General features: G+C 39.4%; 3 protein-coding genes across 10 annotated transcripts in view; 1 reads left to right on the plus strand and 2 right to left on the minus strand.

The window, feature by feature from the left end:
• The first annotated feature begins 4,260 nt into the window (after window positions 1–4,260).
• Window positions 4,261–23,366, plus strand: Echdc2 (enoyl-CoA hydratase domain containing 2). 8 transcript variants are annotated; one of them, XM_047544338.1, is made up of 10 exons: window positions 4,265–4,603; window positions 11,520–11,587; window positions 11,658–11,745; window positions 13,848–13,934; window positions 14,639–14,728; window positions 16,169–16,225; window positions 16,440–16,627; window positions 20,699–20,749; window positions 22,124–22,171; window positions 22,940–23,366. In XM_047544338.1, the coding sequence occupies exons 1-10, from the start codon at window positions 4,486–4,488 to the stop codon at window positions 23,015–23,017; spliced, it is 873 nt and encodes a 290-aa protein (XP_047400294.1). In that variant the 5' UTR covers window positions 4,265–4,485; the 3' UTR covers window positions 23,018–23,366. The 8 variants fall into 8 exon arrangements, with proteins under 8 accessions (XP_047400321.1, XP_047400349.1, XP_047400303.1 ...); XM_047544328.1 differs by having other exon boundaries at window positions 4,269–4,603; window positions 14,636–14,728; XM_047544373.1 differs by lacking the exon at window positions 4,265–4,603 and adding an exon at window positions 5,049–5,139 and having other exon boundaries at window positions 14,636–14,728.
• Window positions 10,958–67,552, minus strand: Zyg11a (zyg-11 family member A, cell cycle regulator). Its single transcript, XM_047544402.1, has 16 exons — window positions 67,389–67,552; window positions 63,831–63,996; window positions 59,570–60,321; window positions 55,211–55,351; window positions 52,590–52,766; window positions 50,561–50,625; window positions 49,293–49,392; window positions 49,157–49,210; window positions 43,550–43,711; window positions 43,430–43,474; window positions 40,378–40,572; window positions 37,121–37,182; window positions 36,547–36,644; window positions 25,749–25,940; window positions 11,637–11,783; window positions 10,958–11,321 (listed from the first exon to the last, which is right to left on the minus strand). The coding sequence occupies exons 1-14, from the start codon at window positions 67,476–67,478 to the stop codon at window positions 25,777–25,779; spliced, it is 2,271 nt and encodes a 756-aa protein (XP_047400358.1). The 5' UTR covers window positions 67,479–67,552; the 3' UTR covers window positions 10,958–11,321; window positions 11,637–11,783; window positions 25,749–25,776.
• A 28,178-nt stretch (window positions 67,553–95,730) lies between these two features.
• Window positions 95,731–144,179, minus strand: part of Zyg11b (zyg-11 family member B, cell cycle regulator) — a 61,372-nt gene continuing 12,923 nt past the window's right edge. The window contains exons 2-14 of the mRNA XM_047549983.1: window positions 139,762–139,927; window positions 131,256–132,010; window positions 127,334–127,474; window positions 124,521–124,697; window positions 119,453–119,517; window positions 113,065–113,164; window positions 112,762–112,812; window positions 111,246–111,407; window positions 111,088–111,135; window positions 107,674–107,871; window positions 107,502–107,554; window positions 105,443–105,540; window positions 95,731–96,592 (exon numbers count right to left, since the gene is read on the minus strand). Of these exons, the coding sequence (XP_047405939.1) occupies window positions 96,402–96,592; window positions 105,443–105,540; window positions 107,502–107,554; window positions 107,674–107,871; window positions 111,088–111,135; window positions 111,246–111,407; window positions 112,762–112,812; window positions 113,065–113,164; window positions 119,453–119,517; window positions 124,521–124,697; window positions 127,334–127,474; window positions 131,256–132,010; window positions 139,762–139,927 (2,205 nt within the window). The 3' untranslated portion in view covers window positions 95,731–96,401. The remainder of the gene's footprint in view (window positions 96,593–105,442; window positions 105,541–107,501; window positions 107,555–107,673; window positions 107,872–111,087; window positions 111,136–111,245; window positions 111,408–112,761; window positions 112,813–113,064; window positions 113,165–119,452; window positions 119,518–124,520; window positions 124,698–127,333; window positions 127,475–131,255; window positions 132,011–139,761; window positions 139,928–144,179) is intronic.

Raw genomic sequence — 144,179 nt, forward strand, 5'->3', positions numbered from 1 at the left:
TCTACCTATTCTAAATACCAATGCCTTATCAGAGATGTGAACTACAAATATTTTCTCCCATTCTTTGGGTTGCCTTTTTACTCTGTTGATAGAGAGTTACTTTTTGTTTTGGTTTGGTTTTTGTTTTTCTGTAAAGGTTTTACTACGTACATGGGGGCTAGTCCTTCATTGGTAGTTGCTTTCCTCCTGGTAACCAGGATGTTGCTCAGCCCTTCTCCCTTCCTCTTGACACAGATGTGTGTCCTCATGCTTTTCTTGATGAACTTGAAGGTCTGTTTGTCCTTGGAGACCCTGAGAAGCTCCATGGCACTTTGCTCATTCAGGACAAAGCCACACACCTTGGCATCATGTCCCTCAGGAACTTGGTGCGTGAAGAGGCACAGGCAGTGGTGCCTTTACCTTGGCTTGCTCACATTCTTGGTCGCTTTATGGCTCTTTTGAGGCCTGTAGGCAAAGGGAAGCACAGAGCCATGACTGCTACTCTTCAAAGTCTACTTCAACAGAAGGATAGTGTCTTTTAATAAAAGTTTTTAATTTTCATGTGGTCTCTATTTTTTCTTTAATTTCCTGTGCCTCTGGTGTCATATCCAAAAAATCACTGCCAATGTTTCGAAGACTTTCTTTATGCTTTCTTCTATGAGTTTTCTAGTTGTAGGTCTTACCTTTAGGTTTTTGGTTCATTTTGAGTTAATTTTTATATATGTTATTACACAAGAGTCCAAATTCATTCTTTTCCATGTGGTTATTCAGTGTTGCAGCAGCAAATGTTGAAAAGACTATTGTTTCCCCATTGAATCATCTTGGCACCCTTGTCAAAAATGATTTGACTACCCAGGGATGGTGGCATATGCCTGTAAACCCAGTGGTTCAGGAGGTTGAGGCAAGAGGATCACAATTTCAAAGCCAGCCTCAGCAACTTAACAAGACCCTAAACAACTTAGCGAGACCCTGTCTCAAAATAAAAAATAAAAAGGGCTGGGGATGTGGCTCAGTGGTTAAGCACACCTGGGTTCAAATCCTAGTACCAAAAACAAAACAAAACAAAAGCAGAAGCAGTAGTCAGTGATGCAAACCCAGATCCCCAGTATTTGGAGGACATGGTCCTTTCTGCCCACCCTGGCACCTGCAAGCTACATGCACCCTACTCCAAGAGCACATGCATGACTGCATGTGTAGGAGTGACCCTGTGTAGCGGCTACTATGCCAAGAGCTGAAATTGACTGAAACTGACTACATTTATGGTCTATACCTTCCCCTGGGAGCTTCAAACTTTCAACAGACTCCAGAGTTCTAAAATAGGTACTTTGGACCAATTCTACCAAGTTTGGGTAAGGAGACAAATTCCTAGTGCTTCCTACTCTGCCATCTTCCCAGAATGCTTTTTTTAATCAAATGTTTTTGCATCATCAATCAATATGATCAGATGTTTTCTCTTTAGCTTGTTGATACAGCAGACTACACTGATTTCCAAAAGTTGAACCACTGAAGCAGAGGGCCTGAGGAATGTAGCTCAGTGGGAGAGCATTTGCCTCGCACACACAAGGCCCTGGGTTCAATCCCCAGCACTGGGGAAAAAAAAAAAAAAGTTGAACTAACTTTGGATAGTTGGAATAAATTGCATTTGGACATGGTTTATTACTCTTTGGATATTAATCATCCAACAATTGTTGGATTTTATTTGCTAATGTTTTGTCAAGAATTTTTTGGTCAATGTTCATAAGAGATGTTAGTCTGCAGTGCTCCTCTCATATAATGTATTGATCTGATTTTGGTATAAAGGTAATGCTGGCCCCAGAGAATGGATTATGAAGTATTGCATTCTATTATCTGGAAATATCTGTGGAGAACTGGTATTATTTCTTCCTTAAGTGTGTCCCCTCTATTTTTTCTCTTTATTTCTCCATTCCCTACCTCTGTTTCTCTGACTTCTTTTTGCCCCCAGGCTTCTTCCTATCTTCTTCTTCCTTCCCATTCTTTAAACCAACAGCCAGTGCAGGCTTCTCCAGACTAGCCTGGCTGGGTGATCCCAGTCCTGAGAGTCAAAGGTCTCTGCACCCTGACTCAACTTCCTGTCCTCTTCTCCAATGAGAATGCTATAGCCAAAAGAATACATCAAATGTGGAAACAGAAAGAAGATCTAATCATATTCTATCTTAACCTTCATATGCGATCAAGTAAACTGAGGCAACAGAAAGAGACCACCCACCCTCACCATTCCAGACATATGCCTAAACACAGCCACCCAGAGTCAGGCTCTCTCTACACTCCCAGCCCCTCTTCCAACTCTATCAGGTGTCCAGGCCCATCTGGTTGAGCTCCTCAAAATAGGGCAATCCTCTGGGAAAACAGACAATAGCCCACCCCTTGCCCTCAACCCAGAAGCTGGCACTCATTCATTCAGTAAGCATTTATTGAGTGGCTGCTATGTGCTTGGCAGTGAACAAAACAAAGTCCTTATTCTAAAGAAAATTTGATTTTGGTGAGGACAAAAAATTATTTTCCAACAATGATTAATGCCTTGAAGTAAGTGTTTTCTGGTGTTCAGCCTGCAGACATTGCTCCAGCTCAAAGCTCAGGCCCTGTACTCCCAGCATCACTCAAATGCATCATGTTCCAAAGGGAACTTACTTCATCCCCCACCAGGCTCCACATCAATGTGGACCAGCTGACCTCGTCCCTTTCCAGGGGGATGCTCTCTCTGCAGCCCTGGTGACCATATTTAACCATGTGCAGCTTCCATCTTCTAACTGAACCCAAGATGGGTGTCTGGGCAATGCAGGCCCACCCAAAACTCTTGGAATATGGATTTAGACCAACCTGTGTTGCTTGATGATGGTAAGTGCTTAATTTTTACAACCGTGGAGAGAAGCCTGGTGTTGTGGTGCACACCTGTATTCCTAGTGGCTCAGGAAGCTGAGGCAGGAAGATCATAGTTTTGAGGCCAATCTCAGAAACTTAGTGAAGCCCTTAAGCAACTTAGTGAGACCCTGTCTCTAAATAAAATATTAAAAACGGCTCAGGATGTGGCTCAGTGGTTAAGTGCCCCTGGGTTCAATCCCTGGTACAAAAAAAAAAAAAAAACAAAAAAAAAAAAAAAAACCATGGAGAGTTGTGGAAGCTTCAGCATGAAAGGAGCCCAAGAGAAGCAACAGGGTTAGACCATGCACCTCCAGAGCAGTCCTCACCCCTGGCATTTGGTTCCTTTCGTGAACTGCATGTCTATCCCCAACACCCTGACAACTCATGTATTGAAGCTTAATTCCCAGTGTGGTGATATTAGAAGGTGGGGACTCGGGAGGTATTAGTTTGTGGGGAAGGAACCCTCATGAATAGGATTAGTGCCCTTATAAAAGGCAGAGGAGCTTGTGCTCAACCCTCTCTGCTGTCTGTCATGTGAGAAGCACTGTCATCACAGTGAGAAAATGGCCCACAAACAAGAAGCAAGCCCTCTCCTCACTGGGACTCCTGGCTCTTAGATTTTCCAGGCTCCCGAACTGAGAAAGAAGTATTTGTTGTTTAAGCCACCCATCCCATGGTGTGCTTGGCACAGCAGCCCAAACCAGGACAGTTCCACTGCCCGCACTGCTCATTGTGCCCTGTAATAAGCCTCTCTTACTTAAGTCAGTTTAGGTAGCTCTCCCTTGTAACTAGTACTTTTAACCAAAATCTCCCAGGTTGGTTGTTCTCCCAAAACAAGTGTAATCCAATTTTTGTTAAAGAGGCTATATTAATTGTAACAGAGACCCCCAAATAGCAGGGACTTGAAAGAGAATTTTTTAGATCACCTAACAGTCCAGCATAGGTTAGGTCAGAACTGTTGGTGGCTTTGGGGTCTTCAACAAAGGAAGGGTAGGCAGTGAGGGGTCAGGGAGCATGTTCACTGAACACTCTTGAGTGAACTACTCCAAGTGAACCAAACAATGTCCCTGTTAACCTCTGTAAAGGGAGTTTGGGTGGACAATCAGGGACAGAAGCTAGCAATTCACAAATATTTTGTGAGCCAATTTAATGAGCATTAAATTGGAAGGAGCATAATTACATTTAGTGAGGCACTGACCAGTCACCTTCCATTATGTTTGAGGCACAAATGGGAGGTGACACAGTGAGGTAAGTGAATGTAGACAATGCCCGGCTAAATATTTTTTAAATGACATACTTTAAATGAAAGGACATCTTTTGCACGTATGTGTTAGCAAAGGTCACACACCCCATTCAATCTTCACGCCACCATGAGGTAGTCACTGTCACTATCCCTGTTTTCCGGATCAAAACACAAACGAAGAGAGAAGTTGACAGGCTTGCCCCAAATCACAAGAAGCCGGGATTTTCCGCCACCACCTCGGGGTCTCCAAGGGACGCAGACCGCGGCTCTGCGTCGGCCCATAGGTGGAGCAGTTTGCGAGGCCTCGCCCGCCGCCGGAACTGCGCGTCTAACCCCGAGCCGGGGCAGCTGCGGGCGGCAGTAGCACCTCCCCAGCCTGCGCGATGCTACGCGCCCTGCCGCTCCTGCGACCCTGGAGGCCCCTTGGGGCCCGCTGCACCTCCGACGGGGCCGCAGGGGGCCACGAAATCCAAGTACGCGCCCTGGCGGGTCCCGACCAAGGTAAAAGCGCCGTCCCAGGGCGCGCCCAGGAGGCCGGGCTGGTCGGGCTGAGGTGGACGAGCCCCGAGCCCAGCGCGGCTGCAAAGGCCAAAGCGACGTCGCTCGCGTCCGCTCCACGCTGGAAGACTGAGGCCAGTGGGGCAGGCGCGTGGCTCAGTGCGTTTGAGGATTGGATCCCAAATCGCCTGCCTCCCAGTCTAGGCTCCCCTAGTGGCTCAGGCCGGAGAGGAGGCTGCCCGGCTTTGGCTGGGATGGAAGTTTGTCGTTCTCCTCAACTCCCAGTTGGTGACCTCAGTCTGTGTGAGAGGGGAGAAGAGTCGCTCAGGGATGGTACTGGGTCAGGAGGGTTAAAATACCGGATAATCTTCCCCGCCAAGCGTCCTGGCAAGGTTCCAGGGGGTGGAGGCGGCGGAGCCAATCGCGCTCCGCCGATTCGGGGACGCGGGGACGAGAGGAATGGAGCCGAGGGAGGAGCAGGGGCAGGCCGCCTTTCCTCCCTGCGTGCTGGTCCTTCAAACTTTTGCTTCCCGCTAAAGGTCACGGGTCGTTAGCAGATAACACCTTGACTGCATGTTGTGTTGGGGGGTTGTGTGTTTGTTTCTGGTGACTTCCGTGGAACTGATCGTTGTCCTTAGTCCGCTGCGCTGAGCCATCCGGACAAGGTCGTTGTGGTGGCTTTGCTTCTCCCTAATCTCATCTCCTTCCACCGGCATTTGATGCACTATTCGTGTTTAAATTTTAATCTACACCATTGGCAGTGCACTATACCTCTCATATTTTCTTCTTTATGCCGCAACACTGTTTTAAAAAAGTATTTTCCGACATAAATCTAGTTCCTTGCTGTTGCATACTATTCCCTATGTGCATCCACTACTCTTGATAGACACATAAGGGCCACCAGCGTCCCAATGAATCACTTGGTGGGACGAGATAGGATTACTGGATCTTAGAAATAAGCCATATTCTCAGGCTTGGTTCACTGCCAAACTGGCAACAGCGCTTGCCTTAAGATACTTTTGATTCTTTTCCCCACCATCCGATTAAGATATTGTGGGGGCTGGAGTTGTGGCTCAGTGATAGAGTGCTTGCTTAGCATGCATGAGGCACTGGGTTTGATTCTCAACACCGAATATAAATAAATAAAATAAAGGTTCATTAACAAAAGTATTTTTTTTTAAAGGTATTATGGGGCTGGGGATGTGACTCAGTGTTAGAACTTTTGCCTGGCATGCATGAGGCCCTGGTGTCATCCCCATTCTCACACACAGAGGCACAGAGGCTTAAGCAATTAGAATCAGGTCTGATTACAAAACCTGTGTTCTGAACCATGGAGGTCATCACTGATTCTTCCAGTTATTCATTGATTCATCAAACAGATTTTTACATCAGTAACATGGACTTTGGGGCTCATGTGTAAATATTAGAATCCTTTCATCCAGAAATGAATGACAAGAATCGGCAGATTAAGCCTTTGCCCCTGCCAGAGGGCTTATAGGAGGGTGAAAGTCAGGGATGGAGGAGAAAAGGAAACCAAGGAAAAACAGTGGAGAAGATGTGAGGAAGAGATCACACATAGAGAACCAGCCAGAAAATGACTCGGGTCATTGGATATTCACGTTAGAAGCCACAGCTTCTGCTTCCACTGGGGCAGATGGCACCAAAGCATTGCCACATTGTACTTCTTGTCCTGGAAAATGAGAGTGGCTGGTTCACCATTCTTCACCCTTCCTTAGCAGCTTTATTCTTCATAGAGTAATTCTACTCCAGATCCTTACTTAGACATTCAAGGTCCTCCACCACAACCTGGTTTTTCCATCTTCTCTTCTCTCCATGGTTCCTTTTTCTTTTTTCCATGTGTGGTGCCTTTGTGTGGGAGGGAGAGTTCTGGAGATTGAACCAAGGGGCCTACTACTGAGCCACGTCCCCAACCCTTTTTCCCCCCCTTTTTTTTTTTTTTTTGAGACAGGGTCTTGCTAGGTTGACATAACTGACCTTGAACTTGAGATCCTCCTGCCTCAGCCTTCTGAGTTTCTGAGATTACAGGAGTGAGCCACTGCACCTGGTTCCCATGGGTTCATTTAAACTTTCCCATCTCTGTGTTTTGCTTCAGCTGTGTCCTGAGGGTCCTGTCCCTTCCTCTCTGCCTCCATGAATCTTTCCAGAATTCCCCTGCCATGCTTCATGCCCCATCTCCAGTTAAATTTTGTGTGTCTGGATTTGTCTTCTTTATAGGTTGTTAGCTCCTTTTGCAATTCTGGGAATTGAATCTATGGCCTCACACATATTGGGCAAGCACTTTACGACTACGCATGACACCACATCAATTAGCTCTTTGCAAGTGAGGTGTGCTAGCTGTATCCTGCAATTACTTGAGCAGACACTCTTGTTTTCCAGACCTCAGTTTCCCCTTCTGTATAGAAAGAGGTTGTTAAACCAGTTGTTTTCCATGCTATCTTCCGGTGATTTCTGTTGACCTGCCCACATACCACCCAGCCTATGATCTAGGCCATCCAGACAGAAATGACCTTGGTCAACTGCTCAGGAAAGGTTCATGGTTGGTTTGGTAAGAGAAGAAGGGTGCAGAGAGAAAAGAAGGACAGAACAGGAAAGCAAAGCAGAAAGGAAAATGTTTCTGTCAATCTTGGCACATGGTGACTACATAGTTTTCTGTTGCTCCGTAACAAATGAACACAAACTTTGTTGTTTAAAATAATACACATGTATTTTCTTATAGTTTCTATAAGTCAGACTGCCCACCTTAGCTGAGTTCCCTGCTTCTGGTCTTACCAGGCTGCTGTCCAGGAGTTGGCCAGGGCTGTGGTCTTACAGGAGGTTTGTCTGGGAAAGATCTGCTTCCAGTCTCTTCAGATGGTTGACAGAATTTGCCTTCCTCCCTGTTGGACAAAAGTCACTCTCTGCTCCTGGACACTGCCCACTGTTGCTTGCATGTGACTCTCTCCATAAGCCCACTAGTCTATCTCACAAGACAAACCCTTATATGTATCATAACCTAATCACGGAAGTCACATCTTATCACTTTTGCCATATAACTTAACCTAATCTCATCTCCAAAGTGACATTTTATGATCTATGCTGTATTCCATTGGTTAGAAGCAATTTTCACACACTCATTGGGAAGGGATTATTCAAGGTGTGAATAAGAGGCCAATCTAGGGTCTGCCACACTGACCTTAGATCTAGACTGTTCTGAAATTTGAGAGACTTGAACCTCTCCACTTGTCATGTGCATAGTTCAGTTGTGCCAGGACGCCAGGACAGTGGGGTGGGCTGCAGAAAAGAAAAAAAAAAAAAAAGCATCCAGAGATAGCATGGGAGACATATGATTTGTTAGGGAAAAAGCACAGGAAATCAATGCCAAGAAGAGTTGAGTGGTGACACTGAACAGATAGCACCTCTGACTACTTTGCTTTGCCACACAGTGCCTCCTCTTCCTTGTGGCACTTTGTCCAGTGGTGGCTGGCTGGATAAGTGACATTTATGCTTTCCACAGTACTCTCATTTCTGCACCTGTCTCCCCTTACAGAGGGACTTTACGTGGTAGGCTGCAGAAGCAGTGACATCAGCATTAGTTCGCATGTATGAGCAGCATCCTAAGGAACTGTCCCAGCGTACATGCAAGAAAGCAGCTTTCTGCAGATGACACTAACTTGCCCTCGTTCCCGTGTGCCTAAGAGAAAGCCAGGGTCCTTCAGCACAATATGTATCTGAACTTTCTGGCCCAGGCCTCCCCTCATTATTCCCTTAACTTGGCCAGATTTTTTTTTTTTGTTTTGTATTGCTTTGTTTTTGTTTTTGTTTTCTTAAAACAGAAAGGGGTCTTTCAGGGACATTGTTTTTTACTGCCCCCCTTTTCTTTAGGGACATTGTATGACTCCTCTGATTTGGCTTCTCTGTATTCACCACAGTTTCCCTTCCTCAAAGTTGCACCTCTTTCTCCTCTGGAGCACCAGGGCTGGGAAGGACCTTAGGGCCATCTGGGCACCCTGTGGGCCTGGGGCTGCTGGGCTGAAGAAGCCCTGTGCAGGTTTCTAGGTTAGGGAAGCCCCACTGGCACTGGCCCTCCTGTGTGTCTCAGGTCACCTCCATTGAGAATGCCAACCTGTTTACACTGTGTTCTATGGACAAAGCTGAGGAGCACAGGAGACAATAAGTAGGGAACAGAAGGATTGGAAGACACACCTCTGTCCACCCCGACATGTCATGGGAGGGAAACAGCCTGGAGGGTGAAATAGGAGTGTTGAGCCACCGCCCAGACTTCTTTCCCATGCTTCGCCCACATGATATGGGGTGAGGGTGAATCGAGACCACAGAGGGGTGCAAGGACCAGACTGTGGGAGGCTTCGTGGGTGGTATTAATAGAATTAATTTCATGAAAAAGCGGGGAGGGACAAGGTTGGATTTGGGTGAGAAAGATTATGGACCCAGATGAGGGAATGAATGTGTATGTGGCAAGAGGGAGCAAGACAGAGGACAAGAAGCACTGCGGGTGATCCCAGAAAAACAGGAAAGTGCCTGCACCTTAACAGCTGTGAGAGGTACAGACACCAAGAGACCAAGGTCTGTGTAAGAGCTGGATTGCTAGGCTTCACGACTAAGCACATTTTGTGGGTGAGGAAGAGGGAGGCAACACACTGACTTTGGGTTGATGGTGAGGTCATTCACTCACTAAGGGAGCAAGAGAAAGACTGATTCTTTTGGACATGTCAGTGGAGATGTGAAGTGGGCAGGTGGTGTTCAGACCTGGGGTGCAGAGAGTTCTGGGCTGGCTGGGTACATGTGGCCATCCTGGGTATACAGGAGGCAAGTGCCCAGGAGGCATGGGGGTGTTCTCTGAGAAGAAAGGCAGATTGGCAAGTGCAGGCTGCACCTCACAGGCTCTCCCTCTGCACTGAATTCCTCCAGTTCTAGAAGGTACCCTGTTCTCCAGCACTACGCCCTCAGCTATGCTGCTCCCTCTGCCTGCAGTGGGCTTCTCTCCTGGACTGTCTCCACACACCCCAACAACCTGCACTGACACACGTGTGCATGCACTTAGGTGTACATGCATACAAACGCACTGATACACACATGTGAACTCAAACTTTTTGCCTGATTCCTACTGTCATTTCTCAGCTTAAAAATCACTTCGTCCTCTGGAGAGTAAGCTGACCTACACTGGGATTGCCTCTGCCCCTTACAGATCCCTTACCTGCTTGTCTTTTTTCTTTTTTCTCTGAGTTCATATCACAAGTAGTAATTATTTAATGTCTATTTTCCCTGCCATAATCTAGGTTCCATGATTCTGTCCCAGTCTCTGGAATCATTGTCTCATACAGAAGCCAGCACATGTTAAATACATACATGTATGGCTGGGTGAGGTTGTGCACACCTGTAATCTCAGCTACTTTGGGAGGCTGAGGCAGAAGGATCATGAATTTGAGGCTAGTTTCCGCAACTTAGTGAAATTCTGTCTCAAAATAAAGAAGAAAAAAGGCTGGGAATGTAACTTGAGGGTAAAGATCCTCCAGGTTCAATCCCTAGTACAGCAAAAAATTTTTGAAAAAAAATTTTTTTAAGTTTTTATAAAACTTTGACAATCTGGTTAGACAAGACACCCAAGAAGGATGCAAAGAGGCATCACCCAAGAAGTAATGGGAAGGCAAGGAGAATGCGTGGCTACCAAAGCCAAGGCAGAGGCAGGTGATTGCATTCTTGAAATCCAGAGGATGTGTAACACCAAGAGCGAATCTTTGTGTGAACTAGGAACTCTGGTGATGATGTGTCAAGATAGGATCATCGATTGTAACAGATGTAACAGTCAGGTAGGGGAAGCTGCTAGTCAGGGAAGCTGTGCCTGTGTGGGGACAAGGGAACATGGGCACTCTCTGTACTGTACTTTCTACTCATTTTTGTTGTAAACTGAAAACTATTTTTTAAAAAGTATCTATTTTAAGCTGGGTGCAGTGTGCATGCCTGTAATCCCAGTGACATGGGAGGCTGAGGCAGGAGGATCACAAGTTCCAGGGCAAGCTGGGCAACTGAGACTCCTCTGTCTCCAGATAAAAAATAAAAAGGACTGGGGATGTAACTCAGTGGTAGAGAGCCCCTGGGTTCAATTTCCAGTATCAAACAACAACAAAAATACCCCTATGGGTTTAGTTGCTAATTTTTTGTAACAGAGGGTCAGGTTGATTTGCCCTGATAAGCATGCAATTGGCAAAATTCAGACTTTGAGAAGCCCTACCATTTCCTCAGCAGATAACCTTTGAGGAAAAGACCAGGCTAGAGAGAGACAGATTCTGGGGATTCTAATAAGTTTTTAATGAACACGTTAAAAATTTTAAATTAGCAAGTTTAATCTGTGATGTCCAAGGATGCATACTTGAGCAAGGAAACTATAAAGAAATATGTGGAAGTAATTATACAAAAGTTAGAAGAGTTACTTTTGGGGGGTCAAGGAGGGAGCTACAGCTGAGTCAAGGCCCACCAGGAGTTTCTGAAGTGGTTGGCACAGTTCCAGTTCTTGATCATGGGTGATTATAAAGGTTTTGTCTTATTTTAATTCTTAAGAGAAAGAGGTTTGCTTGTGAAGAGAAGAAAAATATGTAGGGAGCTGTGAACTTGAAAGTGTATGTGTTCATGCAGGCAGCAGCTCCTGTGGTTGTCTCCTGTTCTGCTTTCCATTTTGCTTTGTGGTTCACGGGGACTTCTGCTTCCTCTGTGAGGCAGAATGAACAAAGATTACTGTCCCCATTATACAAGTGGAAAAACTGAGGCTGAAGTTTGTGACTTGCCCCAAGTCCCACTGATCATCAAGGGCAGAGGCCATCCAGTTCCCAGGCCTCCTGCCTCCAGTCCCCACCCTGTGGGTGAACAGAGCCAGCTGGCTCACCCAAGGCTGCCCTGTTCCTTGCAGGAATCACAGAGATTCTGATGAACAGACCCCATGCCCGCAATGCCCTGGGAAACATCTTTGTCAGTGAGGTAAGAAAGAAGGGCACCAGGGTGGGGCTGGGGATGGGCTAGGAAGTACCTGACATGATGCCCTCTGCAGCTGTTGGAGGCTCTGGCCCAGCTACGGGAGGACCAGCAAGTGCGTGTCCTGCTCTTCAGAAGTGGAGTAAAGGGTGTGTTCTGTGCAGGTGGGTCCCTCTCTGTCCCCTGCAGGGCTTCCACCAGCCTGCAGGGACAGGGGGGCTTGGGTCAGCTCCAGCGTAGGATACATTATTTCATTTTACAGATGCAGTCTCAGAGACGCAGAAGTAAAATCTCTTGCCGTGGGTCACACTGTAGTATGGGATAGAATTCAGTTTGACCTCTCTGACACCACATCCTAGTTCTTTCTGCTATCCCATGCTTTGTTCTGATCCCTCACTGAGGAAATGAAGAAACTGAATCCAAGCATGTTCACAGGTCAGTGGCTAGGGTCGGACTCTCTTTATCCACGCATAAAATCAATCCCAGTCTCTGTTACCAAAGCTGTCCACTGCATCTGTGTCACTTGGTCCTCAAAACAGCACCATCAACTTCAGTTTCAAAGGCAGGAAAAAGTACCACAGGCCCACAATGAGAAGACAAGGAGAGTTGACCTGAGAACTAACCCTGGAATGGTGGGTTGGGGATGGGAAAACAGGGAGCAGAGGTCAGGAAGCAGAGAAGGTTGTGGAGGGGCGGGAGGGGTGAAGCCTGATGCTCAGGGGTCAAGAAAATGTGGCTCAGCTCTTTGGTCTGAGCTGTCAGGGTCATGTGCACATGTGGTTTCCCACAACTCCAGCCCCTGATAACCTATCTCTAGTCTATTTTCTTCCTATGAATTTGCCTGTTCTAGATACCTTATATAACTAGAATCATGAAATATTTTCCTTTTCATGTTATGGTTTATTTCACTTATAGCATAATGTCCTCAAGGTTCATCCATGTTGTGTTGTAACAAGTGTCAGGACTCCATTCCTCTTTATTGCTGAATAGTAGTTCACTGTGTACCACATTCTGTTTACCAATTCATGTGCTAACAGACAGTGGGTTGTTTTCACTTTTGGGTCATTATGAATAATATCCTGTGAACACTGCTATGCAAGTATCTGTGTGAGTTCCTATTTTCAACTCTTTGGGGTGTGTATGTAGGACTGGAATCATAATTTTATTGATAGATTGATTGATTGTAATACTAGGGATTGAGCCCAGGGGTGTTCTAGTACTGAACCACATCTCCATCCCTTTTCATTTGGATCTTGCTAAATTGCCCACACTGGCCCTGAACTCAGGATCCTTCTGCCTCAGCCTCCCAGGAAGCTGGGATTACAGGCGTGTTCTACCACACTCAACTTTTTGAGGCCACCAGATTGTTTTCCAGAAGTTACTTCTTTCACCTTACCCCCAGCAGTCCTCTAGGGTTGGTTTTTCCACATCCATGCCAACACTTTTTTTTTTTTTTTGCTTCTTTAAGTAACAACCATTCTAATGTACAGGGAAAAGTATGTCACTGTGGTTTTGACTTGCATCTCGCTAAAGACTGATGGTGAGCATCTTTTTGCATGCCATTAAACATCTGCGAATCTTCATTGGAGAAATGTGTATTGAAAGTCCTTCACTTATTTTGAATCAGTCCTTTGTTTTTGTTAAGTTGTAGGGGTTCTCTATATATCTTAGATACTAATTGTGCATATGCGTGAGAGAGGGAGTGGGGCAGCGGACAGGCCAGGGACAAAACCCAGGGCTTCGCACATGCTAAGCAAGCGCTCAGTCTGAGTCACACCCCAAGTCCTGTTGTTAATTTTTTATCAGATATATGATTTTTTTTAAGTATTTTCTCCCTTCTGTGGGTCATCCTTTCACTCTTGTCCTTTGATGCACCTAAGTTATTTTCTTTGATGAAGTCCAATTTGTCTATTTTTAATCACTGAGCTACATCCCAGACCTTTCAAGTTTTTGAGACAGGGTCTCCCTAAGTTGCTTGAAGCTGTCCTCGAACTTGCAATCCCCTAGCCTCAGCGCCCAGAATCACTGGGATTACAGGTGTGCACCACTGCACCAGCCTCAATTTGTCTTTTTGCTGTGGTTGTTGTACCTCTCATTTTTTGGCACTCCCCTTTCTTCTGCTCTTCTGGCTTCCTTGACTGTTTCATGGTTTCTCCTTCCTCTCTGGCTGCTTCTACTCAAGACTGTTGATGGATGCTTTAGCCACCTAGGATTCCATAACAAGCCATTTTCCCAAGGACGGGCACCAACCCCTCGCCATCTGCAGGTGCTGACCTGAAGGAACGGGAGCAGATGAGTGCGGCAGAGGTGGGGGTCTTTTCCCAGCGACTCCGAGGCCTGATGAATGACATTGGTGAGGTCTGGGGGTGGGGTCAGGTTTGGAAACTCCTGAAGTCAGCCTGTCCTCACCCACCCTTTAAAGAGAATACTGTATTGAGTTTTGTGCGGATGGATGACTCTTGGGGTTTGGGGTGGGCCACAAGGAATTCCACAAGAGGGTACAGAGGTTGTTTCTACCAGAGAGGGATCCTGGGTCTTCTGCCTTTGCACCCCACTCCACTGACCAACCTCACCCTTAGGGTTCAAGTCCAGCCATTCCAGAGGAATGCATGCTTTGAAAGTTGCAGTTCCCTTTGCCAGGAATACCCTTTCTTGGGTTCCTGAACCTTCACTCATCCTTCAAGGCTTCTATGCCTCCTCCTTCAGGAGGCCTTCCTGATCAATCCTCCAAGATTCCCTTTATTGGAGCACCAAGTTACCATTGCCTTATCATCGGTTTGCCTTCCCCCATTAGACTGAGCCCCATGGAGACAGGAGCCACACCTGCTTCAGGTCTGTTTCCAGCATCTAGCACAGGGCTGGGAACACAGACAGACAGGCTCACCCAGCCTGTCTCCCACTCCCATTCCCCAGGTGACTCCTCAGATAACCTGGCTGAGGTACACCAGGTGAGGTCTCCAAACCTAGGGCTAGTGAGGCCCTTTATTCCAACCAGCTTGCCCCTCACCAGCTGTGGGTCTCTGTCCTGGTCCTGACCCTTCTTCATCTCCACAGCAGCCTTCCCTGCACCCACCATTGCAGCTATGGATGGGTTTGCCTTGGGCGGAGGCCTGGAGCTTGCCCTGGCCTGTGACCTCCGAGTGGCAGGTACTGGGAAGGGGGTGAAGAGGGGAGGGTTAGTGAAACAGGCTGTTGGGGATCTGCAGTCAGCCACGGCAATGGGCCTTCCAAGAGAAAAGCTAAGGCAGGGTAAGGGGACACAGAGGGAGCACAGGCCTTTACCTGTGAGAACTGCTTCCCTTGAAATGACAGCACCAAACCTCAGAGCAACCGCTGACAGGACAGTGAAAAGGGCATGAAGAGGGGACACCAAGGAGGGCGGAGATCACGTTCAACCTTCCAGTCTGTCCAAGTCAGATTACTTGCCATGGATTGAGCCACAAGGCAGTTGGTCACTGGCCCAGGTAGTTGCAAGATGACTGGCAGAACATTGACTGCCTTTGGTTCACTGGGTACCAATTAAAGTTGGTGTTACTTATTCTGCAGTAACAAGTTGAGCCTCAAGGGAGGGGTAAAAGATAATTTTTTTTTTTTTTTGGGGTGCTAGTGGGGATTGAACCCAGGACCTTGCACACGCTAGGCAAGTGCTCTGCTAGAGCTACGTCCTCATGTTCCCAGCCCTCAGCCGAGGCTTTACAAAGTCACTGCCTAGGTAGCGTAGTGCTGTTCTTGGAGGCAGTGAGTGCATGGTGGTACCTCTCCCCCAGGCTTTTCCTGCCACCCCAGGCACAGCATTCACAAAACTGTGTAGCTCCAGGCATGAAGGTGGCTTCTGTCTACACAAAGTATGTTAAAGAGGGAAAACTGACCAGGTGGTGTGGCACCAAGTAGCCGACCATAGCCCCAATTTTGCTTCTCACGAGCCCATGTCTTAAGCAATTAATTCATGGGGTCTCTGTGAGGACAGAGATTAAGAGTGGGAAAGCCCCCCAAAACGGTGACATGGCCTGTGCTGGGGGAATTCAGGAGAGGCCTGTGTGCGCGTCAGTCAAGGAAAGCTTCTCAGAGAAAGTAGAACTTAGGAGGAGGATGTAGATTGGAACCATCAGGGAGATTCCAGGTTGTGACCAAAAAAAAAAAAAAAAAAAAAAAAGCTGGGAGGTATAACCATGGTAGGAACAGAATCCATCAACAATGTAGGCCAGGCAAAGCTGAGGGTCCACGAGACAGAGACACAGAATCCATTAACACAGAGCTAGGTATCAGGCACCTTCCAGGACCCCTGTCCTTGTTTCAAACCCGTTACACTCTGAAGCAGGCAAAAGAGGAACAACTGCCTTTTTTCCCCACCACTGAGGCTCAGGAAGGAGAGACTTGCTGGTGATTCCTTCACTCAAGAAGGTGGTGGGTGGGTCTCTGGACTTCCAGGTTAAGGCTCTTCCAGAGACAGAGTCTGGGTGTGGGTGTGGCAAGACCATGAAAGTGGCTGCAGGGGTGAGGAGACCAGGGCAGGAGTCTCTTCTCCCCAGGAATTAGCAATGGAGGATGGGATGAGGAGGGAGGCTTTGCTCTGTTCTTTTTAAACAGCTTCCTCTGCAATCATGGGACTGATTGAGACCACCCGAGGGCTCCTCCCGGGGGCAGGTAACCAATCTTACCTACAGCCTTAACCTTCTCTCTGCCCAGTAACACTGTCAAAGCCCTTCCCTCCCCTGCTTTCCTTGTTTGCCTTGGGCCCTGTCCTCCCATCCTAACTCAATCTGCAACTCTGAGAAGTCCTGGAAATTACCAGGATAGGCCTTCCCTGGGTTCCCCCTTCTCAACCTGACTCCCCACCATCACCCCTCCATCCTGGCAGGAGGGACTCAGCGGCTGCCCCGCTGCCTGGGAGTGGCCCTGGCGAAGGAGCTCATCTTCACAGGTCGACGTCTGAGTGGGGTGCAGGCCCACGCACTAGGGCTAGTGAACCACACTGTGGACCAGAACGAGGAAGGCGATGCCGCCTACCATCGGGCACTAGCCCTGGCTCAGGAGATCCTGCCCCAGGTGTGTGGACAGCCAAGCACAGGAGGGAGGGACTGTGGGAGGCCCAGAGGGTTAGGGTGTTCCTTGCAGCTGCACAGCATCCATTTACTCAAAGACATAAAATGAATCTTCTTTGGAGTTTTTCCATCTTTTCAGTAAACAAATCAAAGCAAATTTTAATTTTGAATTAAAACAAAAATTGAATTTTTTAGGGCTGAAATCCAGTGAACTAAAAGCCATCAGAATTAGCACTGTCCGGTACCTGATGATGGCAATGCTGTCCATCTCTATTATCCAGGATGGCAGCAGAGCCAAACTAAGTTATTTAAATCAGATGACTTAGCTGCTCACACTAGCTACATTCCCAAGGTGAGTGGCCCATGGCTACTGTATTGTACAGGACAGCCTTTAAGTATCCCCAAAGACTGAAAAAGCAAGGTTCTAAAGTGGACGCAAAACTACCAGCCCATGTTTCCTGCCACACTGCATAATGAATTTCTTGAAATATGCAGGACATTTGTTAAGATTCATTAATTTCCTAAAATCTTCAAGGGGCTTGGGGTGTAGCTCAGTGGTGGAATGCTTGTCTACTAGTATAACACAAGATCCTGGGTTTGACCCCCCCACAGTAAAATAAATAAAAATAAAATTTTACAATAGCCTCTGGGGATAGTTTCCCAAAGGGTTTAGAACTGCTCCCTAAGGAGCAGATTTAGGCCTGGCAGAGAAGCAACCCCACCAGCTGCATAAGCCCAGAGTCCCAGTGAGGATACCCAGGATCTGGCTGGCTAGGGTTTCCAAGGCCCTGAGAAACTCTGCTGGCTTTTCACTAAGTGGGACAGATAGGAGGTGTGAGGGGGCCCAGGGGTGAGATGGATAAGGTCTCAAGTTTCCATAGACATAAAAACTGCTGAAATGCAGTTAGGTTTAAATAATTTAAAATAAATCTTGATGTAGCCTGGACCATGTACTTCTAATCTGTCAGACATAACGTTAGGTACTTTAAGACAGTGTCTCAATTAACTAGAACAATGCAGTAGAGTTAATTCTTATCTTTGAGAAAACAGACCCAGAAAAGTTAAGTGACTTGCTCATTAAGGTCACAAAAAGTTATTACAATATCAGAAAAAAAAAAAATCCTAGTATTTAGGCATTTATTTTGCTTAACAATATAAAACTGTGCAAATTTGTTCAAAATTTTAAAAACTTTAAGCCAAATATATAATACATTTAAAATACAAAAACTACAAAGCAGTTAAAATATAAACCTATAAAAATGTTAGACATATCACTAATAAAGATCAATTCGAAGTAACCATAAAAATAGTTTGAAAAATAATATTTATTTTGAAAAAGAGAGAGAGAGAAATAGAAAATAATTTCTTGTAAACTGAAATAACCCTCTTTTATAACTGAGATGTTTTTTAATTGGGGGTTAGGGATTATTTACTTTTATAACTGACGACTTGTATTTAAAATAGAATTTCAACGGGCACAATGATGTACACCTGTAATCCCAGTGGCTAGAGAGGCTGAGGCAGGAGAATCACAAGTTCAAAGCCAGCCTAAGCAACTTACCAAGACCTTGTCTCAAAATAAATAAAAAGAGCTGGGGATGTGGCTCCGTGGTTGAGTACCCCTGGCTTAAATCCCCAGTAGCCCCCCCCCACCCCTGCAAAAAATTTGAATTTCATCTTCATTTTTTAGTGTGTGTGTGGGTGTTTCACTGTATTAAATGGAGACGCTGGTGACCTTGCCTGGGCCACTTTAATGTCATCAGGTTTTTATTACATTTGGTCAAAAAGTCTCTGAATTCAGGCTGGGGTTGTGGCTCAATGGTAGAGCACTTAACCTAGCATGTGTGAGGTACTGGGTTTGATCCTCAGCACCACATATAAATAAATAAATAAAGGTTCATCAACAACTAATGAAAATATTTTTCAAAAAGCCTCTGAATTGGGGCTGGGGAGATAGCTCAGTTAGTAGAGAACTTGCCTTGTAAGCACAAGGCCCTGGGTTCAATCCCGAGCACCGCCAAAAAAAAAAAAGTCTCTAGATTCATACAGAGCTCAGAATGACTCAAGGGATTGGCTGGCTACAGCTTACACTGAAAGCACCAAACTAGCTTAACTCAGACTCTGGATAGTGCCTTTTTGTAAAACTGGGTAACAGTAGCTCAAGATGATTTATGTTTCCAGGTATACTGAAATAATGGCAACATACTAATATAAATTATTGGTTATTTCAACTTAAAAGTAGTTCTGGGACTGGGGTTGTGGCTCAGTGGTAGAGCACTTGCCTGTCATGTGTGAGGCACTGGATTCAATCCTCAGCACCACATTAAAAAAATAAATAAATAAAGGCATTCTGTCCATCTATAACTAAAAAATATTAAAAAAAAAAAAGTAGTTCTGTAAACCAACACCAGCCTACCAAAATGTAGTTAACTATATTCACTAATTCTACAGCTGGAAACTTCTTGTGTACCCTGGGGGGAAGGGAACAACCTTCAACTTCCAGCTATGTTATTGGAAGTTCAGAATAAAGTTTTCCCAGAGCTGGATGTGGTGGTGCACACCTGTAATCTCAGCGACTGAGGAGGCTGAGGCAGGAGGACTGCAAGATCAAGGGCAGCTTGGGCAACTTAGCAAGATTCCGTCTCAAAAGTTAAAAAGCTTAAAAAGACCTAGGAATGTACCTCAGTGGTAGAGCACTTGCCTAACGTATGAGGCCCCTAGGTTCAATTTCCAATAAGGACGAATGGTGGAAATGATAAAAGTTTCCCAAATGGGGGCGAGTGCCAGTGTCAGTGTAGATCGTCGCCATCTAGTGGACAAACAACATAGTCAAACGGTTCTGTTTACTCAGACTGTTAATATTGTAAATTCAAGGTCCCCATCTCCACACTTGGTCTTCCCCCTTAAATAGCAAATATGCATTATACTTTGAATAAGGGATTTTGATGTGTTTTCTATGTGAACATCAAAATGTTAATATATTAACATAACTTGCCTTTTTATTTTGGTTTGGTATTAGGGATCAAACCTAGGGCCTTACTCTTGTCAGGCAAGCACACCACCACTGAACCACTGAGCTATATATCACCAGCCACCTGCCCCCCACGGGGCCCTTTTAACTGAGACAGTTTGGTTTTTTTTTTTTTTTTTTTTTTTTTTTTAACTGAACCCAGGGGCACCTAACCACTGAGACACATCCCCAGCTCTTTTTATTTTTTGGGATACTCTCACTAAGTTGCTCAAGTCCTTGCTAAATTGCTGAGGCTGGCTTTGAACTTGCAATCCTCCTGCCTCAGCCTCCCATGCCACTGGGATTACATCCATGTGCCATGCCACCACATCCAGTGAAGGGTTCTTGCTAAGATGCCCAGGCTGGCTTCAAACTTGGAATCCTCCTGCCTCAGCCTCCTGAGTAGCTAGGATTACAAGTCTGTAATGCTGTGCCTGGCTTTTACTTTCTTTAGTGAAAGACCAGTTTCTTTATTGGGTAGTTACCTAAAATAACAACATATATTCTTGACAAACAAATCAAATAGAACAGAAGAATAAGAAGGGCATAAAATAAAAATCAGAAAATGGAAATACTGGGGGTTGCAATTGCTAAGACAAGGTGGGTACAGGAAGAGAGCAGGAGTCTGATGACTCACTGGATAAATATAACCATATGCTTCACTTCCCTGGGTCTCAATTTCATATCTATAAAATGGGGGACTATTGAGGACACCAGACTGGAAGATGGTAGCACCATTCAATGAGCCTGTGGGTAAGAAAGCATTTTATGAACTGTGGGATGTTGTACACACTGGAAGGATGGGTTGAATGACAGAGAACCCAGCCAGCTGGGACAGGGAAGGTCAGGATCAGAGTCTACTTCTTTCATTATAGAAAAGGAAGTTCAACCTAAGAGGTAGGTCTAATGCTATCAAGTACAAATGTCAATAGAATGGCCCGAGCTAGGACTAGATCCAGACCTCTGCCTTCCTGTCCAAAACCCACACCTTACAACAAAGCTGTTATTCTCTTCAGTTCGAACCTCTCAGCCCTGATCCTCAACCAGCTGTTTTCTGTTCCCTAGGCCCCCATTGCTGTGCGGCTAGGCAAGGTAGCCATTGACCGAGGAATGGAGGTGAGATTCTATCAGGTCAGGACTTGGGTTGCTAGTTAATTGTGACTGGGATGCAGCACTTTCCCCATCCTTACAGCCAGACAACACGGCTGGGAAGAACTCAGGAAGTGAACTCATCTAACAAACTCCCAGCCTGACTCCTCTCTGGGTGTACCTCAGTTTACTCATCTACAAAATGGGAAGTTTGGCCAAACAATATTCTTGGTTACATTTTATCCTCAACTCTCCTCTTTGAGGAAAGGAGAAAATTGAGGCTCAAAGGGATTAGCTTGCCCAAGGTCACAGAAGAAGTGATATGTGGCCCCCTAGTCCAAATTCTTGGGTTTGTGCTGGCAGTCAGTCATCTGGCTTCAAGCGCAGGGCTCAGGATGATGCCTTGGGTGCAGCTAATTCATCCCTAGACACCAATTCACTTATCACACACTGAATCCAGATCTGAGCTGGGAAGTGGGATCCAGAGATGAAGTATGGTCACTACCCACTAGGTGGGGAAGGAAAAGATATAGACACAAATCACTAATGGAAGGTTAATGGCACTGAGAAGGCACCCAGTAAAGGTTAGGGTTATGCTGTCCATAGTATAGTCACATGCTGTTAAACTTGATGAAAAGCAAATAAGAATATCCAATTCCCCAACATACACTAATTAAGAGTCCGAGTGCTAACAGCCACACTGGGCAATGCTGGGTTTAAGAATATTTTCTAGAGTTGGGCCTTGGAAAAGATCAGAATTTCAGAGGAAGGCTAAAGTGTGAACAAAGGCAGCTTGACTGTGGCGGAGTGAAGGAAGAACAACTTGGCCTGGAAGCATGGAGGGGCGCAGGCTTAGTGCAGGACCACCAGCGTTCGAAGTCCTGCTCTTCCACATACTGTTATCATTGGGACCTTTCTACTATTGCCTTACATTTCTCAGCTGAGTAACAGACATAATGGTCCTTGTTGTGAAAAGTAAATGAGTTTAGCACACACAGTACTTTTAGAACAGTACAGGTCAGTGGACGATAGAGGACAGAGCATGTGCCAGGTCAAGGCCTTGGGCTTCTCCCTAATGGAAGAAGCCAGCAGTTAACTCCTGAGGGTGAAAGGAGGCAATAAGGCAGCCAGAAGGGAAGAAAGGACTCTGGCTTGACCATGTAGCTCCTGCTTCCCCTTCTTTGGAGAATAGTCAACCCTCCCCATGGTACTCAGCCCCCATTCTCCCAGCACTATTGTGCCACTGTTATAAATGGTATCCTTCTCCAGATAGGGAGTTCCTTCTTACTGTCCTCTCTGCTCACATAGGCTATTGTAGGGAGTAGGGTGGGCTAGCTCCCAATGCATGTAGATGGAACTGGACAAAGTCAGGCAGATCCAGCAAGCACTCCTTTCTTTCAGGTGGACATTGCATCAGGGATGGCCATTGAAGGGATGTGTTATGCCCAGGTATGTGTCTGTTGCTAATCCACAAACACTGTTAGCAGAAGGTAGGTCAGACTGGGGGAGTCTTGAGCAATACATGACCAGGTGAGGTTCCCTCAAGCCCAAACGGTCTGACTCTATGGTACCTCCAGGGCTTCTCCCTGAGACTATTTGCTCAAATACCTAATGGTGGCACATCCTGCCCCAGTTAATGCCCAGAGAATCATGAGATCACACAGGCACTTGACAAAGAGAAAGAATGGCTTCTGCTGTCCCTATACCAGTCACCACTACAGGGGCAAGGCTGGAGTTGGGGTGTCAGGCTTCATTAAAACCTAGAGACTGTACGAATGAGGGGCTATCAACCCAAGCCTGACCTATTTAGCTTGACTCGGGTGAGTAAAAAATGCTGATTTCCAGGAAAACAAATTATCAAAAATCCTCTGAAACAGTGGGTCTTGGAACTTGTATAACCTAGTAAGAACTATCCCACTAGACTTCTGGCTGCACAGTGTGATCTTTGTTCTCTATGAGCAGCCTCCTAGACTGCTACAGGAGGTGGTGACCTCTCTGCAGGCATGTGCACAGTGTGCAACACATGCCCAAGGTGGACAGGCACAGGTGCCGGAGGCTGCCCTGCTTTCCCCAGGAGACAAAGGAGTCACTGTGCCTTTGAATGGCCCAAGATGCAAGTACAGAGACAATGGATTTGTCATGGGTGGATAGGCTTAAGCAACTGTTTTGACCTCTGACTCTGCTCCCCCAAAACTAATACTCTGTACGTTGTTGCAGAATATCCCAACTCAGGACCGGCTGGAGGGCATGGCAGCCTTCAGGGAGAAAAGGCCTCCAAAGTTTGTTGGCAAATGACATTTAACCTTAAGGGATATGCATGCCTTGAGCAAGATCCAGATGGAAAGTTTGCAGCAGGACTGCCTCATCATTTCACCTCCACAGCCTTCTGTTTCTTCAAGGATGATGATGGACATAAAATAGCTAGGGTGGTGCCTGGTAGCAAGGTGCTAATCACACTGTCTACCGCCACCTTCCTTATTCCTCACCCTGGCTATATAATCATTAGGGAAGGATTTACTGTGGAGAACCTCTAGCTGTCAGTGATCAGGCACTTACTAGAGACAGCAAGGGGTTGTTAAGAAGCCCCATGTTTCTTCCTCTGGAGAAGAGAGAATAAATAAATCCTTGTATTGATTGAACATTGTATCAGGAGTTAGACCGCCAACTCCAGCGCGGACACTTTCTCGCTTCATAACCTCAGACAAACTGTTTAGCCTCTCTAGGCCTCAGCTTCCTTTTCTATAAAATCAATCTGTTGTGAAGATTTAAAAACCCTCATGTTCAAAAAATGTGTTATAATACTTGGGAAGAATGAATGAAATCACTGCTCTGAAAGCCTTTTTGTAAACTATAGAATGATAGGAAGATCTTTAAGGGCCTTCAGTAGCACAGAGAAGAGAGCAGTTAATTCTGATGGAGAAAAGGGAGAGTTGGGAAATAGGCAGGCAACCATGGGAGTACAGCCTGGAGGACTGACAGGCATTTGAAGCAAATAAGAGGAAGGTTGAGGGCTGGGGAAATACAGTGCAGAGCACTTGCCCAGTTAGTGCAAGGCCGTGGCCATGAATCCCCAGTACAGGGTCGGGGGGGAAAAATGCCAGGAAGGTTGATGGGAACAGAATGGGCAAAGGAGAGCAAGAGTATGACACACTTGGAAAATAAAGGGGTCGGGGAGACCTAGTATTCACATATCCACACTAGTCTCAATACCCTTCTCCTCCTCTTCTACCCAGATAGCCTCATGGTCATCCTGTACTCTGGCTGAGCATCCTCAGAATACAATACCCCTGGCCTAGAGTCACAAGACTACTGACAGGGATACATAACACTAACAGTGCTGATTTGCTGCTAAATACAAACGTGCCAAGGTTATGTGTGTCCTGCATGGAGAAGAGCACAAAGGAATTGAATCCTTAGAATTAGCACCATCCTCAACAGTTGGCTGACTACTCAGGAAAGTAACAACCTTACTGACCTTCCTTTTCTCACGTGTTAAGTGAGGAGAATAACTTATACATCCCAAAAAATGGTTGTGAATGAGACAAAACTTGAAGGGGTGCCTGGTATCCATGACACAGTCTCACATTAGCAAAAGCACCTGATAACACAAAGGTACTGGAAACCAGATCAAGAAACTCAGAGACCCTTTCTAGAATCATGCAGAAGAGTGTGAGAAAGGACTTGCTCACAAATTACACTTATCCAGGAGGACCCTGATGAGTAATAGTATGTAACATGGTTCAGAGTAACTAAAAATGAACTTCACTAAGAATGAGCTTCCTTAATGATTCCCAAAGATGGCACACAATACCTCAATTATTAAGAGTCTGGACCAATCCAGCTAAAAGCACAAAACTCTAGTCTTAAAATATGCTAATAATCAAACAGGAATATAGTTTAGTTCTTTGAAAATTTAAACAGAAGGGTTGGGAACATAGCTCAGTAGTACAGTGCTTGCATAGCATGGGTGAGACCCTGGGTTTAATCCTCAGTGTGGGGAAAAAAACAAAAACTTAAGTAGATGAATGACAAATCAAGTTCATCATTTGTCAGAAACAAGACAAGGAAGGTGTTCATACTTTACTCCTCAGAGCAGCTTTGGAGACAACACAAACAGAAGCTTCTGATAGAATTTATGCTGTAATGAGGCTGGATCTCTAAGTCACCACTTTGATTCCATGCTGAATAAGAGTACTCACTGAAATGTTTGGGAAAAGGCAAAAAAAAAAAAAAAAAAAAAAATACCCCAAACTATAAAATATACATTTCTTTACCTTCTGTCTCTCAAATGAAAAATACTCTGGTATCTATGGGGAAAAAAAACAAAGAAAATCTTTTCTCCCCCTTCCAACAGAGGTTCTGTTTTCCAGACATTTCCGCTATCCCCTGAGTACCAGGGATTGAACCCAGAGGTGCTTTAGCACTGAGCTATATCCCCAGTACATTTTCAAAAAGGTCTCATTAAGTTGGCCAGGCTGACCTTGAACTTGTGACCCTCTGCGTCAGCCTCCCAGGTAGCTAGGATTCAGGCACACACCACGGTGCCTGGTCAAATAACATTTTAAAACATATTATTTCCCATCTTTTCTTCATGTATTTCTTTTCTGGAAGCTTCACATACCACGAATAACAAATGAGGGAATTTAACATAAGTATCAAATCTTCCCGGAGGTCTGTCCTTCCTCTTCCCAGTAAAGAGGTCCCATTTCCCTGACAAGCTCTCAAAGTGGAAAAACTGGTCAAGGTCAGACAAAATTAATATAGCTATTCCAACACAAGCTCCCATAACCCACAGAGTACACTATAACTGGTTTTTTCAACACTGCTGCTATAGGGGTTTCCCCAAAATGATTCCAACCTGATAAGGGATTATGGCTATCATATAAATCCAACCTTTTTATAACTTACAGAAAATCAATAAGAAAGGTCAAAGAGACAGCTAACACACAAATGCCAACAAGCATTTTCAACATTCAGGGAATATACTGACAGGGAAGGAGGCCGGGTTTCGAGGAGCAGAGCGCACCTTGGAAGCCCTCAGGTTAAGAAGGTGTTCAACACAGAGGGTGACTCCGATAATTCATGAAATGCATCCTGAAGTCTTCTAGAATGGAAGTTGCCATCTGCTGTGCTTGAGGGTTTGCCTGACTGTGCTCCTGGATATCATACAAGAGCTGCAATCCTCCTTCTTCAACTAACATTTTGCAGTATTTGCTGGCTAAAAAAAAAAAAAAATCAAACAAAGACACTCTATGAACAACCAGCATCTTAAATAATCCCAAATCACCACATTCACCTTTCTAAAGAAAGAGTGTAGGCAGATACAATGCCACACATCTGTAATACCAGGGACTCAGGAGGCTGAGGCAGGAGGATCACAAGTTTGCGGACTGCCTTGGCAACTTAGCAAGACACCAGCTCCAAATTTAAAAAATTTTAAGTAGGGCTGGGAGGCTGGGATGTAGCTCAGTAGAAAAGCACCTCTGGATTCAATCCCTAGTGCCCACCCCACCCCCACAAAAAAAAAAGAAAAAAAGAAAAAAGAAAAAATCCTACACAAAGTACAAAGGTTGAAGCCCTTTGGACCAGGAATCAATAGCTAAAATGAGTCAATTTCACGGTAATCTGTCAAAATTTAAATAATGCTTGGTTTATATGAGAAAACAGATAATCACCTTATTTTGTTTATATACAGATAACTATTCTTCAAACATTTTTAATCCTAGCTTTTATTTAAAAAGCAAATTTAGCCAGGTGCCATGGTGCATGCCTTTAATTCCTGTTACTCAAGAAGTTAAGGCAACAGAATCACAACAAGGTCCACCTGGGCAGCTTGGCAAGCCATTTAAAAAGGGCTGGGGATGTAGCACAGTAGTAAAGCATGCCTGTGTTCAATGCCCAGTATGGCGGGGAGAAAAAAAAGGTGTAAACTTTTTTTATTACAAAAATAATCTGCACTTTAAGTTAAAGCAATATATTGAGCAAAATAACATATATTAGTTTAAAACTTTTTTTTTGCATTTTAAATGCATGGTTGAATGTACAAAGAAAAGGAATTTTTCAGAGCCACAGTAAAGAGTAGTATTAAGCTCACATGAGTCACCTTACTATTAACCTAAAGCAGAAAGAGACTGTAGGTCTTAACAATCTAGGAACTTAGATTTTAACTTATAAAATTGGTAACTAAAGTTGAACCCTCAAAGGGCAAGACATGAAAAGAATCCTGATTTTGATTTAGGGGTACAGGAAAGGAAGAAGAGAAGTCATTCCTGAAAATCCATAATCCCAACTAGTCTGAAATTTACTACCTGAATGTCACTGAAAAATTAATGTAAAAATCTGCCCAAGCCTAGGGAAACCTCTGAAGTATTTCACATGTAAATACAAAACTATGCTGAAGGAATATGTTAATTTGGTCTACAAAAGTGAGCTCACAATTTAAAAACTACAAACATAAAAATCAAACCTCAGCAGAAGTTAACAGATTAGAACTGCCTCACTCAACATGCACACACATGATCGGATACAGACCACAAAACTTTTTAAGAATAAAGGATAAGAAGACTTGAAAAAGAAGCAAAGACGATCCATGTCTGATAGAAGTTCCATCAGAAGATAACAGTGGGCATGGTGGCACACAGCTGTAATCCCAGTCACCGGGAAGGCTGAGGCAAGAGGATCACAAGTTCAACGCCAGCCTCAGCAACTTAGTGAGACCCTGTCTTTCAATAAAATATAAAAAAGGGGTCTAAGGATGTGGCTCAGTGGCTAAACACTCCTGGGTTCAACCCCAGTACAGGGGGAAAAAAAAAGAAAGACTAATAGAAGCACACAATAGCAACAACACAAGACAATGAAAATATTCTTCCAAATGCTGAATGACAATAACTGTCATTCTAGAATTCTATACCCAGTTTATACCATTACTTAATAGTAAGAATAGGGGGGAAGGACCCATATATTTCAGTTAAAGAGATTGTATCACTAATATACCATCAAAAACTGAACCCAATTGAGGAAGGCACAGAGATACAAACCAAAGGAATGAACAACCTATTCAATGAAATAATATCAGAAAATTTCCCAAACCTGAAGAATGAAATGGAAAATCAAATACAAGAGGCTTACACAACATCAAATGCACAAAATCACAATAGATCCACACCAAGGCACATTATAATGAAAATGCTTAACATTCAAAATGAAGATAGCACTTTGAAGGCCACGAGAGAAAAGCATCAGATTCCATATAGGGGGAGACCAATACAGATAGCAGCTGACTTCTCAACCCAGACTCTAAAAGCTGGAAGGACCTGGAATAACATATTTCAAGCTCTGAAAGAACATGGTTGCCAACCAAGAATCCTATACCCAGCAAAACTAACCTTCAGATTTGAAGATGAAAATAAAATCCTTCCATGATAAACAAAAGTTAAAAGAATTTACAAATAGAAAACCTGCTACAGAATGTTCTCAACAAAATATTCCATGAGGAGGAAATGAAAAACAACAACGGAGGTCAGCAAGGGGGGAACTACCTTAGAGAAAAATCACTCAAAGGAGAAACCAATCCAACTTAAAAACCAAAAATAAGTCAAATGACTGGGAATACAAATCGTGTCTCAATAATAACCCCTAACGTTAATGGCCTAAACTCATCAATCAAAAGACATAGACTGGCAGAATGAATTAAAAAGAAAGAGCCAACAATATGCTGCCTGCAAGAGACTTATCTCGTAGAAAAAGACATCCACAGACTAAAGGTGAAAGGATGGGAAAAAACCTACCACGCACACGGACTCAGTAAAAAAGCGGGAGTTTCCATCCTTATAGTAGATAAGTGCACTTCAAGTCAAAGTTAGTCAGAAAGGATAAAGAAGGACATTTCATACTGCTTAAGGGAACCATAAATCAGGAAGACATAATGATAGTAAGTATTTATGCCCCAAACAATGGTGCATCCCTGTACATCAAACAAATCCTTCTCAATTTCAGGAATCACACAGACCACAACACAATAATTCTGCATGACCTTAACACACCACTGTCACCACTAGATAGATCTTCCAAACAAAAACCAACCAAAGAAACCATAGAACTCAAAAACACAATCAATAACCTAGACTAAATAGACATATAGAATATTCCATCCATCAACGAGCGGATTCACTTTCTTTTCAGCAGCACATGGAACCTTCTCAAAAATAGACCATATGTTATACCACAAAGCACCCCTTAGGAAATGCAAAAAAAATAGAGATACTGCCTTGTGTTCTATCAGATCATAATGGACTGAGAATAGAAACCAATGACAAAATAGAAAACAGAAATTACTCCAACACCTGGAGGCTAAATAATATGCTACTGAATGAAACATGTACAACAGAAAACATCAGGGAGGAGATAAAAAAATTCTTACAGGTCAATGAGAACGATGATATAACATCAAAATCTCTGGGACACCATGAAAGCGGTACTAAGAGGAAAATTCATTGCATGGAGCACATTCCAGAAAACAATGAAAAGTCAACAACTAAATGACCTAACATTACAGCTCAAAGCCCTAGAAAAAGAAGAACAGAATAACAGCAAAATTAGTATAAGACAGGAAATAATTAAAATCAGAGCTGAAATCAATGAAACAAAAAGAATTCAAAAAAATGACAAAACAAAAAGTTGGTTCTTTGAGAAAGTAAACAAAATAGACAAACCCTTAGCCACACTAACAAAGAGAAGGAGAGAGAAGACTCAAATTACTAAAATATATGATGCAAAAGGAAATATCACGACAGACACCACTGAGATACAGAACATAATGAGAAGCTACTTTGAAAATCTGTATTCCAACAAAATAGAAATTACCGAAGACATTGACAAATTTCTAGAGACATATGCCCTTCCCAAACTCAACCAGGAGGACATACACAATTTAAACAGATCAATATCAAGCAATGAAATAGAGGAAGCCATTAAAAACCTAACATCCAAGAAAAGCCCAGGACCAGACGGATTCTCAGTCAAGTTCTACAAGACCTTCAAAGAAGAACTCATTCCAATACTTCTCAAAGTATTCCAGGAAATAGGAGGGTACCCTACCAAACTCATTCTATGAAGCTAATATCACCCTCATACCCAAACCAGGCAGACACATCAAGGAAAGAAAATTTTAGACCAATATCCTTGATGAATATAGATGCAAAGATCCTTAACAAAATATTGGCAAACCGTATCCAAAAACATATTAAGAAAATCGTGGGCTGGGGAGATAGCTCAGTTGGTAGAGTGCTTACCTTGCAAGCACAAGGCCCTGAGTTCGATCCCCAGTACCGCAAAAAAAAAAAAAAAAAAAAAAAAAAAGAAAATCGTGCACCACAATCAAGTGGGGTTCATCCCTGGAATGCAAGGATGGTTTAACATCCGTAAATCAATAAATATAATCCATCATGTCAATAGACTTAAGGATAAGAATCATATTGTTATATCAATTGACACAGAAAGACACAGAAAAAGCGTTCAACAAAATACAACACCCCTTCATGCTAAAAACACTAGAAAAAAATAGGGATAGTAGGAACATACCTGAACATTGTAAAGGCTATTTATGCTAAGCCCACAGTCAACATCATTCTTAATGGAGAAAAACTGAAACCATTCCCTTTAAAAACAGGAACAAGACAGGGATGCCCTCTTTCACCACTTCTATTCAACACTGTCCTCAAAACTCCAGCCAGAGCAATTAGGCAGACTAAAGAAATTAAAGGGATACGAATAGGAAAAGAGGAACTTAAGCTGTCACTATTTGATGATGACATGATTCTCTATTTAGAGGATCCAAAAAACTCCTCCAGGAAACTTCTAGACCTCATCAATGAATTCAGCAAAATAGCAGGCTATAAAATCAACACGCATAAATCTAAAGCATTTTTTACATGCAAGCAACGAAACAGTTGAAATGGAAATGAGGAAAACAACTGCATTTGCAATAGCCTCAAAAAAAAAAATAAAATACTTGGGAATCAATCTAACCAAAGAGGTAAAAGATCTCTACAATGAAAACTGCAAAACACTGAAGAAAGAAATTGAGGAAGACCTTAGAAGATAGAAAGATCTCCCATGTTCTTGGACAGGTAGAATTAATATTGTCAAAATGGCCATACTACCAAAAGTGCTATACAGATTCAATGCAATTCCAATTAAAATCCCAATGATGTACCTTACAGAAATAGAGCAAGCAATCATGAAATTCATCTGGAAGGGTATGAAACCCAGAATAGCTAAAGCAATCCTTAGCAGGAAGAGTGAAGCAGGGGTTATCACAATACCAGACCTTCAACTATACTACAAAGCAATAGTAACAAAAACGGCATGGTACTGGCACCAAAATAGGTAGATCAATGGTACAGAATAAAGGACACGGACACAAACCCAAAGAAATATAATTTTCTCATACTAGACAAAGGTTCCAAAAATATGCAATGGAGAAAAGATAGCCTCTTCAACAAATGGTGCTGGGAAAACTGGAAATCCATATGCAACAGAATGAAACTAAACCCCTCTCTCTCACCCTGCACAAAAATCAACTCACAATGGATCAAGGACCTTGAAATCAGACCAGAGACCCTGCATCTTATAGAAGAAAAAGTAGGTCCAAATCTTCAACTTGTTGGCTTAGGATCAGACTTCCTTAACAGGACTTCCATAGCACAAGAAATAAAAGCAAAACTCAATAACTGGGATACATTCAAACTAAATAGCTTTCTCTCAGCAAAGGAAACTATCAGCAATGCGAAGAGAGAGCCTACAGAGTGGTAGAAAACCTTTGCCACTCATACTTCAGTTAGAGCCCTAATTTCCAGAATATATAAAGAACTCAAAAAACTCTACACCAAGAATACAAATAATCCAATCAACAAATGGGCTAAGGATATGAACAGATACTTCACAGAAGAAGATCTGCAAGCAATCAACAAACATATGAAAAAATGTTCACCACCTTTAGTAATAAGAGAAATGCAAATCAAAACTACACTAAGATTCCATCTCACCCCAATTAGAATGGCGATTATCAAGAATACAAGCAACAGTAGGTGTTGGAGAGGATGTGGGGAAAAAGGTACACTCATACATTGCTGGTGGGGCTGCAAATTAGTGCAGCCACTCTGAAAAGCAGTGTGGAGATTCCTTAGAAAACTTGGAATGGACCCACTATTTGATCCAGCTATCCCACTCCTTGGCCTATACCCAAAGGACTTAAAATCAGCATACTACAGAGATACAGCCACATCAATGTTCATAGCTGCTTAATTCACAATAGCCAGGTTGTGGAACCAGCGTAGATGTCCTTCAATTGATGAATGGATAAAGAAACTGTGATATATATATATATATATATATATATATATATATATACACACAATGGAATATTACTCAGCTATAAAGAATAATAAAATTATGGCATTTGCAGGCAAAAGAATGAAATTGGAGAATATCACACTAAGTGAGATAAACCAATCTCAAAAAAGCAAAGGACGAATGATCTCACTGATAAGCGGATGATGACACATAATGGGGGATGGAGGAGGGCGAGAATGGAGGAAGGAGGGACTGTATAGACGGAAAAGAGGGGTGGGGGGTGGGGGGAAGGAAAAAATAACAGAATGAATCAAACATCATTATCCTATGTAAATGTATGATTATGCAAATGGTATGTACAAACAGAAACAACATGTATCCCATTTGTTTACAATAAAAAAAAAAAAAACTGAACCCAGAAAAACAGTTGGGTAAAAGAAGCAATGATGAACTTAGAAAACAGCAAACACTTGAGTAAAGTGAAATAAGCACTAGCTGCATAAAATAATAATGACTAAACCATCCTTAAGAATATGAAATACAGTCGGGCATGGAGGTGCACGCCTGTAATCCCAGCGTCTCAGGATGCTGAGACAAAGCCAGTCTCAGGAACAGTGAGGTGCTAAGCAACTCAGTGAGACCCTGTCTCTAAATAAAAATACAAAAAAGGGCTGGGGATGTGGCTCAGTGGCTGAGTGGCCTTGAGTTCAATCCCCAGTACAAAAAAGAACAGAATATGAAAACAAAGCAGAGTGCAGGGGCACAGACCTATAAACCCAGGGACTCAGGAGGCTGAGACAAAAGGATCCCAAGTTCCAGGCCAGTCAGACCTGTCTCAAAATAAAGGACTAGAGATGTAGCACACCTGGGTTAAATCTGCAGTACTACAAAAGAAAAAGAAAAAAAAAAAAATCTAGAAAGCAGCATGCTTATCAGTATGGAAAACAGAATATTTAACAAGATTTAAGTCATATCCATAGACCATATACCAAGAAAAGTGTCAAATGGAGCAGACATCAATGTTAATGAAACCATACCAGAAAAAAAAGACTTCTCTTATAATCTAAGTATGACCAAAACCTGAAAACCAAAGGCAATATATCACAAAAGTTTGATTTGTAAACATGATAAAAAAAAAAAATCAGACGATAAACTCAGAAAAAATACTAACATATATCACAAAGACCTAATCAATTAAGAAAAATAAAATAAGACAAAAAGCAAACAAGGATATTAACCAACAAGGAAATGATTCTCATCAAGAAAAATAACTAACCTCACTTAAAAGAAATGTCAACTAAGACTATCACTTTCTCCTTAGATTGGTAAAGGTCAAAAAGTTCAATTAACATTGTAATTGTTCAAAAACGTAGGAAAGTGGGGTGGGAATATAATTCAGTGGTAGAGTGCTGACCTAACATGTATGCAGTCCTGGGTTCAGTTCCTAGCACCACAAACAAACCTGTAGGGAAACTGGAAAGTTCTTACACATTACTGAAAGGAAGGAATACTGGTAATCTACTCTATAAAGAACAGCTGGCAACACCTATCAAATTTTAAAATGTTTATAACCCTCTGACTCAGCAATTCTAAGAATTCTGCAGACTAACTCGCATACTTGCAAAAGGATGTATTTTATTTAACAAATACTATTTTCTGTGCTAGTATTAATACTATTCTACATATAATGTTAGCACTTTTTTACTATCAACCAATGTTCTAAATGCTTTACAAATATAATTGACTTAATTCTCATAACAACCCTATAAAGCAGATATCATTATCTCCATTTTATATCTGAGGAAACTGAGGCACAGAGAGGCTAAGTAATTTGTTCCAGTTAGTAAATAGCAGAACCTGGGAATAAAGCACCGGTGGTCTGGTTCTGGGGTCTGTGTTTTAAATTACCACACTACTGCACATGTACATCTTTCTTTTTCTGCCTATGTCATTATTTATTGAAGCAGTATTTGATAGGCAGACTAGAAACAATGTCCCCTCCAAAGAAATGTTACCTAAGTTACAACATCCTACGGCATAGATCACTAGTCTCTGGCACTTGCTAGTCATTTTAACCTTGGGCAAGTTGTTTCCATGGGCCCTCAGTTTTCTCATCTGATGTATGGATGATGATATTAATGCTACCTGCCTTCTAGTTGCTGGAAAGACTAAATGAGTTGAGTGCTTACAATACTGCCTGGCACACAGTCAATACTCAAAAGTTCTTGTTATTGTTATAGTTACTACTGTCACAATTGAAAATACGGGGGCTGGGACGTAGCTCGAGGTACTGTACTTGCCTCACAAGTGTGAGGTGTTCAACCCTCTGTACCACACCCAAAAAGAAAAGAGAAAACTCGAGTGTTCCAGAACCACTCTGATGCACTGCTCTGCCTGACTGTTCTGTATGTCTGACACATTCACATTAGCTTTTTATCATGTTAATAGAAGTGCTACAGCAAGCTCCTAAAAAACATTTTTGTTAGTTCTTTCCTATTTATACTGCTGAGTGAACTTTTAGAATAATTTTCAGATCCTCTATAGCTCTCATTCATTCACTTGAATTGCATTATAGTCATAAATTGGAAAGGACTAACATCTATATCTTAAGTCTTTTCATCTTTGAGCATGGTATGTCTCAATTATTTCAGAATTTTAAATTATCTCTCAGTTTTTTTTTTTAAACAATTTTTTTGGTTTTTAACTTTTTTAGTTGTCAATGGACTTTTTATTTTATTTATTTATATGTGGTGTTGAGTATCGAACCCAGGGCCTCACACATGCCAGGCAAGCACTCTACACTGAGCCACAACTCCAACCCCTCTTGCATAGTTTTCTATATAGGTCCAAGTACTTATTGAAGACACTTTTAGGTACTTTATGCTTTTGCTGATCATGTGAATTATATCTTTCCTCTTAATTTTTCAGATTTTTGCTGGTATTAAAAAATGACTGGGTTTTTATACATTTACTTATATATAACAGTCAATATGCTTAAATTTTTTTGGGGGGGTGCTGGGGGTTGAACCCAGGGCCTTGTGCTTACAAGGCAAGCACTCTACCGACTGAGCTATCTCCCCAGCCCCTGGGTTAAATTTTTAATCCTAAACATTGTCTCTTAGGGTTTCTAGTATAAAGTCATAGCCTATATTTCTTTTGTAATGAAAGTAAATTTTTTACAATAATCCTGAGTAAATGTATTGACCAAAACATCTCAAAAGGGATTTTTATTTTGGAACCAGGGGTTGAACCCAGGGTACTTTACAAGTGAGTTATATCCCCAGTCCTTTTTGTTTTTATTTTGAGAAAGGGTCTCAAAATAAGTTACTGAGGGTCTCCCTAAATTGCTGAGATTGGTCTGGAACTTGCAATTCTCCTGCCTCAGCCTCCTGAGTTACTAGAATTAGTCGTGTGCCACAATACCCTGCTCAAGGGGGATTTTAAACAGCAAAACATGCAAAAACATTTACTCTACCTAGAAAATAACCTGACTCCTGGTCTCCCAACCTCCCATTGACCACTCATTACAAGGAGAAAGATCTATGTATTATTGTTAAGAGTGTTAATGATAAATGGTACATAAAGACAGCAAGCTATAGCATGACATGCACAGAATTAGTCTGTTTTCATTTAAAATGTTTATAAATAGCATACTCTTTTATAGGATTTTTGTTATTTTTGTTTTGTTTTGGTACTAGAGATCTGAACTGATGGATACTTTGCCCCTAACCTATGTCCCCAGCCCTTTTTAAAAAAATTTTAGACTAGGTATTGCTAGGTTGCTGAGGCTGAGCTTAAACTTGCTACATACACTCCTTTCTCAGCCTCCTGGGTAACTGGGATTATGGCAAGATGTACCATGCTTGCCATAAATAGTGTATTCTAAGGAGAGTATATATTAAAAAGTAGATGAAAGACTAGTTACAAATTGTTAATAGTGCTTGCCCATGAGCAATTGGGGATGGGAAAAAAAAAAACTTTCACTTTTTAAACTGTTGGATATCCACTCCCAAATCCATTATTAATCTTGCAGCCTCTGTGTGTGTGTGTGTGTGTGTGTGTGTGTGTGTATGTGTATGTGTGTAAGTTCCCCAGGCTGGACTGGAACTTATTGTCCTCCTGCCTCCGACTTTAGAATAGCTGATGTATTATTTTAAAGTAATAAAAAAAGTTTTCTTGTTCTTTTTTCCCCCCAATAATGGGGATCAAATCCAGAGGTGCTCTGTACCACTAAGCTACATTCCCAGCCCTTTTTGACTTTTGAGACCCAGAATCTTACTAAATTCCTGATACTAGTCTTGAACTTGCAATCCTCTTGCCTCAGCCTCCTCGGTCGCCTGACTTCACTTTCTTTTTAAAAAGCTAAATTAAAAGATACAGATGAAAAAATTTTCAAACTCCATATGGAAGTTATTTATTATTCAGAAAGACAGCTGGAAGACTATTGTTTTAAATACATGTTGAATACATACGATTTTTACTGCAGACATGATACATGGCCCATAGTGCCCAGATCTGAACTGCTGGTTGAGAGAAATTGCCAAGGAGAGGGAAAAATGACTTGAATGATCTAAAAAGTACAAGGATATGAATTCAGAAGTCAGGAATATGAAAATAATTTAACATTTTCCACCACAGTCAATTCCTCACCAAGCCAGATATACTATGCAATATATTTTGGGAGCTATCACTTAAACTGAATTTTGTGTCAGACAGCTACACTTTCAATATCTCATTTCACCCTCAATCTGGCACACTGTCAGCCTCACTTCATAGATGAGGAAAGTGGAGTCATTTCTTTTTTTTTTTTTTTTTTTTTTTGGGTGCTGGGGATCGAACCCAGGGCTTTGTGCTTACAAGGCAAGCACTCTACCGACTGAGCTATCTCCCCAGCCCCGAGTCATTTCTTTTCTGGAAATGATTTCACAGTATCACAGAGAAGAAACAGGATTTGAACACAAGATTAATTGTTACTGAGACTTTATTACTATATCATCAAGCACACTAAGGATAAGCTTTAAGAAAAGCACATCATAATGAAATTACCTGTAGGTTACCAATGCTGACATCTTACAGCTTGCACTTGGCCAATTCTCCATGGTTGCATGCTTTTTCCCCAAAAGACAGAGAAAACAAGATTCTAGTATTATATTCCATCATTTGTAAAAGGTCAAAATAGACTACTTCATGTCATTTATAATTAAATACATTTGAAACAAAATTTTTCAAAACATGGGAATGACAAAATTTAAATACACCTACTTACCAAATTATTAAATAACCATTATATATGTAGCTGCATGAAGAAAAGAATGCAATAAGAAGGATTTTTAAGGTAGTGAGCGGAAACTATACTACATCCTTAAATCACACTCACAGAACAGTAAGAATGGTTTAAAACAGAAGAAATCACTCCAACAGAGAACATGTGGAACATAGCCTTTGAATCACCTCTTTAAAAGACCCCTGTTCCTGCTGATGAGCAGAATCACAGCCTCTGGGACAGGAGTCCCCTGTTTCTCCTTTGCTAGCAAAGCAATAAACCTTCTTTTTCCTTTTTCTCAAAAAAATAAAAATAAAATAGAAGAAATCAAACACATGTAGAACAAAGTAGATGGAGATGTAGTAACTGACTCTGGGTGAAAGAAACTACTAGGGACAGTGGTGCACACCTATAATCCAAGCAACTTGGGAAGCTAAGGCAGGATCACCAAGTTCAAGGCTAGTCTCAGCAATTTAGCAAAAGCCTCAGCAACTTAGTGAGATCCTATCTCCAAAAAAAAAAAAAAAAAAGCTGGGCATGCTGGTACATACCTGTAATCCCAGAGGTTCAAGAGGTTAAGGCAGGAGGATCACAAGTTCAAAGTCAGCTGCAGCAATTTAGCAAGGCCCTCAGCAAATAAAAATTAAAATCTGGGGATGTGGCTCAGTGGTTAAATGCCCATGGGTTCAATTCTTAGTACCAAAATAAAAACAAATAAAATTAAAAAGCTGGGGATATGGCTCAGTGCTAACGTACCTCTATGTTCAATCTCCAGTACCACAACAACTCAATTTGAACACAACCCCTAAGAGACTTAAAAATTTTCACACAAGGTACTTTCCTTAGTAAAACTAGAGGTGGGGTTCAAAACAGGAGGATAGCTGAAATGATTAAAGAAGCAAAACCCCTGGATTTTCTCTCCTTTCCTTAACAAAACTTTTGGACTGGGCAGCCCCATGAACAATTAAAGGTAGGAACACCATGCTTAAAAAAAAAAAAAAATGCTGGCAGTCCAGGTATGGTGGTATATGTCTATAATCTCAGTTATTTGGAAGGCTAAAGTAGGAGGATCACAAAGTTGAGACCAGACTTGGCAACTTAGTGAGACCCTGTCTCAAAAATTAAAAAAAAAAAGGGGGGGGGGCTGGAAATGTAGCTTAGTACTTATGTAACATGTGTAAGGCCCTGTGTTCAATCCCCAGTGCTGAGGGGGGGAGTGGGGGGAAACAAAAAGCAAAAACGAAGTCTGAGGAATGCCAACACCCCAGAAATAAAGAACTTTTTTTTAAATGAAAAAGAGGGCTGGGCATATGGCTTGGTACAGTACTTTCCTGGCATGTATGAGGTTCTGGGTTCAATCCCCAACATCATTCATAAATAACTAAATAAGGAAAAAGAGCTGGGCCCAGTGGTGTGTGACTGTAATCCTAGCAGCTTGAGGCTGAGGCAGGAGGATGTCAAGTTCAAAGCCAATGTCAGCAACTTAGGGAGACCCTGTCTAAAAATAAAAAGTGAGGGGTGGAGGTGGCTCAGTGCTAGAGACCATTTGGGTTCAATTCCCAGTACTACAAAAAAAAGAAAGAATTTTATCTTCAAAGTTTGGAAATCATAGGGATATGCCTTGAGGGTTTATTTTTATATACTGCATTGCTTGTGTCCTTCATTTGGGGAAATTTTTTTTTCCCCAATAGAGGGGAGTGAACCCAGGGGCACTTTAACCTTGAGCTATATCTCTAGCTCTTTTTATTTTGAGACAGGTTCTTTCTAAATTTCTGAGGCTGGCCTTGAACTTGCAATCCTCCTGTTTCATACTCCCAAGTCAGGGGGGTTAGCGTATGTACCATCATCCCTGGCAAAGACTTAAAAATTCTGAAGGAGGGCTGGGGAGATAGCTCAGTTGGTAGAGTGCTTGCCTCACGTGCACAAAGCCCTGGGTTCGGTCCACAGCACCACAAAAAAAAAAAAAAAAAAAAAAAAAAAAAATTCTGAAGGAAAAATATTTCAAAGTTAAAAATTCTATACCTAGCCATTTGACAAACTAAATGTGAGGTTAAGATAAAGATCTTTAGAAACAGTTGAGCTCTCACTTTCATGCATCTCTTTTTAGGAAGCAATTGAAGATACATTTGGGGACTGAGTAAACCAAGAAACAGGAAGGCATGCAATCCAGGATATAGGGAACCCAACCCAAGAGAGGCAATGGGAATAATATGCAGGATGATAGTAAAGAAATATCCTAGGTTGACAATGACAAAGGTATACCAGATAATATGAAACAAGCAAACCAGATGCAAGAAACAGAAGGCTCTGAGAAGGTGAAGAGGACAGAATAGGTCTGAAATGTACTGAAAGATTTATAGCTAGAGTACAGGAAAGAGTAGACACAAAAAATTAATTGAAAGAAGATGCCTAAAAGTGAAAAATAGCAACAAGGCTGGTCACAGTGGCCCACACCTGTGGTCCCAGCTACTTGGGAGGCTGAAGCATGAGGACTCCAAGTTCAAGGCCAGCCTCAACAACTTTGGGTGACCCTGTCTGAATGTAAAAAATAGGGTGAGGATGTAGCTCAGTGATAAAGTGTCCCTGGGTTAAATCCCCAGTAGCCAAAACAAAAACAAACAAACAAACAAAAAAACCCAAAACAAACAAAACCCCCCCATATCCTATTTAGAGATATGGAGGTAAATACCCACAGAAATAGTTTTTAAAAGTTGAGGTATGATGTCCATCTACAGCTTAAAAAAAAAAAAAAAAAAATTTTAAGTTGAAAGAGAAAGGGGGTTAAAATAAAGTCATACACAACGGTTTGCATGTGTAACTTTTATAAAAGAAAATAGAAAGAATGCAACAAAAAGTTGCATTAAAGAGATTAGGTGAAAGAGCATGGTACGTTACAATTTTCTTCTTTATACTTTCCTGTATGTATTTTTCCCATTTTTGAGAATGATCACATATTTCTAAACCTCTTATGATCTGTAAAAGTAAGTTACATACAAGAAAAGATTACTCTAGATTTTGTAAAGAAGAATGGTTCCTGTACCAAATCCTGGAGAAGAGCTTTCCTCTGCAGGTCACGGAATAGCCAAGGCTGTCTGTCAGATGTCAGGTGAGCTATGATACCTGCAGCAAAATAGCTCACTTCTATTTCTTTGCTATGAAGTAAACTGCTGATATGCTTCATCACATCTTCAGTCACCAGCTTGGAGGAAAACTCTCTGACTTCAGCTATGTTGTTCTACAAGTCACATGAAGCAGTTAACATTAGGGACAGGAAGGGAAAAGAATAGGGAATTAGCTTTTCTCCCTTTTCTACTGCTCATCTCAGATCCCTCTCAACAGCCTAATCCTACAATCCTACCCCTTTAGGATGAGCTTGATCATTACAAATAACTCACCAGGTGAGCACCTGCTCAGTGCCAGGTACATTGCTCAGTGGCAGGTTCTAACTGCCTTATCTCTCATTTAATATTTAAAGTAGGGAAACAACACTCAGTAAGATTCAGGTTCACATTACTGAAAATGGCATGAATTAAAATACAAAACTAGGCCGGAAAAACACTTAACATTACCAGGGGCCTGCCAGATATTACATTATCTTGACAAGTTTAACAATAGGCAGGTAATATTTTATTATGATGTATATTTAGTTTTTAATGCTGTGTAACAAATTACCACAAACTTAGTGGCTTAAAATAATATGAATTTACCTCCTCACTGTTTATGTGGGACAGGAATATGAGGAGAGGTCCTCTCCCTACTCTGAGATCTCCTAAGGCTGAATTCTCAACTGCAAGCTCCACTAGTGCTGGCAGAATTGTTTCCTGTGGCTGCTGGACTGAGAGATTCAGTCTCTTGCTGAAAGCCACCTTGAGCTCCAAAGAGGTTGCCCCAAGTTTCTGGAAATGTGGGTTTCTCCATTTTCCAACCACTATAATACATTTTGCTCCTTTCAGGTTATAAGCAAGAGTCCTTAAAATGTGTCTACTAGCAAGATGGATTCATAAATACATTGTAACATAATCAGGACATGAAAACCTATCATCTTTGCCCTATTTTAGCTGTTAGAAGCAAGTTAACAGGTTCTGCTCACACTCCAGAAGAGGGGATTACAAAGTGACACAAATACAGGAGGTAGGAATCATTGGTCAGTCACTTGGGGGTCTCACCACACAACTGAAAAAACAAAGGTTTGAAGAGGTAGAACCAACAGTCAAAGTAAATAGAGCAGTTACTTTAAATCAATGCTAACTTCTGCTATGGCTTCAGCAATTTTCTAGAAGGTACACCCTGGACACTTAGTATGCTGAAAAGAACACAGAAAAGTAAAGCTGAAATTGCACTGTTTTTGAGAGTCCCCCCTCAGCCTCAGCTCCTGTTATTCCAGAGATGAGCTATGCCCTTTGTTGACAGCATGGTTTAAGGATTAGGTCTACTAGACATTAAACCCAAACAAGGAGAGACAAGATGGTAGCATCCTTGCCTAAGTCAGGGGACACCACAAGTAAGTCCCAAATATAAATCTTTTGAAAGTCTGAGAGGCTCCCCAAAAAAGATACAAGTGGACAATCTTAATTTTTTCTTTCCTTCTTTCTTTCTTTTTTTTTTAATGTTAGTGATGGGGATCAAACCCAGAGCCTTGAGCATGTTAGGCAAGTGTTCTGCAATTGAGCTAGCTATTAATTAGCTAGTAGGATACTGAGCACTGGGTAAAATACATGAGGCTTCAGTCTAACTTTCTGGTACTATTTCCCATTGCTAGTCTCTTTCCCAGTTTCTGGAATCTCAATTCTTGAATTTTCTGTTTCATAGTGTCCCTTACATGATTATATTGTCTCTAGTCAATAATGACCTTTGTCCCTACCTTCTGCTTTTCTGTAACTTCTTGATTTCCAACAATAATCATTAATCCATTTTTGTGTTGCCTTTCACATCTACTGTGTTGTGAGTCTATAAGTCACAATCCTCATTTCAAGAAGTCTGATCTAGAAGCAAAGACTCCCACTGGACTTGTGCTCCTCTTTCAGCAATACCAGATGCACTCTTAAAGGAGAGAGCTACCTGTACACAGGTCTAATACCACCTCCCAAAGTCATAAGGACCCGCAGCTTGAAATATTCGTGTGTCTGTATCTCCTACTGCATGCAGCATGAAAAATGAAGGTGTTTTCGTAAATCTTTAGGAAATAAATTTCTCAATTATGGAATATTTTGAATGAGAGAGCATAGAAATATGAACAAAAAAATTTCTGAAAATTGATGGCCTTGGGGCTGGACAGGCACTGGAAAAAAATATATATATATTGCCTTGACAAAGATGAATTATATTAAGGTTATTAATACCAGAGGGTCAGGAAGAATACTGCCTGAGTTTGAATTTCAATTCTACACTAAGTTACTTAGGATAAATGCTACTTTCATGTGTGTCAAGAGTTCATGTCTAAGAATGTGGATGATAACTGCGATAAAGTATGGTCATAGCACAATTTTTCCTATCCCTGTGCATACACCCTATATCAATGTGACTTTGCTGTTACCTCCCATGAAAGGATGACCAGTCTTAAATCTGAGCTTAACCACAATACTTGCTTTTGGCCAGTGAGACATTAATAAGTATGATGTAAGCTGAGGTTGAAAAGTACTTGTACAGCAGGATTTGGCACTCTATTGCTGGCCTGAAATTACCACAAAAAGAAGCCCATGAAGACACAAGGACCAGTCAACCACCAGTACCAACTTAGGACATGAAAGTCAGACTACCTTAGACCATCTGGTCCCACTTGATCCACTAGATGACTGTGGCTACATGAGTTTTCCCCAGAAGACAAGTAGAAAAACTGTAGAGCTGACCTGAACTCAAAATATTGATCCACGAATGGTTAAGTAAATAAAATGGCTATTGTTTTAAGTCACTAAGCTGCAGTTTGTTCACAGCAATAGACTGACATGAAATGCTATTTACTTTATAGGGATGTGAAAATTAAATGAGTTTATACATGTAAACTGATTTCAACATTATGCTAGTACATGGTAGGTACTATATCCATGTTAATTTTCTTTAAGAAATTAACATTAACTCAAAAAAATTCACCTTACCAAGAGACCAAGTACTTTGCTTTGTACTGAAGATTCTGAAAAAGTCTGTCAAAAGAATAAACAGGTTACTTTATCATGAAGAAAAGAATTTTACATATAAACTCAACCCCATCTTCCCACCTCTAAAACTTGAATGTAGATTGCCAATCCTTGGTTGACAATAAAGTGTTTGCAGGCAGCTGGAGATTCATCTGTAAGATTCCAAAGCGCTTTCAAAGTAAACAAGAGGGTGACATCATCTAAATTCTCAGTAGTCTTTTGTTTTACAATTGCCAGAAGTTCCTAAAAAACAAAGAGACAGGAGATTAGATGCCCTCATGAATGACTCACTTCCAGTACAAAGAAAGCAAAATTAAGAAGAGCTTTAGAATCAAACCCCTGTTCTAAACCCAAGTTCTATCACTTAATAGCTTTGTGATCCATTTTCTTTCAATAAAATATATTATAACTACCTCCTATGGTTTTTATGATTAACCAAAGAAAACAAAAATATGGATGGGTATGTAGTTCAGTGGTAGAGCACTTACCTAGCATGCATAAGGCCTCCTGGTTCAATTCCCAGTAAAACAAAAACAAAAACAAGAAAAAAAAAAGAAGGCAGGGGGAATAAAAGTTTAATAAGTAATTAATTGGTTAAAAAATGTACATTATCACGAGGCATGGTGGCACACACCTGTAATCCCAGCAGCTCAGGAGGCTGAGGCAGGAGGATCACAAATTCAAAGCTAGTCTCCGCAATGTAGCAAGGCCCTAACCAACTAAGTGCGACCCAGTCTAAATAAAATACAAAAAATGCCTGGGGAAGTGACTCAGTGGTTAAACACCCCTGGATTCAATCCCTGATACCAAAGAAAAGGGTGGGGGGGCAGAATTATCAAGTATACATCAGATATTCCATTTTTTATTGATTGAAAACATTTAGTTAGGGCTGGGGAGATAGCTCAGTTGGTAAAGTGTTTGCTTGCAAGCACAGGGCCCTGGTTTCAATCCCCAGCACCGCAAAAAAAAAAAAAAAAAAAAAAAAAAAAAGAAAATATTTAGTTAACACCATCTATAAGTCAAATACTCATTCATATAGCAGAGACAGACAAAAGAAAAAAGTTGGTTTTTCCTCAACTAAAGAATTTTAGTTTTGTCAAATGCCCTGAAAGAAATACAGAAAAGCCTAAAATTTTACTTTATATAAAGGGTAGGAGGGAAAACTTCATATACAGTAATATGTACACAGGCATGTTAATGCACCCTTATAATACCAGCAACCGGGCCAGAGCAGGTAGAGGCAGGAGGATCACAAGTTCCAGAACAGTCTCAGCAATTTAGTGAAGCCCTAAGCAATTTAGCAAGAACTTGTCTCAAAAAATAAAAAGGGTTGGGGGTGTGGCCCAGTGGTAAAGCGCCACTGCGTTCAATTTCCAGTACCAAAATAAGTTTTAAAAATAAATAAAGATGTGACAGCTAAGAATGGCAGGTAGAAGGCACTCACCTAGGCAGTCAATAGGATATGCATGAGGGCAAGGCAAGGAAGGAATGGAGCAGTGAAGTGAGGCTATCCCTGAGACATCTGATTGCATCAAAGCCATGGTCCTATTTCTCCTAAATATACTCACATTAACTGTTAAGGCATGACCACTATGACAAAAGTCTGTTTTTCAATTGATAATCAGTTTTCAAGGTAAAGAATTCAAAGTAGAGATTTATCCCGTAACTGGTTGGGCCTTATCTACCTTAACCTGAATCCCAAGCTCTTGTTTTTGGTTTTTGTTTTTTTTTTTTTACTCTGAGGCACGGGGGATGGGGGATTCGAACTGCGGCCCTTGCTCATGCTAGGCGAGCACTCTCCAAAAGGAGCTATTTCTTCAGCCCCTCCCCCCCCTTCTTGTTATCACTACCTAAAACTGTCTTTCTAATGGAAGTGATCATTATTGTATGCATGTATGAATATGACACAATGAAACCCTTTATTCTGTACAATTAATATGCACTAAAGGGGCTGGGGAGATAGCTCAGTCGGTAGAGTGCTTGCCTTGTAAGCACAAGGCCCTGGGTTCGATCCCCAGCACCAAAAAAAAAAAAAAAAAAAAAAAATATGCACTAAAAAAAATATGGCTGGGAATACAGCTCAGTGATACAGCACTTACCTAGTGTATGTATGCAAGGCCCAGTACTGCATAAATAAATAAATTTCAAAGAATAAAAAACAAAATACACTTGTCTTTCCAGGAAATCCGCTGCACCACCTCCCATTGTGTTGTTCTTAATATTTGCTCTATCTGTATCTGGTTCTGTTACCTACCATTCCCAGCCACTTTCATGACTTCCACCTTAGGATAAATGCTAACCCTAACTATTAGTCCACTTCAGGTCTCCCCAAAACTCTGAATGTTGAAAAAGTCTGTGCTTTCAATATCTGCCCATAAAGTTTAAGAGAGCAATTCAACTATATATACTACCATGTTTCCCAGGGAATTTGCTCCAAAGATTGTTATTTCCTAATTCTCTCTCCTCAAACTTTACTATCTTCTCACTCTTATTGTATTACTTCAACTCTCTCTCTCTCTTTTTTGGTGGTGCTGAGGATTAAACACAGAACCTACCACATACTCCACCACTGAACCAAACTCCCAGTTCTATTTTTATTTTAAGGCAGGGTCTCTCCTCAAAATGCTAGGCATGGGACCACCATACCACTCCTTGGTATTTATTCTGAGGAATTAAAGTCATCTTACTACAGTGATACAGTGGTGATACATGCTACCCATGTTTACAGCAGAACAATTCACAATATTCAGTCATAAAGAAAAATGAAATTATGTTATTTGCAGAAAAATGGATGGAACTAGAAACCATTAAGTTAAGCAAAATAAGTTAAACTCAGAAGGTCAAGGGTCCTGTGTTTTCTCTCCTATGCAGAAGTCAAAGAGGAAAAAGGAAAAGATGAAGATGGATCTCATTAAAATCAAAGGGACAGCAGTAGAGGAAAACAACAAAGAAGTGGAAGGGGAGAGAGGGAGAAAGTACTAGGGAGTGATATTGCCAAATTATATTGTTATCCTATGTGCATGTACAAATATGTAACAAATTCCATCATTATGTATAACTAAAATGCACCAATTAAAAAATGCAGGGGGCAGGGATAAAAGACAGGATCTCACTATGTTATTGAGGATGGCCTCAAACTTGCAATCTTCCTGCCTCACACTCTCAAGAATTTGGGATTATAAGTATGTGCCAACATGTTCAACTCATCTCATCTTTCAAAGCCACTCTTCTAGCAAGATCCACTGGCCTATTTGCACTTGCATCAATGTACTTTGCATTCCCTTCTACTCCACTAAAGCCAACATCTATTTTGTTTTGTTTGTTTTTTGTGGTGCTGGGGATTGAACCCAGGGCCTTATGCATGTGAATCAAGCACTCTAACAACTGAGCTATATCCCCAGCCCTTAAAGGCAACATCTTTACATGTGCTCTAAATCTCATTCCTGTGCACACAAGGATTTGGTATCAAAATTATTTTCTCAACTGGGCGCCAACACACAAGCCTGTAATCCAAGGAATTTGGGAGACTAAGCACAAGAATGGAAAATTAGAGGATAGCCACAGCAAATGAGTGAGACTCCACCCTCAATAACTTAGAGATCGGGTCTTAAATTTAAAAAAAAAAATTGTCTATGCCAATTTTTCCCTTTTTCATAGGCACAAAATCTTAATATAATCCATCTTACAAAAAAAATTACTATTGATTCCACATAGTACCATTCTCTTTCCTTCTCATTAAAATTAACATCAAAAAGTTTTCTCTATTTCTCAGTTCCCATCTGTTCATCACTCAACTTGTTAGGCCCAGCACTCTCTGAAAACATAAGCAAGATGTTTCATGACTCCCATCTTGCCAAATTCAACAGTCAACTCTTTTGTTATCTCACTCAACTACTCAGTTGTATCTGACACAACTGCCGGATTTTTCTTGAAAATTTCCTGTTGGACTCTTAAGATACTTCTCTCTCCTGTTTCCTAACACATTCTGGATGCTCCTTCTCAATCTCCTCTTTTGGCTCCTCCTACTTTTCTAATGAACCTGTGTATATTCTAAAAATTTTAGCCCTTTCTTTTTCTCTTTATATACTCCATATTCTTTCTAGGTAATCCCATCCAATACCAGAACTGATGACTAAATAATCTCTAGCCCTAATCTCCACTATGAGCTGTAGCCCGGAACTTAAACCACATTCTTGACATCTCAAGCACCTCAGAAATGAACAGGCCCAAAATCAAGTTTTTATCCTTGATTTTATCACTATTATAAACATGCATCAATGGAATGAAAAAATGTACTGGTTGGATATCAAACACTTAAGTATCCATTGATAACAGCAATGCAAAAGGCATAAATGTAAGAAATACACAATACCCACATGAAGAAAACTCGCACAAACTTCTCAAGGACATAAAAGATTTGAATAAATGGAATAACATACTCTGTTCTCTGATAGAGAAAAGTGACATCATAGGATATTAAAACTAGACAATTTTTGTCTGTGTATATGGTGCCAGGAATTGAACCCAGGGGTGCTTAACCACAGAGTCATATCCCCAGCATCCTCCCTTTTTGGAGACAGGGTCTTGCTAAGTTGCTTAGGGCCTCACTAAGTTGCTAAGGCTGGCTTTGAACTTATAATCCTCCTGCCTCAGTCTCCCAAACTACTGGGATTACAGGCATGTGCCAGCATGCCCAGCTCCTAGACAAGTCAAATTTGGTATTTGCATAGACAAAACACGTAAGGATAAATGAAAGAAACTAGAGGATAAGCCAGGCATGATGGCACATGCTTATAATTCCAGCTACTTGGGAGGAAGAGGAAAGAAAGTTCCAGGTCAGTCTCAGCAAATTAGCAAGACCCTATCTCAAAGTGAAAAATAAAAAGGACTGGGACCTGGCATGGTGGTACATGCCTATAATACAGCAACTCAGGAGACTGAGGCAGGAGGATTCAAAGTCCCAGACCAGCCTCAGCAACTTTGAAAGGCCCTGTCTTAAAGTAAAAAATAAAAAGAACTGGTCTAATTCTCTAAATTAAGACGAATAAAATGATGTAAAATTTAAAATGAGCCATGTTCACATAATCCTAATGTAAATACTGATTACAGATTTAAATTTGTGCTCTAAACTTGTTGAGAACTGCAAAAGGAAGTAATCTATAGAAATGCCTGTAGCAGAACTAAATTTTTATTTATTATAGTAGCAAAATTAATACCTAAAACTGCAAAATCAAAAAACTGCAGTTGAGCATTTTATTTTGAAATGTAGAGGTAAATAGCTATAAGGATAGAAAGTTTCTCAGTCCTCTCGGCTCACCGAGGCCAGGAGGAGGAGGTGCCCCAGTCACAGATGGAGTAGACTGTCACACTCACACTGCCGCATGCAAGCTGCTTTTTAAATAAAATACTTTAAAACGCATAAGAATTATGCAGCAATATGATCATTCTAGAGCATATGTACACATATATTTATACATACATATTTCAAGATGAAACAAAGCAGTTTTTAAATAAATTACTTGCATTTTCAGTGTACATAAAAAAAGAAAAGAGTACAAAGTTTCTTTTGGGGAACAAGTTTTGCCATTTCTTTTCAATGGGGCATTTCGACCGATTTAATTTTTTAAACTGCATTCACAAAATACCTGCGTTTTTACAAAGGTTAAAGTGAAGATCAACTCAACCCACCTTAACTGCTGTGAAGAGCTCTTCTTGGAGTTGTGCGATTTGCTCAGGTGATAACTAAAGGCAAACAAAAGTCAAAAGTGAAATGTCCAAGCTGTGTGAGGAGGGAGAGCACAATCTTGACCTAAACGCCACATACCTGCAGTGCTAGAATAGAGGTGATGCTCACTGCCATAGTTTGCATTTTGGGGTTCTCATGCCTACTGAGCCATTTCATAACAAACTTGGCAGCATCAAATCTGAAAAGAAGTGTTTGTTTTTCTCAAAATTATGTAGTTTGTAAAACTGTAGATGGCAAATCACTCAGCCTCCCCCAACAAATCCTGTAACAAAAATAGTTTTGAACTTATAAAGCCACAACTATGAAAATGAGCATTGTGGAGATAAATGAACCCAGAGATGAACAGGAGATATACAAACAGAATGAACAAAGATGGGTGCAGCTCAAAAGTAGGGTGCTTGCAGAGCATGAAAGTAGCAGCCTCTTTATTTTTATTTTTTGCCTTTCTGAGGATTGAACCCAGGATCTCACACATAGTGGGCAAATGCTCTACTACTGAGCACAACCCCAACCCTTTTCATTTTCTATTATGAGACAGAACCTCGCTAAGTTGCCTAGGCTGGCCTTGAATTTGTGATCCTCCTGCCTAAGCCTCCCAACTAGCTGGGTTTACAGACCTGTGCAACTGTACCCAGCAGAAAAACTTTTTAGCATTTATTTTCTACTAAATGCTAGTATGATGAGTCTGACGAGTTTCCAAGAGGTGGTAATTTATAATCTGAATAGCAGACAGTGCCAAAATGCGACAGCAAACCTACCATCCATAACTCTTCACCCACAAATCACAGGCTATGCTCATATCAGCCTATGCTTAATTTTTCTGCTCTCTGCAGCTGACTATTATAAATGCTTTAAACTCATGATCACAAAGGCTTTGAAAAGAATACCTCTACAACATCTAGGATGATAATGATTTTTTTAATTATTATTAAATAATTAATAAAATGAATGACTAAGATTCTTCAGAATGAAAATAACTCAAACTAGGTACTGCTGCAGATAATTTACAAACACTATCATATCTAATCCTCAAAAAAGTCATTATTTTACAGAGAAACTGAAGTGCAAAGATAATGGAAGGGCCACAACTTGAGTTCAAGTGTGTTTGACTCTCTGGACTCCATTATTTTTTTACCCATTGTCTGGTACTGGAATCACTTTGGAAGAGAACATTTACAACTACAGTACCACCAATTGCTACTGTGTGTTAGACTCAAAAGAGCCTTCTCCACAAATACCTTATCTGAGCTTTAATCAGGCCTTAGCCAGATAACCAAATGCCAACAGTGCTCAGAGGAACACCGGCTAACACCCCAATCAGATGACCAACTTCTATTTATACTTGCCTGTCAAACGGAACATCCACAAGTATCCTGGAATTGGTTAAGGAAAGAAGACAATTCTTCTGTAGCTTTTGGGGAATAAAAAATAATTGTGAGCAAATGTAATCCATTCTAAATCACAGGTTCTAAACATTTGGATGGTGCTAAAAAGAGCTTTTCTTATTGGGAGCTCAATGTTGTAACTAACCCTTTTCAAGTTTTTCCTTTAAACATATAACTGATGATTGCTATGCTGGAATGACAACTGACTGTGTCAGATCTTCCAACATTTCAAGAAGAGGTGAAAATACAGACTTCTTAAATGAGAAAGATCACCTTCCTTATTGTATTTTTAAATATCGATTCCCACTGGGCCAGACACAGTAGCATATGCCTGTCATCCCAGCAACTCAGGAGGATGAGACAGGAGGACTCAGCAACTTAGCAAGGCCCTAAGCAACTCAGAAAGACCCTCTCTCTCTCCAAATAAAAATATAAAAAGGGCTGAGGATGTAGTTCAGTGGCAGAGCACCCCTGGATTCAATCCCCAATACCAAAAAAGAAAAAATTATATCTATCTCCCTCCCTCAACTCCCACTGCAAGTACTCATTTAGATCTGATAAATTTATTCACCTGGGTAACTACCACCACCACAAATCAAGATAAAACACTTCCATCACCCCCAAAAGGTTCTACTGTGTCCCTATCCTGGCAACCTCAATTTTGCAAGCCTCAGTCCCAGAAAATTACAGTTTTAGTTTTTTCTTTTAAGGTTTCACAAATGGAATCATATAGTATCTAATCTTGGAATATTTTGCCTGGAAAATGTTTTTGAGATTCATCCATATTGCATTTCTTTCTGTGCCAAATAGTATTTCCTTATATATATATATACCACAATTTGTTTATCTATTCTCCCAATGTTTTTGGTAATTATAAACAAAGGTACGGGGGCTGGGGTTATGGCTCAATGGTAGAGCACCTGCCTGGCACTTATGAGGCACTGGGTTCAATCCTCAGCACCACATAAAAATAAATAAATAAAATAAAGGTATTATGTCCATCTACAATTTAAGATTTTTTTTAAATTAAAAAACAGATAAATAAACAAAGGTACAATGAACATTCCTATATAAGCCTTTATATAGACATATGATTTTATTCTCTTTGCTAAATACCTAGGTGGGAATAACTGGGTAGAATAAAAAGTGCATATTTCATTTTTAAAGGAATTACCAAACTGTTGAACTGGAAGTTGTATCATTTCACATTCTTACAATCAAAATGAGAATTTCGGTTGCTTCATACCCTGCCAATAGTGCACATCTGTAATCCCATCAACTTGGGAGGTGAGGCAAAGTACAAATTCAAGGTTAGCCTGGACAACTTAACAAGACCTGTCCCAAAATTTAAAAAATAAATAAATAAATAAGGGCTACAGACGTAGCTCAGTGGTAGAGAGCACCACTATATTCAATCCCCAATACCTAAAAACAACAACAACAATAACAACAACAAAGAAAAAACAAAAAAATTTACTGAGGTTCTGGGGATTGAACCCAGGATCTTGTTTGCTAGGCAAGCACTCTGACACTGAGCTATATCCCCAAAGTCTTTTATTTTCTATTTTGAGACAGTCTCACTAAGTTGATTGGGCTGGCAATCCTCCTACTTCAGTCTCTGGAGTAGCTGGCATTACTGGCATGAACCCCAGTGCCAGGCTAAGATTGTTAAAAATCTTAACCTCAGGGATAGAGTTGTGGCTCAGTGATAGAGTGCTCACCCAACATGTGTGAGGCACTGGGTTCAATCCTCAACACCACAAAAATAAATAAATAAATAAATAAAATAAAGGTATTGTGTCCATCTCCAACTAAAATAATTTTTTAAAAATTTAACCTCATTGCTTATCTATTATTTCCTATTTTTCTATATCATAAATTCCTTATCTATTTTCTCTGATACAATGAAAAACCAGAACTAAAAAATACACATTTTTAAAGTATTTGTCCTGATCTTAAAAAACACAATCGAGTATTCAATCAAAATTACCTGTTGGTAATGGGGGAAATTTTTCAGAGCCTTGAAAAGTAGACAAGTGACCTCTGAGAGCAGGCGAACAGGCATCCCCCGGGCCAGGCCCTGGCGTGTTAAGTTGAGGGCACAAGCACTGGCTGTGAATTGCACTGGTAAATCCAATGGATGATTCCTCATTCCTACAGCCACAAGCTGAAGATAAACATGGTTTGAGTGTATATAACAACAATAACATTCTTTTTACTGCCTTGTGTTTGTTGTGGTTGGCAAAATATTTGCTCTTTATTAGGATAGTAACAGATTTCCCTAGCCTCAGCATTTATTCTTTAGGACATTAATTATTAAATTAATAATTAATAATTATTTAATTATTAAATCAATAATTAAAAGCCAGCCATTAACTATCTGTATGACTTTGGACAAGTCGCTTCCTTTCTCTGGACCTCCCATCTCCTCACATATGAAACTAATTTCATAATCTTTCATTAAGCCTCACTATATTCAAGGTATTTGGATATGCATTGAAGGGAACACAAATATGAATCAAAGTTAAACCTTATTGGTGTAAAGCCTTTTGAGAGCATCAGTGCACACAAGCAAATACTACGAGGAATCCCAATACATGAAACTAAAAAAAGCATCATGAAATAAGTTATGTTGAGGTAGATATGGAGGAAGCACTCATTTCTGGTAAGGAATCAAAAAGCGCCAATGAGAGCACATGAGGCAGGGGCTTAGAGAGGATTTAGACAGGAGGAAATGACAATGGGGCTAAAAAGGAGAGGGGATTCCTCCGGAAGGAAAGTGTAACTAAAACAGGAGACAGGGCTGGGGTTGTGGTTCAGTGGTAGAGCACTTGCCTCACATGCAAGAGGCCCTGGGTTCAACCCTCGGCACCAAATGAAAATAAAACAAAGGTCCCAGCACCACCATAAATGAATGAATGAATGAATGAATGAATGACTTGATTAAAAAAAGGTATTGTGTCCACCTACAACTAAAACAAAATACTTTAAAAAAGCGAGAAGGGGGACAAAAAAGTGGGATGAATCCATAGACAGAGGAGTAAGAATCTGAAAAGTAGTAAAATATAACATTAGAAATTTGCAGTGAGACTATGGAAGACCTAGAACGCAAATACAAAATGAGGACCTTGTTCTAAGCTTAGATGCTATCTGCTCCAGCATTCAGGGACAGTGATCTATTTCCTCTACCAGATAGGGAAAATCATCTGAGAGATCATTCAAATGGTACCGCATGAACCACAATTCGTAGAGACCAGATCCCCTCACTTGGACAGCTGCAAGAACTTATAATGCCTGGCAAGAGAGATGAGATATGCTTCTGCTATGGAAAATGATTTTTTTTCTCCATCTTGATAAACTGCTCTTTAGAAATGCAGAAACATCCAGAGTTTTTTTCTTTATATAATATTTCTCTAAAGTTATGAATGAATTTAATCTCTCATGCTACACAAATAGTTTTGGGTGCGTGTGTGTGGTGCTGGGGATTGCACCCAGGGCTTTACACATGCCAGTAGAAGTGCAAGTGCTCTACTACTTCTTTACCAAACCACATCATACTTTATCATACTTTCAATTACATTTAATACCAAACTTATTGTTCCCTAAACCAAAGCAAACTTCAGCCATATCAATATTGGTAAGTCTATTTTATTCACACACAAAAAAAATGTTTATTTGTATTTGCAGAGCTGGGGATCCAACCCAGGGGCTTCACACATGCTAAGCAAGTGTTCTACCACTAAGCCATATACCCAGCTCCCATAAAATACTTCAGTAGATCTGGCTAACTTCACTTAATTTTATTTTATTCTTTCATATTTTCTTTAATTTTTTTTTCTACCAGGGATTTAACCCAGGCGCACGCAGCCACTGAGTCACATCCTTAGCCCTTTTTCATATTTTATTTAGAGACAGAGTCTCACTAAGTTGCCTAGGGCCTCAATAAATTGCTGAGGCTGGCTTTGAACTCTTGATCCTCCCGCCTCAGCTTCTGGAGCTGCTGGGATGACAGACGTGCACCACCACATCCAGCCCTGTTCATATTTTTTCAGATTCTAAAGAGTGAACAAATAAATGAACACATAAGAAACTCAGGGTTAAGTGAATTCATGTTAATAGATTAGCAATTCCTAAATTACACAAATTAGTGCAATGGTCCTATTATCCTCTTTCTCAGACCAAATTCCAAAAATTTTTTATTCAAATTGGTTTTACTTTAATCCATGTGCCCAAAGCAAGAGAATCTAGATAGGGCACAGTGGCATTTGCCTGTAACCCCAGGAACTCTGAAGACTAAGGCAGACCCTCCACCTGAGATACACAGGTTTGAGCCCATACTGGGCAACTTAGCGAGAAAGTGTCTCAAAATAAAAAATAAAAAGGGCTGAATATGTAGTTCAGAGGTTAAGCACTTGCTTAGCATGAGGAAAGCCCTGGGTTCAATCCCCAGTGGAGGGAGGTGGTCACAATTAAGCACTTAAGCATGTTTTCTTTTCTTAATGAGGGCACTTGACTCATTATATAAAGCAGATAATTTGTTCACCAAACACACTACAACAACTTATCTAATTGAACAAATTTTTAAAAACTGCCTTTCTGGGGTATAGTTACCTTTAAAACAGCAGGCATGCTTACATGCATTGAAAACGTCTCTGTGAAGAGCCTATAAAGAGCTTCCTTCATAAAACATGACCTATTCCCATATCGGCTCAGTGCTTCAGAAATCTGACCCATACTGGCTCCTCCAGCAACCTGAAAAAGAAGCACATGATTAATAGGTTTTTCTGGTCACCCCCAAGCCTCCAATGTTTGAAACAGTTTAATAGGTTGCTTGATGATATGTTCCAGGTGGTTTACAAAGTTGTTCTCATTTAGCCATAATTTAATAAACTAATGTTTTCAACCTCACTTTTACATATGGGATCAAAGAGGTAAAGTGGGCTGCTAATTTAACAAAGTAATAAAATAGAGGCATCAAAATTAAATACTGCCCAGCACAGTGGAGCACACCTGTAATCCCAGCAGTTTGGGAGGCTGAAGCAGGAGGATCACTAGTTCATAGCCAGCCTGGGCAATGGCAAGGTGCTAAGCAACTCAGTGAGACCCTGTCTCTAAATAAAATACAAAATAGGGCTGGGGATGTGCCTCAGTGGTTGAATGCCCCCAAGTTCAGTCCCTGGTACTCAAAAAAAAAAAAAAAAAAAAAAATCAAATACCATCTCCCTATAACTATAGTACAATTGAGACTTCAACTGGGTACAATCCCCAGTAACACAAAACAAGAGAAAATAATTAATATAATGGGTTACATGTAATTTTTTTAACAATTGGTAATCATGAATGCATAACGTTTCTCAAATACTTTTAGACATAGACAAAGACAGGAAAAAGGTCATGTAAAATAATATGAAAAGGCTAGGGATATAGTTCAGTTGGTAGAGTGCTTGCCTAACATGTGTGAGACCCTGGATTTAATCCCCAGTAAAACAAAATAGAAAAAGATAAAGGAATTGAAGGTGGGGGGCGGGAGGGTGGCGGGTAAGAGAAGAATGAAGGAACTTTGGACTGTGTAGAAGGAAATGGGGCAGGAGGGGTAGAGGAAGGAAAGATAGTGAACTGAGACAGACATCATTACCCTATGTACATGTATAATTACACAAAGAGTGTGAATCTACATCATGCATAACCATAGAAATGAAAAGTTGTATCACACTTCTGTACAATGAATCAAAATGCAGTCTGTAAAAATTTTTTAAATGAATTAATTTTTAAAAAAAGGAATTAATTTTTTGAATAGTATTTTTTTGTTTCTTATTTATTTAGTATTACAATTTTTCCATGCTACCACTGAATACTACATTTCAAACAGTCTATATGTAGACTTTTGATCTGGAATATAATGGTGATTCTAAATCACCCCTATTCCTAACACCCTCATATCCTCTCTTCAAACCATAAAATCTACAAAAAATTTAAACAAACTGGGCATGACACAGTTATAGCATTACTGGGTAGTGACGGGAAAAAGGAAGGAAATGGGAGAGGGGAGATTAAGGATCCTGCAAAATGAAAAGAAAAATAAAACCTTCACCATCCTACCATGACAAATAATATCATCATCCATTAGATCTCACTCCACTCCACTAAACTGTCAAGAGAGTGCTTTTGAATTAGGAACCTGGTCAACCAAATGCCAGAAAATGAAAAGATTGAAACGAATTCCATATAAAACATTCCTGAGAAATCAGAAAAACACAAACCTACATATTCTGGCTGAGAAAAATTCCTTCCATAAACCAAAAACAAATCGGAAGGAAATTCTACCACAGCACAGTACTCCAACACACATTTTGGTATATGAAAAAAAAAAAAAAAAAAAAAAAAAAGGTCCAGGCACAGTGGCACACTTTTAATCCCAATGACTTGGGAGACTGAGGCAGAAGGACCAAAACTACAAGGTCAGCCTCAGCAACTTAGAGAGACCCTGACTAAAAATAAAAAATAAAAATGGCTGGGAATGTAGGTCAGTGGTAAAGCACTCCTGGGATCAATCTCCAGTGCCAAAAACAAACCAACTAACCATGAATATCAGAGAAGTAAAGCAAGGGTTTATTAAACTCTGGAAAGAAAAAGATAAAATTTTATCAAATAGGAAGACTAATTTAAAGAGTACACAAGAAAGAATAGAGATGAATAAAAATTTAGTAAGGGGAATAGCATGGTGGTGCTTGCCTCTAATCCCAACAATGTGGGAGGCTGAGGCAGGAGGATCACAAGTTCAGGGCCAGCCTCAGCAACTTAGTGAGACCCTAAGCAAATTAGTGAGACCCTGTCTCAAAAAAATAAAGAGCTGGGAATGGGGCTCATTGGTTAAGTACCCCTGGATTCAATTCTGAGTACCTCCCCGCAAAAAAAATTTAGTAAGAGGGAAATAGCAGGGAAACTGACTTCTCCCCCTCCACACACACACCAGTACTGGGAATTAAGCCTAAAGGCACGTTACCACTGATTTTGTGTCAGGGTCTCACTATGTTCCAGAAGCTGGCCTATATCACTTGCAATCCTCCTGCCTTGGCCTCTAGAGTCACTGGAATTATAGGAATGTATCAAATGCACCCAGCCCAAACAAGGAAAAGAAAAAAATTTTTTGGCAGTGCTCAGGATCCAACCCAGAACCTAATGAATGCTAGGCAAGCACCGTAACACTGAGCTACATCCCCAGTCCAAACAAGTACAAACTTAAAACAGAAATCAAAAGCAGAAAAAGGATCCACGGTATCATTATGGAAGAAAATCAAAGAATATTCAATCTATATATACAAGTTTCTGCAGGAAAAATGAACTAATACTTGAAACTACCATCCTAGAAAACTCTTTTTTTAAAATAGTTGTTCAAACACCTTTATTTTATTTATTTATATGCGGTGCTGAGGATCAAACCCAGTGCCTCACTCATGCTAGGCAAGCGCTCTTCCACTGAGCCACAACCCCAGCCCTAGAAAACTTTCTGGATAGGTTCATGATGTATTTCAGCATGTGCACACTGCTGGGTTCATCCCTAGTACCATACACAAACACCTGAAGAAGAAAATGTGAACAGTTAGTGACTCTACAAAATACTTTGCATAGCCAGGCAAGATGGTGCATGCCTGTAATCTCAGATCCTTGGGAGGCTGAGGCAACAGAATTACAAATTAAAGATTAGATAGCCTGGGCATCGTAGTGAGATCTTGTCTCAAAATAAAAACATGAAAAGATCTGGGAATATAGCTCAGTAGCAGAGCGCTGCTCTCCAGGGTTCAACTGCCAGCATCAAACACACACATACACACACACACACGCACAAAATGCACTTCTGAACATATACATTTAAATATATTTTTGCTTTTCAAAATAGCACCAAGGGCTAAGGATGTAGCTCAGTTGTAGAGTGCTTGCCCAGCATGTGCAAGCCTCTGGGTTCAATCCCCAGACCAAACAAACAAACTCTGAGAAGTTATAAACTTATTCTGGCAATGCTCAAAACATATTTCTTTTTGGTGTTCCTAGGAGTCAGGCCTGGTGGCACACACCTATAATTCTAGCTTCTTGGAAGACTGAGGCAAGAGGAACAAAAGTTTGAGGACAGCCTGGACCAGTTAGCAAAATCCTGTCTCAAAATTAAAAAGGGCCATGTAGGCAGTGGTGCAGCAACACTGGGTTCAATCTCTAGGACCCCCCCGCAACCTAACACACACACACACACACACACACACACACACACACACACACACAAAAAAAAAAACCTGCTGAGTGCATTTGATGGGCAGATGATCAATACGGTTAGCACTATTTGGGGCCAAGGTGTGACTAAAAGTGCAGTTTATTTTTTTATTTATTTTTATTTTTTATTTTATTTATGGGGGAGCACTGGGAATTGAACTCAGGGCCTCCTGCATGCATAGACAAGAGAATGAATATGCAGTCTTCCTGCCTCAGTCTCCTAACTGGGATTACAGGTGTGTACCACCAAGCCTGGCTATCCTCAGTTCTTAAGAGAGGTGAAGAGTATATATTTCAAGTCACAAAGACCTGGGTGCAGGTACCAGATTTACAACAGGATGGTTCATTACATGATGGGGGTAAGTAGCTAAATCTCCCTGAGCTTCCCGTTCCTCATCTGTAAAAATGAGAGGATTAAAGAAGAAAACAATGTGCAAGCATGACACCTCCACACAGGAGGCACCTGATGAATGGCTGTATTACTATCGAGCTGGACTAGGAGACGTGGGGGCAGAAACTGCATCTTAAGGTGATATCCCCACAACTTATCACACAGTGGGTACACAATGATCATTAACTCTTAATCTTAAGGATTTTGTTGTTGTTATTGTTGTTTTGGCAACTAACACCAAGTATAGGCTCTGGTGTACAGCAAGAACTTAACAATGTTCTGAACAAATGAAACAAAACTTATTTTTAAGAACAAACCCTCAAGCCTTGCTTTGCAGTAAAGAAGTCAGAATAACCAGCATCTGTAGCCAAGAGTCCCACAAACTGCATTGCGGGCCGCTGCCGTATAAACTGCTCTACCGCTCCATCAGTGATGCAACTGCCTCCAGAAATATCCAGGGATACCACCTTTGGCAGGATATCCTTCTGCTGTAGCAGATGAAAAGCTAAGTCTGATTTGAGTTGCCTGTGATCGGAAATATCAAGGTGAAGGAGACATTTAAGTTCTCTGATGACTCCAAGAATTTGTGGTTTGGTCATGGTCAGGCATTTCAGGTAGTGCATTGTGAGAGACTTGAGTCGATCCTTACAGTTAAGGAGTGCAGAGATGTTCGTGACCAGAGTATTGGAGATGTCCAAGTTTTCCAGGTTTGGTAACTGAGAAACATTAGCAAGGTCTTCAGTGTGAAAGCAAACATTGAAAACACTTAAAACGCGAAGTCCAGTGAGCTGACCAAAGGACAGTCGTCTTGAATCTTGAGGAACGCTTGTTGAGTCTAACAGGAGGCTCCGGAGGTTTTGCTGGATCCAGCTACTGCTGCAGAGTCCACTTAAGATATCTGGGATTGGAAGGTCAGAGTGCACTCCAGTGGCATCTATTTCAAGGAGTTTATGATGGCAGAAGGCTTTTATGAAGGCAGCCGCAGAGATTTTAGCTTTTTGGATATTGACCATCTTCAGGTTCATTTGGTTGCCTCGGAAAATACTTGCTGTTCTATCAGTCAGCTTTCCTGTAAGATAAGCACAGCTGGCTTGTAATGATAATGAGATCTCATGCCATTCCAGGATACAATGTGGGAATGAACAGATGCTAATAAAAATAAAGACTAAATTTACCACTCACTCTGTGCTAGAGGCATTGTTTTAAATCCTTTACTAAGATTATCTAATTTACTCTTGCACTAACACTATAAAGGAACTACTATTATTACTATTATACAGATGAGGAAACTGAAGCTTGAAGAGGTTAAATAACTTGCAAGTTTAAAATACATGGCAGGTTAAGACTCCAGAGACTAAAGTGTTATAAATAACCTTATTCACAGAAATAAAAAATGAAACCAAAGAGGTATATAAGTAACTGACATATAAATGTAAATAACTTTTTGCTGACTGATCACTTTTTTCCCCCCAGTACTGGGAACTGAACTCAATTGAACTGAGCCTCCCCAACACCACCACTTTTTTTTGAGGCATAATCTTGCTAAGTTGCCCAGGCTGGCCTTGGATTTGTCCTCTCAAACTCCTGGGCTCAAGCAATTCTCCTGCCCCAGTTTCCTGAGTAGCTGGGACTACAGGCATACCCGTTGTTTTACATAGTAATTTTACTGCATCTTTTATATATTTAGATATATAACCATTATGTTACAATTACCTTCAACACTCAGTTCAGTAACATGATATATGGTGCATATCCTAGAAGCAACAGGCTTTACCATCAATGTTTGTGTGAGTAAATTATGATGTTCACACAGACTTTTTTTTTCTTTGATACTGGGGGTTGAATTTAAGGGCACTCTGCCACTGAGCTACATCTCTAGCCCTTCCTATTTTTCATTTGAGACAGGGGCTCACTAAGTTGCCAAGCTGGCCTCAAACTTGTATTCCTCCTACCTCAGCCTCCCAAATTGCTGGAATTACCAGTAGGTACCACCATTCACAGCTGGCAGATACCTTTTTTAGAATGTGACCATTGTCAAGTGAGGCATGGCTGCAGTCAATAGAGTATGTAAACTCAGATAGTCTGGTTCTAAAGCCAGAGCTCTAAACCTTTAATCCTTACTGCTTTAAGGGGAAGCCAAATAAGTAGAAATCAATAAGCAGCAGCCACTGAGGATAGAACAAAATAGAAAGAATGCCATGATTCAGCAGTCCAGAGAAAGAACATAGGACACAGGAGACATTTGGATACATGGTTCTGAAGCTCAGAATAAAGGACAAAACTAAAAACTCTGGGGAATGAGTAATAGTAACTAAACCAAGGAAAATTACCCAGGAAGTATACAGAGTAAGAAGGGTATTCAATGCCATGTATATTTAAAAATAACATATTAAAAATACTTTAAAAAGAAGGTATTCAAGATAAACCTTCAGGAATAAAAATACGGTATACATAGAAAAGCAGAAAGCCAATTGTGGAACAGATCAGGAAGCAAGAAGAAATCAGGAAAAAACACTAAGTCAGAAAAGACAATGACAACAAATGAACAAACACCACAATTCAAACCTACAAGAATTTCTGTTTTTTAATGGGTGTTTGCAGTGATACTCCATCTAGGGTCAACACAATCATAACAACAACCAACCGAACTTTAAAACACCACGAACAAAAGCACAAGGAAACAAACACAGCCTAAATCTGATCAAACAGCCAATTCACACAATACAGGGATCAGAGAAACAGGTCAAAATCAGAGCACAGTTACCAATGGCAAAATCCAGATTGCATGAAACTCTACTGACAAGCAACTGGTTTCTTTAAAACAGACACTCACAGTTACACATGGTGGCAACATGCCTGTAATTTCAGTTACTTGGGAGGCTTAGGCAGGCAAATCACAAGTTCAAGGCCCTGTCTCAAAATAAAAAATAAGAGTAATGGGATGCAGCTCAGTGGTAGCACCTCTGGGTTCAAGCCCTAGCAAAGAAAGAACGAAAGAAAAGAAAGAAAAGAAAGAAAAGAAAGAAAGAAAGAAAGAAGGAAGGAAAGAACAATCCTCAAACTTGTAAGAAAACACCACCACCACAAAACAAAAAACAAACAAAATCATAATAATCAACGCTATCTTGAGAAAAAAAACAAAAAAAAACACAAAGCAAGGGTCATTACACTACATGATTTCAAATAAACTACAAAGCTATGGCAAGCAAAACAATATTGGGATTAGCAGTACAGATCAGTGTAGTTAACTGGCCTAGCAGGCTTGAGGTCTAGGTTTAGATTCCCCAGGACCCCAAAAACCAAACCAAACCAAACAAACACACTCGTATAACAACAGACAAAGAGACCAGTGGAATAGAATGGAGAATCTAGGACTCAACACACACCATCTATAGCTACCTGACTTTGCATGAAAGAGCTAAGACTATGCAGTGAAGGAAGAACAGTTTATTCAATAAAATAGTGCTGGGAAAACTGGATATCCACATGCAGAAAAATAAAACCAGACCCCTAACTTTCACCAGTTACAAGAAAAAAGAAAAAAGAAAAAAAAAAAAAAAAAAAATGGATTAAAGACTTACATGTGAGACCTGAAAATATAAAAGTACCAGAGGAAAACAGAGGAAATGCTTCAGGACACTGGAGGTATAGGAAACAAAAGCAAAAAGAGACAAACGAAATTACAACAAATTAAAAAACTTCTGGGTTCAGCAAAGGAAACAAATCCACCAAATGGGAGAAAATATTTGCAACTATATTTCTGAAAAGGTGTTAATATATAAAGAACTCAAAACACTCAACAGCAAGAAATAATAATTTGGGCTGGGGAGATAGCTCAGTTGGTAGATTGCTTACCTCACAAGCACAAGGCCCTGGGTTCAATCCCCAGCACCGCCAAAAAAAAAAAAAAAAAAGAAAGAAATAATAATTTGATTAAGAAATGGGCAATTATGGGCTGGGGTTGTGGCTCAGTGGTAGAGCACTTGCCTAGCATGTGTGAGGCACTGGGTTTGATTCTCAGCACCACGTATAAATAAATGAATAAAATAAAGGTCCATCAACATCTAAAAAAAATATTAAAAAAAAAAAAGAAAAGAAATGGGCAATAGCCAGGCACAGTGGCATATGACTATAATCCTAGCAACTGGGAAAGCTGAGGCAGGAGGACTGCAAGTTCTAGGCCAACTTCTGCAATTTAGTGAGACCTTATCTCAAAATAAAAAATAGTGTTAGACCATCCCCAGCATCAATCTCCCAGTAGCATACACAGAAAAAAGGTTCATACGTATAATGTAAAGAATAGGAGGTAAAACTACAGCAACAGCATTTTGAAAAACAGAGGATGGACAAGTGACAACTTAATTTTTCCACTTTCTTTACCTGGTAAGGCAAGACCAAAATGAACTTAGAAGCAAAACAATTTCCGTCATAGTATCCCAGAAAGATTAAGACTCAACTTCCATACAAATTTTAAAAAATGGGAATAATTTGAAAGAATCAAAATAAGAATTATATGTAAAGGTGCTTTTCAAATACTGAAAAACTGCCATACAGTAGACAATAGAGGAACCATGTTACCTTGCCAAACCATCATCTCAAGGAATCGATCAGCTACTTCCTGAGGGAAACTCCAATGCTCTGGAAGGCACAGTGTTCCATCAGGTCTTTCAGAACACAATTCTTCCAGATTAGCAATCAGGACATTCATGCAGATGTTGGCCAAAGAATAGGGTGATGCCTCCTCCTAGCAAACAAATTCCAAACTTTGTTAGAACACATCAGCAAATATTCAACATAAAAGGGTCGCCATACATATAGCTTCCTACACTAATAATGATTTTGTATGTAATAAAACCACCTTATTCCAACTGTTACTGAATGCAAGATTTTAGTTATTGTAACTCCTATCTTTGAAAAAATTAAGTTCTCTCAGTCCTTCACTTACCATCTAGACTATGCCAGCCGCTAATAATACATAAATAAATGGGTAAGAGCTCCAGTCCTTTTGGAGCTAACAATACAGTGGAGAATAAAACCAAAAACATCTCCCAATTTCAGAGTAGTATGTGGGATATTTTTAAGCAGAGATCACACAAGTCATCCATTTAAGATACATTTTTTAACCTATTATTCTGTGACAGAAAATAAAAAGGCCTATTCCCACTCTCAAAAATGTTCACAACCACGACAAGGGGGTGTACTTCGGTGACAAAGCACTTGCATGGCATGCATGAGGTCCTAGGTTTCACTCCCAACAGAAAAAATATAAATAAATTTATGGTGTGTGTCCACAGTCCCAACTACTTGGGAAACTGAGGTGGGGATCACTTAAGCCCATAAGTAGGAGACCAGTCTAGGCAACATAGTGAAATGCCAGTTTTTTTTTTTTTTTTTTTTTTTTTTTTTGGTGCTGGGGATCAAACCCAGGGCCTTGTGCTTATAAGGCAAGCACTCTACCGACTGAGCAATCTCCCCAGCCCCTGAAATGCCAGTTTAAAAAAAAAAAAAAAAAAAAGTGTTCATAACCTGAAAGGGTTTACACTCAAAGGTGCTATAAAAAGGGTAAAGAACTGAAAGAGAGGTGAAATTATAGAGGCACATGGTCTCTTTCTCATGCAAAATAGGTTGATATGGCGCTATACATTAGACACAAAGAAGCTGGGTGTGGTGTAATTCCAGCAGGTTCAAGGTTCAAAGCCAGCCTCAGCAACTTAGTGAGGCTATAAGCAACCTTGTGAGACCCGGTCTCAAAATAAAAAAAAAAAAAAAAGGGCTGGGGATGTGACTCAGTGGTTGAGTGCCCTTGGGTCCAATTCCTGGTACAAAAAAAAAAAAAAAAAAATCCACCTTCATCTTTACATGGCCTTCTTCCATGTCTGTCTCAAATCTCTCTCTCTCCTTGCTTTAATGTATTTTTAATATATTCATTTATCAGACAGAGCTGGGTATCAAACCTAGGGCCTTGAATGTGCTAGGCAAGCACTCTACCACCAAGCTAAACCCCCAGTTACCTTTCATTATAAGGTTACCACTTATAATGACATTTAGTTGATTTGGAGTTCACCCTAAATTTAGATGACCTCATCAAGATTCTCAACCAGGTGCAGCACCCCTGTAATCCCAATGGTTCAGGAGGCTGAGGCAGGAGGACTGTGAGTTCAAAGTCAGCCTTCAGCAACTCAGCGAGACCCTGTCTCCAAATAAAATATTTAAAAAGGGCTGGGGATGTGGCTCAGGGTTAAGTATTCCGGAGTTCCATTCCTGGTGCAAAAAAAAAGATCCTCAATAGCAACTATAAAGACTCTATTTGCAAATAAGGTCAAATCCACACGTACCAGGGGTTGGGTTGCAGATATATTTAGGGGGGAACCATTCAATCCACCACAGCATATGTCCCTACCTCTCTCTGAAAAGTTACCCTAGGCTAGCTGTGTCCCCCAACCAGTCCTCTAAAACTCAGCCCCCTTTTCTTCTGTAAAGTCCTCTGGGTGGTAAATTGCTCTTATCAGGCATGGAATACTATATGACTGTATTTCCATTCGTCACCCTTATCATCAGTCGGTTAAAATCCCTTTGGATTATCCTTATTTTGAATGTGTCATTTGTTTCCTGCTTGCAAATGGCAGAAATAAATTTCTAGTCATCTCCTCCTTTCTACCTCACTATCAGTTTCAAACCCAAGTCACTACCACTTTACCTAGCATACTAAATCTGCAAATCAGTTTCCCACTTTCACTTCTAATCCTTTTACCATCTATCTACCCAGAAGACAGCCTCACCATTGCTAAAGCATAATCATGCTTATAACGGTTATAACTAAGAAATATTTCAATAAGTATGAGGTTAAAAAAAAAAAACTATTGCTGTAGGCAATCAACAATTAAATAGAAAACAGAATTTGTGTAAATTACAACAGCATTTTTAAAATACCAAATACAGAGCTGGGAAAGGTGGTGCACACCTGCAGTCCCAGCTACTCAGGAGGCTGAGGCAGGAAGATCATGTGGACAACACAATGCACCTTTTAAAAAATGTATGCATCTCAAATATAGGGCCTAATAAGGAAGAAAACAAAAATGTACACAAAGTGGCACCTATGAAGTTCAGCTCACACTGAACTGTAAGCAAACATGAGCAGGCTAGGGAGATAGCTCAGTCGGTAGAGTGCCTGCCTTGCAAGCACAAGGCCCTGGGTTCGATCCCCAGCACCAGGGGGGAAAAAAAAATATGAGCAGGAAAAATATTCCAGTCAGAACTAGTACAGAAATAAATGAAATTATCTAGGTGCCGTGGCACCCTCCTGTAATCCCAGCGGCTAAATATGCCAAGGCAGAGGATCTCAAATTCAAAGACAGCCTCAGCAATTTAGCAAGGCCCTAAGCAACTTAGTGAGACCCTGTCTCCAAATAAAACATTAAAAGGGCTGGGGATGTAACTTAGTGTTTGAGCACACCTGTGTTCAACACCCGATACCAAAAATAAGAAAGTGAATCAATCTAAATACCAGGGTCTCCAACTTCCCACATCAGTAAAATGGAGATTAGCAAATGGCCACAGAAGACCAGAGGTTAAGGATTACTTCGGAAATGCGATACTTCACACACAGTTAGGCGCTACATACACGGTTTTTAGGTGTAGTTTGATAGACCCCAGGAGGTGGACACCTGCAATTGCGACAGTCTGGTTCGGGATTCCAGCGCCCCCAGCCGGACTCAGCAGAGGCCTCCCCACGGTCCCCAGGCCTACGCGCGGGCGAAGGGTCGGTCTCCGGTGAACCGTCCAGGGTGCACGCGGAGGTGCGCTCAAAGTTTGGGGGTGCAGGGCTCACCAAGACTACCTCGCCAGGGCAGCGCCCTGCCAAGACCCACGTCCATGCGGCCTTGGCTGGTGCAGGTGAGAGTCGGAGCCCGGGGAGGGGCTGGCCTAGGCGCCGCCTCGACTGCGCAAGGTCAGCGCGCCGGCCCGCGGCTGAGGCGCACGACCCGGCTCCGGCGCCCAGTCCGCCCTCCCCGGGACCGGGCTGGGGCTCGGCCTCTGGAGACTTAACCGGCGCGCGGGCCAGACTCCCCGAGCGCCTCTGCTGCACCTCCGACGGACGACGCGCCGAGGCCGGCTTCCCCGCCCCCCGGTGCTCACCTGCACCACGCAGCAGCCCGAGGCATCCTTCTGGGCGTCGGGAGGGACGAGGTTCCGGGGCGACAGCCCCGGGTGCAAGAAGTGGACCATGGCCACCCCTGCCCGTGGGGCGTCGAGGAGAAAGCGGGGTTGACCGGGGGTCGGGATCCCGCGAGGGCCGACTTCGATCCGCGGTGGGCGACTGCGGGGCAGCACTGACTCCACCCGCCTTGCCCCGCCGCGGGGCTTTTGAACGCCGGGCGAGGCGGCGCGCAGGCGCCCAAGGAGGTCGACCGGCCGCAGACCCCGCCCTCAGAACGGCCCTGCTCTGCCCCCACCCGCACCCGGCCTCCACGCCCCCTGGGGCCCAACCGTCCTCCCCCAGGACAACCATACAGCTGCCCGCCTGTTCACCCAACTCCTATGCACCCGTCAGAGGCCCGCGACCCACAAACACACAGCCCAATGCTGTATGGTACATTCCTTTCGCCCCTCAGGGCGTTTCCAAGGAACAGCTCAATGGAATTGTGTAATAGAATTTATAGTTTAAATGCTTTAATACATTGAAATATATTCTCAAAGACTTACCTCTAGAAATCTGGCAACAGTCCTGTTTCAACTCCTAGAGACATTGGGTGAATAAAATCTCAAAACCACTTCTGGCCAGGCGCAGTGGGTCACGCCCATAATTCCAATGACCCTGGAGGCTGAGGCAGGAAGATCACGAGGTCAGCCTCAGCAATTTAGCAAGGCCCTGAGCAACTTAGTGATGCCCTGTCTCAAAAGTTAAAAAAAAAAAAAATTGGGGAATGTAGCTCAGTAGTAAAGCACCCCTGGGTTCAATTCCCACTTTAAAAAAAAAAAAAAAAAAAAAAAATCTGCCATGTAAGCATACAAAACAAATACCAAAAATCTAGGGGGGGAAAATGATTGAACTTTCTTCTTACTTGAAAAGTACTGGGAAGACCCTTATATAACCTGCTCCAGGAAAGCAACCCAGTAAATTAGTATACTTTAGCTAATTTAAGAAAAAATATGTCCTGAAAAAGGAAATTTCTTACAGTATAAAGCTTGCAGTTTGCTGTGGTGGAATACTAGCTCAGCTGTCTATTAATCTGAGAACCTTAGTCAAGATTCTTGATTTATACTGAGGCTTAACGTCCACATCAGTAAAATGAATTGAGAATGCTTTTATCTCAGAAGGTTAATGTCAGGATTAAATGAAATAATGTATGTAAAACACCAGAATGCTTGGCACAGAGCAAGTCCTTTCAAATGTTAAAATTATTTTTCATGTACAAATAACTTTGCAAAATGCTTCCCTTTCACAATTACTCTTCCTCTCTTAAAGGTTTGGTGTCCTCCATTCTCAAACTTCAAACACCTCCTCCCTCATCCACACTCACTTTTCTCTTTTACTGAGAAACCAAAAACTCTCAAGCTCCGCCTCTTGTGTGGGGAAGCATTCCTGTCTGCAGATGCTCTGCCTTCCCCTCCCTCCTCTTATAAACTATGTGTACTCTTCTCTCAGACCCACCTGGTGGTCCTGTGCTCTAAATTCCATCATCTCTGGTCTGCCACACTCAAAGAGACATCGAGCAACAGAATCTTCATGTCGTTTTATTAGCTCATTTTCCAGAAGAGGAAACGGATGGGTTTTTGGTCTGGACTTGGGTGTTTTGTTTTTCCAGTACTGAGGATTGAACCCAGTGGCTACATCTTCAACCCTTTTTATCTTTTATTTTAAGAGAGGGTCTCTGTAAATCGCCCAGGCTGGCCTTGAACTTGTGGTCTTCCTTCCTCCACCAAAGAGCTGGGATTAGCACCACCACACCCAGCGAAATTTAACAGAACTTTGAATACTGAGAAAACGTCCTAACAGCCCGTGTGTTATTTTCCTCTACTCAAACAGAATGTTTTCTAAAGGAAAAAATCATGTGTTGCTCTGTGATCTTCAACAAGTCTTTATCTCTTCATGAGCATCAATCTTCTCACTGTTGAAATGGAATAAGTTTGGGTATCTGAGGCGCTCCATCACTCTATCATTCTTTGGAGCCTACCTTTCCTTTACCTGATATATTCAATAGGTTTTCCAGAAACATTTACTTTTTCCTCTTTTAATGTATTCAATAGGTTTTCTAGAAATATTTACTTTTTCCGTGTGTGTGTGTGTGTGTGTGTGTGTGTGTGTGTGCGCGCGCGCGCGCTTGCTGGGCATAAAACCCAAGGGTACTTTAACACAGAGTTACATCCCTAGATTGTTTTTTTTAAATTTTTTGAGATAGGCTTTCTCTAAATTGCTAAGGATCTCACTAAGTTGCCAAAGCTAGCCCCAAACTTGTGATCCTCCTGCCTCAGCCTCCCTAGTAGCTGGAATTACATGCATGCACCACTACACTGGGCTATTTATTGAAATTAATAAATTAAAAATTAAATAAGATAAATTATATTTAAAAAATAAAAGACTAGCAATTAAGGTTTGTGATTTGCAGTTGGGGGGTTTAACTCAGTGGCAAAGGGCTTGGATTCTATCCTTGGCGCTGCAAAAAAAGCGCGGGATTTGTGAACTGCCCACATCTATGTTTATTGGTCTTCCTTTACTTCTCCCATTCTAAGGACTAGTAGTAAAACCTTCATTATGGAAACACCCTGTTTAGGAAGTGGATTAAGGAACAGGAACCACAGAAGAGTAGGGTAGCAAGCCTTCTGCACAGAAGAAGTTCAGCCTGAATTTAGGAGGTTTCTCAGGCCTTGCGTATGCTAGGCGGAACCTCTACCACCGAATTATGGTCCTAACCCTTTTCATTTTATTTGGAAACTTGGTCTTGCTAAATTGTCCAGGTTGTCTGGAACTTGCTGTCCTCCTGCCTGATCCCTCCTGCTTCAGCCTCCAGAGTAGTTAAGATTAAGTAGTGAACTTTTGTTTTTTTTTTTTTAAGACTTTGGAGTTGCATTTAGTGACAAATAGAGAAAAATTTTTAAGGGACTGGGCTTGTGGCTCAGTGGTAGAGTGCTTGCCTAGCATGTGTGAGGCACTGGGTTTTATTCTCAGCACCAATAAAAATAAATAAATAAAATAAAGGTCTATCGACATCTAAAAAGTATACTAAAAAATAAAATTTAATAAAGCGGTAATCATTAAATTGAGCAATAATCAAGAGTTGTTCAAGCAGGAGTTTTTTTAATTTTTAGTTTTTTTTTTGAGACCTCATTAAATTGTTTAGGATCTTGCTTAATTGCTGAGGCTGCCTTGCCTTAGCCTTCAAAGGCCTGTGCCACTACTCCCAGTGAGGGCAAATGTTTATACTAAGGAAAGCTCCTGATCAGCAAGCAAATGCTATATCACTGACCTACACTGACCTACATCCTCAGCCCCAGTTGTTTTTTTTTTTTCTTTCTTCCTTTCTTTCTTTCTTTTTTTTCTTTTTCTTTTTTTTTTTTTCCCCTTTGTGTGTGTGTGTGTGTGTGTGTGTGTGCGCGCGTGCACGCGCACGCGCATGCATGCTGGGGATTAAATCTAGGGACCATGTACCACTGAGTTACATCCCCAGCTCTTTTTATTTTGAGACAGTTTGGAGAGAAGGTCATGCCCTGCTCTGAGTGACTCCATGTCGTATAGACCAACAGTTCTCAGACTATGCCTGAGTTACTCCATTTTGTAAAGCAGTGATTTGCCATGAGTTACTTCATTTTGACTTTTAAGTGCCGAGGCAGCATAACTCTACACGTTGTTTGTACAAATAAACCACCACCATCTGTATGGCACAACCCTAAGGCACAAACTGATAATTAAATTAATTGTGCGAATAAAAATGACCACCTGTAGGCTTATCAAATTAATCGGAAGCACATAGATGATGGGTGTATCAAACTCAATTGGAAAAAAGCAGGCACATGAGTTTATTGGGCATACCAGACCATTGAATGAAGCAACCCCCTTACTTGGGGCCATAAAGGAGGAAAACACCACAAGGGGACCAGCTGGTACCCTGATCCTATCACCTGGTCACTCATCGTGAGCCTTGCCCAGGAAAACCAACATAGCAACGAAAGTCCAAATCTCTGTCCTTGGGCTTTAGCACAGTACAGCTTCTCCTGCCTGTGAGGACAACACACAGCCCACTCCCAGTTGCCATCTCAAGCTGATACTCCAGACTCACACTCTGAAACTGTTGTCTGGAACTTGGCCTAGAACAATTCCTGGTCTCTGCATCCTCAGTTCTTAGGCTGGTTTTTCTTCTTACCCAACCACATACAGTGACTCTTCTCTGTCTTCTGCTCTCTGCCTTTGTTCTCTGTTCAGCCTCTGGAACCCCTGTGGCTGCCTTCACACTTTCTGAGCCTTTCTATAACCTGTGAAGTGTGATATGTGGCTTGAATATTACAGATGTTAGAAATTAAGATTGTAATAAAAGAACTTGACCAGGCCATGGCACACCCCTGTAATCCCAGCAACTTGGGAGGCTGAGGCAGGAGGATCACAAGTTCAAGGCCAGCCTCAGCAACTTAGTGAAACTCTGTCTCAAAATGAAAAATGAAAAGAACTGGGGATGTTGCTCAGTGGTTAATTATACCTGGGTTCAACCCCAGTAACAAAAAATTTAAAAAAATAAAAATAAATTTGAAAAATAAAAGAACTAGTGTTTGCCTGGCTTATAACTACCAGGGGACCCACAAATATTCAGTGAACTGCCACTGACAAAAGCAGTGTAGCATGTGAATTTATTATTATATAATTTATTATTATACAATAAATTCTACACACCTGTAATCCCAGTGGCTCAGGAGGCTGAGGCAGGAGGATTGTGAATTCAAAGCCAACCTTGGAGCCGAAGAAATGGCTCCTTTTGGAGAGCGCTCGCCTTTCATGCCTAAGGACCCCGGTTCAAATCCCCTGCCGGGAAAATGAGAGGAAAAAAAAAAAAACAAAACTTCAAAGCCAACCTCAACAAAACTGAGGTACTAAGCAACTCAGTGAGACCCTGTCTCTAATTAAAATACAAAAAAGGGGGCTGGGGAGATAGCTCAGTTGGTAGAGTGCTTGCCTCGCACAAGGCCCTGGGTTCAATCCCCAGCACCACAAAAAAAAAAAAAAAAAAAAAAAAAACCAAAAAAGGGCTGGGGATGTGGCTCAGTAGTTGAATGCCCCTGAGTTTAATCCCCAGTACTCCCCACCCCAAAAAAGTCTGACATGAAAAGACACAAACATTTTTGGTCCTTTAGACTATGTTAAGGACATAGTTCACTCATGACAGACAGGGTCTCACTAAGCCCGAACTGGTCTCAAAATTATGATCCTTCTACCTTGGCCTCCCCAGTCACTGGAACTACAGACCTCATCTTCCTGCCTCAATCTCCTCAATCGCCGGGATTACAGGTGTGCACTACAACATCTGACTTCAGCTAAGTTTTTTTTAATTTTGAGACAGATTTTCGCTGAAAGACCCTCCAGGGTCTTGCCTCAAATTTGCAATCCTCCTGCCTCAGGTTCCAGAGTACCTGTCATTACAGTCTTGTATTGCCCCACCCTATTGTTTACTTTTTTATATGAGATGGGACTTTTTTGCGGGGGATACCAGGGATTGAACCCAGGGGCACTTAACCACAGAGCCACATCCCAAGACTTTTTTTTTTTTTTAATGTTCTTCATTTTTTAAAAATTTATTTTTATTGTAAACAAATGGGATACATGTTGTTTCTGTTTGTACATGGAGTAAAGGCATACCATTTGTGTAATCATATATTTACATAGGGTAATGATGTTTGATTCATTCTGTTATTTTTTTCCTTCCCCCCCACCCCTCTTTTCCCTCTATACAGTCCCTCCTTCCTCCATTCTTGCCCCCCTCCACTCCCCATTATGTGTCATCATCCACTTACCAGCGAGATCATTCGTCCTTTGGTTTTTTGAGATTGGCTTATCTCACTTAACATGATATTCTCCAATTTCATCCATTTGCCTGCAAATGCCATAATTTCATTATTCTTTATAGCTGAGTAGTATTCCATTGTGTATGTATGTGTATATATATATATATATATATACCACAGTTTCTGTACCATTCATCAATTGAAGGACATCTAGGTTGGTTCCACAGTGTGGCTATTGTGAATTGAGCAGCTATGAACATTGATGTGGCTGTATCTCTGTAGTATGCTGATTTTAAGTCCTTTGGGTATAGGCTGAGGAGTGGGATAGCTGGGTCAAATGGTGGGTCCATTCCAAGTTTTCTAAGGAATCTTCACACTGCTTTCCAGAGTGGCTGCACTAAGTTGCAGCCCCACCAGCAATGTATGAATGTACCTTTTCCCCCACATCCTCTCCAACACCTATTGTTGCTTGTATTCTTGATAATCGCCATTCTAATTGGGGTGAGATGGAATCTTAGGGTAATTTTGATTTGCATTTCTCTTCCAAGACCTTTTTCATTTTTTATTTTGAGACACGTTCTCACTAAATTGCTCAGGACCTCACCAAGTTGCTGAGATTGGCTTTGATTCTGCATTCCTCCCGCCATGCTGCTGGGACTAGAGGCATGAGCCACTGCCCCCTGCTGAAGAGATTTTTTTTTTTTTTTTTTTTTTTTTTGGTGGGGGAGTACCAGGAATTGAACCCAGAGGCACTTAACCACTGAGGCCTATCCCCAGTCCTTTTTTGTATTTTATTTAGGGACAGGATTTCGCTGAGTTGCTCAGTGCCTGCTAAATTGCTGAGGCTGGCTGTGAATTCCCAATCCTCCTGCCTCGGCCTCCCAAGCCACTTGGATTACCAGCGTGGTATCTTGATATGTTCCCCAGAGTAGCCTCAAGCTCACAACCCTCCTGCTTCAGTCTCCCAAACACCTGGGACTACAAGTATTCTCCTCTTCACCTGGGACAAAGAAGATCTTGGATCAGGTTTACATACTGGCTCAATAAAGGGTAAATGGTGCTGAAGTCTTTAAAGAATGGAAAGTCAATAGGTTTTGTTTATACAGTTGGATTTTTTTGTGTTGTTTTGTTTTGTTTTTTAATGTCTTGGCATTCAAGGTCAAATCCTTCCCAGAGTGAGGATCTGTGACAGCTGACTATGTAAAACTCTGTCAGATAAGAAATCTTCAAATAAGCTCTATTTATTGTGGTGCTGGGGATGGAACCCAGAGTCCCACACATGCAAACCACACTGACTACCTATAAGCTACACCCCCAGCAGGTTAATTATTTCTTCCTGAATCTTCTGTAGTTCAGATGTTTTCACATTAATTTTTTTTGTTGTTTTTATTGTTTTGGGGATTAAATCCAAGGATGTTTTACCATTGAGCTATGTTCCCAGCTTTTTTTGTTTGTTTAAGTTCTGAAGTTCTTGCTAAATTGCTGAGGCTGGCCTCCCACATTCAATCTCCTGTCTCAGCCTTCCGAATTGCAGGGATCACAGGGATGTGCCACCATGTTCTTCTGAAGTATCAATACCAGCTTGAAAGGTTTCAGCCTCATTTCAGGGACAAATTTTTCTTGTCTGCAATATCTAATGTTTAATGTAGAAGCCCCTACAATAACAACACTGAGGTTGAAAATCATAAATTTGGGCTCTGTTCTTTGAGAAAGGCAAAAAGTGTGTACGGGAAGGTGAGATTGGCTTTAAATTGTTAAATTCGATTCTTCCCCTTTTAGCACAATAATGAAGAACAGAGCCAGGCATGTTGGCACAAGCCTGGAGGCAGGAGGATCTCAAATTTCAGGCCAGTCTTTGCAACTTAGAGAGATCCTGTCTCAAAATTAAAAAATAAAACAAAATAAAAAAGGCTGGGATGTAGCTTAGAGATAGAGCACTTACTTAGCTTACTTAAGGTTTTGGGTTCAATCCCCAGTACTGCAAGAACAACAAAAAGGGAGCACAGATTTCAGAGCCTGATATAACTGAATTGAATGTATCACCTCACAATTCCTTTATCCATGAAATGGAATAACTTCTTTATAAAATCATCGTAACACATGGTGGGGGCAGGGGGCTTTGCACATGCTAGGCCAGCATTCTGGCACTAAGTTGTCCCTCCAGCCCTTATTTTTTTGAGACAGGGTCTCGCTAAGTTGCCCAGGCTGGCCTCCAGCAAATGATTTTGCTTTTTTTGTTGTTTTTGTTTTGTTTTGTTTCCCTTGCCATTTTAGGGGCTCAGGCATACTAGATAAATACTCTACCACAGAGCTACACCCCCAACCCAGTTGTAGGTTAAATCTTGAAGTTCCTCTATTGGCTAACTGCCTGACTTGAGACAAGTCATTTGACCCCAGCATGGTTTCCCTCATCTGTAACATGGAGGATAATTATCCTCCTTCTCAAAAAGTTTGGAGGGTATTTGGTTCATTATTCATGATCCTTCCAGGTTTGAAGGGCTTTAAGACTGAATTGCTTATAGCAGATGTCAAAATTGACTTCCACACGTCTCTGTTCTCCTTGTGAAAGCCCCGCAACTGCTACAAACTCTGGGACTGGGGCTGTCCCATTCCATCTACAGCAAAAACAGCCCTCTGCAAGTAGCACTAGTTGCTGATCATGAAAAATGAAGAATATGAAATTTTATACAGTTTCTTTTGGTCCAAATGTGATTTCCTTCTTCTTTGAGTCATTGTCCTACAATGGGCATCAATTTCAAGGACATACTGCCATGGCCCAATCGAATCTTTTTTAATTGTGTAACTATGAATTCTAAACCATGAGGCATTACATCTTTAGGTCATTTGCACACGGTTTTGTTTTGTTTTTCCTTTATTATTTTTATGTGGTGCTGAGGATTGAATACAGTGCCCCACACATGCTAGGCAAGCACTCTACCACAGAGCCACAACCCCAGCCCCGCACATAGTTTTTACTGTGGAATGCACTCAGGGTGGAGGGCAAATGCCTACTGACCTCTTATTTATTTTTTCAGTTGGTAACTGAAGTTCTGGCCCAGTTATAATAGATGGAAATGCCAATATCTTGTCCATTTTCAGCTGCATTGCAAATCTTGCATTGCATACGGGTCATATTTCTACTCTTAGCATGTAAAATAAAAGCAATTTTCATATCTATGTTTCAAAAAAAAAAGACTGAATTGATGAGATCCATGATTAATCAGAAAATATGTTAAGTAACCCTTATTTTCCATATTCAAATATGATAATCATGTTCTAGAGACGTGGCTGTAAACAGTTCCTTTTATAACAAGTATCAAGGTAATGTGATGGAAGAGCCAAGATTCACTGCTGTGTTTTCTTAGCTCTTAGATTCGTATCCCAGTCTGGAAAAGACATTCTTCAGAGGCTGCACTTGACTGTGCCACTGCAAAATGACTTTAAATAGCTGTCCTGCTGTGTGCACAGAAGCCATTCACCTGCAACATCTAATTAGGGGTGCCCTGTGTCCAACCCTGATCCAAAAGTGGGCTTATGGAAGCTGAAAGTTCTCATGCTTACTCCCATCCACGACCTCCCCTTTCATAGACTTGAAACTACATGAAGACTGCGTTTAGGGGGCTGGGGAGATGGCTCAGTTGGTAGAGTGCCTGCCTTGTAAGCACAAGGCCCTGGGTTTGATCCCCAGCACACCTCCCCGCCCAAAAAAAAAGACTGAGTTTAGAGATTGCATTAGAATCTTAAATTATGAGACAAAATGATTCAAGTGATTCCATATGGTTTCTGCCATTCCCCTCCTCAGTTTGAGAAGTTATGCAGACAGATCAGTCCATTGTACTTTTGTGATGCAGACTGAGAATGGGAATAGGAACTAGAAAGGTAAAGGAGAAGAAAGGAAGATTGTCACCAGGTAGGTCAACATAAAAAAAAAAAAAAAAAACCTGAAAGTGTGGGAAGAAGAATGAGGAAATCTTTTTTTTCTTTTTCTTCTTCTTTGTTTTCGTGCTGGTGTTTCCAGGGTCTGGAAAGCTAAGCTTGAACCCTACCACTCAACCTCCTTTCTTTTGTCTTTTTCTTTTTGGTACTGGGGATTGATCCCTGCTACTCTCTACCATTGACCTACATCTCCAGCAGTTTTGTTTTGTTTTGTTGGATACCTGGGATTGAACTCAGGGGTACTCAACCACTGAGCCACATCCCCAGTCCTATTTTGTATTTTTTTTTAGAGACAGGGTCTCACTGAGTTGCTTAACACCTCGAGGTTGCTGAGGCTGTCTTTGAACTCAGGATCTTCCTGCCTCATCCTCCCGAGCCACTGGGATTACAGGCAAGGGCCGCCTTGCCCAGCATCCCCAGCCGTTCTTTTTATTTTGAGACAGGATCTCACTGAGTTATCCGAGGTAGCCTCGAACTTGCACTGTCTCACTTTCCCATGTAGCTGGGATTACGGATGTGCATCACTGCCCTCAGCTTCTCTTTTGTCTTTTTTTTTTAATGTGATGGCTATGTACAACTCAGATCAACAAATTATTTGATTTTGGTTTTAGTGTATTATACCAGGGCTTGAACTCAGGACCCTTAAGTACTGAGTCACATCCATTTTTATTTTATTTTTTTTCCAATAGCTTTATTGAGGTAAAATTGAAGTACAATAAAATGCACATACTTGAAGTATGCAATCTGAGTTTTGACATTTTGTAACCAATCAATATAAAAAGCATTTCTATTACTTTTTTTAAAATTTGAAATCATACAGTTTCCTGCCTGAATTACTACATTAGACATCAATCACCTTAAGATACATAGAACCTCATCCCCACATGTCAACTATTTTAAAAATAAAGAGCACACTAATAAATATCTCAGATCAAGGCAGAAAGCACAAGAAAAGTAAATATAAAGTGTTTTGATAATTAAATATCAGGATTTCTGGGATAAAACAGTACTCAGATAAACGTTTATAACAAAGTATTTGTATCAGAAAGAAGCTAGAATAACAATCATTACTTTCAGATTATGTAGTAGGAAGGAAAAAGTACCAGTAGGAGCAGAAATATATGAAATAAAGAAGAAATAATTCTAAATTTTATAAAAATCAAACAAGTCTAATCAAGAAAAAAGCAAGAACACAAAAATTAATAGCAATGGAAAGGGAACTATCAAAATAAACCTATAGATGCTAAAAAAATATTAAGGTAATATTAGAATTGCATGCCAACATATGTGATAGCTTTCATAATATGGTCTATATTAGAGAAGGATCTGTGTGCTGCTGAGAAGAAAGTGAAATCAGTCATTGGGGGTCTTTGTACTTAATTAAAATGTAGCAGGATGAAAAAAAAAAAGAAATCAGTCATTGATGGAGGAAATATTCTATATTTCTGTTAAGTCTAAATTATCAATAATATTTTTAACATCTATAACTTTTTTGTGAATTCAATATCTTTTTTTAAATTAAAATATTTTTTATTTTTACAGACACATTTTGATTCATTGTACACAAATGAGGTACAACTTTTCATTTCTATGGTTGTACACAAGGTAGATTCACACCATTCATGTAATCATACATATACATAGGGTAATACTGTCTGTTTCATTCTACTATCTTTCCATACCCCACCCCATCCACCCCTTTTTCCTCTACACCATCCAAAGTTCCTTCATTCTTCTCTTGTCCCCCCATTAACCTCCCCCCATTATATATTGTCATGCACTTATCAGAGAAATCATTCAGCCTTTGGTTTTTTGGGCTTGCCCTATTTCACTTAGCATGATATTTTCCAACTTCATCCACTTACCAGCAAATGCCATAATTTTACTATTCTTTATGACTGAGTAATATTCCATTGTGTATATATACCACAGTTTCTTTTTTTTTTTAAGAAAAAAAAAAAACACTTTTATTTTCCACAAGGAAGAGCAATAGGAAAAATTAAATCATTTCCCACATATTGTTTTCTTAAAACAGAGCCTACAAGGACATATTCAGCACCAAATAAAAAAAGAAAAAGAGAATTACAAACCATAGAATTACAAGCCATAGAATATAATCTAAAAAGCAAACATTTAATATTGCACTTTGTTTTGCTAACATTTTGGATTTTACTTTTCCTAATTGAAAAATCAGGAATCTATCTTGAATACTGGAATACAACTGTGAACCTCACATCTTGTGTTAGGAATTGACCAATATTTAGGGAAAAAAAAGAATGCCTCTAAATGAGAGTGAAAAAAATATTAAATGGGAAAAATAAAACTTTATTTGATAAAGCTTTATAAACTTAAAATTTTATCACATTTTGTGATCCCATGCCAATTATCACAATATTGGTCATTCTTGCTTCTTGTGTTATTTGTGAGTATGATACCACAGTTTCTTTATCCATTCGTCAATTGAAGGGCATCTCAGTTGGTTCCACAATCTAGCTATTGTGAATTGAGCAGCTACGAACATTGATGTGGTTGTATCTCTGTAGCATGCTGATTTTTAAGTCCTTTGGGTATAGACTGAGGAGTGGGATAGCTGGGTCAAATGGTGGGTCCATTCCAAGTTTTCTGAGGAATCTCCATACTGCTTTCCAGAGTGGCTGTACCAATTTGCAACTCCACCAGCAATGTACAAGTGTGCCTTTCTCCCCACATCCATGCCAACACTTATTATTGCTTGTGTTCTTAATAACAGCCATTCTAATTGGAGTTAGATTAAATCTTAGGGTGGTTTTAATTTGCATTTCTCTAATTACTAGGGATGATGAGCACTTTTTCATTTATTTGTTGATCACCTATATATCTTCTGTGATGTGTCTGCCCATTTCCTTAGCCCATTTATTGATTGGGTTCTTTGTATTTTGGGTGTAAAGTTTTTTGAGTTCTTTATAAACTTTGGAGATGAGTGCTCTGTCTGAAGTGTGTGGAAAAGATTTTATCCCACTCTATAGGTTCTCTTTTCACATTATTGATCATTTCCTATGCTGAGAAAAAAACTTTTTAGTTTTAATCTATTCCATTTATTGATTCTTGCTTTTATTTCTTGCACTATGGTGGTCTTCTTAAGGACGTCTGGTCCTAAGCCAACGTGATGGAGATTCAGGCCTACTTCTTCTATTTGGTGAAGGGTCTCAGGTCTAATTACTAGATCCTTGATCCATTTTGAGCTGTTTTGTACAGGGTGAGAGATAGGGTTTTAATTTCATTGTACTGCATATGGATTTCCAGTTTTACCAGCACCATTATTGAAGAGGCTATCTATTCTCCATTGTAAGTTTTTGATATGAGGTTGCTGTATTTATGGGGGTATGTCCCCGTGTCTTCTATCCTGTACCATTGATCTACCTGTCTATTTTGGTGCCAGTACCATGCCGTTTTTGTTACTATTGCTCTATAGTAGAGTTTAAGTTGTAGTATAATGATACCTCCTGCATCACTCTTCCTGCCCAGGATCGCTTTGGCTATTCTGGGTCTTTTGTTCTTCCAGATGAATTTCATGATTGCCTTTTCTGTTTCTATGAGAAATGTCTTTGGGATTTTAATCAGAATTGTGTTAAATCTGTATAGCGCCTTTGGAAGTATGGCCATTTTGATAATATTAATTCTGCCTATCCAAGAACATGGGAGATCTTTCCATCTTTTAGTAATTCGAGTTTTCTCTCTTCTTCTCTTTGTTATTATGGCTAAGGGTTTGTCTATTTTGTTTACTTTTGCAAAGAACCAACTTTTTGTTTTGTCAATTTTTGAAATTGTTTCTTTTGTTTCAATTTCATTGATTTTCAGCTCTGATTTTAATTATTTCCTGTCTTCTTCTACTTTTGGTGTTGTTCTGTTCTTTTTCTAGGGCTTTGAGCTGTAATGTTAGGACATTCAATTGTTGACTTTTCATTCTTTTCTGGAATGCGCTCCATGCAATGAATTTTCCTCTTAGTACCGCTTTCATAGTGTCCCAGAGATTTTGATATGTTGTATCATTGATCTCATTGACCTCTAAGAATTTTTTTATCTCCTCCCTGATGTTTTCTGTTATCCATGTTTCATTCAATAGCATATTATTTAGTCTCCAGGTGTTGGAGTAATTTCTGTTTTTTATTTTGTCATTGATTTCTATTCTCAGTCCATTATGATCTGATAGAATACAAGGCAGTATCTCTAATTTTTTTGCATTTCCTAAGGGCTGCTTTGTGGCATAACATATGCTCTATTTTCAAGAAGTTTCCATGTGCTGCTAAGAAGAAAGTGAATTTGCTCATTAATGGATGGACTATTTTATTTTATTTATTTATTTATTTTTTTTTTTTTTGGGTGCTGGGGATCAAACCCAGGGCCTTGTGCTTACAAGGCAAGCACTCTACTGACTGAGCTATCTCCCCAGCCCCTGGACTATTTTATATGTGTCTGTTAAGTCTAAGTTATTGATTGTGTTATTAAGTTCTATGGTTTCTTTGTTTAGTTTTTGTTTGGAAGATCTATCCTGTGGTGACAGTGGTGTGTTAAAGTCACCCAGAATTATTGTGTTGTGGTCTATGTGATTCCTGAAATTGAGAAGGATTTGTTTGATGTACAGGGATGCACCATTGTTTGGGGCATAAATATTTACTATTGTTATGTCTTCCTGATTTATGTTTCCCTTAAGCAGTATGAAATGTCCTTCTTTATCCCTTCTCACTAACTTTGGCTTGAAGTCCACTTTATCTGAAATAAGGATGGAAACCCCTGCTTTTTTACTGAGTCTGTGTGTGTGGTAGGTTTTTTCCCATCCTTTCACCTTTAGTCTGTGGATGTCTTTTTCTATGAGATGAGTCTCTTGCAGGCAGCATATTGTTGGGTCTTTTGTTTTAATCCATTCTGCCAGTCTATGTCTTTTGATTGATGAGTTTAGGCCATTAATGTTCAGGATTATTATTGAGACATGATTTGTATTCCCAGTCATTTGGGCTTATTTTTGGTTTTTAACTTGACTTGGTTTCTCCTTTGAATGGTTTTTCCTTTAAGGTAGTTTCTCCATTTGCTGAACTACATTGTTGTTTTTCATTTCCTCCTCATGGAATATTTTTTGAGAATATTCTGTAGCACAGGCTTTCTATTTGTAAATTCTTTTAACTTTTGTTTATCATGGAAGAATTTTATTTTCATCTTCAAATCTGAAGGTTAGTTTTGCTGGGTATAGGATTCTTGGTTGGCAACCATGTTCTTTCAGAGCTTGAAATATGTTGTTCCAGGCCCTTCCAGCTTTTGGAGTCTGGGCTGAGAAATCTGCTGATATCCATATTGGTTTCCCCTTATATGTAATTTGATACTTTTCTCTCGTGGCCTTCAAAATCCTATCTTTATTTTGAATGTTAGGCATTTTCATTATAATGTGCCTTGGTGTAGATCTGTTGTGATTTTGTGCATTTGGTGTTCTGTAAGCCTCTTGTATTTAATTTTCCATTTCATTCTTCAGGTTTGGGAAATTTTCTGAGATTATTTCATTGAATAGATTGTTCATTCCTTTGGTTTGTATCTCTGTGCCTTCTTCAATCCCAATAATTCTTAAATTTGGTCTTTTTATGAAGTCCCACAGTTCTTGGAGATTCTGTTCATGATTTCTTACCATCTTCTGTGTTTGGGCAACTTTGTTTTCAAGTTTAAATATTTTGTCTTCATTGTCTGAGGTTCTGTCTTCCAAGTGGTCTAGTCTGTTGGTGATGCTTTCCATTGAGTTTTTTATTTGGTTTATTGTTTCCTTCATTACAAGGATTCCTGTTGGTTTTTTTTTTTTTTTTTTAGAATCTCTTTGTTGAAATGATCTTTTGCTTCCTGAAGGTGCTCTTTCAGCTCATTGGTATTACATTCATTGCCTGCATTTTCTCTCTTATCTCATCCTTTGCTTCACAAATCATCTTAATCATGTATAATCTGAAGTTCTTTTCTGACATTTCTTCTAACATACTGTCATTGGATTTTATTAATATAAAATCTAGATTTGTTTGGATCATTTTCTTTCTTGTTTTTTCATGTTGTTTATGTATCTTCCCCTCTAGCAGTGCAGATCTGGGGTATTGCAGTTTCCCCCTATAGGCTTATGGTGACCCTATAGGTTTCCAAAACTTTTTCTTTAAGGGGGAGATCAATATTAGCCATGCCCAGTTCAGACAGTATGCAACCCTAAACCAAATAGCCCCTATGAGTATATTAATGATGTCATCATAATAAACAGAATGAGTTCAATTATTATCTTCAGTATAACAAATAGATTTGCAATAAGGTCTGCAATTTCTAATGGAGGACAAAGAAGATGGGGAGTGGGGTAGGATGTAGCTGTTAATGGAATAAGAAAATAATATATAGAAGTTCTAGATCATAGAAAGAGTGATAGCGTAATCAAATGAAGTTGGTTGTTAGCATGCAAAAAGGGAGAAAGAGACTCTGAGGGAACAGGTAAACAAAAGGAAAAGAGAGCGAGAAAAGTAAAGAAATAAAAACTTAAAAATTTTCAATGAGAAGAAATAAGAAAATCTACACTATAACAGTCATATAATATCCAAACCTCCCAGTCTTCAGTAGCCTGATGCAAGAGAGGTACCTGACAATGAGCTTCAAGTCTCCAGCAGGCGTCTCAGGATGAGATTTGCCCCACCTAAAGATGGGAGATATGGCTTCCAAGATTATCCAAGATGGCTGCTCTGGCTTCCAAATGTGTTGGCTAATGGGGAGCTGCAGCTTGGGGTGTGGGGATGGTCGACCAGAGGTCCTGGAGGTGGGGTGCAGTTGGTCGGGCAGGGGTCCTAGAGGTGGGGTGTCGTCAGTCTGGTTGCAGGATCCTGGAGGCGGGGTGCAATTACTCGGTCTGGGGGTCCTGGTGGCGGGGAGCAGTCAGTCGATGTGAGGGTCCCGGAGGCAGGGAGTGATTGTTCAGGCTGAGGGATTCTGGAGACAGGGCTCAGTCAGTTCATCCTGGGGTCCTACAAGTCCTGGCTATTGTCTCAAGATGGCGGCAGCCACATGTACCCAAACCTGCAGGTACTGTGACAGTGAACTTCCAGGCAACAGCAGGCAGCTAGTGCTCCACCAGCTGTCTGTGGTCAGTCTGCTGACTGCTGTCAGACGATGGGGAGGTGAACCTCAGGCAGTGGGTGATGTGTAGGTGAAAGGCAGGTGATGGACAGGCAAGAGGCAGACAAATGGTGGATGGTAGGCGCCAGGCAGTGAGCAATCTGCACTCAAAAAGTAGCCGATATTCTGGCAGACTGCAGGTGATCACAGTAGACAAATGGGGTAAAGAGCAGGGGATCGATAAGCTGCAAAAACTGCCTCACCAAGAAACAGATATTCTCTGCTTGAAACCCGAGTTATGGAGTGACAAGGAACACAGTCTCCCTCTAGTCCACCATCTTGGATCTCCTGTAGCTTCTTTATTTAGTTTTTGTTTGGAGGATCTGTCCAGTGGTAAGAGAGGTATGTTAAAGTCACCCAGTATTATTGTGTTGTGGTCTATTTGATTCTTGAAATTGATAAGGGCTTGTTTGATGTATGTAGATGCTCCATTGTTTGGGGCATAAATATTTATGATTGTTATGTCTTATTGATGTATAATTACCTTAAGCAGTATGAAATGTCCTTTTTTGACCCTTCTGACTAACTTTGGTGTAAAGTCCACTTTATCTGCTATGAGGACAGAAACCCCTGCTTGTTTACACAGTCCATGTGAGTAATATGTGTTTTCCCATTCTTTCACCTTCAGTTTGTGGATGCCTTTGCCTATGAGGTGAGTCTCTTAGAGACAGCATATTGTTGGCCTTGTTTTTTAATCCAATCTGCCAGTCTGTGTCTTTTGATTGATGGGTTTATGCCATTAATGTTCAAGGTTATTATTGAGATATGATTTGTATTCCTGGTCACTTGGGTTTATTTCTAGTTTTTAATTTGAATTAGTTTCTCCTTTGATTGACTATTCCTTTAGTGCAGTTCTTCCCTTTGCTGGTTTGCACTTTTTTAAAAAATTTCATCATCATGGAATATTTTGTTGAGAATGTTCTGCAGTGCAGGCTCTCTAGTTGCAAATTCTTTTAACTTTTGTTTATCATGGAAGGTTTTTATTTCATCTAAAATCTGAAGCTTAATTTTGCTAGATGTAGGATTCTTGGTTAATATCCATTTTCTTTCAGAGCTTGGTATATGTTATTCCAGGACCTCCTAGCTTTGAGGGTCTGGGCTGAGAAATCAGCTGAGATCCAAATTGGTTTCCCCCTATACATAATCTGATATGTTTCTCTCACAGTCTTTAAAATTCTATCCTTATTCTGTATGTTAGGCATTTTCATTATAATGTACCTTAGTATGGGTGTGTGATAATTTTGTACATTTGGGGTCCTGTAAGCCTCTTGTATTTGATTTCCCATTTCTTTCTTTAGTTTTGGGAAATTTTCTGATATTATTTCATTGAAAAGATTGTGCATTACTTTGGTTTGCCTCTCTGCACCTTCATCTATCCTGATAAATCTTAAATTGGTCTTTTCATGTTATCCCATAGTTTTTGGAAGTTCAGCTCATGGTTTCTTAACATCTTCTTTCTGTGGTCAACTCTATTTTCAAGATTATATATTTTGTCTTCATTGCCTGAGGTTCTGTCTTCCAAGTGGTCTAGTCTGGTGATACTTTTTATTGAATTTTTAATTTGGTTTATTGTTTCTTTCATTTTGAGGATTTCTGCTTGGTTGTTTTTCAGAATCTCTACCTCTTTATAGAAGTGATCTTTCACTTCCTATATTTTCTGATTTCACTCTTTATACTATCCTTTACTTCACAGATCAGTTTAACTATGTACATTCTAAACCCCTTCTCTGACTTTTCTTCCACTGTGGTGTTGATGGATTCTGTTATTGGAGTATCTTGGTTTGTGAGGGGCAATTTGTTCCCTTTCCTTTTCATGCTGTTTGTGTGTCTACTGGCCCTGAGGCAGTAAAGTCTCTACCCTGTGGACTTATAGTGTCCCTGAAGGTTTCTAGGACCTTACTGTTTAGGGGGGAGACAAATAATAACAACAACCAATGAAACAACATATAGCATTAAATCAAATATTTCCTGCTATGACATCTACAATGTTAATTATCACAATAAACAGAAATAACATGATCACTTATTGCTTGTAATAAAAACAGCAAGTTTGAAAAAGTGTTTATAATTTCAAATGGTGGACAGGGAGAGAACATTGGTGATATAGGATGTGATGATCATGAGGGAGGAGGAAAGAAGAAATAAAAAATTAAAGAGTGACAGAACTATAGAGATTGACTATTAACAAAAGAAAGGAGAGAATCAAGGGACACAGGTAGGAGAAAAATACATATATATAAAGTAACTTTTAAAATTTAAAATAAAAATAAAAGAATATACAATAAAACTAAAATATGCTAATAAAACATCCTAGTTCACAAAAAACTAAACCATGAAAAATAACTGATTTCAAAAATGCTAAGAAATGGAAAATAAAACCCAAATATTTGAATATGTATAAATGTCCATGTACAATTAAGGTCACAATTAAACAGAAAAAGAATTTTAAAAAATCTTGATGAAAAGTTAAATAATTCATTCCGTTGGAGTTCAGAATATTCTCAGCTTATCTTCTCAGCAGTTTTAGGTGGGGTCTTCTGGAGTGTGATGCTCCACCCTCTGGGTTGCTGGAGTGAGAAAGGTAATCCCATAGGCGGAGTTCCTGGAGGTAGGGTTTAGGCTTAGACAGGCTCTAGGCTTTTCTTCTCTGAATGCCAATTGGTCTGGAGATTTTAAGTCAGTGCACCTCCAGTGCCTAGTACTTGCTGGTCCACTCTGGAGGACTTTATCCCAGGTTTCCCCTGGGTTCCACTTGTACGAAGTTGCTCTCCCCGCCCTTTCCGTCACAGCCATTTTCCTGCCTCCCAACTACTGTCAGTCTGTGAACATCCTAGCTAGCTACTGGTTCATCAGTCAGCTTGCAAGTATCCTTCTCCATTATTGGTTCCCTGTTAGCCCGGTGGAATTCAACTGCTTCACGGTAGCTACCCCGCCATCTTTTCTCTTGCTTTTCTCTCCCTGATTTGCTTTCTCTCTCCTCCTCGATTTTCTACTCTTTCTTGCACGCGCCCTTTCTCTTTCCCTTTCTTTTCCTCTCATTTTCTCTCTTACCCTGCAGGGAGACACTCTGTTTGCTTAATAAGCTCCCTTATGTGATTTCCCGTGTCCAGCGTGGTTTCCATGGGATTCCTTACACCACTCATGTGGTGGAGGACCCAATTCTTAGTCCCCTATATCACCTTTGGATCCCACATTTCCTGGTCTCGGGTTCAGTCTCCAATCTCTCCTGTCTCCAGTCTCCAATGTCTCCTGTTCCCAGCTGGATGGGTCTCTCCCAACAGATCCTACAGGCAGTTGGATTGGAGGGGGAATGGGAGAGCCAGGTGGTTTTCCTTGACCAGTAGTCCCCTGTGTAAACCTCTCCATGTTTGATTTTCTCCAAGTCACTTAAGTACACTCTATATTGTGCAGTGTGTTGTTTACTGGGCCTGTATTTTGAGCCAAGCTCAGGTTTGCCAGGAATCAGCCCCCTCAGCTGCCAGCTTCCAAGCTGCACCTGCAAAATGGTTTCTTCCTTTGTCCTCACATGCTGCCTGAAGAGATGGTGAATATTGTGCAGCTCGTCTTTCAGGTTTGCCAGGTAGTGTCCTTGATCTCTAAATGGCTGTACCCTGACATACCTCAGGCCTCCCAAACTCCCTTATCCCTCCACTATGCTCACAGAGGGACCACTCTGACTGGTCTTTCTGGCCAGGGCATGGCAGTGTTTGTGACACTGGGGATTTCTTCCTTATTTTATTATATTCAACCTCCTGAGTCCCTGATCTGCTTTGAATATCCAGTTTTAAATTCCAGTAAAGTCCCCCCACTTTTTTTGTTCACCCACCTTCCTTGCTGAGAAGCTGCTGTCTTTCTTGGTTTCACTCCACAGAGCAGTCAAAAAAGCGACCTCCTCTATTCTGCCTTCTCGAAAACCCCCCGTTTTTATTTATTTATTTTTTAGGCAAGGTCTTCCTAAATTGCGGAAGCTGGCCTTGAATTTGCAATCCTCCTGCCTCAGCCTCCCAAGTGGCTGAAATGGCAGATGTGCCCCACTAAGCTCAGCTTGATTGGTTAAAATACAGCCAAAGATGCCAGAGCAGTGGTGCATGCCTATGATCCCAACTACTTGAGAGGCTGAAGCAGAAGGAAGTTTGAAGACAGCCTGGATAATTTAGTGAGACTCCTATCTCAAGACAAAGAATTTTAAAAAGGGTTGGGAACATAGCTCAGTGGTAGAGTGCCCATGGGTTCAATCCCCAGTGCTGCAAAACAGAAACAAATAATGAGCTCTACAATCACCCTAACACATCTAATCTCACTTGGTTTATTAGTGAAGCAGTAGTATCTGTAGTGACTTTTTATTGCCAATTGTATATAAGCAGTATCTAAATAGTGATGTTGCTCTATGTCATTCTTTTTTTTTTTTTTTTTTGGTACTGGGGGTTGAACTCAGAGGCACTTTACCATTGAGCCACATTCCCAGCCCTGTTTTGTATTTTATTTAGAGACAGGGTGTCACTGAGTTGCTTAGCACCTCACCATTGCTGAGGCTAACTTTGAACTTGCAATCCTCCTGTCTCAGCCTCCCAAGGTGCTGGGATTACAGGCATGCACCACTGTGCCTGGCTATAATGTCATTTTTTTTTTCCTGGGAGGTGCTGGGGATTCAAACTGCGGCCCTTGAACTTGGTAGAAGAGCACTCTCCAAATGAGCTATTTCTTCAGCTCCTATAATGTCATTCTTTTTTTTTTTTTTTTTTTTTTTTTGTGGTACTGGGGAATTGAACCCAGGGCCTTGTGCTTGCAAGGCAAGCACTCTACCAACTGAGCTATCTCCCCAGCCCCCTATAATGTCATTCTTAGAACACCCTCCACTTCCTCGTTGCATATTCTTTTTTTCCTGTAGCATATATTTGATGCTTAATCACATTCTGTCAGAGATCTAAGAAATATCAGGTTATCCTATTATAAAATGGTGGGATGGGACCCACTGTATTGGAAATAAGAATTGGAGTGCAGTCTGTTGCTACAATGACCTGTGATTTAAGCAATCAATTTACCTAAGACTTATCTTCTTTAACTCAAAGGTTCTGAAACTAAAATCACAAATACTTTGTATTTTTGGTAATCCCCCTCACTAAATGCACTTAAACAATCTCTCTTTCCCCCCATATAGATAGTTGTTTTTTGTTTTTGGTACCGGGGATTGAACACAGAGGCGCTTAACCACTGAGCCACATCCTCAGTCCTTTTTATTTTTTGAGACAGGGTCTAAGTAGTTTATGGCTCCCCTAAATTGCTGAGGCTGGTCTTTTTTTTTTTTTTTTTTTTTTGGCGATGCTGGGAATTGAACCCAGGGGCTTATGCTTGCAAGGCAAGCACTCTACCCACTGAGCTATATCCCCAGCCCATGAGGCTGGTCTTGAACTTACAATCCTCCTGTCTCAGCCTTCTGAGTCACTAGAATTACAGGCATGCGCCACTGCACCCAGCAATCTATATTATACCAATTATCTCAATATTTGCCTGAAGGTGAACCCAGGATTGTTCTTGGATTGTTCAATAGGTGTCCAGTTTGGATTAAGCACTGTGAACTGGGTTTGGAATATACTGTTAAATAATATTTAACATTTATTCTTTTCCCTTAATTTTTAATTATTTTTTACTTCTTGGTACTATGGATTGAACCTAAAGGCACTTAACCACAGTCACATCCCCAGTCCTTTTTCATTTTTTCTTTTGAGACAGGGTCTTGCTAAACTAATTAGGGTGTTCCTAAATTGCTGAGGCTGGCTTTGAATTTATTATCCTCCTGCCTCAGCTTCCCCAGTTGCTGGGATTACAGGCCACCATGCCTGGCAGTGGCACACACCTGGCAAACTATGGCCTTTTCAGAAAGCAGCTGCTGCAAGTAGATGATTAAGGAGCCCAGAACCCAAAGCTTGCATTAACATTATTTATTTTATTTTATATTTTGGTATGGGGATTGAACTCAGGGTGCTGAGTCCCATCCCAATCCTTTTTATTCTTTGAGACAGTGTCTTACTAAATTGCTTAGATCCTCACTAAACTGCTGAGTTGGCCTCAAACTTGGGATCCTCTTTCCTCAGCTTCTTGATGCTGGAATTACAGGTGTGTGCTACCACATCCAGGCACATTAATATTTAATTTTAAAGCAAATGACCAGAACCAAAATAGACAAGACACACATTACATAAAATCTGTTTAACATTTATTTAGGCAAGAAAAAAAAATCCAAAACAAAAATCTGTACACACATTAATACTTAAGTGATGTCCTGATTTAAAATATAGCATGATTCATATACAGAATACTCCCATTCATCTGGCCATAATGAAAACAATGCCTCCAATCCAGATAATTGAGAGTCTTTAAAATGTACACACATTATACTTTCCAATCAAGTTTTCATATCCTTTGAAAGGAGTTGAATTGTTCCTTCAGAATTCAAGCAAAAGATAGCTTTTCTCATATAAGTCAGTGAGGATTTGACAGAAGAAATCCTATATAAATCAGGGATTTTAAAAAATTGTATTCTTGCAGATATATCTGAGTATTAATCTTCACATAACAGTCTCTTATTTTTAGAGGGAAAATGCTCTCAATAATTTCCTTTTATGAAAGCATCTCAGCTTTCACTAGCTAAGTGCCTTCTTGGTTCAAAGCTGATTAAATAAATATACAAGAACCCAATTTGAACAGTTTTGCCCTAAGTAAGCCCCAAATTAATTAGACTATTAATGAACTAGACTTTTTACTTCCCATAATTTTGATAAATTTGGATTTTTTTAAAAAAATGTTTTTATGAGATGGGGTCTCAATGTTGCCCAAGCTGGTCTCCAATTCGTGGGCTCAAGCAAATTCTCCCACCTCAGTTTCCAGAGTAGCTGTGACTATGGAAGTGCACCACCATGCCCAGCTCTGAATTTTTTTTCCCTCAGCACTGGGAGTTGAACTCAGGGGTTCTTTACCACTAGGCTACATCCCCAGTCCTTTTTACTTTTCACTTTGAAACAGGATCTTGCTAAACTGTTGATGCTGGTCTTGAACTTGCAATCCTCCTGCTTCGGCCTCCAGAGTTACTGGGATCACAGGTGGGTGCTACCATCACAATAGTTTCCTGTCTGGCTTTAAAGTTAGGCTGTGCTGTCCAAGAGAGCTTTTACTTCATTCAGGGCAATGAGAAACAGCACTGATCTTTGCATGATTTACTAAAAAATAGCAGGGCAGGGGACAAACAGGCAGAATCAGTTCTTTCTTAGAATAAGTTCTTTCTTAGGCCACTAGTTAGTTAACATAAAAGTGTCATGGGTTAAGACTGATTTGGAAACCAAAGAATGCATAATTAGGAGTATACCATGTCATGCAAAGTCTATGTAATACTAAGTAAGGTAAAGCAATCACTCATTTGAAGCCCAATCTGCAAATTTTCCTATCATACTGCTATTTTCATCACCAAAGTTGACTTTACATTATTCCTAAAATAAATAGATAACACTGAAAATTAAAAATGTGAACACATGAGCTGGGGTACTTGTAGCTCAGTGGTAGAGTGTCTGCCTAGTATGTGTGAGGCACTGGATTTGATCCTCAGCACCACATAAAAATAAAATAAAGGTATCGTGTCCATGTACAACCAAAAAAATATTTTTAAAAAAATGTGAACGGGCTGGGGAGATAGCTCAGCTGGTAGAGTGCTTGCCTCGTAAGCACAAGGCCCTGAGTTCGTTCCCCAGTACGGCCAAAAAAAAAAAAAAAAAAAAAAAAAAAAATGTGAACACACAGCAAATGGTAAAGTCTAGCATTCTGTATCCATAATCATTCAAAACTGCTACAGTGGATTTAAGAGAAACCAAAAGTTTGCAAACCTCTCTGAAAGCTTTTTTAGAGCAATTTTGAAGCCATAGATGTACAAAGTCCCCCAATAAATAACATAACAGATAAAATTGGAAAAGCCCGTATCAGCTGACAATATGACACTGTCTTTAACTTAAGCCTTCAATTAAATAATACTGTTTATACCCCTTTTAAAGTGTACAAAAACCAAATATGTAAACATACCATTAGAGGGCAGGAGAGGGGTGCATTTTAACATATATAAAACAGTACATTTCTGCTACCTCTGTTCCTTGAGCACCACTTCACAGTGTTTTTTGGGGGTAAAGCTTTTTAAAACACTAAGCCCAATGAAACAAAATGAAACAAAAAATAAACAAAAACACTAGGCCAAACTTGTGGTTCATTAATTTACCCCAATTTGGCACATAAAATGTTTTCATTAAGATTTGCTCAAAGGGGATGGAAGATGGCCCAATGTTACTTTGATACATACATAGCATAATAAAAATGCAGCCAAACTAAAGTGCCTAGGGGAAAAATAGGTCAACACAAAAGGACTCATGTGTAAGAACAACTTCTTAAACTGGCTATATAGGATTAATAGTTTTAAATATGAATCTTTGAATTTTCATAAGTTTGAAAATAAAAGATATCATAAAAGCAAACTCCCATAGTAACCTTATTCACTCCCACTTTGGGAAATCCACTTCTAGTAATGGCATTTCTGTCCAGGGATGATAAGCAGCAATATTCATGGTCAACTCCAGGAATTGTGGATCTGATATGCTTTCTAAAAACCCTCAACCTAGATCAGTAGCCATTGCATGCGGGGTTGGAGTGTAAATAACCCCCGTTAGTACTGATTTATGCTTCTTTTTTAACTACAAAAAGAAAAAAAAATTAATACTCTTTTCTTTTTGGTGCTAGGGTCTGAACCCCGGGGCCTTGTGTATGGTAAAACTACTGAGCTGAGCTATGCCCTCAACCCAAAAGAAATGTTTTTAGAATATAAAGACTATAGCACAACTTGATACAAAGAATAAGATGCCTTAATTATATCTGTTCTACTCTGTTCTTGTCTTACTCAATGACACCCACACATACCATTATAATCTAAAAAGTCTAATTACATTTCCTTTAGTAGATCCAAACCTTGCTGTTGCTTGTGAACTGATCTAGTGATGTTTAATAATATCTAAGCATACTAATGATTTGAGTGGTTCAACTCTAGTCTAAGCTGTGCTTGGAACAGCACCTCTAAGCCACCAAAAGGTAAACTTTGAAGGTACCAAGTACTGGTACATTCTAGTCTACAGCTGCAAAAAAGAAGCCTCAGATACTAACTGTAGAGACTGGTCAGTTATATCTCATAATTTCAATATATACAACCATTATATTTCAACCAGATTCAAGAATTTACAGTTAATTCTATGCCTTAATTATAAACACAATTTTAAGAACCATTCTAACAGAAAGGCACCAAATTTTTTATACATTTGAGATGTGCTTGTTTTGCTTTTAAGACTCAGATCTGGCCATTATAGATACTCAAAATAGTAAATTTAACTTTAAATATTTTTTGAGTCTTCATATTTATTCTGAATAAAGAAGGGATTTACTATTTTCTGTACATTTTTAGGAAGACAAAAACCTAGCAATAGCCTAACAGGGAACATACACAGTTGCCTTGAACAGTGTGAAACAAAGGTGAAGCGGGTGGGAAGGGGGCAAGAAGTGGGGGAGGAAGGAGGGACTCTATAGAGGGATAAGAGGGGTAGGAGGGGTGGGGCGGAGAAAAAAAAATAACGGAATGAAGCAAAAACTATTACCCTAGGTAAATGTATGATTACACAAATGGTATGCCTTTACTTCATGTACAAACAGAGAAACAAGATGTATCCCATTTGTTTACAATAAAAATGAATTTTAAAAAATGTGAAGACAAATTTCTCGAATAGGATATCCCTTCACTACAAAAAACAGACCTGAAAATTGTCAACAGAGCTAGCAACTTTCAAGTTATTGTAGGCCATCCTATTTTCTGAATTTTGCCTTAAGAAACTAATAAAAAAGGGAGACAAAGTGTGGAGGTCATTTCTGTAATTCTTGTGACTGGGGAGGCTGAGGCAGTAGGATATCTTGGCCCAAAGTCAAGGTCAGTCTCAGTAAATTAGAGAGGTCCTAAACAACTTAGCAAGACTCTGTCTCAAAGTGAAAAATAAAAAGAGCTAGGATGTACCTCCATGGTAAAAACACCCATGAGTTCAATCCCCAGTATAAAATAAAAATAATAATAATGAGAATGAAGGAGAGGAGAAAAAAGGGAAAGAAAATTTAAAAGAATTTTCCATTTTCTCTGAAATTATCTGTAAAAATCCATCTTATATCTGTAAAAATTCCTTTAAGCCAATTAAGTTAGAATTAAACCACAATTTAATATGCTTTTAATGGTTCTAAATATTTGTTTTCTTTTAATGTAACTCAGTTTTCATACTCATGAAGGAACTTGAAAACACTGAAAGCTGATTATTGTGATAGTGGGATAAATGTGTGTGTCAAAAATGTTACCTGCATATTATCAAACCAGTTTATTTCTAAGCTAAAATGCTTTTGTAAAAAAAACCCTGTAATTTAAACATTCCATTTAAAATCTCTGTTGAAAACATTTTGTCCACCTATGAAAAAAAATGTAGTAATCTGAGATTGCAGAAGAACCTTATTTACAAAGTAAAAATTTAAATGGAATTTATGTTTTCATGTGACTTGCTGCCTCCTAAGTGCAGTTATTGATATCATGATAATTGATTCTTTACTATACTGTGTCAAGTCTCTTAAGGAAAGGGCAATTGTCTAAAAATAATCCATCAAAAATATTTCCTTTTATCCACAGCAACTATAATCATTGTATCTAAACATTTAACAATAATCTAATTCTTCTCTTGCATTTTTGGCAGTGAGATGTGGACATTTTTCTCCAACGTGTACACATTAAGAAGACATATATTTGAACAAAAGAAAATTTAACTTTTTAGGGGGCATTAAACCCAGGGCCTTGCACAAACTAAATAGCACTCTACCACTGAGCTACACCCTAGCCCAAATTAAACTTTTTGTGGCAAAATTTACTGTTGTCAATTATAATTTAACAGAGTAGGTCAACACCATGAGTAGTCACTATTCCACTGAACAAAAATGCCATTGAAATAGAGGGAAAAGAATGGCTAGTTTAACCAGAGACAATTTGTTAAAAGTTCACATTTTCACAACATTATGACATAATGGAGAATTAGACAGTTAGGTTTAAACACAGAATGCTGTTTTATACTGAGATACTTGGGGAAATATTTCTAGAGAGTAACCTGCAGTCTGTGCAGGAAGTAGCAGTCCATGCTTCCAGCCACAAATATGGAAAACCAGCTTCTGCTCACTGCCTCAAGACAGAAGGTCTCCAGAAGGATAGTCTCATCCATTTAAAAAACTATACCATGAAAACAATTCCCAATTCCAAAACTCTATTCTTCCTTAGTAGTTTTTTTTTCCCTATTTTTCTTTCTTTTATTCCTCTTCTTCTTTTTTTTTTTTTTTTTTTTCTTTCTTTCTTTGTCTTTGCAGTACTAGGGATTGAACGCAGGGCCTTACACATGCTGGGCAAGTGCTCTATCACTGAGATAAAGCCCCAACCCTCTAACATATTTTTCTGTTAGCCATCCAGGCTACAGTGAGTAACTTCCACAAGGAGACAACTCAGGTTTCCATTCTTTCACACTAAGAAGGACATCTTATAAAAGATACACAGAGAATAAAGGCATTTTGTACAGAAGCAGTATAAAATTTACAACTGAAGCAGTGCCAGAAATCAGGTTAACAGCTCATGGGAAGCTGCAAATTGATTGGAAGGGACACTGAGATCAGAAGAGTCTGGCCTAAGGGTTCGTGCAAACTTTATCATAAAACTTCAGAATCTCAAGCACAGGTAAGTTCAAACACTGAAAGATGTGGAAAATTTCCTAAAAGGCAATGATGAAGGAAGAGACCTTTCTTGCCTCATTAGTTAAAAATCACAAGACAAATTAGAGACTGTTCACATGGGCAGTAGTGTACATTATCAATCCCAAACTCATGTAATGACTCTTGTCATAGAACCCCCCAAAACACCACAGAGGGCAAGATATTCCCAATGAACCAATCACAAGGAAATTCCTGTGGGTTCAATGATCCAATAATTTATGGCTATTAATTTAGTCTAGCCTGAGGCTGCTTTTTACTGGGAGGCGGCCTCCCGTGGCGCACAATGTGTTTTTCTAAGCTGTCCAAAATGGCCACAGCAATCTGTTGAACATGGGGATCAGTCTGTTCATGTTCTTTGATGTTGTATAAATGCTGCAACCCTCCTTCTTCAATCAGCATGCTGCAATACCTTGAAGCTGAAAGAAAATAAGAGAAAGCTTTTTTTTTTTTCTTGGTACTGGGAATTGAACCAAGGGGCACTTTACCACTGAGTCACACCCCAGCCCTATTTTATTTTTTATTTTTGGTACTGAGGATTGAACCCAGAGGCACTTTATCACTGAGCTATATCCCAGCCCTTTTTTAATTTTTCATTTTGAGACAGGGTCTCACTAAGTTGCTTAGGGCATTGCTGAATTGCTGAGGCTGGCCTCAAACTTGTGATCCTTCTACCTCAGCCTCCTAAACCTCTGGGATTACAGGCATGCTTATTTTTTATTTTGAGATAGGGTCTCATTAAGTTGCTTAGGGCATCAATAAGGTGCTGAGACTGGCCTTGCACTTATGATCCTCCTGCCTGAGCCTCCTTAGCCACTGCGCACTGGGATTACAGGTATGTGCCACCAAGCCTGGCGAAAAAGCTTTATTAAAAACACAAATTATCCCACAAAAAAAACAAGTTCTTAGGATCTTTTTGCATTTACATTTAGAATTTTTTTTTTTTTTTTTTTTGGTGGTGTTGCTAGGGATTGAACTGAGGGCCTCATGCCTCGCACATTAGGTAAAGGCTCTAAAACTAAGCCACACCCCCAGTCCCTATTTCACCTTTTATTATTGACCACTGACATGATACAGCTTAACAAATACCACTATATATATAATGGTCAAAGGCCCATAGATAGATAGTATACAATAAATAAACAAATAAATCCAAAGTCTTTTTTATCTTAATCTCATGACACAGACAATCTGGAAAAGAAAATAAAAGTAACCAGAATCATAAGTCTTATTTTTCCTGAGTATCTGTCTTACTTAAAATCGTAAGTAAGAAAAGTATTATTAAAATTTTTTTCTTTCAGTACTGGAGATTGAACCCAGGGGCACTTAACCACTGAGCTACTATACCCCCAGCCCTTTCTCATTTTTTATTTTGAGACAGGGTCTTGCTAAATTGCCCAGGCTGACCTTGAATTTGTGATCCTCCTGCCTTAGCTTCTTGTGTAGCTGAAATTACAGGCCACAATCCCTGGCCCTAATTTTTTTTTTTTTTTAATTCACAAGTGGTAGCTTATATAGCTTAATAATGGTAGTGGGAGCCCGACCTGGTGGCACACATCTGTAATCCCACCAACTCAGAAAACTGAGGCAGGAGGATTATAAATTTGAGGCCAGTCTCAGCAATTTAGTTAGTCCCTGTCTCAAAAAATTAAAAGGCCTGGGGATGTAGCTTAGTGATAAAGACCCCCCAGTTCTATTTCCAGTGCCAAAATGATGATGATGATGATGATGATGATGATGATGATGATGATGATGATGGTAGTGGGGAGAACAGAAGCACAGGATTGCCAATTATTTTCTTAAATTGTGTTTTAAGCCACACCATATTATTTTTGCTTATAAGATTGTGACATTTTAGTCAACATAACCCCCTCTTCTCAGTCTCCAAATAAGAGGTGCAAATGTAACTTAGTGTTGTAACTGAAAGGTTTTTCAGTTGAAGAAAATTGTTTTAGTTAGCTTTGCATCACTGTGACCTAAAATTTTTTATTAAGTCCAATTTAATCTACGTGGTTTTCATTTTTGTTTTGTTAAGTTTTTTTGTTACTTGTATTTCTCAAGTCCTAAGAACCCATTACTAAATTCAAGGCCATGAAAATTTTTTTTCTTTTTTCAATTTTTTTAATTGGTGTATATTAGTTGTACATATTGGTAGGATTCAGTTACATATTCATATATGCATTTTTTTAACAAGAATAAATTTATTTTATTTCTTTTAAAGATTTAATGATATAGAAAATGTATATAGTGGGGCTGGGGTTGTGGCTTAGTGGTAGAGCACTTGCCTGGCATGTGTGAGGCACTGGGTTCGATTCTCAGCACCACATAAAATAAAAAAAAGGTTGAGTCCACCAAAAACAAAAAAATATTAAAAAAGAAAATGTATATAGTATAATATCTTTTAAGTAATACATTTTTTCTTTCTCCCCCCATCAATATTAAACACTATTTAAACAGCTTATCTCTGCTTGCCTTGTCTGTATCTATGACATACACTACTGAATACAAATAAGCTTTACATTGCTCCCTTCCAAATAAAAATTAAAATTAGTACTTAGGAAACAAACAACAAGGAAAAAAAAAAGGAAAAAAATCAAAGCATAAAATCTTAGGTGAAAAGTTTTTCTTGTTGTTGCTGAATATTTAAAAATATCTGGGGCAGTTAAATTACATTTTATTGGCATAGTTGCATTACAATGCTCCCGACATCACATAATGATGATCCAATTCAATTAATCTCTTAAATAAGTACCACAAATAACATTCATGTTCAGATGTTCCCACATAATTTTAAATAAAAGCAAGAGCTCACTTTTACATTCTGATTTGATATACTGGTCAATAACCTCTTTGGAGTATGTAACTTCCAGGTTATCACTACAGACAGAGAGGAAAAAGTAACTTTTCTCATTCTTTTGAACAGTGAGTTAAGTTATCTTCTTTTACCATGGCTTTCTTCTGTTTAACAGTGGCTTGATAAGACAATGTTAAAGAACAAAACAAAACAAAAAAAACAATACAAAACAAAAAACAACTAATACTTTAGTACAATTGGGCTCGAACAAAAAACTGGCTCTATCTTTAAATAAGGAGCCTAACCCGATTCATAAAGTCTCTTAGAAAATGGTCTTCAGCTTAGGCTTTTTATATTTCCATGAACCCAGAATTAGGAGCCATCTTTCTCGTGACCAAGAAGCATCTAGTTGAGCATATATGCATTTTTTTTTTTTTTTTGGGTGCTGGGGATCGAACCCAGGGCCTTGTGCTTACAAGGCAAGCACTCTACTGACTGAGCTATCTCCCCAGCCCTGAGCATATATGCATTTTTAAAAAAATATTTTTTTAGCTGTAGATGGACACAATACCTTTCTTTTATTTATTTATTTTTTTATGTGGTGCTGAGGATTGAACCCAGTGCCTCACAAGTGCTAGGCACTGAGCTACAACCCCAGCCCTGTATGTGCACAATTTATACTGTTTTTTTTGGTGCCAGGGATTGAACCCAGGAGTGTTTAACCATTGAGCAACATTTCCAGCCCTTTGTTCAGTATTTTGCTAAGGTTGGCTTTGAACTTGCTATCCTCTTGCTTCAGCCTCCCAAGCTGCTGGGATTACAGGCATGTGCCACTGTGCCTGACCTTTTGTTTTAAATGAAGTTTCATAGCTATATTTTCTTCACAAATCTTTATATGTTTAGCTCTTACTCATTGGCTTATAATCCATTTGGAGTTAATTGTGTATTTGGAATAAAGTAAGGCACATTCTTTTTGGAATAAAGTAAGGCACATTCTTTTCCATCTGCCTATCCAATTTCCCCAGCACCACTTTTTCAAACCTATTATTTTCCCACTGAAACATCTCGTTAGCCTTATTGAAAATAAGTTGACCATAGAGATATGACGTTTCTTCTAGATTCTCAATTCTCATGCATTGATTGACGTTTTTCCTTAAATTTAGTAATCTGTGTGTCTGTTGTGTCTGTGTGTGTGGTACTGGGGATTAAACCCAGGAACACTCTACCACTGAGCTACAACCCCAGCCATTTTTATTATGTATTTATTTTACTTTTACTTTTTGTGGTACTGAGGATGGCACATTCTATCTCTGAGCTACATCACTAGCCCTTTTTATTTTATTTTGAGACAGTCTTACTAGGTGGCCAAGTTGGGCCTTAACTGTTGATCCTTCTGCGTCAGCCTCCCAAATCACTGGTATTACAGGCATACACCACTGCTTGGTTCTAGTGTTTTAAATATTTTTTGATTTTATATTTAGCTCTATGATCAACTTAGAGCTAATTCTTTATATAGTAGAGGTATAAATCAAAGATCAATTTTTTTTACATGCTTATACCCAGTTGTTTCAGCATCATTTGTTGAAAAGACTCCTTTCTTCACTGAACTGCTTTGAACCTATGTAAAAATTTTAACTGATTTTATATGTATAGGTCTGTATTCTCCGTTCTGGTCCATTAATCTACTTTTTTTTTTTTTTTTTTTTTTGTACTAGGGATTGAATCCAGGGACATTTTGCCACTGTTATATCCCCAGCCCTTTTTATTTGAAACAGGGTTTCACTATGTTGCCTAGGGCCTCACTAAATTGCTGAGGCTGACCTCAAACTTACCATCTTCCTCCTTCAGCCTCCCAAGTCACTGGCATTATAGGTGAGCATCATGGTGTGTGTTCTACTTTTGTCTTTTTTTTTTTTTTTTTTTGGGGGGGGGTGTGGTACTAGGTATTGAACCCAGGGGATACCCAACCACTAAGCAACATTTCCAGCCCTTTTATGTATTTTATTTAGAGACAGGGTCTTGATGAGTTGCTTAGGGCCTTGCCAAATTGCTGAGTCTGGTTTTGAACTCTCGTTTCTCCTGCCTCAACTTCCCAAGCTGCTGGGATTATAGGAATGGGCCACAGCACCTGGCTCAACTACATCTTGATTACTGCAGGTTTATAGTATGTCTAGAAGTCAGGTAATACAAGTCAAATTTGCTCTTCCTTTTCCTAAGTTGTTCCACTATTCTGAGACCTTCTGCACTTCAATCAATATTTCCTCCAAAAAATTTTGACTGGGACTGTATTAAATCTATAAATAAATTGGGGGAAAACTGCCATCTAAACAATATTAAGTCTTCTAACTCAATGAACATAGTAGATCTCTCCATTTAGTCAGGTTTCCTTTAATGTCAACAATGCTTTATTGTTTCTAGTCTTGTACATCTTTGTCAGATATTACTAAGTATTCTATAGCTTATTATCCTGTTACTTGAATAATCTGTAATGATATCACATCTTTCCTTCTCAATACTGGTAATTTTTACAACATCTTTCTATTTTTTTCCCCTTAATCAATCTCACTTCAAGTTTATCAATTTTTTTGTTCTTGAATCTGGCTTATGTTTCAATGATTTTCTCTTTCTACTTATTTTCTATTTCACTGATCCCCTTCCTCCCCATCCGTCCTGCTCCCACTTCCTGTGGGGATGGAAGCCTGGATGTCACAAATGCTAGACAAGTGCTCTACCACTGAACTTCATTCCCAGTCCCTTTGCATGCGTGCATGCAATTCTGAGGATTGACACTACTGAGAAAGCATCATTAAAGTCTCTTCCTACTGCTGTCATGTTTAAATCAGAGTCCCCTAAAGAGCCTGAACAGCTTCGGAAGCTAGTCATAGGAGGGTTGAGCTGTAAAAACTGATGAGAGTCAGAGAAGCCATTTTGAGCAACAAGGAACACTCACAGACTGTGTGGTAATGAGAGACCCAAACACCAAGCACTCCAGGGACTCTGGGTTTGTCACTTAGGCTACTGTGGAGGAAGTGGATACAGCCATGAATGCAACACCACATAAGGTAGATGGAAGAGTTGTGGAATCAAACAGTTGTCTCAAGAGAAGATTCTCAAAGACCAGTGGCCCACTTAACTGTGAAAAAGATCTTTGTTGGTGGCATTAAAGAAGACACTGAAGAACATCACCTACAAGATTATTTTGAACAGTAAGGGAAAATTGAAGTAATTGATAACATGACTGACCGAGGCAGTGGAAAGAAGAGGGGCTTTGCTTTTATAACTTTTGACAACCATGACTCCATGGATAAGATTGTAGTTTAGAAATACCACATTTCACAACTGTGAAGTGAGGAAAGTCATGTCAAAGCAAGAAATGACTAGTGCTTTATCTAGCCAAAGTGGTTCTAGAAACCTTGGTGGTAGTTGTGGAGGTGGTTTTAGTGGAAGTGACAATTTTGGTCATGGAGGAAACTTCAATGGTTGTAGTGGCTCTGGTGGCAGCTGTGGTAGTGGTGGATATGGTGGCAGCGGGGATGACTACAATGGATTTGGTAATGACAGAAGCAATTTTGGAGGTGATGGAAGCTACAATGATTTTGGCAGTTACAACAGTCATCAGATTTTGGACCCATGAAGCGTGGAAACTTTTTGGACTTTATGGTGGTAGAGGGCAATACTTTGCCAAACCACAAAACCAAAGTGGCTATGGCAGTTCTGGCAGCAGCAGTAGTTATGACAATGGCAGAAGGCACAAGGCTTAGCAGGAGAGGAGAGCCAGAGAAGTGACAGGGAAGCTACACGTTTGTGAACTCAGCCAAGCACAGAGGTGGCAGGGTCTAGCTGCTATGAAGATGTGGTTTAGACATACTCACGTGTATGGGCAAAACACCTTGAGGACTGTATTTGTGACTAATTGAATAACACTTATTTTAGTTTCTGTTCTGGGGAAAGTATAAAGCATTTCAACAAAGGGTTTTAATGTAGACCTTTTTTTTTTTTTGCACTCATGCTATTGATTGCTAAATGTAATAGTCTCATCATTACACTGAATAAATGTGTTTTTTTTTTAACTGTGCAGTATAAAGTTAGTCTACTTTGAAGCCATTGTGGTAAAACTTCCCCAACAGTGTGAAGTTAGAATTCATTCAGGATGATGCCAAGATCAGAAACCTTGGGGATATAGCTCAGTGGTAAAGCAACATTGTGTTCATTCCCTAGTACTGAAAAACAAACAAATTATGCCCCAAACTTTCTAAAATATTGAAAAATGCTCATCCTAACACATAAAATAGGTACTATAATTATTCCCACTTAACACATATGGAAATTTAGGGCTGTGCGTAATAATTTGCTAAAGGTGGCATACACAGTAAATGGCAGACATGATTTGAATTCAGGAAGATACCTATATGTTCTTAACTTCCCAGTAATACTAACAATTACTAAAAGCTGTAAGCAGCATTAAAATATTTTAATAGAAGCAGAAGTAAACTCCATTTAAATATAAATAAGACAAACAAGAAACTAGGAATCTAAACTCCCTGAGATCAACATTAAATATTCTAACATTCCCCAAATTTTAGTGCATTTTAGAATAAATTCTTCAGGGCTATCATTCCATACAGTAAACCTGAAAGAACGCTGATACCTAAAAGTTGTCACAAAAATAAACACATAAAAATGCTGTATTACTTACTCATTCACTTTTTTCTACTGAGCTATGAAAGATCCATTCCTTGAGTTATGAGGAAGAAACTAGAAGTTGCCTGGCATGGTAGCACACACCTATAATCTCAGCTACTTGTGAGGCTAAAGCAGGAGGATCACAAGCTCCAGGCCAGCCTCAGCAACTTAGTGAGACACTGTCTCAAAAGAAAAATTTCAAAAGGCTAGGGTGTAGCTCAGTGGTAAAGTGTCCCTGGGTTCAGTTCTCAGTAAGAAAAAAAAATTAACTTATACTTTACTATTAAAATGGTTCTATATGTTATATCAAATGATTTATGGAATTAGTGTCTATGAACAAATAACTGACAAGGAATCATATTACAACTTTCAAAAATCAATGATATGGCTGGGTGCAGTGTTGCTCGGAGGCTGAAGCAGGAGGTTTGCAAGTTCAAAATCAGCTTCAGCAACTTAGCAAGGCCCTGTCTCAAAATAAAAAGAGCTGGGGATGTGGCTCAGTGGCTAAGCGCCCCTAGGTTCAATTCCTGGTAACAAACAAACAAACAATGATATGAAACCTGACCTAAGTGCTGCACTTGGGGCTGGGGGTGGTGCTCAGAGGTAGGGTACTCATCTAGTATGCATGAGGCCCTGGGTTCCATCCCAGCACCACTCTCACACATACATGTTTTATTTATAGATAGATAGATAGATAGATAGATAGATAGATAGATAGACAGACAGATACAGATATAGACATATATCTATACATACACCCACATACTTTTATTTTTTTTTTGCGGTGCTGGGGATTGAACCCAGGGCCTTGTGCTTGCAAGGCAAGCACTTTCTTTACCAACTGAGCTATATCCCCAACCCCCCCCACACTTTTTAAAAATATATTTATATTTGTGTGTATACACATGTGTACACAGACACACAGATACACACACATATTCTGTTCAACACTGCCATTTTGCTAGGCATAGTGGCACATGCTTTCCTAGCTCCTTGGGAGGCTGAAACAGGAAACTTTTTTGAGTCTAGGAGTCTGAGGCCTGCCTGGGAAATATAGAGAGACTCCGTATCTTAAAATAAATAAATGAGCAGGAAGGGAGTGGGGGAAGTGCTGGGGAGTGATATTGGCCAAATTGTACTGTTATGTTTTGTGCATGTACAAATATGTACTAATATCAATATGTATAATTATAATGTACCAAAAAAGTAGAAAAAATTAAAGATACATAAATAAATGAAAATGAAAATAAATATTTTATTTCTCCAGAGATCATGGGTACTAACAGTAATGTCTTAAATAATGGAATTTTGGGTGAATGAGGATTAAGCTCTGAAATGTATGATAAACAGCAGCGACTCGACTCAGGATCTTTTATTCAATAAATGGGACTCAATGTAGGTTCATTTAAAAAAAAAATTTTTTTTTAGTTGTAGATGGACAACTAAAATACCTTTGAGTTATTTATTTTTATGTGTTGCTGAGGATTGAACCCAGTGCCTCACACATGCTAGGCAAGTGCTCTACCACTGAGCTACAATCCCAGCCCCTTACCATAGCATCTTAGTCTTTAAATTCCCTGAGGTTAGAACACTATCTCTATTACAGCATTGTCATTTGGTATTGCCAAGCTCCTTCTGAAAGATTCATTTTGTTTATAACCTAAAATTCTCTTATATTTTTAAAAGTCAATGTCCTTAAAAAGCATTGCAATACACAAATTAGAAATGGCTTTCTATGAAAGGAGAATTTCACTTGAAAAAGAAAACTACAATTCTCTTTTTTGGTACATACGATTCTTGCTGCAGACATGCTGCATAGCCCAAACAGCCCATAGCTGAACTCCTGGTGTTGTGAAGCAGCCAAGTAGTGGGAAAAATGGATTAAAGGACCTAAAGTTTCAAGAGAAAAGAATCAAAGTTACATTCTGTATATAGCGTTATTTTATAAGCAGTGATTTCTAAAACTTTCATTTTAGAAATTTCATCTTAATAATTCTAAATTAACATAAATTAGTTACAGAACATCTTTCCTTTGTCTTAGCTATTTCAGAAAAGATTACATTTAGATGTATCTTGTTATATAAAAGGCGATTAGGACACAGAACCAAAGGAGGAAAAAAAATCTTTCATAAACACTATTAATCTTAAAAATACACATTTTGAAGACTAAGAGACTTTGAGGTAGAAAGTAAGAAATGGAGAAGTTAGGTGATAACTGATAATATTCTAAAGGTCTAGAATTAGCTTTTATATTTCTACTGGCCTGAACAAAAATGGGTAAAACATAAGTTGGGGAAGTCAAAAATGCTGGCAGCACCAGCACTTATGAAGCAGACAACCAAAATAAGTTATAAGAAAATTAAGAAGCAACCAGGACCTGGATGTGGTGACACACACCTTGAATCCCAGTGGTTTGGGAGGTTGAGGCAGGAGGACTGCAAATTCAAAGCCAGTCTCTGGCTGTAAGCAACCTAGCGAGAACCTCTCTCAAAATAAAAAATAAAAAGGGCTGGGGGAGCTGGGGTTATGGCTCAGTGGTAGAGCACTTGCCTAGCATGTGTGAAGCACTGGGTTCGAGTCTCAGCACTGCATATAAATAAATAAAATAAAGGTTCATTAACAATTAAAAAAATTTAAAAAATATAAAAAAAGCTGGGGATTTGGCTCAGTGGTTAAGTGCTTTGGGTTCAATCCTGGGTACCATAAACAGAGTCAGAAATTCAGTATGCACTTTAATGCTCTCGTGTTGTTTTATATCTACATACATTCATACATTGGTTTTCCATCATAAAATCTCTTAACTGACCTTAAGTATCTTTCAAAACTTGTTAGCAAGTCACTTCCTTTAAAAGCTTTTTACCATCTTCCAGTATAAAATTAAGGGCTCTCTCTGGGGCTGGGGTTGTGGCTCAGTGGTAGAGTGCTTGCCTTGCACATGTGAGGCACTGGGTTCGATCCTCAGCACCACATAAAGATAAATAAGTAAATAAAAATATTGTGTACATCAACAACTAAAAAAAAAAAAAACATTAAAAAAAAAAATTAAGGGCTCTCATTTTTAATTTTATAACATTCTATGCACATCTAGTATAATGGTGAATTACATGAAATTCATATTTGATCTACCTCCTTAGAGTATAAGATTCTTTTTTTTTTTTTTTTTTGCGGTGCTGGGGATCGAACCCAGGGCTTTGGGCTTGCAAGGCAAGCACTCTACCGACTGAGCTATCTCCCCAGCCCTAGAGTATAAGATTCTTGTGTGCAGCACCATGTCTTGGTCATCTTTGAATTTCAAGAGCAGAGACAAATCCCTGGGACTTGTCTATGGCAAGATTGATGAATGTATAGGTGGCAGAAAAATGTCAAATACCTTGCTATTAAAAAAAAATTTTTTTTTTGGTTGTACTGGAGACTGAACCCAGGGGTGCTTTACCACTGAGATATATCTCCAGATCTTCTTATTTTATTTTAAAACAGGATCTAAGTTTCTCAGCTGGCCTGGAACTTTTGATCCTCCTACCCCAGCCTCCTGAGCAGCTGGGATAACTGGGGTGTGCCACAGCAGGCGAAACTTTGCTTCTTTTAAAGCCAGTACAAATATAGATACCAGAGGGAAAGATTATACATCTAATAGGAGTAATCGTCAGGTAAAAAAAATGACTAGGTCGCTGGCTTTTTAATCTTTTTCTTTCTTTCTTTCTTTTTTCTTTCTTTCTTTGTGTGTGTGTTTGTGTGTGTGTGTGTGTGGTGCTGTGGATATAACACAGGGCCTCAGGCATGCTAGGCAAATACTCTACCAATTGAGCTGTATTTCCAACCCCCCACTGGACTTTTATCATCATGTTAATTACCTGTATGCTACCATTTCACACTCTGGAGTTGGCCATTTCAAAATAGCTGAATGCTAGAAGACACAAGACACAGAAAAAATTATAATACTTATTAATATCACAATTATTACATTATAAATATCTGATAGCTTAACCAGTATGTATTTTTCCAGAAAATGAAAAATGACCCTACCAAGTCATCAAGAAGAGAATTCCTCTGGCTACGGCTTAATGTCCAAGCTTGTTCTCCTCTTGATATTAAGTGGGCAATAATTCCAGCTGCAAAGTAACTGACTTCTACTTCAACACTGTGTAGGAGACTACTAATGTGATCTATAAAATCCTTCCACATTAATTCAGAATGCAATTCTTGTACTTCAGCAATATTGTTCTGGGAAAAAAAGAAAATCTAAAAATTAATGTAATACATATACTAAATGGTTAAAGGAACTGTCTTCAGACACTGGACAACAAACGATGCCAAAAGGTAACTTCTGAGAGAAAAGTATTCAAATAGGGCAGTTTCCAGATTACAATAAACCCAAAGAGAACCTTGCAGTTTTGTTGAGTTAAGAAGGCAGAAATTATAGTTCAGGGTGGCCAAGCTGCAAAATTTTGTAGACCAGAGTATTGGAAAGGAAAGACAGAGAGAATATCAAGAGTCAGACACATACACAGAGACAGACACAGTTGTATAGAGGTTCCCTCAAATCTTCGGCTGACTAATTATATGATATGGAGTGAAATGTCATGGGGCTGAGTTAGAATAGAAGAAAGAAGGATGGGTAGAAAGGAGACAAAGGAAGAAAAAAGGGACTATAATTTTAAATCTAAAACCTCCATGAGGGGCTGGGGTTATGGCTCAGTGGTAGAGACCTTGCCTAGCATGTGTGAGGCAGTAGGTTTGATCCTCAGCATCACATAACAATAAATAAATAAATGCAGTAAAAGTATTGTGTCCATCTACAATTAAAAATGTTAAAATAAATAAATAAATAAATAAAACCTCCACGAACACCCTCACCTTCACTTCCTAGGCCTGTTTTCCTCCAGACCTGAATTTAAAAGGTCCAATAAATTTTAGAGTACTGTAAATCCAGTTAAATAGAACCTATATATCTTTCAGTTTACAGAATGTATAGACAGATGAAAAGAAGCCTAGAGAGAGAGAGAATGTTAAGCTATTACATGGGTGCAGCTGCGTATTATCTATTCACTAGATAATTCAACCTAAAGATTCTGAAAAGAACTAGACCACCCAGACTGACTCCTTGATCAAAAGAATGGAGCTCATTAGGCTGATGCTCACCACTTACAAAGTTTCCTTTAAAAGAAACCTAAGACCCTAAAAGCACATTTTTTTTTTTTTTTTTTTGTATCAGGGATTGAACCCAGGGGTACTTAACCACTGAGCCACATCCCCAGTCCATTTTATTTTTTATTTTGAGACAGGGTCTCACTAAGTTGCTTAGGGCCTCACTAAATTGCTGAAACTTGTCCTTGAACTTGCAATCTTCCTGCCTCAGCCTCCTGAGTCCACTGGGATTACAGGTATGCTCCAGCATGCCCCACTAGCATCTCACTCTTGAGTAACCACCCTCCCTGTTCTTTGAGTGCATATCCTGCTGTATTGTTGCTTTCCTGAATAAATCTCCTCACTTTCCTAAATAAACCTCTGCTTATGCCTCTTATTGACACATTCTGAAATTCCTTTCTGCTGTGTAAAGTCAAGAATCTGTCAGGGTAGAATTAAGGTCTCCATTTGAAATACACAACACTTTTGGCAAAGATTTAAAAGAGCTATTATAAGTATTACCCAAGATGAAATGAAAATAGAAACATAAGAAGAAAAAAGTAAATATGTAAGAAAGGGAAGTGGTTCAGTGGCAGAGTACTTGCTTAGCATGCATGAGGCCCAGCCTGGGTTCAATTCCCAGCATTATAAAAAACAAACAAAAATTGCTAAATTTGTGGTAATTTCATACTCAGAGGGTGATGCAGGAGGACTGCAGGTTCAAAGTTAGCCTGGGCAACCAAGTGAGACCCTGTCTCAAAATAAAATTCAAAAAAGGGATGGGGGTATAGCTTAATGATAGATTACTTGCTACCCAGCATACTCAAAATCCTGGATTCAATGCTAAGTTCTGCAGGCAAAGAGAGTAAAGAGAGGAGAGAATGACAGAAAGGAGAGAGGGGAAGAGAAGAGAGAGAAAGAATGAACATGAGAAATATGAATTCCTCTATCTTTTTGCAGTACTAGGGATTATACCTGAGGTGTTCCACCACTGAGCTAAATCCCAGACCTTTATATATATATATATATATATATATTTTTTTTTTTTTTTTTTTCCTTCACATAAGGGAGTTTATTAAGCAAACAGTGTCTCCCTACAGGGTAAGAGAGGAAAAGAGAAAGGAAAAGAAAGGGAGTGCGCTAGAGAGAGTGGAAAGCCAGGAGGATAGAGAAAAGTGAGTAGGACAGACAGAAGAAGAATGGAAAAGATGGCGGGGAAGCTACAGTAAAACAGTTGAATTCCGCCGGGCTAACAGGGGACCAATATCGGAGAAGGATACTTATAAGCTGACTGATGAACCAATAGCTAGCTAGGCTGTTCACAGATTGACAAGTGGTTGGGAGGTGGGGACAAAGACTATACCTGATGGGCGGGGGAGCAGCTTTATACATTACATTCCCCCATTTCTTTTTTTATAAGAAAATCTTTTGCTCTCCAGTTTTTCCGAAGCCTTCTCTCTCCTTCCTGCCTAAGTGACTGGGGCTGGTTTTGCAGGTGAGATGTAGAAAGTCCATTCTCCTTCCAGACTTCCAAAGGCAGATTGTTTTCATGGACTTCATTTCCTCGATTTGACTGATCCCCTATTTCTACACTAACTGCCTGTCCCCAATTCTGAATTTATTTACCCCTCTAATTCTAGGAACTCCTTCACTGCTGTAGAGAAAGGGGGTGATGACCCATCTGGCTTCCTCGAGCTTGAAGGGGGCAGCGTGGGGCAAGCAGTTTGGAGTTCCCTTTTTAGAAATCGGGTAAATTGAGGGGTTCATGGTAGAAGTCCAGTTGGGAAGAGTAGGTTGTACAGGCATCTGGGGATGGGTGCTTCAACCTGAAGTCCGGTGATAAATGCAGAGCAGAGCGACTGGGCAGAATGGAAGGTGTAGCCTTGTCCAGGGGCACTGGGGAGTCAGATCCGAGTCACGGCACCACTGTAAGGGAATTTCCATGGAACCACGCCGGACGGGAAATCACATAAGGGAGTTTATTAAGCAAATAGAGTGTCTCCCTGCAGGGTAAGAGAGAAAATGAGAGGAAAAGAGAAAGGAAAAGAAAGGGTGCGTGCTAGAGAGAGTGGAAAGCCAGGAGGATAGACAAAAGTGAGTAGGATAGACAGAAGAATCTATATTTTTTATTTTGAGATAAGGTTTTGCTAAATTGCCCAGATTGGCTTTGAATTTGGAATTCTCCTGCCTCAGCCTTCTGAGTACTGGGATTACAGGTGTGTGTTCCCATCCCCCATTCAGCAGCAACTTTCAATGTATTCCCTCAGAAGAAAATAAGAGTTTAGAACTTAACAGGAAATGTTTATATCTTACCAAAAGTCCTAGAACTTTCTGTTGAATGGATGACTCAGTTGGAAAAGACTGTAAAAAAGAAAGGGAAACCTGTAATTACCCAAAGAACCAAATCCAATAAATAAATGCTTAAATAAGTAAATCAATGTTAAAACAGTAGACCAAGTTCTCATTCTAACCTCTAGAACTCTCATGAAAAGTTCTAAGCCTTGGTTTTCAATAAAGTGTCTGCAAGTGGTTGGGGATTCATCAGTGAGGTTCCAAAGTGCACTCAAAGTAAACTTCAATGTAGTATCCACTGAATTTTGGTTGGTTTTCTGCTTCACTATTTGAAGAAGTTGCTAAAAGAAATAAAACAATTAACTTTTTATTATTGAATTGTCATTATAATTTGTGTGTGTGGTTTGTTTTTGTTTTTGGTGTTTTGGATTAAACCCAGGGTCTCACACATTCTAGGAAAGTGCTCCAAAACTGAGCTATATCCCTAAACCTTTTTATTTTTCATTTCGAGAGAGGGTCTCACTAAGATACCCAGGTTGGCCTTGAACTTGAAATCCTCCTGCCTCAGCCTCTGAAGTTGTTGAGATAATGGGGCATACCACTATGCCCAGCCCCAGCCCAGTCCCAGCCCTTTTGTAAACATTTTGAGACAGGGTTTCTCTGAAGTGCCCATACTGGCTTTGAACTTGTGATCCTCCTGCCTTAGTGTCCCAAGTAGCTGGGATTATAGGTGCACCCCACCAAGCCTAGTTCCTAGACAGGATTGAATCCTGGGCCATTCTACCACTAAGTTACATTCAGCCCTTTTTTATTTTTTATTTTGAGTCAGGGTTTCCTAAACTGTTGGTCCTCAAACCTGCAATCCTTCTGCCTCAGTCTCCTGAGTCACTGGGCTTACAGGGTTTCACACTGGTCTAGACAGGGTTTCGTTTTTTTTTTTTTTTTTTTTTTTGTACCAGGGATTGAACCCTGGACACTTTACCACTAAGCCACATTCCCAGTCCTTTTTATTTTTTATTTTGAGGCAGTATCTCACTAAGTTGCTAGGGCTGGTTTTGAACTTGCAATTCTTTTGCCTCAGCTTCCCAAGCCACTGAAATTACAAGCATGTGCCACCACACCCAACTAGATAGAATCTTAATGCTTAGATAGGCCCCAAAGGTTCAAGTAATTTGCTTAAATTCACAAAATGAGATTGCAAATTAGAACCTATGTCATCTTACTCAGGACTTTTTCCATCTATTAAGGTATGAAGTTACTTCTTGAAAAGAAATGAATACATTTTTTTAAAAAAGTAATAAAAATAATTATTTTAAAAATACAGAGGCTGAGGGTGTAGTTCAGTAGATGACCACTTGCCTAGCATGAATAAAGCTCTGGATTCAATCCCTAGAACCAAGCTAGGCATGGTGGTGCACACTTATAATCCTAACTACTCCAGAGGATGAGGCAAGGAGGATCTCAAGTTCCAGACCAGCCTAGACAACTTAGTGAGTCCCCGTCTCAAAATAAAGAGAGCTGGGGATACAGCTCAGTGGTAGAGCATCACTGGGTTCAAACCCAATACCAGAAAAACACACGCACATGTGTACATACATATGTATGTGTATATAGTCAGAAGATTCAAAACAGTGCCTGAAAATTAGAAAAATGCATACTATATAGTAGACTGCAGAGAGGAGATAATGAGCTTACCCTGACAATGAAGAGCTCAGCACCAAGTTGTGCAGTTTGTTCTGTAGAAAGCTACAAGCAAGCATAATACAAAGTAAATGTTCAAAAACTAAGTGTGAGTGAGTTTACTACCATTTATTATAACAGATTCTAAGGCTAGATTCAAATATCTGACCAGCTTGGAATTCTGCAATATTTAATGCAGCTTGAATAAGTAGGCTGGTCAAGAGGTTTATTGATATTTCTAGGACACAGATGGGACAGATAGTAACTATAATGGGACATAACTTCCTATAGAAAATTATTCAGCAGGAGTTCAGGTACCTTGGCAGCCAGGATAGAAATGATAGCAACTGCCATCCTTTGCATATTTTGATCCTCATGGTTGCAGAGCCACTGCATGACAAGCTTGGCTGCTTCAAACCTGAAAACACACAGAGGGTTTCATGAGTTAATTCTGGAGATCCATGTTTAGTTTCAGGGCTCTGGCTGGAAACTGAAATATAACTGAAGAAGGTGAGATCAGAAAGAGAAAATTCCTCTTAACTGACAGAAAATAAACAATTACACTTAATGTTTTTAAGATGATGACTTATTAATCCTGACATTGTGTAAAGAATTAAGAGTTTGGAGGCTGGGGCTGTGGCTCAGTGGCAGAGTGCTTGCCTAGCATGTGTGAGGCACTGGGTTCGATCCTCAGCACCACATTAAAATAAATTAAAAAAAAAAGGCATTATATCCATTTACAACTAAAAAAAAAGAAAGTTTGGAAAATATGATCAAAACTACCTTTCATCTTCTAGAACTATCACCTATTTTATATTTCTATACCATAGGTTTTAAAATTTTTTTATTTATTTATTTTTTTGGTGCTGGGGATTTAACCCAGGAGTGCTGTACCACTGAGCCATATCCCTAGCCCCTTTTTTATTTTTTATTTTGAGACAGGGTTTCACTAAGTTGCTTAGGGTCTCAATAAATTGCTGAGTCTGGTCTCAAACTTGTGATCCTCTTGTCTTTAAGTCTCTCTAGCTGGGATTATAGGAATGTGCCACAATGCCCACCTACACCATAGTTTTAATTTAAGCATTTTTCTGGGCTCCTATAGCACATAGAAACAATAGGAACATTAATTCACAAACATTTACTGAAAATCTGCTTTGTTCCAGAGTGTTCCTGGTGGAGACAGAGCAGTGAACAAAGAAAAAAGAAAAAAAAGAAATCCTGCTTCTCATAGATTTTATATCTAGGGAGAAGAAAAAAGACAATAAATCAGATAAATAAATAAAATATATGGTATGGCATATGCTACAGAAAATAATAAGCAGAGAAAGAGAAGATATAAAATGGTGAAATTTTATCACCACTGTGATATCATCTGCATTGATGCCTTTATCAGAGACCAGTCAGGTACCATGCCCTTAAACTGTGATCTAAATAAACCTCTATACTTTTTATAAAGTTAAAAAAAAAAAAAAGGTGAAATTTTATTTCTGGTCACTTAGTAAGTAAAGCCTTTTGAATCTTTTGAAGAAGTAAGAGAGCAAGTCACACTAATGTAAAAGGGAAAGCACTCCAGGCAGAGGGAATAGGAAATACATGGACATGAAGTGTGATATTCCTGGAGGTTTTGAGACAAAGCATAGAAGTCAATGAGGCCAGAACAAAGAAAAGAAGGGCAAGATTCTGAGATGAAGTCAGAGGTGGGTAACAGGGGAGTCAGATCAGAGAGTCTTAGTAAGAATTAGCTTGCTGGGCACAGTGGCGCATACCCGTAATCACAGCTACTCAGAAGGCAGAGGCAGGAGGATCACAAATTTGAAGCAAGCTTGGTCAACTTAGCAAGACCTTGTCGCAAAATAAAAAATTAAAAGGTCTAAAAAGAGATGTAGTTCAGTGGTAGAGCATTTGTCAAGCATGTGTGAAGTCTTGTGCTCAATCCATAGTATGGGGTATGGGTGGGGGGAATATCAGTTTTTTCTCTGAAATGAGATGTAGAAACATAGAAGGCTTCTGAGTAGAGATATGACACGCACTGACTGATGGTTCATTTTGTTTTTTGGTACTGGGGATTGAATCCCGGGATGCTTTCCCAATGAGCTATATTCCCAGTCATTTTTATTTTTGATTCTGAGACAAGATCTCACTAAATTGCTGATCTGGTCTCAAACTTGAGATTCTCCTATCTCAGGCTCTCAAGTTGCTGAGATTATAGGTATGTGCCACTGCAGGCCCAACTGATATTTTTTAACAGGATTATTCTATCAGCTATGTGTAGAATAAGCATTAGAGGGCAAGAGACGAAAGCAGGAGAGCCTCCCGTTGGCTTGTGAGGTCCTTGGGGAAAGGTACCATATCCTATTTATACCTCTATGCCAGATACCCAATACAGTGATTATCAAATACTGTTTAATACATGTTGGCTGAAGGATTATATAGAGATAGAATGCTGTTCTGCAACTTCCCTTATTTACTGTTACCTCCTTTTATTCCCAAGGCCATCTCTGAGCAGGCATACTTTATTGTTGTTGTTGTTGTTGTTTTTTTTTGTGTGTGTGTGTGTGTGTGTGTGTGTGTGTGTGTGGTACTGGGAACCCAATCTAGGGCTTCATGCATGTTAGGCAAAAGCTCTTATCACTGAACTACATTATTACATTCCCAAACCAGCACTACTTTTTTGGTACTGAGGATCTAACCCATGGGCCCTTTACCACTGAGCTACATCCCCAGTCCTTTCCATTTTTCATTTTGAGACAGGGTCTCACTAAGTTGCTGAAGGTCTCACTAAGTAAGGCTGGCCTAGAATTTGCAATCAACCTGTCTCAGTCTCCCAAATCACTGATTACAGGCATGTACCACTGTGCCCACAGCAGCATTCTTTTTTTTTTTTTTTCTTTCTTGGTACTAGGGATTGAACATAGGGTCACATCCCCACCCCTTTTAATATTTTAATTTTAGAGACAGGGTCTTGCTAAATTCCTAAGGCCTTACTAAATTGCAATAGCTGACTTTGAACCTGCAATCCTTCTGCCTCAGCTTCCCGAGTCCCTGGGATTATAGATGTGCTCAAACCCAGCATTCTTATATAATAGATTCATAAGGTGGTTTTCTGTTTCCATTGCTCTCCCTTCAGTTTGTGCCTGCATGTTAGTAATAAATTTGTCAGAGAAATTAGGTATGATGTTGTTACTATACAACATTCTAGAATTCTAGCATGGTCCCATACTTTCAAATCTTTTTTTTTTTTTTTTTAATTCATTACTAGAAATTGAACTCAGGGTTTCAGGAAGGTTAGCCAAGTTCTCTACCACTGAGGGACATCCCCAACCCTTCTGATTTTGAGTCTCGCTAAACTGGCCTTCAAGGATGCCCTTGAACTTGTGATCCTCCTGCCTCAGCCTCCCAAGTAGCTGGGATTATAGGCATACACCACTATGCCTGGCACAAATCTTTTTTTTTCCTGGCTATCTTATGCTTACTGTGAAATGCATTGCTCATTGATCCCAACACATGTTCACAATTATAAAGTAATATGTTTTAGTGATTAAGGGTACAGACTTGGGTACTAAGCACCCAAAGGTGCTTAAACTCTAAGCCACATTCCTGATACTTTTATTTTTCATTCTGAGACAGAATCTTGCTAAACTGCTTAGGGCCTTGTTAACTTGATGAAGCTAGCTTTGAACTTGCAATGCCTGGCTAAGGGTATCAATTTTAAATCCAGGTTTTGAATTCTAGTTACTCAATGATAATAATAAAATGAATTATTTTATCATGTAAAGCAATGCAGTCAAGTCATTAAGAACATCATATAGTTCATAGTCAGCCTGGATTTGAATACCAGTTCTCTCATTTAGTAATTTTGGGACTCCCCTGGTAAATTCCATAATCCCTCTGAACTTTGATATTTTTATCTGTAAAATAGTAACAAAAACATTCCATAAGGTTGTTGTGGACTGGGATATAGTTCAGTGACAGAGCATTTGCCTAGCATATGCAAGGCCCAGGGTTAGATCCCCAGCGTTCCAAATAATAATAATAATAGTAATAAAAATCACATACGAGCTTACAACTTAGTACAGAAATTGGGACATAATAACTTCTTGATAAATGTTAATTTTTACTAGTATTATTATTATTTACTCTCTTTGTACCTTTTTTCATGCAATTTCTACAACATAAAACAACTCTAACATCTCTCATCTTTAAAACAATTATAGTATGGATATAAAAAGTAGAGGCTCTGAAGTCAGTCTGGATTTATAGTTTTTGTTTGTTTTTTATTTTATTTTTTGCAGTGCTGGGGATCAAATCCAGGGCCTCTGCATGCTAGGTAACACTTTTACCATTGAACCACATCCCCAGCCTACCAGTCTTAGATTTAAATCTAGACTCTTCTACTTACTATCTTATTATCTTGAACAAATTAAGCCTTTCTGTGCATTTCCTCATCTAGAAAATGAAAATTCTGAGTAACAACCTAACTGATTGTTGTAAGGACCGAATAAGCACATGTAAAACATTTTGGAATGGTGCCTGGCATGTTCATTATTATTATCTCAAGTGCCATCACTCACATAAGGTTTTTTTTTAACTCCAGAGCTAGGAATTAAACCCAGGGATTTGCACATGCTAGGCAAGTGCCCCATCTGAGCTACCTCCCCAGCTCTTTCATTTTATTTTGAGGCAAGAGACCCACTAAGTTGCCCAGGTTAGCCTCAAACTTATGATTCTCCTGCCTCAGCCTCCCGAGCAGCTGGGATTATAGGTGTACATGAGTTTGGTTTCAATGATCATCAATCAGATATCATCTCCTTTCCTTGCTTGGGGACCTAGTGAATTTTTCCAACATCCCTTCTATGAAAACTTCTGTCTCATGTTAATTCATTTAGGTACTCATCCATCCATCCACTAAATATCCACATAAACATTAGAGACAAAGAGATGAACCAGTCACAACCTCAGACCACAAAGAAGCTCAATTCTAGCACAATGCATTGGCTAGAACAGAGGGAGGCAAACTATAGCCTGTGGGCCAGGCTGTCTGCTTTGTAAAGTTTGCTAGAACGTATCACAGTCATTTGTTTATATATTGTTCATGGTTGCTTTTAATTTTTTTTTTTTTTTTTACGGTGCTGGGGATCGAACTCGGGCCTTGTGCTTGCAAGGCAAGCACCCTACCAGCTGAGCTATCTCCCCAGCCCCATGGTTGCTTTTGAGGTACAATGAGTTAAGTATTTTCAACAGAGACCCTACAGCCCACAACCTAAAATATTTATAATTTGGTTATTTAGGAAAACTTGCCAATACCTGGGTTAAGTTTTAATCTTCTTCAGGAGGGTGATTATGTCTTTCCTATCTTTGACTTCATTGCAATAATCAGCATAGAGGTTCAGTGTTTATAAAATAAAATTAGCAATCTACCTGAGACAGAGTTACATTTTTATATAGATATTTACTTCCAATAATAAATGCAATACCTCATTTCTTAGTGATACCAGGTAATAGTGTACTCTTTATCCAAATAAAAGTAAATCTTGGCTGAGTGCGGTGGTTTGGGAGGCCAGTGGCTTGAGAAGCTGAGGCAGGAGGATCACAAGTTCAAAGCCAGGTTCAGCAACCTAATAAGGCTCTAAGCAACTTAGGGAGACCCTGTCTCTAAATAAAATATAAAATGGGCTGGGGATGTGGCTCAGTGGGTGAGCACTCAGGGGTTCAATTCCCAGTACCAAAAATAGATAAATAAATCTCAATAAAATCATAACTCAAGAAACATATGCTTCATTAAATTATAAGGTATAAATTTCCTTTTCAAAATGCCTTCATTTTAGAAAGTTTTAAATACTAAAACTAAGGGGAGAAAAATCACTGTTAGAGCTCCCAAACTACAACTTAGACAAAAGACCCTTTTATATATAATGGAATCCAATTATATGGCTTCCATTTGCCTCTGCTTAAAAAGTTTCTTCCATAATTTAATACTGAATAATGATAAATAATAAAGAGGTTTCTTACAGAGAAAAGAACTAGAAGGTCTGAGTCTAAGACTCAGTTTCTTCATCTTTTTCTTTCTTTTCTTTTTTTAAAAATTTTTTTAGTTGTAGGTGGACGCAATACCTTCATTTTATTTTTATGTGGTGCTAAGGATCGAACCCAGTGACTCGTGTGTGCTAGGCAAGCACTCTACCACTGAGCCACACCCCAGCCTTCTTTCTTTTCTTTAACTTTTTTTTAACAGTCCTGTGGATTGAACTCAGTACTGGTTGGCATTCTATCACTGAGCTATATCTCCAGCCCTTTTTAAACATTTTTTATATTTTGAGACAGGGTCTCACAAAGTTGCTAAGGTGGCCTGGAACTTGTGATCCCCTTCTTCAGTCTCCCAAGTCCCTGGGATTACAGGTGTGCCCATCCTGGCTCTTCATCTTTTGAATGAGGATAATAATACTAATAGCTCACAATATTGTATGGATACTTTGCAAACTATAAGCAATATAATTTATTTTATAAATATAAATATAAAATAAGGGCCAATATGCTCTTGTGAATGTCAAAAGCATTAAATCTGAGAAAAATTGAGCATTCTTTAAGTTAAGTAACCCATAATTCCACCTACTCAATTAATCTTACCTCAAGGATATTCTAACTAGTAAGAAATGACCAAAGATAGAATGCTAAAATTCCAAATTTTAGTTTTAGGGCTATCACTTGCCTGTTAAATGGAACATCCTGAAGGATCCGGTCACTGCAAAGTGAAAGGAGGCAATTCTTCTGTAACTAAAGAATCAAAGGAAGAAAAAAAAATTTTAAATAAAACATCACTCTTTATTTGTTCATTTGGTTTTCAGTTTTTTGAGAGGGGGTCCTGTGGATGGAAACCAGGGCCTTGTGCATGTTACATTCTATCACCAAGGTATACCCCTAGTCCTTAAATTTTGAGACAGGGTCTCACCATACTGCCTAGGATGCCCCTGAACCTGAGATCCTCTTGTCTCAGCCTCCCACGTAGCTGGATTATAGATGTATGCCACTGTGCCACTTGTTTTGGAGTGGGGGTACTTGGATTAAATCCAGGGGTGCTTTACCACTGAGCTACATCCCTATCCCTTTTTTATTTTTTCTTTTGATACAGGGTCTCACCAAGTTCCTCAGGGACTTGCTGAATTGCTGAGGCAGGCCTCAAACTTGGAAACCTTCTGCATCAGCTTCCACCAAGAATGTACCACCATGTCTGCCAGCTCTGTTATCTTTTAACTAGAGATAGTCTCTATTAGAAAAGGAAGAGGATTGATGAAATACTAGTTACTTCTTATAACCTTCATTGTGCCCATCTGTTTTATTTTGTTTTGTTTCTGTGGTGCTGGAAATCTAGCCCAGGTCTGTGTATAAGCAAGGCAAATGCACTACCACTGGTCCACATCTGCAGTTCCTTTGCCCGACTATTGCTGGAAGACTAACTTTCATTGGGCCCATGTAAATTTATCAGCACTTTTTTTTTTCCTTTTCTACTATATGATAAATAGAAAATAAACAGGATAATTTCAGTTAGTTTCTCTCCCTTATCTTTTGTGTTTTCTGAAATGGAGAAGATGACAAAAATGATGCCTGAAGATTTTACCTTGTGACATAGCATCAAGGAATTCAAGCCAGTCTGCTATCATGATAGCCTGACTCTAACCTAGAATATATGGGGCTAGTGTTTTACACTTTGGCATTTAAAGAAAGACTGACTGATAAACTTGGCTCTATCTTTTAAAGTTTATACTAGTACAATTAAACAAGAGTAAATTAAAATACGAGGGGGGCTGGGGATATAGCTCAGTAGGTAGAGTTCTTGCCTTACAAGCCCAAGGCCGTGAGTTCAATCCCCAGTACCACCCAAAAAAAAAAAAAAAAAAAAAAAAAAGAATTAAAATACGAATCATTCACCAACCAGTAAAAGTACACCATCATGACGTAAGGGTGATTCAGGTTATTTCTATGAAGCAAAATAATAACTTTTAAGGTGTGGGTTTAAAAGTTGTCATTTTGTATGCATTAATTTTTTTTAATTTGGAAAAATGACTTTTTAATATTTTGAAAGTTTTCATTGTAGACAGTTGGGAGACCTCTTATCTAAAGAAGACAACAAAGAATTCAATCATAGAAAGCAAAACTCAGATTAATGGGCTATTTAAAGCTAGTCAAGAAACAGAAAAACTGACATAATGTCAACATCTTATTTGTTTCATAAAAGAAATATGGAGATTATATAATAGGAAAAATTTCACAGAAAAGACAAAATAGTACTAAATCCCAGGTGGATGACACTAAACAAGTCAGGTGCAAGTGTAATTAATTAAGAGGGTTTCTCAGGAAATCCTATATTCACTATAGGTATTCAAGATGATAAGAAAGGCTTGGCCTGAATTATCTCCCTTGAAATCTGAATCATTATCTGGCACATGAGTGAGTAGCAGGTACCTTGCCTACTATGCCACCTTTCTTTTCATTTTTCTCCTCAAATAAACAATAATTTATACAAGATTCACTGAAATAATAGAGACAATAATGCTATTCCAATTACCTCTGCATGAAAAGCCCATTCCTTTTCCTCCTTTACCTGGAAAACTCCTAATTTTCCTTCATAATTCAGCTCTGGGCAGATATTACCTCTTTGAGAAAGACTGCTTAATTTTTAAATGAACCCTTCTGTGCCCTCAGTGTTACAGGTAGAAGAACTCTAATCTGAAATGTTTGGTACCAGAAATAGTTTAGATTTCAAAGCTTTTCAGATTCTGAAATATTTGCTTAGACTTTAGCAATTGAGCATTCCGAGTCTGAAAATTCAGAATCCAAAATGTTCCAAAATCCAAAACTTTCTGTCATGTCAGTGTCAAATGTTTTTGTTTTCAGAAGATTTTTGGCTTTTCATATTAGAATGCTAATGCTGTATTTACTTATATCTCAGTACTTGCTGCACTGTGCTACATTATGTGTTCCTGTGTCTAGATTTGAAGAATTTGGCCCAGAGACACAGATTCTGAATTGAATAAAAAGACACTAAGTTTAACCAAACTGACGGCTTAAACTGGTAGAGAAGAAAGTTTCAGTGGATATATGGCTTACTGCCTCTGAAAAGCACCACAGGTGAACGAGAAGTAAGATGTTTGCTGTACTCTTCAAGTTATTCTCAGCTGGAATTTGGGTTCTGGGGCTATGGTCTGAGATTGCAAGTATTCAAGAATTTTCTACACTGGCATTCACCCAATCTAGTCATCACTGGCCACACCCTACACTGTTCTTCCTACACTCTGGTCACAAGCAACTTGGCCTTCCTGGAATGGCCTGCACAATCACATATGCTTCCACTGCTTTTCTCAGATGTGAAATCCCATCTAGTTTTCAAGATGTGATTCTGCTGGGCACAGTGGATTACATGCCTATAATCCAAGAGACTTAGGAGGCTAAGGCAGGAGAATCGCCAGTTCAAAGTCAGCCTCAGCAACTTAGAGGCTGTAAGCAACTTAGCAAGATCCTGTCTCAAAAAAAATAAATAAGAAGTGCTGGGGATGTGGGTCAAGGGTTGCCCTGGGGTTCAATACTTGGTACCAAAAAAAAAAAAAGATATGTTTCAATGTCACCACCTTTTTGAAGCCTTGCCATGTACCCTTGTCCACACACCAATCTAGCTGACAGAATTATTAATTTCCCTAACGTTTCTGTGGCATTTAGTTCTGTTTGTTTGTTTGCTGTTTGAGACAAGCTTTTGATATCTTGCCCATGCTGTCCTTGAACTCCTGGACTCAAGCATTCCTCTGCTTCAACCTCCCAGTTAGTTGAAACTTCAGGTATGAACCACCACACCCTGCTACATTAAATCACTATAAATGTTATTATTAAATAATGAATACAGAAAAATATTTATTAAATGTATGTGAGTATAAGGTGGTGCTTTCCAAATATTATATGCATACAAATCAACTGCAAATCTTTACAGAATGATTCAGTGGCTTAGGGCTTAAGATTCTGTATTACCAAAAACCTTAAAGGCAATATCAACATGGCTGATTAGCAGAACACAACTTTGAGTAACAAGTGCATAAAGAATAACAATACAAGCTGGTGTTGTAGCTCAGTGGCATAGATCACTTGCCTAGCATGTGCAAGGGATTGGGTTCGATTCTCAGCACCACATATAAATAAATAAATAAAATAAAAGTTCATTGCCAACTAAAAAATATATGTATTAAAAAAATTAAAAACAAAAAAAGAATAACAATACAATGAACACCTGTGTACCTAACACTGAGTTTAAGAAAACTAATGTATCACCAATAGCACCATTTGCAACATTTGTTTGTTCCCCTTGATTCCCTCTCACTTCCCCGAGAGGAATCACTGTGTTTAGCAGTCCCTTAGTTAAAAAAAAAAACTTTATTTAAATACTGGGGATTAAACCTAGGGACACTTTACCACTGAGCCACATCCCCAGCCCTTTTTATTTTTTATTTTGAGACAGGGTCTCACCAAGTTGCCTAGGTAAGGGTCAAATTTGTGATTCTCCTGCCTCAGCCTCCTGAATTGCTGAGATTACAGCATGAACCACTGAACCTGTGGTTTTTTTTTTTTTTTTTTTTTTTTTTTTTTGGGGTACTAGGGATTTAACCTCTGAATTACATTCCCATTCCCAATTTTTTTCATTTATTTTGAGACAGGGTCTTGCAAAATTGCCTATGTGGGCCTCAAACCTGTGATCAACCTTCCTCAGCCGCCCGTATAGCTGGATCACAAGTATGCACCACCATATCTGAATTCTAATTTTTTAAATTTGAATCTTCTCATTTTTTTCTTGATCAATTTTGGGCTTATTATCTTGTTTAAAGCAAACAGGTTTACTCTTGGCTCTCTTTTACTAAGGGTAAATCCTTTTGGTAGGGAGGTGACAGCTTTATGCTTGAGATCTTTCTTCTGTTACTTGCCTTCCAGAGGCCATAAAAAACAAAGCCTAAATTTCATCTAGCTTGGCAATAGCTCTCAATAAGTGAGCCTGGTTTTAATGGTTCAGTGACCAGCTTAAGACTGTTATTTTTACTTGGTTTTGGGCCTCTGAGTTTTTTTTTTTTATTATTTTACTAACTTGCCACTCACTGCTCATTTTCAAATGAGCTAAATTCAAGTAGCATTTTTAGTATTTATCCTAAGAATAAGACATGTCATTTGGTCTATTATACTACTAGAAAAAGAAAACACATGTCCTACTCATTTTGTTTGTTTGTATTGGGGGTTTGAACCTAGGGGTTCTTAACCAGTGAGTCACATCCTCAGGCCTTTTTCATATTTTTTTTGAGACAGGGTCTTGCTGAGTTGCTTACGATCTCACTAAATCACTGAGACTGGCTTTAACCTTGTGATCCTCCTGCCTCAGCCTCCCAAGCCACTGATATTACAAGTATGCTCCACTACACCCAGCTCTCCTACTCATTTCTGTATCTCAGTATTTGATAGTGCCTAACCCAGAATAAATCCTCCATGCCTATTTGTTGAAATTATCAAAACTCACGATCTAGGTGAAGGTGAGTTTTGTATGGTTTGCACTATTTCCCCCAATATATGGATCAAAAACTCTAAGGATGGAATGTACACTTCACTTGTTCACTTCTATACTGTCCTACACCCAGTCACACCACAAGGTATTTGAGCTTCCAGCCTCTGTTTATTAAATTGAACTACATGGAGGTGAAGATGGGTAAAAGGAGAAGCTAGAAGGATTATTTGAAGGGAAATTCATATGAGCTTACCTGCTGGTGATTGGGAAAATGTTCCATCGCTTTGAGCAACAAATGGGTTACATCAGCCAGGAGTCGGACGGGCATCCCTGCAGCAAGATCCTGCTTGGTTAAATTAAATACACAGGCGCTTGCAGCCAGTTGCACTGGCAAATTCATAGGGTGGTTTCTCATTCCAGTAACTACAAGCTGAAAAAATAATTAGTTCTCTTAATTTACCTTATAAATAAAAGCCCTTTTCAAAGAGCAAAATTAATTAATTGATCCACAATAATTTCAAAGATGTCTTAACTATGTTTTTCATCTTCATGTGCAAAGAGACTAGGATATTAGCAGTTACTCACAAACAGTTCCTGCCCACCTGGTGAAGACAGGTATCCAATTCTTGGTATCCAGAGATTTCCCTAAAGAGCAAATGAATCTTTTCTACACATGTAATAAAATCTATTTGTAATCTAAGACCTAATATAGCACCTACTATATGGAAAGCAGTTAAAGAATTTTCACTGACTTAAATGGAGTAAAATAGTAACACACTATACTTTCAATTCCCAACTTTCCCCTCTTTAAGAACGCTGCTGAAGTTATAATGCAATAAAATCCAATTACTTCCTCCTGATTTAGACAACTATTCCTCACCTTTCCCTTTCTCCCTTTCTCCTTAACCTCCCCATGTCCTCCCCATTCCTCACTATCAGTGGAAGACGTTGTTTTCAACTACACTAAGAAAACTGAAATAATCAGGCAAGAACTTCAGATTTTCACTACTAAATGTTACCCTCTTACCTACACACACATACATATGCAATCTTATTACTACTACTGTAAATGATCCTTTTTTTTTAAGTTGTAGATGGATAGAATGCCTTTATTTTATTTGTTATGTGGTATTGATAATTGAACCCACTGCCTCGCACTTGCTAGGCAAGTGCTCTACCACTGAGCCATACACCAGCCCCTAGAAATGATTTTTTTAGACTTCTCTTTCAAATTGATGCCTTTATTTATAAGCTAGATCATTCCCTTCTTTTCTATTCAAAGACATCACTTCAGCTGATCTTTCACTCCTACATTAATTTTTTCTTTCTGTGCTGGGTCATTCATAAGAACATACAAACAAGCTACTATTTCTTACTTCCTAAAAAAATGAAGCAAAACAAAACCCTATTTAGCCAATTACAACCTTTTTTCTTTGTTATCCTTTGCAGCAAAACTCCTCATTAAAATACATAAATTTTTAAATTTCTAAATTATTCTATGAATAAATGAATGAATATTTTTTTAAAAATTAGTGGGTATGTCCAAAAAAGGACAATGCATATACCGAGTGCCAATATTCTCTGGTATATATGCAGGGACTAACAAGTTTTGAGAATAATATACTAAGGAATGAAATCCAAACATCCTATTTTCAAAATTTAAGATATTTAGGAGTTCAAATCAGTTCTGGCTTTGCCACTGACTTATTATTACTTAACCTTCCTGACCTTCAGTTTCACAAACTGTAAAACAGAAGATAAAATCTATGTTGTTGGATTGTTGTGCCCATTAAAAGAAGTTCTTAAATATAATACAGTCCTATATTCACTGATCTTCAGAATTGAATATGCATTAGAAATATCTTGGGGGCTTCCCAGGTGTGGTGGCATACACCTGTATTCCTAGGTACTTGGGGATTTGAAGCAGGAGAGTCCCAAGTTTGAGGCCAGTTTGGGCAACTTAGTGAGACCCTATCTCAAAATAAAAAAGAGCTGGGGATGCAGCTTAGCAGTAGACTGCCCTGGGTTAACTCTCCAGTACTGAAGAGAAAAAAAGGAAAAGATTTTTAGGGGTTATTAAAATGCAGATTCATGTGCCCATCTATCCCTATCAAATCTAAATTTCTTTGTGGGATTCATAAATATGATTTTATAACAGTATTGGAGAACTGAATACTCCAATTCTGACATATACTCACAGTCTTTTCAGTGTTTATTTGAAGATTGGGTCTTGCTAAGTTGCCCAGGCTGGCCTTAAACTTGCTATCTTCTGTCTCGGTTTCCCAAGTCACTGGGTTTACAGGCTTGTACTACCTACCATGCCCAGCCACAAATGTGGATTTTTCAGTTTTTTGGTACTAGGGATTAGAAGCTCTACCACTGGGCTACATCCCTAGTCCTTTTGATTTTTCATTTTTAGAAAGGGTCTTACTAAATTGCATGGGAAAACGGCATAAAAAATACATTAAGAAATTTTCATATTGTATTTCTAAAAAAACTCTTAAATGGTAAGCAATACAGGGCTAATATAAAATGCAGTGTACTGATTCTAGTCGTATACTTTCATTTGGGGGAGGGAACCAGGTGGAGGAGGGGATACCAGGAAGTGAATCCAGGGACCCTTAACCTCTGAGTCACATCCCCAGCCCTTTTTATTTTTTTATTTTGAGACAGGGTTCTGCTAAGTTGCTTAGGAACTTCTAAGTTGCTGAAGTTGGCTTCAATTCTCCTGCATCAGCCTCTCATCATTGGGATTACAGGCATGGACCATAGTGCCCAGCTTACTTTCATTTTTTACTAGAACTAGTGATAAAATATCAGGGTGGTGTCTAGTTTTAGGCAGTTGAATATGCACTGCAAAGCATTTATATTTATTAATAAGACCTCTATAAAACTTCAATAACACTAGGCGGCTATCTTCTCTTTCATTTATAGCTAATAACTGAAATCACAGGTCATTAATTCTGTTATAAATAAACATTAAAGAATAAATGCAAATTTTCTTATAAAATCCTCTCTACCAGGGATATAGTTTCAAATTTTTCAAAATTCTTTTCTTAGTCTTACCTTTAAAATTTCTGGTTTGGTTTTTTCCATCACATGAGTCAGGCTAAAAAGGTGAAATAGAGCTTCTCGGACAAAAAATGCCCGTTCACTGTACCGCTTCAGTGCTTCTGCAATCTGAGTTTCGTTGGCCTCTCCAGACACCTTTGAACACAACCAAAAGATTAACTTTCAGACTTCTTTTCAACTCTCTACATTTCTCTATCTAAACAACCATTGTAAAGATGGCATCCAGGATAGTCATGTAAGACTTGAAACGAAAGGGAATTATTACTTTCCAACCCATCCATCCTGAATAGTCATCCTAACAAAATGTATTTTAAATAGGCTCAGAACCTAGCATAAACCTATAGATAAAATTTTCTGTGCTGTACCTAAAATAAATCGCAAGATATTGAACACTATTTATAAGGTCGTTACCATGTTATGAGGCTCATATCTGCCTCTTTTTGTAGTATTGAGGATTAAACTCAAGGGCACTTTACCACTAAACTATCTCCTTCAGATTTTTATTTTTTATTTATTTATTTTTTGACACAGGGTCTTGTTAAATTACCAAGGCCTGGAACTTGTGATCCTCCTGCCTCAGCCTCCAGAAGTAGCTGGGATTACAAGTATGTGCCACCATGCAGGATGGGGAGGGGGTGCGGGGATTGAATCCAGGGCCTCATGCATCTCATGCATGCTAGGCAATCTACCACTGGCCTAAACTCCCAGCCCACTTACCTGCCTTTTAGTGTTAACTCTTTCCCACTAGCTCACAATGTTATAGCAGTATCAGCCCTTTTTTCTGATTTTTCATTAAGCTAAGCTCTTTCTCAGCAAAGCACCATTATAAATAATGTACACTCTAACTGAATGTACACTCTAATGTACACTCTAATGGAAACATTCTCTCTTTGCTTGACTAATTTCTACTTATCCTTCCTAACTCAATCACTTTAGAGAGACCTTCCCTGGCTCACTGATCTAAATCATCTCTTTCATAGCTATTATCTTCCAACTAGACTGACCCATTCACCACTGTGCCCCAATGACTAGCATTATGTTTAGCTCAAAATAAGCACTCGATAGGTATTCATCAAACAAATTTATTAATTTCCCAGATTTTTCAAGCTAAAAGGTCTGTTCAAAATTAAATGTATATAGGAATTTTCCATTTATACAAGTTAACATACTTATTTTAACTATGATTCAGGTACTACTGGGTTACCAAATATAAATAACAGGAAGTGGCTCTTGTAAAAGTAATCCAACTAGTAAATGAAAAAGAAATGACTAAAATATCACCATACTCCCCAGTGAATTAATAGATCTATGTATTGAGCTCCAATAACTATTAATATAACAGAAAAGAAATAACAATTTTTGGCAATAGCATTAAACATAATGACAACAAAAATAATCCAATACTTAAACTCAGTAACTAAGTTTTATATATGTAATATTCATACTAGAAAAATGCAGCTTTGAAGAAATGATAGAATGTATCATGGCTGACATTTCAACCATTGTAATGATATATCACAAAGGTCTAAAATGAATTAGACTACAACACTGATATATGCCAAGTGACACATGGGTACACAATGAGAATTTTTAAGATTACAGAAACAATGGAAGTTTCTGTGTTTTTTTTTTTTTTTTAACACATTTGGAAATTGAACCCAGGGGCATGCTATACCCACAATCCTTTTGTTATCATTTATTTATTTACTTAGTTTGTTTTCGGTACTAGGGATTTAATACAGGGTGCTTTACCACTAAGCTATATCCTCAGTCCTTTTCATGTTTTCGGTACTAGGGATTTAATACAGGGTGCTTTACCACTAAGCTATATCCTCAGTCCTTTTCATTTTGAGATTCAGTCTCACTAAACTGCTGAGGGTAGCCTCAAACAAGTGATCCTCCTGTTTCAGTCTCCTGGGACACTGGGATTATAGGTATATACCACCACACCAAGCTACAAAATGGTTTTTAAGAGTTTCTATTTATGCATCATACACACACAAACAAATTGATTTTGACTACATATTCACATAAATAAGCAGTGGTAAAATTTTTATTTGTTCAGTTCATTTTGAATCACCCTGAATTTTTTCTTGTAGGTTCAGAAACACACTGAAATGTGAAATGAAAAAGATTGTAAGAAGTTAAAATATAGAACAAAAATTTCAGCTGGACTTTATTTATTTATATTTGATTGGTTTAAACTACTTTGTAAACTTCACATATGAAACACAACCTCAAGTTACATTTGAATATAAAATTAAAGAACTTTAAATAACTTGAATATTAAAAACTAAATAATTTCATATTTTATTCAGTGATCAACTTCTCTAGCCACTGATAAATCCTCAAATCATGTAAACTGGTTCTTAAAACTATAATCATCTTTAATCAATTTCATTTGCTAGATCAAAAAATAAGTATCACTAGGCATGGAGGCACCTGCCTGTAATCTCAGCAACTTGGGAGGCTGAAGCAAGAGGATTTCAAGTTCAAGGCCAGTCTCAGCAACTCAGCAAGACTCTGTCTCAAAATTAAAACACTAAAAAGGACTGGGGATGTGACTCAGTGGTTAAGTACCTCTGGGTTCAATCCCCAGTACCACAAAAAAAGTATCTTTCAAACCATTTAAAATAGAGAAACGATTCTTAGCCGCTAAATTTAGCCTTACTAATATATGGATTAAAACTAAGTTCTAACACACTCAGAACAAATTTTCTTTATATACTAAGAATTTTTTTTTCAGTGCTGGGGATTGAAGCCAGGACCTCAAACGAGGCACATGCTCTACCACTATGCCATACCCCCAGCCTGTAGCTGGGACTCTATGCACTCACCATCTCACCAGAGAAAAATGGACAAATTTTCTTGTAGTACTTCATGTAACTGTACTGAAGCTTTTTTTTTTTTTTTTTTCAAACTGGGAATTCAATCCAGGAGTGCTCTACCAGTGAGCTATATCCCCAGCCCTTTTTCCTTTTTATTTTTGAAATAGGATCTTGCTAAATTGCAGAGGCTGGCCTCAAATTTGCCATCCTTCTGCCTCTTCTTCCAGGCATAGTGGTGCAAACCTGTAATTCCAGCAACTCAGAAAGCTAAAGCAGGAGGATTACAAGTTTGAGACCAGCACGGGCAATTTAACAATACCCTGTCTCTATTTTTCTAATAAAAATAGAAAAGGATTTGCAATATAATTCAGTGGTAGAGTACCCCTGAATTCAATTCCCAGTACCACACCCCCAAAGAAAAATTCCCACTCTACAATGGAGATTTCCTCAGAGAACTTAATTTACCTTTAATATTCAATTCAATAAGAGGTATTCTTGGTTTCACTGAAGTGATCCATTAGGGATGGTATATTGATATGGTTCAAAATATATAAACATTATCACAATAAGACCTAATGTTTATCCAGGACCTACTATTTGCTTTTTTTTTTTTTTTTTTCCTATTTTGTATTCTTTTGGTAAAATTTGGGATTAAATCCAGTGATACTCTACCACTGAGCTTCATCCCCAACTTTTTCTACTTCGTTTTATGAGACAGAGTCTCACTATATTGCCAAGGCTAGCCTCCAATTTGCAATCCTTCTGCCTCAGCCTCCCAAGTAGCTGGGATTACAGGTGTGAGCAGTTTTCCCTGGCTCACAATTACAATTATTAATCTTCAGAAGAATTCTGCAAGTTAGAATGGCATCTATTTTACAAAAAAAAAGAAATAGAAACAGAGAAGTTATACTACAGTTCACTCTGGGTCATGAAGCAAGAAAGCTGGGCTTTATATTAGGCCTCTGACTCTAAAGTAAGCTTTACTATACAATACCCTATTTCATATGTCAGACAGTCATCTTAATAGGGTCTTATACCACCAAGACACAGGTCAGCTTGACAAAAATAATACATTTTTAAGATCTAACCTTCAAATGCCCTTCGCCTGTGAGAAATTCAGAGTAACCAGCATCAGTGGCCAGCAAACCTACAAACTGCATACTGGGCCGTTGTTGTATAAAGGCTTCAACAGCTTTATCTGTCACATGCTTTCTCCCAGAAACATCCAGAGAGACAAGATTGGGTAGGATATCCTTTTGTTCTAGTAAGCGAAGAGCTATGTCTGATGTAAACTGTTTATCATCTGAGATATCAAGATGATTCAGATGTTTTAGTTCCCGAACAACATCCAATATCTGAGTAGTTGTCATTTTTAAACATTTCAAGTGGTGCATGGTTAGAGATTTGAGTCGGTCTTTGCAGGCCAGTAGGGCAGTGATGTCTGTGATTGAGGTGTTAGAAATATCCAGACTCTCTAATCTTGGCAATGAGGCAACTTCAGCCAGGTCTTCATTGTAAAAGAGAACATTGGTGATGCTTAGAGCTCGAAGGCCAGAAAGCCGGCTGAAGCACCGCTCATAGGGATCCTCAAGGGAGAGAGTTAATGAGTTCAGCACTAAGCACTGGAGATTTTGCTGGATCCATTTATTACTGCCAAGTCCACTGATAATGTCTGTAATGGTGATGTCAGCATTCACACCTGTGGCATCAAGTTCCACTAACTTGTGGTGGCAGAAGGCTTTCCGGAAGGCAACAGCAGAGATCTTTGCCTTGCGAATGCAAGCTCGCTTTAAACGCATCTGGTTGCCTCTAAAAATACCCACGGTTCCATCATTCAGTAGACCTGGTGGAAAACAAGCAGAATTTTAACTTCAAAGAACAGTTAAGAAGAGCTAAAATTTTCATACTTTACATTTCCAATGTGCTCCCATTCAACCATATCTCATTTGATATAATTCAGTGAGATGAGGATATTATTGTCTACAATTTACAAAATGACTAAAATAGGCCTCAGAAAGAGGCTTTCCAAGATCATGGAGCTAGCAAGTGGCAGATTGAGGACTGTGGTAGACACTACTGATATTTATCAACACCTGGTTCACCTCACATTTCTGGACCATAGACCAACAGCTATATTTATCCGTCCTCCCTTGGACTTAGGAGGGGCCGTGTTCAAGTTCTGGCCAATGGTGTATAAGCTGAAGCACCTGAGACCCAGTGCATGATTTTTCATGCTAGCTTCTCCTGCTATGGCAAATGAGAAGGTTTCAAGTTCTAAAGAACTAAATTTGGTGGGCACAGTGCCACATGCTGGTAATTCCAGCAACTTGGGAGACTGAGGCAGAAGGATCACAGGTTCAAGGCCAGCCTCAGGAATTTAGCAAGACTCGAAACAACTTAGTGAGATCCTGTCTCAAAATAAAAAATAAAAAGGGCTGGGGATGTAACTCAGTGGTTAAGTACCCCTGGATTAAATCCCCAGTACCAAAAAAGTAAATAGAGTGTAAATTTGTGAAGGTAAAGTTTGGATACTAAGGAGACCATGGAACAAAACTCTCAATGAACTTGCAGAGTTTATGTACCATGAGTAAGGCTTAAACTTTTTTTTTTTTTTTTTTTTTTTTGCAGAGTACCAGGGATTGAATTCAGAGTCACTTGACCACTGAGCTAGATCCCCAGCCCTATTTTGTATTTTATTTAGAGACAGGGTCTCACTGAGTTGCTTAGCTCCTCGGTTTTGCTGAGGCTGGCTTTGAACTCAAGATCCTCCTGCCTCAGCCACTGGGGTTACAAGCATTAGGTTTAACCATTGGCTAAGGTACTTGATTTGTTACCAACACATTTCTAGCCTATTCTTTAAAGTAATGCAACATGTTATTAAACAAACACATATTTAGCTCATATATAATGCCTATAATTGGTATATTTATACTACTAGTTACACCCAAAACCTTATTAAGAAGGTCTAGCAGTTACAGACCCTCATTGTCAGATGAATGCAAACAGAGACATTAATTTCTTGAGTTCCCTTAGAGATTTGCCTGCCTATCAATCAATAGATACTTTGGAGCCATATCTCAAAATATCATGTCAATTAAACAACATCTACTGTGAAATAAGTAACAGTCATGCCATTAGAAGGTAGTCTAAGAAGAGTTGGGGTAAATGAGCAGCTGGACAAGATAAATAAGTAGCCTGTAGTCAAGAGAACTCTAAGTGGCACCTCCGCTATCCCATATTAAAAATGTAGCTCAGGTTGCCAGCCAGCCATCCTCAAACTAGAACTAAAGAATTTTTTTAGGGCTGGGGAGATAGCTCAGTTGGTAGAGTGCTTGCCTTGCAAGTATAAGGCCTGGAGTTCAATTCCCAGCACTGCAAAAAAAAAAAAAAAAAAAAAAAAAAAGAATTTTTTTAAAGGGAGCACTGTTCTTTAATGGATTTTGCCACTTAATTATTGTTAGTTAAAATTAAGGAAAAAAAAAAAACCTTTGCAAAGAAACATCTATACCCATGAGATAAAAAGAAGGAAAGAAGAACATAGGTGAAAACCTAGATGTGAGTGATAATGTGTGCATTTCTGGGGATATAAGTATGCAAATGGGGATATAAGAAATGAGGCTGGAAAAGGGAAGCAGGGGTAGATCAATGAAAATGAAGAGACGAAAGCAGGTCAGCTAGGGACCTTGGGACCCATGGAACAACAGAGTAGAGTTCCTGGGTGTTTTTCTGGTCACATATCTCAGACCTAAAGTTGAAGAAACCAGCAACTCAGAAAAGGCAATGAGCACAAAGTTCAAAAAAAATCTGGTTACTCTAGGAGGGAACAGAAAAGGAGCACCTTAGCAAAACAGGAAATTTTTGGACAGTAACTGCTCCTGCTCTTCAACCAAGGTCACAGGGAGAAAAAAAAAAAAAAAAAAACTGACTCCAAACTTCCATGTGTGCCAGCAAATGCCAAAGGAGACTAGATTTTCACTTTCTACGCTATAAAGTACTTACCACAACCTCACCACAAGGGAGGTATTAGAGGAAGTTCCCTAGGGAGCCAGGTGCTACCTGTACCCTTATGAAGTCAGTGGATACCATCTGGGGAACACGGACTTTGACACCCATCAGGCAGTAATGAGGTCCTCCACCCCTTCTTACTGAAGTGGTGAAAAGTTAAGATTTTCATAGTTGCTCAACAGTAAGGAAACCACCTTCTCCCAAAATGGTGTCTAAAGGCCAAATGGGAAGCAGAAATGGGGTACTCATATCCTTCTCAGGTAGCAGGGTACCAGTATAGTCCTAGTGAGCAATCATAATTCCAATTACACAGCAGTAATGAGGGGCTCCCCACCTTGGGTATCAACAGAAACAAGGGAAGCAGAACACCCACCCCAATCTAGGGGTAATGAGGCAGTGCTCCTGACTTCCCACTGTCAGAGACACAAACTAAAACATAATACCCAAAATGCTAAGATTTAAATTTAAAAAATCACTCAACATATAAAAAAACCAGTACAATCTCAATCTGAAAAGATGATCAACAGACACCATACTGAGATAACAGAAACGTTAAAATTATTTGGTGAAGATTTTAAAGAACTCATCATAAAAAATGCAATTACATTTTAAAAGTGAGCAATTACAAATACTCTTGAAACAAATGAAAATTAGAAAGCTTTGACAAGGAGGCAGGCACAGTGGCGCATGCCTGTAATCCCAGTAGCTCAGGAGCCTGAGACAGGAGGATTGTGAGTTCAAAGCCAGTCTCAGCAACAGTGAGGCGCTAAGCAACTCTGTAAGAACCAGCCTTTAAATAAAATACAAAATTGGGTTGGGCATGTGGCTCAGTGGTTGAGTACCCCTGAGTTCAATCTCTGCTACCCAGGGGGGAAAAAAAGAAAAAGAAAAAAAGCTTCAACAAATAAACTTAAGATGTAAAAAAAAAAAAAAAACAAATGGAAATTCTAGAACTCAAAAATGTAAAAATGAGCTGGGCACAATGGCACACACACCTGTAATCCCAGCTACTTAGGAAGGTGAGGCAGGTGGATCACAAGTTCAAAGCCAGCCTCAGCAACTTACAGAGACCCTAAGCAACTTAGCAAGACATTATCTCAAAATAAAAAATAAAAAGGGTTGAGGGGGTTTGGGTTGTGGCTCAGTGGTAGAGCATCTGCCTAGCATGGGTGAGGCACTGGGTTCGATTCTCAGCACCACATAAAAATGAATAAATAAAATTCTGTGTCCATCTACAGCTAAAAAAAAATACAATAAAATAAAAAAAGGGTTGGAGATGTAGCTCAGTGGTAAAGTGCCCCTGGGTTCAGTCCTTAAAACCAAAAAGAAAAAAGAAAAAAAAATAACTTTTGTAAAAACCAAAATGGAAATAGACCTTGTATTAAAATCAATGTTTTTCTTAATTATTTACAAAATAAATGTACAAATATTTTATCTTTTCTTTGCAATGCTGGGTATTAAACCCATGGCTTTGTATACACTAGGTAAGCACTCTGCTACTAAGGTATGTCCCCAGCCCTAAATGTACACATCTTTTAAATGTTAGTTTCATTTCATACAGCTGAAACTTCAGAACTCTTCAGTTAATTAAGATTGATTTTAGGATTATAACTAACAATCTTTCTATTCAAATACATAGGCTGTTATAAGCTATGTAATTAAGAACTGGGGCAACTATTCACAAAATGAGCAACAATCTAATGAAAGGTCTGAGAAGTACTTCAAATAACTATAGTCTTGATTATAAAATATTCAAGAGGGGAACGGTTGAGATGTAGTTGGAGTTGTGCTTGGAGTGAAAGAGAGGTGGTTAATGGAAAATAAAAGATCAGGGTCCCCCCTCTTCAGTGTCCCCCAAATCCTGAGAAGGATTGTTAATATCTTAATAGCTTCTTAGTTGTGAATAAAATAAAGCAGGGGGTGGGGAAGGAGCAAAAAGATTGATTTTAGTCTTACACTAATTATCACAGTGACTTATTCAAAATTTGTTTTTGTTATTGTTGTTTTTGCAGTGCTGGGGATCGAATTCAGGCCTCACATATTAGCTCTACCACTGAGCTACCCTCAAATTTTGATACGGTACAAATGAGTACTCACCCTCTTTGGGTCAGTCTATATTAAATGAATTTTTCTACTAAGTTTAAGGGTACACTCAAAAGTAACAGACTTAAAAGAGCAAAGGATAACAGAATGAGTCAAACATCTTTGACCTATGTAAATGTAAGATTATACAAATGGTACGCCTCTACTTCATGTATAACCAGAGAAACAAGTTGTACCCCATTTGTTTACAATGAATCAAAATAAATAAATTAAAAACAAAAAGAAGAGCAAAAAATTTTTAAAAAGAAAAATAAAAAAAGAAAGCATGAAGGGCTGGGGATGTGGTTCAATGGTAGAGCACCTGCCTGGCATGCATGAAGCCCTGGGTTCAAACCCTATCTCACACACACACACACACACACACACACACACACACACCACACGCACACACGCAAACCAAAAACATGAGATCTAGAAACCAGTCCTAAGTTTGAACCAGAGTTCCAACATCTATTTGATACTGGACAATTCCTTATCTGTAAAATATGAATAATAATATTTCCCTCACAGGGATTGCTATGAAAATTTACATAAATACAATGCACATAAAAACTTGAAACTTAAAGCACTACATAAATGCTATTAATTATATTTCAAGGAAATCTTTCTAAATATCTTTGTGGGTTTTTTGAGATTTTGTTTGTTTGTTTTTGGTGATACAGGGGATTAAACCCTTGAACTTGGAATTCTACTACCTCAGACTCCCAAATCACTGAAATTATAAGCATGTGCCACTTCACCCAGCCTACCTTTGCCTTCTTTCAAAAATCAGCACAATGAAGACTCATTTAGCTTTTCCTATGACCAAAAATTATTGCTAAATCATACTTTGATGTCTTAGTAACCACTTATGTTAATGGTTGGCAGCCTGTCTCCTTCAGATTTGCAGTTCTTTTTTTTTTTTTTTTGTTCTATAACGCAAATAACATGATAAATTTTAATTAATTTGGAGACAGTTTCATATCTATAATTAATGTTAATGTTTTAGGATTCTAAAATATTTACATTTGAGGGTACACTAGAATATCACATAACCTACTTTAATAATCACTGAAATCTCCATAAAGTTGGAAACTTTAAAGTCCTAAAATCAGTAGCAATCTGCTCTGAGTTGCTTTAATATCAACTTTGTATTCGTATGGAATCAAGATGCTCTGAGGTCAGTCAGTCCTGACAGCAGGAGACACACCTTTCATACTCTCATAACTTCTGTGGTAAGCAGCACAATCCCTTGTACATATCTTGGACCAAATAATGAGTGACATGCTTTATCAATAAACTATTTGTATAATGGAACCATAATAGTCAAACTTTCACTCTATGTGCTGTTCTTTTAGATCAGGCCAACAAACTGCCTGTGAAGGCCCAGAAGATCTAAGAAAGGACTATCTCCCAAATTAACAAGTGAATTACGACTCCAGAGAGAGCACAGGCTTTGTGGGCTAAATTGTTTCTGATACAATTACTCAACTCTGTCCCATAACAAGAAGGCATTTAAGTGAACAATCAGATTTGCAGTTCTTAATTTGCTGTGGTCAGAGAATCAAAGTTAGATTTTGTATATTTAAGAATCAATATGCTCGGGGAGTCCAACAGAGTATAGGAAGAGAATTGAAGAGGGTTGAGGGAAGGGCATAGAGAAGTACTGTGGAACAAAATCTACCAAATGCTATGTCCATGTATGACTATACCACTATAAATCTACACACACATATGTGAGTATATATATATATATATATATATATATATATATATACACACACACACACACACACACAATGTACTCATTGAACTAATAATAATGACAAAAATAATAATAGAAAGGAGACCAGCAGAGTAGAGGAAGATTATCAGAGGGAAGGAAGAGAGGTAGTGATACAGGTAAGTAAAAACTATGACAACAGAACCATAGATCCCAATAAACAAAATCCTTTAGTATCAGAGTTATTTTAATAAAGACTGCTACCAGTATAATCAACTCATAAATGGGTAAATTAAAATTTTTTTTTGTTTATTTTGCTTTTCTTTGTTACTGGGGATTGAACCCAGAGACGCCCTACCACTGAGCTATATCCCCAACTTTTTTTTTTTTTTTTTTACTTTGAGAAAGGATTTTGCTAGATTGCTGAGGCTAGCCTCAAATTTGTAAATCTCCTGCTTCAGCCTCCCGAGTTGCTGGGATTACAGTTGTGTGCCACTGTACCCAACAAATAAAAAAATTTAAGAGTATATGCTAACATGCCTGTAAATCCAGCGGCTAGGGAGGCTAAGGCAGGAGGATCACGAGTTCAAAGTAAGCCTCAGCAAAAGTGAGGCTCTAAGCAACTCAGTGAGACCCTGTCTCTACATAAAATACAAAATTGGGCTGGGGATCTGGCTCAGTGGTCGAGTGTCCCAAATTCAATCCCCAGCACACCCCCACCTCCCCACAAAAAAGAAGGTTAGTACCTTCTAAAATCAAAATGTTATTAAAAAATGCATGGTGTTACCAAAAAAATTAAGCTTTCAGTATTGGGAATTGAACCTAGAACCGTGCATATGACAGGCAAGTGCTGTATCACGGAGCTATATCTCTACCCCTTTTTTAAATTTTATTTTACTTTGAGACTCAGTCTAAGTTACCCAGACTAATCATGAACTTGTGATCTTCCTGTCTTAGCCTTCTAAGTAGCGGGGCCACCAGGCCCAGGGGTATTACCAGTTTTAATAGCATTCATAGTATGATTGTTTTCTCTATTTTATGAAAAATTTCACAACTGAAGAAAAATTATGAAACAACATTTTAACATTCTGACCTGAAATGGCAAGATTTTTTTTTTTTAACATATTCTCAGTAGCATCCACATTGGATTGTTTCATAACGGATATAATTTTTACAAAAAGGTTAAATAATTCGGAACTCTTTTTTTTTTTTTGGTACTGCTGTGCTACATCCACATCCCATTTGTTTGTTTGTTTGTTTGTTGATACAGGGTGTCTTTAAATGATGGAGGCTGGCCTTTAATTTGTGATCTTTCTGCTTCAGCCCCTTGAGTCATTGGGATTATAGGCCTGAGCCACTGTGCCTGGTCAATTTTCCATTTTAAAAGTCAAAAACAGAAATTATTTTTTCCATAACACAACTGACTCTCTCCCAGTCAAATTAAGATGTAAGGTATTTTATTCCTGCAGACTTATAAATGGACATTGTATAATTAGAGAAGTTATTTCAGATCTAAGAATGGCTTCTCAACACAATAGCAAACACACACACACACACACAAAAACAAGCCACGTGCCAAAATTAGAAAAGAAAAATGTTATGCTAAATTACACAGTTAAGAGGCAGGACAGGTAAAAATAAATGAATTCCTTTTTCTAGAACCAGGCTTATCCAGACTTCTGTTATTTCTAAGAAAATAATTTAATGGCAACAATAATATTTCAAAATCCAATTCCAATTATCAGCACATAATTTTTGATTCCCCTCTGTTTTTATTTTTTTACCGTGAAATGCCATGGTCTGAAGCAGTCGATCAGCCACCTCCTGTGGAAATACTCCAGGTTCCTGCAGACACAATGTTCCATCTTGTCTTGCTGAACAGAACTTCTCAAGGTGTGTGGTCAGGAAACTCAAGCAGATATCAAGTAAGGAATAGGGAGAGGCCTCCTCCTTAGAGCCCAGGAAGAAACAGAGGGAACACAAAAGTGAACAAGTTAGTTTCCAGAAAAGCCCAGAATGAAAAATTGATTTACTCATTCAATAAGCCATAGGCAATAGATACTGTGTTAGGCAGTAGGAATACAATGTGTATGGAAGAGCAGTGACTGCACACCTGTTATCCCAGCTGCTTGGGAGGCTGAGGCAGGAAGATCTCAAGTTCCAAGCCAGTCTCCGCAATTTAGTGAGACCAGCTCAAAACAAAAAAATGGTTAAGCCCCCTGGGTTCAGAATACAATGTGTGACCCATGATCTCAGATCAAAAGAGAAACACTGAAACAAACATGTATATGCCATCTCCAATACTACAACAGAGGGCACCCTGGGTACTATGTATGCACTGTTTAAGAGTTCTAACAAATTAGGGGTGATCAGTAAAGAGGCATAACAGATTAATCTACCTAAACTATCACTCATGATTCCCCACCACTCAAACTTTCAATGAACTCTCAAGGGCCTGAAGACAAAATGCCTAACATTGTTAGACTGATATCTTGAGTTCTTCCAAAATCTAACTTACTTTTCAACTTAAAACTCCCACAAAATTTCCAATCTAACCTGATGGTTCAAATATGACAAATTCATTTGGACAAAAGAATCTCATTAGTGTTAATAATCTCAAAAAAAGGAAAAATTTAACTCAGTTATTCCAGTGAGGAATAAAGTAGCCAAGACTGAATGGGAATGGATTTTGCGTAGAATCAAACTTAGGGCCTCATACTTACTAGTCAAGTGCTCTACCACTGTGCTACACCTTCAGCCTAAGTGTAAGGACTTTAACTGCAGCAATAACACTATAAATGTTCCCAGCAATAATAATATGGTTAAAATGTAATTATATTTAACCATCTAGTAAGTGCTTTCTGTATGACTGTGCTAAGCATTTTATAAGAATTTACATTATTTCACTTGTTCCTCACCCTTATTTTGCAAAGTAGTCAAGTATTATCTTCATTTTTATACAACTAAAAACATGTTCAGAAACGTAACATCTTTCTCAGCATTACACACATAGTAAATGACATAGTGTGGCTTCAAAAAAGTTGACTTAGGAGTAGAACTTTTTTTTTTGTACCAGGGATTGAACCCAGAGGTGCTTAACCACTGAGCCACATCCCCAGTCCTTGTTATGTTTTATTTTGACACAGGTTTTTCACCAAGTTGCCGAGGTGACTTTGAACTTATGATATTCCTGCCTCAGCCTCCCAAACTGCTGAGATTACAGGTGTGCGCCACCACACATAGCAGGAGTACAACTCTTAAACTCTCCATATTGCACATGTGACATTTTAATGGCTGATTAATGTATGGCCATTAAAAATCGTATTTCAAAGATATACTGTATTAATCACATAAAAAATACTCATAATACAAAGCAAGGTATAAAAAATAGCTTATTGCACTTCCTCAATCTACAAAAAAAAAAAAAAAAAAAAAAACAGTAAAACTGGGTAGGGTGGGGCACACCTATAATCCCAGCAACTCCAGGAGAATGAGGCACTAGGATCACAAGTTCAAGACCTGTCTCAGCAATTTAGTGAAACCCTCAACATCTTAGCAAGATCCTGTCTCAAAATAAAAAAGGACTGGGAATGCAACTCAATTGTTAAAGCACCCAGGGGTTCAATTCCCAGTACCAAAAACAAAAATAAACAAAACAAAAAAACCCAGTTAATATCATAATGATGAAAATCTTAAGGTTTTACCCCCCAAATCAGGAACAAAACAAAGATGTCTATCTTCACCCCTTCATTAAACAGGTTACTGAAGGTTCAAAGTAGGCAAGAAAAGGAAATAAAAGGCATACAAATTAAAAAGGAAAAAGTAAAGCTATCTTTATTTGCAGGTGACATAGTCCAGATAACAAAAATCCTAATGAATTTTTAAAAAGCTACCAGAAAAAAAAAAAAAGTTCACAAGGTCACAGGTTACAATTTAAAACAACAACAAATTCTATTGCATTTGTATATAATTACGATTTACAATAAACAATCTTACAATGAAATTAAGGAAATAATTCATTTACAATTACATCAAACAAAATATTTAGGAGTAAATGTAATAAAAGTGAAAAACTAAATTAAAGAAGACCTAAAAAATGAAAAGCATTCAAGATTTTTTTTTTTTTTTTTTGTGGTGCTGGGGATCAAACCCAGGGCCTAGTGCTTGCGAGGTGAGCACTCTACCAACTGAGCTATCTCCCCAGCCCAGCATTCAAGATTTATGGATTAGAAGACTTAATATTGTTAAGTTGATTTATGCATTCAATACAATTTCTATCACAATCCCTCCCCTTTTTTGGCAGAAATTGACAAATTGATACTAAAATGGAAACAGAAATGAAAGAGACCTAGAAAAGACAAAACAATTTGGGAAAGGAAGAAAAAAATTGGAGGCCTCACACTTGCCATTCTCAAAACCTACTACAAAATTACATTAAAAAAATAAAATAGGGGCTGGGGATATAGCTCAGTTTGTAGAGTGCTTACCTCACATGCACAAAAGGCCCTGGGTTCAATCCCCAGCACCAAAAAATAAAAATAAATAAAATTAATTAATTAATTAATTAATTAAAAAACTACATTGACCAAACAGTTTGACACTAGCATAAAGACAGACACAAAGATCAATGGAATAGAATTAAAAGTCCAGAAACTCCTACAGTTAGAGTCAAATGATTATCAAAAAGGTACCCAGACATTTCAATGAGCTAAAGAATAGGCTTTTCAATAAATGGTCCTGGGACAACTGGACACCCATGCAAAATAATGAAGATGAAGTCCCTATCTCACACCATATACATAAATTACCTCATAATAGAGCAAATGCCTAAAGGCAAGAGCTAATACTATTAAACTCATAAAAGAAAACACAGATACAAAACTTAACTGACTTAGAATAGTAAAAGGTTTATTAGACATGACACCAAATGCAAATACAAACAAAGGAAAAAATAGATATATTGGACTTTATCAAAATTAAAAACTTCCGTGCTTTAAGGAACACCATAAAGAAAGAAAAAAGAGGGCTGGGCATGTAGCTCAGTGGTAGAATGCTTGCCTACCATGTGCAAGGGCTAGGTTCAATCCCCAGCACTGGAGGGGGGAGGGCAGGGATAAAAAGACAACCCACAGAATGGAAGAAAATAGGTGTAAATCACTTATCTAATAAGGGATTTCTATCTAAATTACATAAAGAAATCTTATAACTCAGTAACCTAAAGACAATCTAATTAAAACTAGGCTTAAGTAGACATTACTCCAAAGAATTACAAATGAGCACCGGTGCCAGGTGCAGTGGCACACACCTATAATCCCAGTGGCTCAGAAGGCTGAGGGAGGAGGATTGTGAGTTCAAAGACAGCCTCAGCAAAAGCTAAGTAACTCAGTGAGACCCCTGTCTATAAATAAAGTACAAAACAGGGTTGGGGGTGTGGCTCACTGGTTGAGTGTCCCTGAGTTCAATTCCTAATATCAAAAAAATAAATAAATAAAAATAAATAAAAATAAAAAAATAACATCACATGACCACCAGTACAGTGGTGCATGCCTGTAACCCCAGCAACTGGGGAGTCTGAGGTAAAAGAAGCACAAGTTCAAAGATAGTCTCAATAGCTTAGCAAAGATCTAAGCAACTTAGTAAGATCCTATCTCACAAAAATAAATAAAAATTACAAATGATCAATGAAAAATGCTTAACATCTTTAGTCATCAGGAAAATGAAAATCAAAATCTCTTCACATGAAATATCACTTCACACCCACTAGAATGGCTATAATAAAAATATGGCCAATAACCAGTGTTGACCAGGATATGGAGAAATTGGAAACCTCATACAAGAACATTGAAAATGCAAAATGTTGCAACTATTTTTCCAAAAGTTTGGCAGTTCTCAGAAACAAAAAGTTAAGCATAGAGTTACCATATGACCCAGCAATTCTACTCCTAGGCATAAACCCAAAATGAAAGCTTATCCATATAACCCGTACATGGACCACTGAAAAACATCCTCAGCCCCACACCTTTTTTTTTTTTTTTTTTTTAAGAAAAAGCCTTGCTAAGCTGCCCAAGTTGCCCTCAAACTTGCCATCTTTGCCTCAACTTCCCAAGTAGCTGAGACTATAGGTGTGCAACACCATGCCCAACAAGACACTTTTTTTTTTTTGGTACTGGTAATTGAACCAGGGGTACTTTACCACTGACCT

This window comes from Sciurus carolinensis, chromosome 1 (genome assembly GCF_902686445.1).
Source record: "Sciurus carolinensis chromosome 1, mSciCar1.2, whole genome shotgun sequence".
NCBI classification, from domain to species: domain Eukaryota; kingdom Metazoa; phylum Chordata; class Mammalia; order Rodentia; family Sciuridae; genus Sciurus; species Sciurus carolinensis.

What these genes read in the sequence shown, in the direction of transcription:
- Echdc2 (XM_047544328.1), top strand. Translation starts at nt 4,486, where the DNA reads ATGCTACGCGCCCTGCCGCTCCTGCGACCCTGGAGGCCCCTTGGGGCC. An exon ending in CTGTGACCTCCGAGTGGCAG is followed by an intron (nt 14,729 to 16,168) that starts GTACTGGGAAGG and finishes CTTTTTAAACAG; the next exon opens with CTTCCTCTGCAATCATGGGA. An exon ending in CCATTGACCGAGGAATGGAG is followed by an intron (nt 20,750 to 22,123) that starts GTGAGATTCTAT and finishes CCTTTCTTTCAG; the next exon opens with GTGGACATTGCATCAGGGAT.
- Zyg11a (XM_047544402.1), bottom strand. Translation starts at nt 67,478, where the DNA reads ATGGTCCACTTCTTGCACCCGGGGCTGTCGCCCCGGAACCTCGTCCCT. An exon ending in TCAGCATTGGTAACCTACAG is followed by an intron (nt 36,645 to 37,120) that starts GTAATTTCATTA and finishes TGTACTTTTTAG; the next exon opens with ATCATTCAAGTCATTTTTCC. An exon ending in TCATGTCTGCAGTAAAAATC is followed by an intron (nt 25,941 to 36,546) that starts GTATGTATTCAA and finishes TTTTTTTTTTAG; the next exon opens with CCAGCAAATACTGCAAAATG.